Here is a 144,179-nt window from a genome sequence, read left to right on the forward strand (position 1 = left end):
TGCTTTGAAGGAACAAAAACTAAAGAAACTCTCAGAGCTAAGCTTAGGAGGAGTCACAGAGTGGAATGCCGAGATCCCAGAAGAAAACTGAAACCCACAGAAAACACCGAGAAATAGTGTAAAAACTAAGTAAAGGGAGAAACGAGAAGTGAAGAAACGATGAACAGTGACCATTGGATCTTGACGATCAACGTCTAGGAGCCAATCACAGAGGAGACAGAGGAATATCGCATCGACGGTTTTGTAACAGTGAAAGTGGATTTCGAGCGACCTCAAAATTGTAAGTGGTATTGAAGGACGAGCGCCGATTCCACTCATCAAACGACGCATGGCAGTGAGAGGAGAGAGGAAACCACTTTATCGGGTGGTTAATCCTCGCGCTTGTTATCTACCCGATATCAACGACAGCCGTCGGATCTGTTGGGTGCAGATCGATGGTGGAGAATAGGCGCACAAGTTTAAACAGTCGGGAGTAATGTCAACCGTTGGATCGGAGGATACAACAGACGGTCAAGATTTGATCGGAGGCTTCAGTGATCAGAGATCAGAGGAGGAGCAGTGCAATGGAAGTTTTGATATGGAAGGGCGGACCCGACGATAAATATAGACGTGGGCTTATAAACTTTGAAGTCCGGCCTTATGTGTTCGGGTCGAGATTTCAATGTATTCCTTTGTATTCCATAAAGTGTGTGCCCGAGTCTTTTAATGTAAAAGCGTTATTTAAAACATGCCTGATAGTCGCATATCGGAGTCGGAGGGGTGATAGAGCATATATGTGGAAGATCGTGGATAACTGTGATGGCCGATGGCGATAAAGGCGTTTATCAATAACTGTGCAAAGGCTTATGAAAGGCAGAAAAGGTATGGTCTATGTGGGTTTATGTGATAACTATTATAAAGGGTTATAGTAGTATTAAAGCGTCGATAGCGATTTGTGGGTTAAGCCTATGTATGACCCAAAGTTTAATAACGACTTAGTGGAGTTGTATGAGTCTCGATATTAAAGGGGATGAAGGTTAAGGGGTGATATGAGTCCTGATAACGAGGGTTTAAACTATGGCTAGTATATTAAAATGTTTCCACATGAAAGATAATGGAAAGGGCCTTAACCATCACTGTTTTGAAGTTATGACCTGGTAGGTCATATCTATTCCTGGGAAAATGGTTTATTCATATTGTGGGTAAAGCAGGGGTAACCCTACGTCACCTCACAACTGAAAAAAGAAAGAAAGAGCGGGGCAGAAAGTAAATCAAACAAGACGAAACAAAACAAAACAAACAACAAACTACCCCTACTCCTACACTAATCGAGAGTAGGCCACACTTACGTAAAATGAAACTTCCAGTGTAACCACTGATGCATCGGTTGGCCTATATAGGTGAGGGAAGTATCAAGAAAGATATTCAACAATAACAACAAACAAGAACGATAAAGAGATACATACCGTAACATTCAAAGTTTGAAAATACACAGAGAGAAATACAAAATAAAAGCGCATGCAAAACACTCTGCGGAAGCATTATGGTGTTCGAACACATTGCAATAATATGACACGCAAGAACAATCTTTCGAACTTTCAAACTGGGTGAACATAAAGAAATAAGACAACTTACATTTCGCAACAGATCTCTCCAGGTATGTCTCCTCCAAAGATTGAGCGGCAGGATCGTGCAAACCAAATGGAGGATGCAAAAATTGTGGAAAAAATGGATTTTCATTTACTCGAAGGGGTGATGAGGAGCCTTGAAAGATAAAGAGCTATTCTAATCAAGAATGGAACTGGCCTCATGACTGTGAGAACCTGACATAACCATCAGCCCGGGCTGAAGTGCCTCAACAACTTGCGGAAGTTCCAAAACATCATAGGTAGATCATAAAAAATAAGTGGCTTAGAAAGATCAACAACAATAAAATCAGAGTCGTGACCAGATGAATCAGTGGAAAGATCATGACAACCATGATCAGAAAGTTCAAGATCGAAAATAGGGGCATCCTCATGATTTCATGAATCATAAAGAGGGGAAGATTGAAAATAAAAAATTTCACCCCCCTCTATTTCTGCACAATGATTAGATAATGGATTGGAGAGACCAAGAAGAGGGTTTTTTCCTCTATGCATTTGGATGTAAAACTAACATTCCATGAGTTCTGAGTGTGATCGAAAATAACATCATCAGAAATTGATTCTCTGGAAGATTCAACATGAATGGAAAAATCAAGGAATATGTCAAGATAATGAGAGAGAGGTGCAAAAGGAGAAAAAAATACCTTCATCGCAGATTCTTGTTCAGAAATAGACTCCCACCCATAGTCATCGTAAATGATATTGCAGGTTTTCTACTCAACACTAACTCCATCTTGAACTAGATCCTCATGAACATCAAAAGAAATAGTTCAAATAGGTGAACCAAACAAATCACAATCAGGAGGACCAAAAGAACCAACAAATGGAGGACGAGGATATAACACATCATCACAAACATCAAATTCACAGTCCAAAGCCACACTGAAATTTTGAGTATGTGGGGTGGGAGAAGATGGTGGTAAATCAACAGATGAACTCTTAAGTTTTCCCACCTCAACCTACGGATATGGAGGTGTTATATGAGGAGAAGACGAAGAGTCACCTGGAACAACAACTTCTTTAGTCATAGATTTAGGAGCTCCATAACCATGGTATGTTGGGAGACTTTTGAAAGATTCATATTCATGTGGATTCATTGAAATATGAAAAAGAAATTCAAATTTCTCTTTCATTAAATTCCAATCAATATCATCTTCAGAAAATTCAAAACAAAAATGAATGAAACGATCATGAAAATCGTTAAGAGATTCATCAGGTGCTTTTCACAATCACATGATTTTCTTGAAAATATATTTGTAATCATACCTGTCAAAGGAACGATAAATCTCCTTGACAAGATGTTCGAAAGAGTGTATGGAAGCGACAGGCAATGTGTAACACCATTCCTTTACACGCGCTTCGAACGTGAGGAAAAACAACTTGCACAAAATATCCTCATAGTGAATATCATGTTTACTGCAAAATTCTGAAAAACGAGTGGTGTTCTCGAGAATGGTTGTTCTACCCTCGCCCTCGAATTTCAGATTTGAAAAGTCATTGATTATTCCCACGGGCACTTTTAGTTTTGTGGTTCTGGAAAAACATGTCAGAGATAAGATTTGGGAAGAATCCATTTAAAGATGCAGAAAGTTCAAACAAATTTCATGGGATCCCATTTTCATTTGGCCCTCCTTCTAGCACCATAAATGTTGACGGTGTTGGACTCGCCAACATTCAGGGGATCTCTTCGATATGAAGTCCCAATTAGACCTCACACCATTTGGTGTAGGAGTCCCATTTGGAATACTACCTGGTTGCTGATGCAATGGGTTTTAATGATGTGCCTTGGCTGGAGTTGTGTATGGTGACTTTGGTGGGAACACGTGTGACTGTGCAGAAAGTCAAGTGCAATGCATGAAGGTTATAACACATGAAGGGTAAACGACTGAGTCCCTTAGAAGCCTGTAATAGTACACAACTTGGAAGGAACACATGAGCATAAAGACATCACAAGCTAGCCGACAAAATAGTTCACAAGTTAACCATGATGGAAAAATACAACAACACGCATTCAATGAGATTCACACCAATGCAAACACAATAGTTCATAAGCATAATCGTAAGTGAAATATCATACATTGCAAACATAATAAGAACAACCCTACTACATTCACAACATATGCATGAAAATGCGTTGGATCTGAGCTTTTATTAAGTGAGTTGCAATCATACATATACCATTTATTGGACCACTAGCCCCAATAATAGAACATGAAGTCTACACCTACTCCTCCAAAGAAAGATAATCCCTTTATGTTATGGAGAAGACAAAGCTCTCACAAAATCCCAAGCTCTTGATTCTAAGCCTGAGCCTTACCAAAAGCTTGGCTCCCCAAAATCCATTTACATGAGTTATGAGGGTTTATTTATAACAAAAGGGGTGACTATTCACTTCCCCTTGTGACTATTGCACTTGCCTCATGACTCTTCAAATTCTTTACAAGATGAATCTTTACATTCATTACATCATGACTCTTCACATTCCAATATTGACACTTGGAATTCCACTTACAAATTAATTAGAAAAGAATATCATAGTACACTCATACCCATATAAGACCAAATTGGGTAGATCATACTAGACAATCTAATAAGACAAAAAAGATTAAGCTTGGGTTTGGGGAAACCCTAGCTCAAAAACTTCCACTTGATGTTTCTTGGTCACGTAATGGTGCCACACCTTGTATTGTGCCATGGCATCCCCAAACTGTGCGATGGTGTCAGGTTGGAAGTGAATTATAGCCTCCATGGCATCTGGGTACACTGATTTGGAACTGTTTTATGTTTCCTTCTCGAGCAAGAGAAACATCATGTTGATTTGGATAGGGCCACCAATGTACTTTTGCATATTCTGTCTGTTTACTTGAAGATCTTGCTTGATGGATATCTGTCTCAAATGTTCCAAGTATTCTTCAATCTCTTGCCTAACCTAATTCTTGCGTTTGGTCTCCAAGACTGAGTCGACTAATGGGATTCCGTGCAATTTCACCAAGAAGTCTAGGTTGTTGTACAATCATGCATATGAGGCCTGAGTGTTGGCAATGAATGAAGTGAGTTGTTTGCTATTTTGGATGAACATTCGAACCTTTTCTTTTTTCAACTATGCCTCTAGCCTTTTCTTCTTTCCCAATTTAAGAGGTGGCCCTTTGTATTGTATTGACCATTCATGCACGACAACAATAGCTGATTGTACATCCTCGAGAGTTTCGACACGAGATTCACACTTCTGCTGCAACCCATGTATGTGGACAACTACCTTATGCAATGTAACAAGCTCCTCATGAAGATTCTACATGGTCTCTCCCAGTGTCGATACTTCATTGAGTATTGATGCCTTATGTTTTTCGAGATAGACTTTTGCGGGAGTTGCATTTTGTAACTTTGCTAGGATTTTTTCAACCTCTTTCCTAGCAGCGTGCAAGTTCTTTGCCAATTGTTTGTTCTTGACGATCAAATAGTTCATGTTTGACTTTGTAGCACTTGCGAAGGCCAAGTTGGTGGCAACAATGGAACCTGTATTTCTTCGGGTGTTTGTCATGATCACCCTTTCTCTAATGAATGTAAGAGATGCGAGGTTGAATGAAAATTTTTTCTTCCTTGCTTGTACTATCTTTTCTGAAGCTCATCATAAGTCATATTGTACGTGTCCATAATTGGACCATCATCGAGAGAAACAATTTCCTCTTCCTAGCTTAGAGCTTGCTTTGCTGGAGGGTGGGGAAACTGAATGGTGACCTGTTGTGTACTTGGCATTAGTTCCACATCTTGATTCTGTGAATTTGGTTTCTCCTCCATGCCTTGGATTTCAATCAACTCCTCAATCTCTTGAGAAATATCTGTTAAAATTTCTGATTGTTCTATGTTGTATCAATTATTTTAGCCCAATTTATCTTTTCATTAACAATTCATCCAATTATTAGCAGTATAATCAATCATAAACGTAATTGAAGAAAGTAAAATATATGCAGTGACAATGATGACAACAACACAACCATAAGAGACAACAGATTGGTACAAGATTAGGGAAAAACCTTACAAGGGGGAAACCCTTTCAAATCTTCTTCTTTAGTAGATCGTCATAAAAATATTTCAGCAGAGTACAATGAGCCCAATACATATGATTGAAATGGATAATAACAGATCATATCTACAGATCTATAGATTTGTATAACATCAGAGAGAAACCCAGATATACCAGATCACTGAAGTCAATTGCAGCCAAGATGTGAAACCCTAGATCTAAACTCTGGTTGCCCTCATCAAAACTGTCTGTGTGCGACTGAAACTCCCTCATCACTCTCTCAGACACTGTATATGGGCGACTGTGACTGCACTGTCACTCTCAGGAATTCTTTATGCGTATGACCGAGGTGTAATACACCTAAAACCCAGGGTTGCTTCCTTGCGGTTGCTGTGCGAGCAACCAGAATGTCCTAGACGCTCTCAGGACTACTTTGTGCGAGTGTCTGGGGACCATAACATTTCGATCTTATTCTGAACCTAGAGTTACTCTCACAAGACTGTCTCCCAATGACCAAAGAGATTTAGTCACTCTCTTTTCCACTCTATGCTAGCGACTAGGGACCAAAATTCCCTGTTCTGTGCCAGGGACCGAGATCCTGAAAACCTTTACTCAGAGCGAATCTTTCGCCTGTGATTTTGGACCCTATGCGAACTCCTTCCGTCGAACCTGTGCGAGCCAAGACAAAATAGAAGAATTGAAAGATGACTTGATCAAATGTGTTGAAATTAACTTGAGGTCGCTTCCATTTATAAGCTTTGTTGAGGGTTAACTTGGGGTTATGATTGAACCAAGTAGATACCCATGTGGTTAGAGCCGACCCATTCCATAATGTATGTATGAATAAAATAATTCAAAATTAACTTCTGCTTAACCAAATTAGGTGATCTTTAGGTCGATTTTGGTCCTCTTGAAAAGAGGAATTCAATACAAGAATCATATCGATCATCTGAGTTTTACAATGTGGAATTTGAACCTAGTTGCAAAATTAACACTCCCTCTCAACTAGAAAGAATTCCTCCTGTCAATATCTGTCAGTTGATATTGACATCAATCTGTCAAGTTGTTGTAATGCTTTGTCTGTCTTTGCTTAACTCTATCTACTGAAATTTTCTTAGATCTAGAAGAAGAATGAGGGAGCAATAGCTTCCACCCATATCTAGAAATAGGATAACTCATCATATAGGGGAGTAAACCCTCGACCCTGGAGTCTCATCGGGGAGTTTTACCCTCAACCCTGAATCCTATTGCCTACCAATCTTCCTAGAAATGACTCTTAGTAGTCATGTGGTAAAACACTTGCATCATAATCGACTTGGGTTTTACACCCCCAAGTATGCTCTGAACTCATTGGCCAAACGAGGAGCGATATTCCCAACAAGCCTGATTTGTGGGTATGATGCCAACTGGGGTATACTTTGCAAAGAACATATAAGGGAGTAAAACCCTCAACCCTATGGGTAAGAGATAGGGGTAACACCCTATTGTTTAGAGTTCCCTCAACCCTAGGATCCCTTTATCTCGATTCCTCAGCCTGGGAGTTCAAATAGGGTAGGAAGAGTTGGCTTGGTGTCCTCGATCAATGCTGCCCCTCATCCGGAGGGGATACATCCATCAATCCAAGATGCTATCTGAAAACCAAGAAATTTCTCTTATCTTGCAATCTGTTTGTCTGTTGATATGTGATGGAGTCTGACAGCTCCTCTCTGCACCATGTCTCAAATAAAGTGATATCGAATTTCAATATGATTGGACTTGTCATGGAACATAGGTTTCTCTTCCAAATGGATTACACTCTTGTTGTCGTAGTATATCACTGTAGTATCTAGGACCTACTCAAATAGATCTCCAAAGATCTTTCTCAACTAAACTACTTCGCAGCTAGCCATGCTAGTGGCAATGTATTCTTCTTCGACGGTGCTCAATGCTACAGACTTTTGTTTCCTGCTCATCTAGGATATCATGGCAGATCCAAGGCTAAAACAACATCTAGATGTAATTTTCCCGTCGATAACATTTTCGTCCCAATCAACATTAGTGTATCCATGAAGTTGAACATTTCCTGCAGAATATATTAGGCCAAGTGTGATCGACCCATGTATATATCTCAATATGTCTCTGGCAGCTATCCAATGTGTGTGGTGTGGCTCAGTCATGAATTGAATCAATGTGTTTGCTGCATGGCATATGTCTAGACGGGTGTTCACAAGAAACATCAGAGCCCCAATAAATTTTCTATATTGGGATGGATTTTGTAAGTCTGGTCCTGCAACATTTCCACATAACTTCTTGAAGTTCATTTCCATCAGTGTAACCATGGATTTACATTCAGTCATTCCAAATCTTTCTAGCAAATTCACAATGTATTTTCCTTGTGAAAGGAAAATCTCACAAGATTTTTCCACACCTCAAGGCCCAAAAAGTAGTGCATGAGACCAAGGTATTTCATCTCAAATTTAGAGGCTAGATTCCTCTTACATTTGATCATCAGAGGCTCACTACCTGTCAAGAATAGATTGTCAACATATAAAAACAAAATCAATGGCATACCTTGGACTATCTTAAAGTAGAGGCTGGGATCGACAAATAACATATCTTGGACTATCTTAAAGTAGAGGTTGGGGTCGACATTGCTTCTTGTGAATCCTAGCTTCACTAAGTAACTATCAATGCGTACATACCAAGCTTGGGGTTCTTTCTTCAAACCATACAATGCCTTCTTCAACTTGCAAACATGTGTTCTTTGATCTCCCACTTCGAATCCCCATGGTTGTTCAACATATACCTCTTCTTGTAACATGCCATGAATAAATGTAACTTTTACATCCATTTTATGAAGAGTCCATCCCTGACTCGCAACAAGGGAAACTATAGAACAAATGGTTGTATATCGAGCCACGTGAGAAAATATGTCATCATAATCTTCTCCCTCTTTTTGAGAGAATCCTCGAGCTACAAACCTTGCTTTATATTTCTCAATTCTGTCATCAATTCCATGTTTCGTCTTGAATAACCATTTTGAAGTCACAATAGATTTCCATTTCGGTCTAGGTACAACATCCCATACATCATTTTTCATATTTGTTCATATTCTTCAGCCATAACATCCTTCCAAACTTGTTCTTTTACAACTTCTTCGAATGAGGATGGTTCAAATTGAATCATAGTACTCATAGGGGCAACATATCCCTAATACCTGCATGGTTGCTTTCTTTCTCTGAATGATCTATGAATGGGACATTTCTTTTAGTATCCTGTAAAGTATCGTGGAGCCAAAGTGGTCTCTTCCTAGAGGGAGGATCACTTGGAGGGGGATCTAACGGATCCATAGGATCTATGGGATCATCAACAATATCAAACTCAAGAACTGACGAACCATCCAAAATATCCTAGTCATCATTATCTTCCTTAGGAGGAGGAGTTGGAGGAAGATCTCTTTCTTTTCCAAGAGTTGCATCTTCATCAAATGTTATGTCCCTACTAATATTGACTTTCCTCTGACCAAGAATATAAATTCTATATGCTTTAGAATTTTCACAATATCCCAAAAACGTACCTTTTCTACCAGTAGCTTCCAATTTGTTCCTTTTTTCCTTTGGCACATGAAAATATATGGGGCATCCAAATACACTAAGACGGCTGATATCAGGCTTGATACCTGTGAATATTTCTTTAGGAGTCTTGTTTTCTAATTCTTGATGAGGCACCCTGTTTTGAACATATACAAAAGTAGATGTAGCTTAGGCCCAAAGAAACTTTGATACCTTTTGATCATGGAGCATAGCACGTGAAAATTATAATATAGACTTGTCTTCCTTTTAGCTAGACCATTATGTTCAAGAGTATATGACACAATCGTTTCCTTCTTGATTTCGTCTTTCTTGCAAAATTCTCTAAAGTATTTTGACAAGTATTCTCCTCCATTGTCGGACCTGGAGACTTTGATTCTATTTCCTAATTGATTTTCTATCAAGAATTTGAATTCCTTGAATGCTTCAAAGGCTTCATCCTTGTTCTTAAGATAGTATATCCATGTATTTCTTGAGAATTCATCAATAAAGGTGATGTAGTAGAGATGACCACCAACAAAATGTACAGGGATCAGACCACATATCAGAATGAATGAGATGGAGGATGTCATTTGTCTTGTTCTTACTAGAGGAAAATGGTCCCCTTGTTTTCTTTCCACTTGCAAAACTTGGAAAAACTCCATCATGATGAGCTTGAACATTGGGAATACCAGAGACCAATTTCTTCAATTTCGAAAGTGCATCATAGTGAAGATGAGCCAGTCTGCGGTGCCATAATTTTCTCAAATGATTGGTATTATGAACCAATGATAGAAGAGGTCTTCTAGTTACTCTATAGAGTCATTCAAATCTCGATCCTAATGTGAATGCATCTCTCATAGGTGAATCTACAGGCCAAGTCAAAAATTTACCTTTGATGAAGGAAACCTTCATCCCTTTATCTTCCAATGTGGATATAAATACCAAATTCTTCATTAATCATGGTACATACATAACATCATGCAACATAACTGATTCCCCAGAATTCAACTGAAATTTGATGGACCCAAAGCCTTTCACGGGATGAGTGGAGTTGTCTCCAAGAATGACCTTTAGCTTAGTCTCCCTCTCTACCAAATTAGAGAACTATCAACTAACCAACTATCCCACGAATCCAGTGGGGAAGAACTAGTAAGAGCAGAAATAATAATATATTCAGATTTATTTACAACATTACTTTCATACCTGGGAACCTTTGACTTCTTTTGAGGAGGATTATTTTCTTCACAAGAACTTGAGGAATCTCTTCTTCTTTTTTCGTATCTTCTATCATAGTTCTTCATTTAATAGTCTTTTCTTCTTTTGTTATTATAGTTGCTTCTAGTGTTGTAGCGTGGTATTTTGTTCTTCTCGGGACAATCATGAACATAATGACATTTCTTATGACAATTGAAGCATTCAACATGAGATAATGATTTGTCATTCCTTCCTTTTGTATTTTGAGAAGGAGGCTTCCTTGATGGACTTCCTTTTCTATTATTCCTTCTGTCATGAGTAATATATGCAACGATCTCTCCCTCTTCATGCTTTTGAATGCTTCCTATTGCTATAATCCTTGATTCTTCTTGAGTGAGATTTCCAACAATTTTGTCAAATGTTGGAAGGACATTGCTGTTGCTGATTGTAGCAATGAAGGTTTCCCAAATGGGAGGGAGACCTCTAAAAGTCACAACTACTAGCTCCCTTTCAGGCACATTTCCTCCAACTCTCTCCAATTGATCTCTAAGGTGAGAGATCCTTATAATGTAGGATTGAACAATTTTTCCTTTGTTCATCTTAGTTTCCTTGAGTTGATATTTCAAGGTGATGATCTCATTCAAGTTATTGATTTCATACATGCCATCTATCTTGTCATACATATCTTTAGACTTTATTAAATTCCCAACATATGCACGTAAATGATATTGTAAACCATCAACTATAATTTGCTTTGCTTTGGACCCACCTTTCTTGTACTTGTTCTTGAGGAAGAGGAAGCATTTTTTGGAGGCTCGGGCATCCTTCTTTGAATGTATTCTAGAACATCATTGTTTTCAGCTATGATCTCCAATATGACTTTCCACACAACAAATTTTGATGCATCACCTAACTTTTCATGCTCCTTGAAGGTAGAGGATGACATCTTGACCTTGACTCGACAATCTGCTATCTGAAAGAGAGAGATTCAATGCTTGTCTTCTTTTGGGCTTGATTTTCACCTCAACTCCAATACCATGTTAAATTTTTTGATTGTTCTATGTTGTATCAATTACTTTAGCCCAATTTATATTTTCGTTAACAATGCATCCAATTATTAGCAGTATAATCAATCATAAATGTAATTGAAGAAAGAAGAATATATGCAGTGACAAAGATGAAAACAACACAACCATAAGAGACAACAGATTGGTCCAAGAACAAGGAAAAACCCCACAAGGGGGAAACCATTTCAAGTCTTCTTCTTTAGTAGATCGTCATAAAAATATTTTAACAGAGAGTACAATGAGCCTAATACATATGATTGCAGTGGATAATAACAAATCAGATCTACAGATCTAGAGAACAACAGAGAGAAACCCAGATTTACCAGATCATTGAAGTCAATTGAAGCTAAGATGTCAAACCCTAGATCTGAACTTTGGTCACCCTCATCAAAATTGTCTGTGTGTGACTAAAACTCCCTGGTTGCTCTCTCGAACACAGTATGTGGGTGATTGTGACTACATGGTCGCTCTTAAGAAGTCTTTATGCATGCGAACAAGGTGCAATACACCTAAAACCCAGGGTCGATCCCTTACAATTGTTGTGCGAGCGACCGAGATGTCCTGGACGCTCTCATGGCTACTTTGTGTGAGCTTCGGGGGACCTAAACCTTCCGATCTACTTCTGAATCCAGAGTCACTCTCACAAGATTGTCTCCCTGCGACAATAGAGCCTTAGTCACTCTCTTTCACACTCTGTGACAGTGACCAAGGACCAAAATTCCCTGTTCTGTGCCAGTGACCAAGGACCAAAATTCCCTGTTCTGTGCCAGTGATCGAAATCTAGAAAACCCTAACTCAGAGCGAACCTTTTGCCTATAATTTCGGACCTTGTGCGAACTCCTTCTATCGAAATTGTGCAAGCCAAGACAAAATATAAGAATAGAAATATCACTTGATCAAATGTGTTGAAATGAACTTGAGCTCGCTTCCATTTATAGGATTTTCTGAGGGTTAACTTGGGGTTAAGATTGAACCAAGTAGTTACCCATGTGGTTAGGGCCGACCCATTCCATAATGTATGTATGAATAAAATAATTCAAAACTTAACTTCCTCTTAACCAAATTAGGTGATCTTTGGGTCGATATTTGTCCTCTCGAAAAGAGGAATTTAATGCAAGCATCATCTTGGTCATCTTAGTTTTCCAATGTGGAATTTGACCCTAGTAGCAAAAATTAACAAGCTCCTTATCCTGCATCTGTTTTCTCTCCTCCTCTAGCTGTCAGTTTTGTTCTTTGGCTTGTCTTCGTGTTGTTTCTTCTTCTTCTACTCTTTGCCTTTCTTCCTCTTCTTGCTTCTGCCTTTCTTCCTCCAATCTCTTCTGCTCTCATTCTTCCCCCTGCTTTTGTTTTGTTTCCTGCATCCAGTAGAGGAATTTTAAGGTCTAAAATGGGCCTCCTAAGGAAATTATAAAATAATAGTGGAAATAATAAAATAAGATTAGATTACATCATAAAATTTTAGAGGGAGAAAAACAAAAACTATTATTATTATTATTATTTTTATTTATTTAATTTAATTTAATTTATTTTTATTTTTTAATATTTTTTTTTAACTCGTATTTTCAACTTATATCCCTATGGGTTTAATTAAATTTTGAGCGGGAACACTTGTTGGATGAAGAATTTGATTCCTCATTCAAGGAGTACTCATGTTACATACTTTCTATGGACCCTACTACACAAAATGATAAATACATGAAAAACTTGATTGCAATCATGTTTTTTCATGTATTTCTCATTTTTCGTGTAGCAAGGTCCATCGAAAGTATGCAACATGGGTACTTCTTGGATGAAGAATACAATTTTTCATCCAATGAGCACTCCCGCTCGAAATTTGAGTGAGACTTTAGGGAGATAAGTTGAAAATACGAGATGAAAAAGTAGTTTTATTATTTTATTATTTTTTAATCCTTTTATTTTTTTACTCTAAAAATGGTGAATCATCCCCCATGGTTGACATCATCATCTTGAATCATATTGGTTATTATAAAGTTTATTTTGGTTGTACATTTTTCTTAGGAGGCCCATTTTGTACCTCAAAATTTCTCTAATGTTTTGTTTCCTCTTCTTCTTTGTTGCTATGGCTGGTTTGAGTATGACTAGATCTAATTTCATCTTGTGGATTGACTCTCCCCCCGGTTTGTGCGCAAATTTCCCCTTTCCCTTCTCGCACACTGGGTTGTGCCCTTCCACTGGTATCGCCTCAGGAGTAATTTATTTTTGAGAAGTTCCAACGAAGTTGAATAGTTCTCGAGACTTGGAGGCATTATTGTTAATCTAGGTTGTCATTGATGTCAATATGGAAGTGTTAGTGATGGAAAATTCTTTGATACATGATTGCACATTGATGCCCATTGATCATAATGCTCACAGTGATGAAAGTTTGCTATATGATGATATGATGAGATGGAGGACCCAAGTGGATTGAATATATATATACAGAAGAATAGAAGCAGTAGATCTGTGAAGCAACAGGAGCAAGAAGCCAAAGAGGAGAAGCCATCGTGAAGTCAAAGAGTAAGAGGAAGAGTTCATTGGAAGCCATCAAAGAAGCAGGTTATTGAAGCAAGAGAAGCAAGTTATCGCATATACCCAAGAGTAAGAACCATAACGGGGGAGCTAACAGTAATAAACTATGAAAACTCTTTAATGATCATAGTGCATTAGAGAAATCAATGTCGTCGACTTTATCGCTTTATTATGTGTCACATTGAATCCCTCGACTGTGATATATATTGCGGACCCGATGGTTCCATTATAATACACCTTAATACAATATCACATCCGTCGTATGAACTTTCATATTGCAAGTCATAAAGGTCACGGTAAAACCTCCGATTGCGATATAATATTGCGGACCCGTTGCACCATTATAACATGACTTTATACAATATCGCATCCGCAGTATCACTAGTTTCTAAGGGATGTCAAACCGTCAATTGCGATAAGGCTGTGGACCTGATGGATTTATTAACAATTGTTTAATATCATATCGCATCCGCTCCATCGGCAGTAGGGGAATCGACTATGTTATGTGCAAACCTCCGAAAGTTGCGATTGCGGGATTAAAGGAATAACTCCAATTTTCATGAATGTTGCGATTGCGATTAATGTGATAACATGCCATGTGGGACCTCCATGTGGGTACAACCTTGGATGAATATTAAAAATGGGGCCTCTCCGATATAATATTTTAATGTGCAAACTCATAAGTCAACCTCTCCTCCCAATGAACGTGTCTTTTGGTTATTGGCAAAACTCACATATATAAAAGTTGAAACACTTCACTTTAGGTAATTGATCTCGACCATCTAACAGAGAGAAGAAGTAACAATTCACAACTTGTGAACTTGAAGGAACAGAGGAAGCCAAAGATCAAACGAGAAATAAGGAAGCCAAAGGTCAAGTGACTCTGCTGAATGGGTTAATCTTTGAAAGGCTTGAACCTGTGATGAATTAATGGGAGAAGTACAGATCGTAACTCTAAGAACAATTCAGTGAAGCGAAATAAGGTTTGATCTGCCATCGTTTGAAGGGAGCAATAGACTACACTAGTATTGAAGTATTTGTGAGTATGATCCTTGGAAGTAAGATATCGCGACACTAAGAACAGTGAGAAGCAGTCACTCCTGAAGCACTTACTGTGGTAGATATAACAACGGGTTGAAACAAAGAAATGTTTTTTATGCAGACATTGAGGCTTAATAGAACTTATCAAAGATATCTTGTTGAAAAGCATCAACAGATCTTGGAGACATTATTGGAGATCATGATGGCTATTTGAAATCATCATGAGGTAACTTTGCAGACTCTGTGTGGGAAATATGAAGAGTTGTGAAGACTCCTTCATATGAAGACAGGTTCTTATTGATGATGTAGCATGGAGACTATAATGAAGCTGTAGATTGATAGAACATAGTGAGAAAGATTTTGAGAGCAGTGTAATACAATCAAAACAATTCTTGACAAAGCAAAACTATAGGGTCTTGGGGTTGGTGCCTTAGAATTGAAAGGATTGGTGTCCTTGGAGTTGGTGCTCCTAAATCCAATGTTGGAGCCTTGACAAAATAGGGTCGGAGCCCTTGGGGTTGGTGCCTCAAAATTGGAAGGATTGGTGTCCTTGGAGTTGGTGCTCCTAAACACAAGGTTGGTGCCTTGAGAAGATAGGGTTGATGCCCTAGAGGTTGGAGCCTCACAAAAGACCAAGTCGATGCTTGGCAACAGGTTGGATCCTGTGAGATTAAAGATCGGTGTCTTCATTAAGGGTTGGAGCCCTATATATATTGTACATGATTTATTGTAAATATTATATTAATAAAAACATTTATTCATATTGATAATTTTGTGTTCTAAATATAAATGTTTTAACTGGTAAAAATACCAATTGAAAAGGAACACTGGTTCACCCCCCCTCTCAGTATTTCCAACAATTGGTATCAGAGCTAGTACCTTCACTCAAAGCCTAACAGCTTGAAGGTTGATCATTAGAACACAAATGGCGAAGCCAAGGAAGAAAGTCTCCAATCCTCCTAAAGATGTGTCTCCCTCTACTACTGAAATAGAAGTCAATCAATTTGTGAAGGTTCCATGGTTCAATGGAAACTTTGATATATGGGAAGCAAGAATGAGGAATTTCTTAAAGACTCAAGGCATTGAAATTTGGAAATCAGTGATTGTTGATAGCATGATGGATGGAGAATCCAAGGAGTACAATGCAAAAGCAATGAAGGCAATCTTGAATGGGCTACCAGATTCTATGAAGAAAAATTTAGGAAAATGTTCATCAGTGAAGGGTATTTGGGACAAACTTCATGACCTTCACTCAAAAGGAGCGTTGACCATGACCACTAGTCAAGAAGATGATGGAAACCAAGAAGGAAATTCAGAACCCATCATAGAAGTTGAAAATGAGAATGATGACATCAAGGCTAAAGAAGACCTAGAAGATGAAGAGAATGAAAAAGATTTTGAAGAAGATCTCCTCACTAAACTTATGGTTTCCATGGAAGAGATTATCAATTTGAAAAAGGAAAACGAGGAACTTAATAAGAAAGCACTAGCTGGTGACCAAGACCAAACAAGGAAGAAAGTTGGCCTTGTCAAGCTTCAAGTACAAGAAAGGGATGAAGAGCATACCAAGCTTAAGAAGGAATTTCATCAAAGTAAAGGAAAGCATTGTGAAGAAGTCATATCCATGACAAATCAATTGGATAAAGCAAAGAAACGGGGAGATAACTTGTCAAGCCACCTTGAACAAAGGCACCAGAGCTTGAACAAACTTGAAGCAGAGATTGGTCAATACAAGGAAGATGTCTACTCCCTTAGATCACAACTAGAAGAAGCAAGGAAACAAGCACAAGGAGTTGAGAAGACAATGGACGCATTGTCAATCATAGAAGGACAGGTTGATGAAGCTGAAAAGGAGAGAAACACCATGATATGTCAATTAAAAGCAAAGGATGGAGAAATCTTCAAATTAAAATCTGACATCAACCTTCTCAAGGTCGAAACATGTAAAGCTACAAGGATCAAGGAAGAAATGGAGAGAAGTCTAGCAAAGGAAAATGGAGAAATCTTCAAAATGAAGTCAGATATTATCTCCCTTAAATTAGAAGCAAATGAGGCAATACGTATTAAGGAAGAGATTGAGAAATAACTTGCTAAGAAGAATAATGATTGCAAAAGATTGGAAGAAGAGATTGTCTCCTTCAGGAAAATGGTTGAAGGGATGGACAAAATATTGAAGAGCTCTCAAGCCTTGGTTGACATGATCAGCCATCAAAGATCTCCATTTGATAAATCAGGTCTTGGCTATGAAGGCGAATCCTCAAGAAAGGGTGACCATACTTCAAACGAAAAGGATGTGAGGAAGCCAAAAAGAAATGTTGATGCTCCTAGTTCTAGCAAAGGCAAGGATAAGAGTCAAGGAAACAATGAAGGAAATCCTATTCCAAGAAGAAATGCAGATGATGTCAAGGACACAAGAAGCAATGGTTATAATCAAAGGATCTCAAGGCATAAAGAATTCAGAAGTACATCAAGGAAACCTTCTTCTCCCAGTTACCAAAGTATATTTCTTGGTTTTTGTTATTCTTGTACAAACTTTGGACACATGGCAAAAGATTGTAGGGCATACCACAAAGATAGACATTATGGTCCTCGACAATATCCGAGAAGCAATTCTGCAGGAAGAAATCATGAATTCTTATTCATGAAAGACATAGAATGCTTCAAGTGCCATAACATTGGTCACATGGTATGTGATTGTAACTTAACTTTGGTTCCTACACAAGCTAGAACCATGCCAGAAAGAAAGTTACACAAGTATGGAGAAGAAAGCAAATATAGTGTCAAAATCTCCTGAACTCTCCAGCCAACAACACATGTTGTTGACTTGATGAAGATATTCTTGATATTTCAAGTGATTGATGATGGGATTCTGCCAAAAAGAGACCATGCATACAGTTAGGGGGAGCTTGTGATTCTTGATCATTATTGCAGAAGCTATCCGTGAAAGGGTCCTTATGAAATCCTTGATGAGCTATATTAACAATCATTATTTGATAGATCATTTCTTAGGAACACTCCTTTGAAAGAACATGATCTCTTATCTATCCAATGGATTGTTGTTAAAAATATTTTCCACTTGATTTCTAAACAGAAATTGGAGCAGCAAAAGGCCATCTAATGCTAATAAGAAAATAACTATGTTGTTGTTATTACAGAAGTTTATGTCTCGACTTAGGGATTTAATGTGAGAATAGGTAAATTATGGACACAAATAGAGGCAACCTTCAAACAAACAGATACATCTGGGAATGAAGCTTGAAGCAAGAGCAGTTGGCAGCATCAAACATAATTGAAGCTTTGCAAAAAGTTGTCAATCAGTAGAGATAACTTCCAGCAAATTTTACTAGAACAAAAGGAAAAATGGCTCATCAAAATGACTATAGAAATAAGATTGTTGCACAATTGAATATAGCTCAGTAAGTTATAAGAAAACAATCCTTCTATCTTGAGTAAAAAGAAGAGCACCATGACAGGGGGAGTAACATACCCATGAAGATCTACTATTCATAAAGAACAAAAGCAGTTTGATAGGGGGAGAAGTTCAACAGGGGGAGTCCCTGAGCACCCCGTTTGCCATTGATGTCAAAGGGGGAGAGACTGTTGCAAGGGAAAGAATATTTCCATCAATGACAAAGGGGAAGATTGTTAATCTAGGTTTTCATTGATGTCAATATGGAAGTGTTAGTGATGGAAAATTCTTTGATACATGGTTGCCCATTGATGCCCATTGATCATAATGCTCATAGTGATGGAAGTTTGATATATGATGATATGATGAGATGGAGGACCCAAGTGGATTGAATATATATATGTATATATATATATATATATATATATATATATATATATATATATAGAATAGAAGCAGTAGATCCATGAAGCAACATGAGCAAGAAGCCAAAGAGGAGAAGCCATCGTGAATTCAAAGAGTAAGAGGAAGAGTTCATTGGAACCCATCAAAGAAGCAGGTTATCGAAGCAAGAGAATCAGGTTATCGCATATACCCAAGAGTAAGAGCCATAATGGAGGAGTTAACAGTAATAAACTGTGAAAACTCTTTAAATATCATAGTGCATCAGAGAAATCAATATCGGCGACTTTATCGATTTATTATGTGTCACATTGAATCTCTCGACTGTGATATATATTGCAGACCCGATGGTTCCATTATAATACACCTTAATACAATATCTCATCCGTCGTATGAAATTTCATATCGCAAGTCATAAAGGTTAGGGTAAAACCTCTAATTGCGATATAATATTGCGGACCCGCTGCACCATTATAACATGACTTTATACAATATCGCATCCACAGTATTGCTAGTTTCTAAGGGATGTCAAATCGTCGATTGTGATAAGGTTGTGGACCAGACAGATTTATTAACAACTATTTAATATCATATCGCATCCGCTCCGTCGGTAGTAGGGGAATCAACTATGTTATGTGTGAGCCTTCGAAAGTTGTGATTGTGGGATTAAAGGAATAATTCTGATTTTCATGAATGTTGCGATTGCGATTAATGTGATAACGTGCCATGTGGGACCTCCATGTGGGTATAGCCTTGGATGAATATTAAAAAAGGGGCCTCTCCGATATAATATTTTAATGTGAAAACTTATAAGTCAGCCTCTCCTCCCAATGAATGTGTCTTTTGGTTATTGGCAAAACTCACATATATAAAAGTTGAAATGCTTCACTTTAGGTAATCGATCTCAGGCATCTAACAGAGAGAAGAAGTAACAGTTCACAACTTGTGAACTTGAAGGAACAGAGGAAGTCGAAGATCAAACGAGAAAGAAGGAAGCCGAAGGTCAAGCGACTCTTCTGAATGGGTTAATCTTTGAAAGGCTTGAACCTGTGAAGAATTAATGGGAGAAGTACAGATCGTAACTCTAAGAACAATTTAGTGAAGTGAAATAAGGTTTGATCTGCCATTGTTTGAAGGGAGCAATAGATTACACCAGTATTGAAGTATTTGTGAGTATGATCCTTGGAAGTAAGATATCACGACACTAAGAACAGTGAGAAGAAATCACTCCTGAAGCACTTACCACGGCAGATAGAACAACGGTTTGAAACAGAGAATTGTTTTTTGTGCAGGCATTGAGGATTAGCGCAACTTATCAAAAATATTTTGTTGAAAAACATCAGTAGATCTTGGAGACATTATTGGAGATCATAATGGCTATTTGAAATCATCATTAGGTAACTTTGCAGACTCTGTGTGGGAAATATGAAGAGTTGTGAAGACTCCTTCATATGAAGACAAGTTGTCATTGATGATGGAGCATGGAGACTATAGTGAAGCTATAGATTGATAGAACATAGTGAAGAAGATTTTGAGAGCAGTGTAATACAATCAAAATAATTCTTGACAAATCAAAGCTATAGGGTCGGAGCCCTTAGGGTTGGTGCCTCAAAATTGGAAGGATTGGTTTCCTTGGAGTTGGTACTCCTAAACACAAGGTTGGAGCCTTGACAAGATAGGGTTGGTGCCCTAGAGGTTGGAGCCTCACAAAAGACCAAGTCAGTGCTTCGCAATAGGTTGGAGCCTGTGAGATTGAAGATCGGTTTCTTCATCAAGGGTTGGAGCCCTATATATATTGTACCTAATTTATTGTAAAGATTATATTAATAAAAGCAGTTATTCCTATTGATCATTTTATGTTCTATATATACATGATTTAACTGGTAAAAATAACAATTGAAAAGGAATACTGATTCACCCCCCCCGCTCAGTATTTCCAACAATTGGTATCAGAGCCAATACCTTCACTCAAAGCCTAACAACTTGAAGGTTGATCATTAGAACACAAATGGTGAAGCCAAGGAAGAAAATCTCCAATCCTCCTAAAGATGTGTCTCCCTCTACCACTGAAATAGAAGTCAATCAATTTGTGAAGGCTCCATGGTTCAATGGAAACTTTGATATATGGGAAGAAAGAATGAGGAATTTCTTAAAGACTCAAGGCATTGAAATTTGGAAATCAGTGATTGTTGATAGCATGATGGATGGAGAATCCAAGGAGTATAATGCAAAAGCAATGAAGGCAATCTTGAATGGGCTACCAGATTCTATAAAGAACAATTTAGGAAAATGTTCGTCAGTGAAGGGTATATGGGACAAACTTCATGACCTTCACTCAAAAGGAGCATTGACCATGACCACTAGTCAAGAAGATGATGGAAACCAAGAAGGAAATCCAGAACCCATCATAGAAGCTGAAAATGAGAATGATGACATCAAGGCTAAAGAAGACCTAGAAGATGAAGAGAATGAAAAATATTTTGAAGAAGATCTCCTCACTAAACTTATGGCTGCCATGGAAGAGATTATCAATTTGAAAAAGGAAAACGAGGAACTTAATAAGAAAGCATTAGCTAGTGACCAAGACCAAACAAGGAAGAAAGTTGACCTTTTCAAGCTTCAAGTACAAGAAAGGGATCAAGAGCTTGCCAAGATTAAGAAGGAATTTCATCAAAGCAAAAGAAAGCATCATGAAGAAGTCATATCCATGACAAATCAATTGGACAAAGCAAAGAAACGAGAAGATAACTTGTCAAGCCACCTTGAACAAAGGCACCAGAGCTTGAACAAACTTGAAGCAAAGATTGCTCAATACAAGGAAGATGTCTCCTCCCTTAGATCACAACTAGAAGAAGCAAGGAAACAAGCACAAGGAGTTGAGAAGACAATGGAAGCATTGGCAATCATAGAAGGACAGGTTGATGAAGCAGAAAAGGAGAGAAACACCATGATATGTCAAATAAAAGTAAAGGATGGAGAAATCTTCAAATTAAAATCTGACATCAACCTTCTCAAGGTTGAAACATGTAAAGCTACAAGGATCAAGGAAGAAATGGAGAGCAATCTGGCAAAGGAAAATGAAGAAATATTCAAAATGAAGTCAGATATTAGAAGCATATGAGGCAATACGTATTAAGGAAGAGATTGAGAAACAACTTGCTAAGAAGAATAATGATTGCGAAAGATTGGAAGAAGAGATTGTCTCCCTCAGGAAAAAGGGGATGGACAAAAACTTGAAGAGATCTCAATTCTTGGATGACATGCTTAGCCATCAAAGATATCCATTTGATAAATCAGGTCTTGGCTATGAAGGTGAATCCTCAAGCAAGGGTGACCATACTTCAAACAAAAAGGATGTGAGGAAGCCAGAAAGAAATGTTGATGCTCCCAATTCCAACAAAGGCAAGGATAAGAGTCAAGGCAATAATGAAGGAAATCCTATTCCAAGAAGAAATGCAGATGATGTCAAGGACGCAAGAAGCAATGATTATAATCAAAGGATCTCAAGGCAGAAAGACTTCAGAAGTACATCAAGGAAACCTTCTTCTCCCAGGTACCAAAGTATATTTCTTGGTTATTGTTATTCTTGTACAAACTTTGGACACATGGCAAAAGATTGTAGGGCATACCACAAAGATAGACACTATGGTCCCCGACAATCTTCGAGAAGCAATTTTGCAGGAAGAAATCATGAATTATTATTCATGAACAACATAGAATGCTTCAAGTGTCATAACATTGGTCATATGGCACGTGATTGTAACTTAAATTGGGTTCCTACACAAGCTAGAACCATGCCAGAAAAGAAAGTTACACAAGTATGGAGAAGAAAGCAAATACAATATGAAAATCTCCTGAACTCTCCAGCCAACAACACATGTTGTTGACTTGATGAAGATATTCTTGATATTTCGAGTGTTTGATGATGGGATTCTGCCAAAAAGAGACCATGCATACAATTAAGGGGAGCTTGTGATTCTTGATCATTATTGCAGAAGCTATCCATGAAAGGGTCCTTATGAAATCCTTGATGAGCTATATTAACAATCATTCTTTGATAGATTATTTCTCAGGAAAACTCCTTTGAAAGAACATGATCTCTTATCTATCCAATGGACTGTTATTAAAAATATTTTCCACTTGATTTCTAAACAGAAATTAGAGCAGCAAAAGGCCATCTAATGATAATAAGCAAATAACTGTTGCTGTTATTACAAAAGTTTATGTCTCGACTCAGGGATTTAATGCAGAATAGGTAAATTATGGACACAAATAGAGACAACCTTCAAACAAACATATATATCTGGGAATGAAGCTTGAAGCAAGAGAAATTGGCAGTGTCAAACATAATTGAAGCTTTGCAAAACATTGTCAATCAAGAGAGATAACTTCCAGAAACTTTTAATAGAACACAAGGAAAAATGGCTCATCAAAAGGACTATAGAAAGAAGAATGTTGCACAATTGAATATAGCTCAGTAAGTTATGAGACAACAATCCTTCTATCTTGAGTAAAAAGAAGAGCACCATGACAGGGGGAGTAACATACCCATGAAGATCTACTATTCATAAAGAACAAAAGCAGTTTGATAGGGGGAGTCCCTGAGCACCCCGTTTTCCATTGATGTCAAAGGGGGAGAGACTGTTGAAAGGGAAAGAATATTGCCATCAATGACAAAGGGGGAGATTGTTAATCTAGGTTGTCATTGATGTCAATATGGAAGTGTTAGTGATGGAAAATTCTTTGATACATGATTGCCCATTGATGCCCATTGATCATAATGCTCATAGTGATGAAAGTTTGATATATGATGATATGATGAGATGGAGGACCCAAGTGGATTGAATATATATATATATATATATATATATATATATATATATATATATATATATATATATATATATATATATATATATATATATATATATATATATATAGACAGAATAGAAGCAGTAGATCCGTGAAGCAACAGGAGCAAGAAGCCAAAGAGGAGAAGCCATCGTGAAGTCAAAGAGTAAGAGGAAGAGTTCATTGGAAGCCATCAAAGAAGCAGGGTATCGAAGCAAGAGAAGCAGGTTATCACATATACCCAAGAGTAAGAGCCATAACAGAGGAGTTAATAGTAATAAATCGTGAAAACTCTTTAAAGATCATAGTGTATAAGAGAAATCAATATCGCCGGCTCTATCGCCTTATTATGTGTCACATTGAATCCCTCGACTGCGATATATATTGCGGACCCAATGGTTCCATTATAATACACCTTAATACCATATTACATCCGTCGTATGAATTTTCATATCGCAAGTCATAAAGGTCATGGTAAAACCTCCGATTGTGATATAACATTGCGGACCCACTGCACCATTATAACATGACTATACAATATCGCATCCGCAATATCGCTAGTTTCTAAGGGATTTCAAACCATCGATTGCGATAAGGTTGTGGACCCAACGAATTTATTAACAACTGTTTAATATCATATCGCATCCCCTTTGTCGGCAGTAGGGGAATCGACTATGTTATGTGCAAATCTCTGAAAGTTGCGATTGTGGGATTAAAGGAATAGCTCCGATTTTCATGAATTTTGCGATTGTGATTAATGTGATAATGTGCCATGTGGGACCTCCATGTGGGTATAACCTTGGATGAATATTAAAAAAGGGGCCTCTTCGATATAATATTTTAATGTGCAAACTCATAAGTCAGCCTCTCCTCCCAATGAACGTGTCTTTTGGTTATTGGCAAAACTCACATATATACAAGTTGAAATGCTTCACTTTAGGTAATCGATCTCGGGCATCTAACATAGAGAATAAGTAACAGTCCACAACTTGTGAAATTGAAGGAACAGAGGAAGCCAAAGATCAAATGAGGAAGAAGGAAGCCGATTGCATCCAGTAGATATGCAAATATGTAAAATCTAGCTTACCTTTCCTTGGGAGGATTCAGGGAATTTTCTACATGGATCTTCAGCTGTCGAGCTTAAAGATCTGATCAATTGAATGGTTTACCTTCTTTCACAACCCGGTTCAACAAAAATTCCCACCCTTTAGGAAAGGTCTCGGTTCTCTGTTGGCCGTAGATTCTGCCACATAGAATGATTAAGCGCTAATAGACCCTTTGAGAGATTTTTCCTTGTACGTATTGGTAGGTGTCTAACGAAACTTTTTTTGCTCTTTAACCCAACCTTTAACAATATCCTTGGTGCTCAAGTAGCTAGTGGTAGCATAAAAGTAGGAATCCATGAGTGATTTTGGCTCCGAAAAATGATACATGAGATGATAATTTGGTGTCAGAAAAGAAGCAAGCCTTTGTCTGCGAACATTGTTCAGTGTCATAGTCTTTGGATATGTATGAGAAAATATCCAGCTTACTACGTCTGCACATGGGAAAACCAGGTATCTGCATGCAACCTTATGTAACCCTAACTTCTAGATATTGACATACACTTGCTAGTCTTCAAGATCTGCTTTGAAGCTTCTTGCTGAGAATGATTCATTCACTTTTTGCCATGTGATATCTAATTCCTTTTCTATAAAAAATTGAGTATCTACATAAACTGGCAAGTTCATTGGCATGATCTCAATTGCCTCCCTGGTGCTACTTTTTGTGGTATCCTTTGAAGAAGATCTCTTTGGTGCCATAATGTTAGTGACTGATGAAGAGAAGTGCTCAACAACTATACTACATGCAGGAGGGAAATACACTCATGGAAAAGACAAATTAGCTTTAGCAAATCAACTTACAAAGCAAGATCACAACATCAAATAATGGACTGACTGAGAAAATTGCGCAATTTTTGAGGTGAAGGAGGGAGATTGGTTGCCTGAACTGCACATTGCGTAGTGCCGTTAACCAGTGCTGCAACTTGAGGCTAGAGACTACACAATGCGTAGTTATGCCTGGGTAGATTGAGGTGGAGACTGCGCATTGTGCAGTATCATTGGCCAAGGGATGGGCTTGAGCCCTTGAACTGTGCAATGCACAGTTGGGCCAACCAGGTACTGTGCATTGTGCAGTCTCAGAGGCCAAGCTGAGAGCTTGAGCCTTGGGCTTGCATAATGCCCAACTAGACAAGGCAAAGACTGACTAAGGGATGAGAAGATCTGCCTGGTAAGAGTGTGAGAAACAAACAAATCTGAGTGATGGTGCAAGTTGAAGTGCAGATCTGTCTAAGTATGGATAGATCAATGTAAAACAAGTGCAGAAAATCAAAATGAAAAAGTAAAAACAAACATGCATGGAGAGTTGCCGAAACAACTACCACTAATGGGAAAAAACAAGAAAACTAATGTGACACTTGTGAAAGGTTAACGACAGACCGAACTAAATATTGTACAAGCTAATATACATTAAAATTCCAACAACCATGAAAAGAAATAAGAAAATAACACTCACAGAAGTGAGACAAAATAAAGTGACAGAAAAAGTGACAAAAGACAAAAAAATCAAAGCCCATTATTAAAGGCCTCTCAAACTCCACCAAAGGCTCCTTGATCTCCTTGGGAATGCTAGAGCTCCAAGATCGAATGTACAAATGAGCTCTATGGGAATCCATTATATAGATCTAGACCGATTAGGGTTTATGACGCACATGTCTAAAATCGAGGAAAATACGACACTTGGCGGAAAGTTTCAAAAATAGTAAGTGTCCCACCCTCGGAAAACTAATTAATGACTCCCTATTTTCTAGGGATGCTTTTTATTTTTCTCTTTTTGATTTTTTTTGAAAACTTTCCATGCACACTTCCGAGAAGGATTACACAATTGCCAAGGACTGGGAAACTTCTTGACTTAATGCATTGCGTAGTTTCTGAGATGATGAGATTTTTTTTGCATTTTCCATTACCAAGGCTGGACTGCCATCCAAAATTGCCCATTTTTCATGCTCAAGGTTTGCCTTCCAAGAATAATTGTGTTTTTTCTGGAGGCAAGGATGGTCTGCCCTCCAATATTGTGCAGTATCTAGAGGCAAGACTAGCTTGTATTTGAAAGATATCAAACTGGGATCAGTACATCACAAGAAAAGCATGAAAATATAATTCTTTGCTCAGAACATGAGAACTTGATGAGAATTGAAGATAAACTCCTGTGAATGGAAGGAAAACTCCAAAATCAAAGCATGGGAAAAATTTTGGAGGGTGGTTGTATCAGCTACAACAAAACCCTGCACCAGCACACCCAATGATTATTGGAAGTAGGGGTAAGTTCAATATGGCTTTGGTGTAATAGACATCACCTCGAACACAAAAATGTTATTTTAGAGGTGATCAAATATGGTGCTAATGATACCATCATAATGCTAAATTTGGGTGTACTAGGCTTATCTTGGCAAGAGGAAGCTTGTGATGTTCTAAGTCTAAAGCTATATTTTCAGTGTTAAAATTTAATATATTTCTCTCTCATTTTGGTCCTATTGAGCAGTGGAGTAAATTTGTAGGAAGGTTTAAAATTAGGCTTTTTGGTCCTCCCCGGTGACCAAGTTGATCTATTGATTGCTTCCATCCTCTTGGAAGGGAAAAAATCAAGGGGACTAGGGTTTTTGTTGGGCTGGCGCTAGGGGAAGGTGGGGGAGGTGGGGTGTGGGAACTTTTACTAGGTTACACCCCCCCAGGGGAGGGGTATCTACTAGATCATAATGCCTTGTGGAAGGGGATCTACTAGCTCACCACCCCTTCAGAAGGGATTTCTTTATGTATAAAATTCAAGAAACAAGGCTTTTATTTTGAAATGTATTTAACTTCAAGTATTTTTTTAGTTGCCTTAAATTTTAACATAAAAATTGAAGTAGAACCCCATTTAAGAATGATTGTTGATATTTTTATATCCATAGAAATATCACAAGCGAAAATAACAATTTTAAATATTTTTCTTATTTTCGGCACACAAATGCTTTTATCAACAAATTTAATGTAAAATATGATATCATGACCTCCCCTCATGCACCCCTTGAAATAGATATTGTAAAAATTTAAGATATAAACTTAGGGAATTAATGCTTGAAAGAATTCAAAAATGTTTATAGAATTACATGATGGTAATGATCTTAGCCATCTCATTACCAAGACGAGTTATAGTTTGATGGAAGCATTGTCTAGGTTGGCTAAAATAGCATTTGGATTGTTTTATTACTTTCAACACATAATTATTTTTTTCATTAATATTGTATGTAAAATGTAACATCATGGAACTCCATTATGTATCTGTTGGGTCCCTATAATACTAGTGATTACCCCATTACTATTGTTGTTATACCCCTTATTTATATTGTTGTGCCCCCATTGCCCCCATATTGTTATTAAAGTGCCCATAGAATCCCTCTATTGTTATTTTTGTGGCTTTATATTATTATTGTTAGGTCGGCTGGATTATATTGTGACTCCTTAGACTCCTATACATAGAAAGGAGGTTTTGTCATTTGTATCATCCAAGAATTGTTCATTTATGTAATGTAAAGGAGGTTTCCCCCTCGAAGAGGCTGAATTCTAAGGCGTTGATCTATCTTTTCTATCTTTTCTTGAGCTGGTTTCATAACATTTGGTATCAGAGCTTTGGATTCTAGGGTTTCGCTGCTCCAAACAGGTCATCGTGGCATTTTCGCTATAACTTTTTTTCTGTGACGTTTCAGAAGTTGCAAAAAAAAACCCATTTGAGAAGAAATCACGCTGAACCTTGGGTCCGAATTTCAGAGCTTTTCGCACGATATTTTCGGAGATATGATCTGAGGAAGTTGGTCTTTTTGCAGACTCCTGAATTACACTCAAAACAGGTGACTTGGGGAAAATCGTCATAACTTTCTTTCTGAGTATCGGATTGAAATTTCGTAAGAAGGTACAGAAAGAGGACGAACTGTAGTTTTCGGTTATATATTTTTCAGAGTCAAAGGTTGAAACAGTGACACGTGGCACTTCATACAAGTTCACTCTACTGAACTAGTCTATAATCAGGTCACTGCGGGAGATTGTGTATAACTCTTTCTTGGAGAATCCAATTTGGATCAGACTAGTGGCATTGGAAAGAGGACATAGAAGGCTACTACAGGTCACAATTTCAAAACTGGATGATTCGAAATTACAGAGATACAACAGATTCAATATCAGGCTTCTACAAAGTAAAAAAAGGTGTGTGGTTTGCTTAAATTTTTTTGCATAAGCTTGGTTTGAAGGAATTCAAAGGGCATAGTAAAGCATTATTATCGGTAACTGATGCCCCGAGGAAAGAAAATGCAAACACCTAGTAAGGAACCTGAAAGCTCTAGCATGACTCATGAAGAAGAGGAAGAAATGCTACATGATATATCAAAATTACAAGAACAAGTGCAACAAATGTCACGCTCACAAAAGCTAACAGATTCTAAGATAAATGGCGTGGAATCTAAGATAAAGGGCATGGAAGCTAAGATGGATGATTTGAAGACAGATTTGAGGATAGACATGGAAGATTTGAAGACAGATTTGACAAATTTTCTACAAGAAATACTTACTAATGGTGAAAAGGTTGTAAAGGAAACTCATGATGTGAACAAAAGAAATGTTAATCATGATTCCATAGACTCTAATGTTGGATCGAAGACCCACCATATTCCAAAAATCAATATGAGGAAGTTTGATGGCAAGGATCCCACCACATGGATATTACAGATGGAGCAGTTCTTCGATCTCAATAATGTGCAAAACACACAAAAGGTACGTATGGCAACTTTATATTTGGAACCAAATCAGTTTGTATGGTATCAATGGCTTTGCTCTCGTAAACAATTTATCACTTGGGCAATTTTTACGGAAGAATTGATAGCACATTATGAGGATACAAAAACAACACTTTTTTTAGCCAATTGATAAGTCTCAAACAAAAGGGTTCAATAATGGAGCACATTGAGGAGTTCCAAAAATTGAACATAAGGGTAAAAGATATTCCAGAGCAGCATAGGATTGATGTGTTCATAGGGTCTTTAAAGGATAATATCCAACATGATGTTCGACTTTGGGAACCTGATTCATTAGAGAAGGCATTCAGGTTAGCAAGAAAAATGGAAAGCAAAATTATGGCAACCAGGAAGCATACCACTCACAACTATAAAGACGGAAGTGCAGTTGCCCCTAGTCTTCCACAACCTATAAGGTTGACACCACAACAATTGGAAGAAAAAAGAGCAAAAGGGCTTTGTTATAGTTGTGATAGCAAATACACTAAAGGTCATAAGTGTGCTGAGAAGAAATTATTCTACATAGATTGTGAAGAGGAAGAAGAAAAGGAGCAAGAAAGGTCAAAAGAACAGGATATGTTCCAGGAACAAAGCCTAGATGAAGAACAAATAAATCCGACCATATCTTGTAATGCATTGGCGGGAATTACCACTCCTCAAACCATCAAGATAGAAGGACAAATCAAGAAGAAAAAGGTGATAGTGTTGATTGATTCAGGAAGCACCCACAATTTTATTCATTGTAGGGTAGCAAAAGAATTGAATTGCTTCCTATATCCAGCACCAGAGTGTCAAGTGATGATTGCAAATGGAGGAACAATAAATTTCTCTGGAAAGTGCCATAATATCAAGCTATCCATGGGAGAATATGTATTGACTAGCCCAATGCTTTCCATTCCAATGGGAGGTGCTGATGTTGTACTAGGAGTCCAATGGCTACAATCCTTGGGTACAATAGCTTTTAATTTTCAAGAACTTTTCATCAAATTTTCTACGGAAGGAAAGGAAGTTGAATTAAGGGGTATTGCAGGGAAACCAGGAAAGATAATCAGCTCTAATGGTATGACAAAGCTTCTAAAAAAGGAGCAAAGGGTGTAATTGCACAATTATGTTCGCTAGATGTTTCCACATTAGAATCATCTATTTCTCCAGATCTCCAAAAAGTCCTGGACAATCATTCCAAGGTATTTGAGACTCCCAAAGGTCTCCCACCTATGCGTGATCATGATCATGCTATTCATCTGATTCCAGGAAGTGTTCCTCCAAACATCAGGCCGTACAGATATCCCTATGTCCAAAAAAGTGAAATTGAACGTATGGTTGCAGAAATGCTAGAGGCTGGTATAATTCAACCGAGTCAAAGTTCTTTCTCTGCTCCAGTAGTATTGGTGCACAAGAAGGATGGATCATGGTGCATGTGTCCGGATTATAGGGAGCTCAACAAGCTCACTATTAAAGATAAGTTCCCCATTCCTGTCATTGATGAATTACTGGATGAATTGCATGGATCAATTTACTTCACCAAGTTGGATCTTCGTTCAGGATATCATCAAATCAGAATGAAGATTGAAGACATTCCGAAAACGGAATTTAGAACTCATGAGGGTCATTATGAATTTTTGGTCATGCCTTTTGGCCTTACCAATGCACCTTCAACATTTCAAGGTTTGATGAATTCAATTTTCAAACCATTCCTTAGAAAATTTGTGTTAGTATTTTTTGATGATATACTAATCTACAGCAAGTCTTGGAAGGATCATGTTGAACATGTTGACAGGGTGCTACAACTATTGGAGGAGAAACAATTATATGCCAAAAGATCCAAATGTTTCTTTGGAGTCCAGGAGGTGGAATATTTGGGTCATATTGTATCTCATGAAGGAGTTAAGGTAGACCCTACCAAAATTAAATCCATTAAGGAATGGAAAATCCCCACATCCATAAAGCATTTGCGCGGATTTCTTGGGTTGACAGGGTATTATCGCAAGTTTGTTAAGAATTATGGGAGAATAGCAGCACCTCTAACAACATTATTGAAGAAAGATGCATTTTCATGGACTCCGGAAGCAACAAAGGCCTTTGAACATCTTAAAGAGGCAATGTGCCAAGCACCGGTCTTAGCTACACCGGACTTCACAAAAACCTTTATTGTGGAATGTGATGCTTCAGGAAATGGAATTGGTGCTGTTCTAATGCAAGATGAAAGACCCATTGCTTTTGAAAGTCGTCCAATCAAGGGAAAGTTTTTAAGCAAAGCTATTTATGAGAAGGAAATGTTGGCAATACTCCATGCACTTAAGAAATGACGACCCTACCTAATGGGAAGACACTTCAAGGTAAAAACGGATCATGATAGCCTTAAATACTTTTTAGAACAAAGATTATCCTCTGAAGAGCAACAAAAGTGGGTCACAAAGATGTTGGGTTATGACTTTGAAATCATCTACAAAAAAGGGAAGCAAAATGTGGTGGCAGATGCACTCTCAAGGAAGGATGAGGATGTGGAAGCATTGTTGTGCGCTATTTCTATCATCCAACCAGATTGGATAAATGAAGCAAGGGAGGAATGGAAGAATGACGAAGAAGTGTGGGCACTTATTCGAAAGCTACAACAAGATTCCAGTACGTCTGATACATTTAGCTGGAAAAATGATTCGTTATGGTACAAAGATCGCTTATACCTCTGTAAGAATTCCCAGCTAAAACAAAAGATTCTTATGGAATTGCACACTTCTCCCTTAGGAGGGCACTCAGGATTTTTAAAAACTTACCATAGGGTTAAGAAGGAATTTTTTTGGGATGGCCTTAAATCAGATATTCAAAAGTTTGTGGCAGAATGTTTGGTTTGCCAACAAAATAAAGTTGAAACAATTAAGACATCGGGTCTATTACAACCTTTATCCATTCCAAGCCAACGTTGGGAGGAGGTATCAATGGATTTTATCACAGGTTTACCCAAGTCTGAGGGAAAGAGTGTCATCATGGTGGTAGTTGACAGACTTACCAAGTATGCACACTTTTGTGCATTATCACATCCAATTAAAGCCAGTACAATTTCTACTGCATTTATGGAAACAATTCAAAAGCTACATGGAAACCCAAAGATTATTTTAAGTGACAGAGATCCCATTTTCACTGGAAATTTTTGGACAGAATTATTTTCTTGTCTTGGTACTCAGTTAGCTCATAGCTCATCTTATCATCCTCAATCTGATGGGCAAACTGAGATAGTAAACAAATGTTTGGAAGGATATCTTCGTTGCTTTGTATCTGATAAACAGACACAATGGGTCAAATGCTTGCCTCTGGCTGAATGGTGGTATAACACTTCCTTTCATACAGCAACAAAAATGACCCCATTTATGGCACTTTATGGGTATCAACCACCATCCATCACATCATATTTAAGAGAAAATTCTAAGGTTCAGGCAGTGGAACATCACATCGAACATCAACAACAAGTCCTCCAACTCTTAAAGGATAACCTCGTGTTGGCACAGAATAGTGTTGGAAATACTGAGAGGGGGGGTGAATTAGTATTTCTTTTTCCCACTATTGTTTTACCAGTTAAAACATATATATTCAGAACACAATATGAACAACAAGAATAAATGCTTTTATTAATATAACTGTGTAGTAAAATAAATACAATATATAGATGGTCACAATCGGTTGCCAAGCTCCAACTTGGACTTTGGTGAGGCTCCAACCTCCAGAGCACCAACTCTATTTTCCCAAGACACCAATCTTGGACTTAAGAGCACCAACTCCCAAGGACTTCAATCCTTCCTGCTCTTGAGGCACTAACCCCAAGGACTCCAATCCAATCTCACTTCTGAGGCACCAGCCTCAAGGACTCCCATCCTTCTCACTTTTAAGGCTCCAACCCCAAGGACTCCAATCCTTATACTCTCAGAACTCTTCTCTGCTGAGTTCTGTCTATTTACAGCTTCACTGTAGTCTCCAAACTACAGTATCAATGACAACCATGTCTTCTTATGGATGAGTCTTCACAGCTCTGCACACTGCCCACACATAGTCTCCAATAGCCTTTTCTGCTGCTGCTGCCTCTATAACCTCCGCTGCTTTTGCAGCCTCTACAACCTCTGCTGCTTTTACTACCTCACACTCTGGTGCTTCACCCCCACAACAACTTCAACAATGTTCAATAGCCGCAACAATGTTCACTAGCAAATTCAAACAATGCTCCACCACCTCTGCTGCTTCTGCTACCTCATATTCTGGTTTGTTTGTAACAACCATCACCCCCATGCAATCCTCTATTTACTGTTTTATGCATACCTGTCTTTGTCCATTCATTTCCTCTTTCTCGCTGGCTCTTCGGCTTCCTTCTCGCCTGCTTCAGCTTCCTCACTTGTTGGCTTGTTTGTCGTTGTAGCTTCCTCTGTCCATTCGTTTTCACAGGACACGTTGAATCAATGAGCAAGGATCGAGTCATCCGTTAGAGAACACAAGCTCAAAACTTGTAACAGCGCTGCTTTGCCAATAATTGTGGGCATACACAGGGATGGCATTTTTTATCGAATAGCCACGTCCTTATCATAATCATAATCGCCATGATTTGGTTTCTCAAGCTATCGGGACTGTTCCTTACAGTATTTTTGCCTCCATACTTAAGAATCGGAGCCACCCTTTTATCACCGCTTTTATGTCTATCGAAAGCTTTCCTTAGGCTATGTGCCTTCTATAAACCTTGGACTTACTTAGAATCAGAGCCACCTTTTTATCGGCGCTTTTAATCACCCATCGGAAGCCACCGCCCAACCGCGTGTTAACTATCGGGCTAAGCTTTAAAGCCCCACGGAAATGCACATATACAAATATATGGCCAACACTATAAAACCCCGCGGTCACATATATTTTAATACACGGGAACCCATGTAATTCTGCTCAATATGAACATTCGCGGATTTCAAATCTTATCCGCCCGCCTTTATAATTATCGGCGGGTTCGGATTTCGGCGATCCCAATTAATCCCTTAACTTCGACCTTCGATGCCCTTGCGGACCCAATATGCCGATTACATCCCTTCCTAAAATGACTTCGGGTCCGGGATTTCGGGGTTATCACGGCCTCTTGCGATGCGATAGTTCTGCGGACCCGACGGCCCTCTATACTTTGCTTCTTAATGATTTTGGGTCCGGCTTTTCGGCAGGTTCGCATCGACAGTTTTGTAATACAAAGGGTCTGTGGACCCGATGCACCTTTAGGCTCTGTTTTATAATATTTCGGCTCCAATTATCGGCAATGTCACATATCGCTTCCCCCGATCCTTCCGACGAGATCGCTCCGATATGCCGATTGCCGATTAGATCTCCGCTGTCCATTATTCCTTTAGATCGGACGGTCAGCGCTAAGTCGCATATCGCTTCCTCCGAAATGATACAAGTCCTCCGCGGACCCGATATGCTTTCTATTTTTCTTGATAAGAGTTTCGGCTCCAGGTCCTTCGGCGATTTCGCTGATCGCTACCTTCGAAATGATACAAGTCCTCCGCGGACCCGATATGCTTTCTATTTTGCTTGATAAGAGTTTCGGCTCCGGATTTCGCTGATGCGATAAGGATTCTCTGCTCCTCTGCGATTTCTTCTGGACCGTTGATCTGGCAGATCAAACGGCTCCTATGTATTCTCTCGCTTTGATGAAAGTTTGGCTTTAAACACAACTATATATATATGAAGTATTGTCTTCGATATGGCTCCTCTGCTCTGACACTCCTTCGATATGGCTCCTCTTGCTCCGATATATGTGTATGCTCCCGATATCTATTATCTGCGGCATATATGGCTATGTTACAAGCAGCGTTCCTCTTGCTCTGATATGGCTCTCCGATAGCTGTTCTGCTCCCGATAGGCTCCTGATAACTCTGTCTGCTTCCTCTATGGCTCCGATAGCTCTGTTTACTCCTCTGTTGCTCCGATGGCTGTGTCCTCCGCTCTTTCTCTATGCTCTTTTGATCGGTCTCTGTGTGCTCCTCTTCTTTGGCATATATATGTGACATATACATATATATGGCTCCTCTTGGTTCCTCTTGGTCCATCTGCTCTTCTCGGTCCGTCTCCTCTTGGCTCCTCTTGTTCCATCTGCTCCTCTCTGATATGCCTGTTTTGGCATATGTATATATGTATGTGGCTCCTCCTGCAGCTCCTTTTAGTCATGTCCAATGTGGCTCCTCTGGCTTCTCGTCTCCATCTACTCCTCTGGCTTGGCAGTGTCTTTCAAAGACCTCCTTGCATATAAGTCTGTTTCCGCATATATATATGATATATATATATATATATATATATATATATATATATATATATATATATATATATATATATATATGGCTCGGCTATACTGACGGCCTTTGCTCCTGTCTCTTCATGAATCTGCTCCGCATCCCCTTCGCTTCATGTCATCCTCTAGTATCCAGAATATTGCCATATTGACATCAATGACAACCTAGTTCAACAATCTCCCCCTTTGTTATTGATGGAAATATTCTTCTTCTCTCCCCCTTTGACATCAATGGCAAAGGAGTGCTCTGGGACTCCCCCTATCAAACTGCTTCTGTTCTTCATGAAGATAGAAGGATTGATGCTTTATCATCTTCATGTCTCAGAACTGCTTTATCATGGCTTCAACAATGCTTCAGGATGCTCTACTTTAATGCTTTCATTCAGATTGCAAATGGCCATACACAGGTGTCCAAGTCCAGGCTTTCATGCTCAATCCATATTGATGTCTCCATAGGTAGAATTGAGAGACCTTCAGAGTTCGAATCAAGATAGAAACTGCTCCTGAGATTGTCTTTCTTCAGATCTGAGTTTATTTGTGTCTTTGTGCTTCCCCTTAAGTTACTACCATCTAGTATTCAATCATCATTGCATTTAGACAAAAATGTGAGGAGTTGTGCCTTGCTGTTGCTATATTCCTTAAGTGATCTGTATCAGTTTCAGTTATGCTTGACTACACAACATTCTCCTTCCTATGAGCCATCTTTTCCTTTCGTTCTTGTACATATCTCTGCAGATTCAACTATCCAATCTGTGACTGCCTTTTGAATACAATTGTTGATCTGCATCCTTTTACAGTGCTTCAGTTTGTTATATGCTGCTAGCTGCTCTTACTTCAAACTCCATTCCAGATGTATCTATTTGTTTGAAGACTGCCTCTATCAGTGTCCAGAATTTATCTGTTCTCACATTTAATTCCTGAGTTAATACATTCATCATCTGTAATATCAGCACCATAATTATTTCTCCAATTACAGAATCATGTTCTTCAATGGAGTATTCCTGAGAAATGATCTTCATCAAAAAATGATTGTTAATATAGCTCAATAAGGATTTCATAGGGACCCTTTCACTAATAGCTTCAGCAATATTGATCAAGAATTACAGGCTCCCCCTAACTGTATGCATCATCTCCTTTTGGCAGAGTCTTCTCATAAAATGCTTAGATTGGCTGGAGAGCTCAAGGGACTTTCAGACTGTATTTCCTTCCTTCTCCATACTTGGGTAACTTTCTTCTTTTGCATGGTTCTAGCTTGTGTAAGAGCCCATGTTAAGTTACAATCTCATGCCATATGACCAATGTTATGACACTTGAGGCATTCTACATTGTACATGAATAAGAATTCATGATTTCTTCTTGCAAATTTGTTTCTTGGAGGTTGTCGGAGGCTATGACATCTATCTCTATGAGATGGTTGGGGACCATAACATCTATCTTTATGATATACTTTACAATCTTTTGCCATATGACCAAAGTTTGAACAGGAATAACAATAACCAAAAAATGAAATTTGGTACCTGGGAAATGGAGGTTTCCTTGATGTACTTCTGAAGCCTTTCTGCCTTGAGATCCTTTGATGATACCCATTGCCTCTCGCATCTTTGTCATCATCTATATTTCTTCTTGGAGCAGGTTTTCTTCTTGGAGCAGAATTTGTTCTATTGTAGCCTTGATTTTTCTCCTTGCCTTTGCTGGAACTGGGAGCATCACTATTTCTTTCTAGCTTCTTCACATCTCTTTTGGTTGAAGCATTTTAATTCTTGTTTGAGGATTCACCTACATATCCGAGACCTGATTTATCAGATGGACATCTGTGATAGCTGAGCATGTCATCCAAGGCCTGAGAGCTCTTTATGATTTAGTTCATCCCTTCAACCTTTTTCCTGAGGAGGACAGTCTCTTCTTCCAATCTTTCACACTCATTATTCTTCTTTGCAAGTTGTTCCTCAGTTTCTTCCTTGCTACGAGTAGCTTCAGCTGCTACTATTTTAAGGGAGATGATATCTGACTTCATTTTGAAGATTTCTTCATTCTTTGCTTGACTTCTCTCCATTCTCTTCTCAGCTCCTTGTGCCTGTTTCCTGGCTTCTTGTAATTGAGACTTAAGGGAGGAGACCTCTACCTTGTACTGACCAATCTCTTCTTCAAGTTTGTTCACGCTCTTATGCCTTAGTTCAAGTTGAATTGACAAGGTATCTTCCCGCTTCTTTGCTTTATGATATTCCTTCTTAAGCTTGGAAAGCTCTTCATCCCTTTCTTGTACTTGAAGCTTGATGAGATCAACTTTCTTCCTTGTTTGATCTTGGTCACCAACTGGAGCTATCTTCTTAAGTGCCTCATTTTCTTTTTTCAAATTATTATTCTCTTCCATGACAGTCATAAGTTGAGCAAGGAGTTCTTCTACGAAGTCTTCTTCATTCTCTTCATCTTTTTGGTCTGCTACAACTTTGATGTCATCATTCTTATTTTCATCTTCTATGATGGGTTCTAGATTTCCTTCTAGATTTCCATTATCTTCTTGATTGATGTTCATGGTCAATGCTCCTTTTGAGTGAAGGTCATGAAGTTTGTCCCATATACCCTTTGCTGATGAACATTTTCCTAGATTGTTCTTTACAGAATTAGGGAGCCCATTCAAGATTGCCTTTACTGCTTTTGCATTGTACTCCTTGGATTCTTCATCCATCTTGCTATCAGCAATCACTGATTTCCAGACTTCAAAGCCTTGAGTCTGTAAGAAATTCCTCATTCTTGCTTCCCATATATTAAAGTTACCATTGAGCCTTGGAGCTTCCTCAAATAGATTGTTTTCTGTTTGAGTAGTAGAGGGAGACACATCCTTAGGAGGATTGGAGACTTTCTTCCTTGACCTTGCCATTTGTGTTCTAAGAGTCAACCTTCAAGCTGTTAAGCTTTGAATGAAGGAACCTGCTCTGATACCAATTGTTGGAAATACTGAGAGGGGGGGTGAATCAGTATTTCCTTTTCCCACTATTGTTTTACCAGTTAAAACATATATATTCAGAACACAATATGAACAACAAGAATAAATGCTTTTATTAATATAACTGTGTAGTAAAATAAATACAATATATAGATGGTCACAATCGATTGCCAAGCTCCAACTTGGACTTTGGTGAGGCTCCAACCTCCAGAGCACCAACTCTATTTTACCAAGACACCAATCTTGGACTTAAGAGCACCAACTCCCAAGGACTTCAATCCTTCCTGCTTTTGAGGCACTAACCCCAAGGACTCCAATCCAATCTCACTTCTGAGGCACCAGCCTCAAGGACTCCCATCCTTCTCACTTTTAAGGCTCCAACCCCAAGGACTCCAATCCTTCTGCTCTCATAACTCTTCTTTGCTGAGTTCTGTCTATTTACAGCTTCACTGTAGTCTCCAAACTATAGTATCAATGACAACCATGTCTTCTTATGGATGAGTCTTAACAGCTCTGCACACTGCCCACACATAGTCTCCAATAGCCTTTTCTGCTGCTGCTGCCTCTATAACCTCCGCTGCTTCTGCAGCCTCTACAACCTCTGCTGCTTTTACTACCTCACACTCTGGTGCTTCACCCCCACAGTAGCTTCAACAGTGTTCAACAGCCGCAGCAATGTTCAATAGCAAATTCAAACAATGCTCCACCACCTCTGCTGCTTCTGCTACCTCATATTCTGGTTTGTTTGCAACAACCATCACACCCATGCAGTCCTCTATTTACTGTTTTATGCATACCTGTCTTTATCCATTCATTTCCTCTTTCTCGCTGGCTCTTCGGCTTCCTTCTCGCCTGCTTCAGCTTCCTCACTTGTTGGCTTGTTTGTTGCTGTAGCTTCCTCTGTCCATTCGTTTTCACAGGACACGTTGAATCAATGAGCAAGGATCGAGTCATCCGTTAGAGAACACAAGTTCAAAAACTTGTAACAGCGCTACTTTGCCAATAATTATGGGCATACACAGGGATGGAATTTTTTATCGAATAACCATGTCCTTATCATAATCATAATCGCCATGATTTGGTTTCTTAAGCTATCAGGACTGTTCCTTACAGTATTTTTGCCTCCATACTTAAGAATCAGAGCCACCCTTTTATCACCGCTTTTATGTCTATCGAAAGCTTTCCTTAGGCTATGTGCCTTCTATAAACCTTGGACTTACTTAGAATCAGAGCCACCTTTTTATCGGCGCTTTTAATCACCCATCGGAAGCCACCGCCCAATCGCGTGTTAACTATCGGGCTAAGCTTTAAAGCCCCACGGAAATGCACATATACAAATATATGGCCAATACTATAAAACCCCGCGGTCACATATATTTTAATACACGGGAACCCATGTAATTCTGCTCAACATGAACATTCGCGGATTTCAAATCTTATCCGCCTGCCTTTATAATTATCGGCGAGTCCGGATTTTGGCGATCCCAATTAATCCCTTAACTCCGACGTTTGACGCCCTTGCAGACCCGATATGCCGATTACATCCCTTCCCAAAATGACTTCGGGTCCGGGATGTCGGGGTTATCGCGGCCTCTTGCGATGTGATAGTTCTGCGGACCCGACGGCCCTCTATACTCTGCTTCTTAATGATTTCGAGTCCGACTTTTCGGCGGGTTCGCATCGACAGTTTTGTAATACAAAGGGTTTGCAGACCCGACGCACCTTTAGGCTCTGTTTTATAATATTTCGGCTCCAATTATCGGCGATGTCACATATCGCTTCCCCCGATCCTTCCGACGAGATCGCTCCGATATGCCGATCGCCGATTAGATCTCCGTTGTCCATTATTCCTTCAGATCGGACGGTCAGCGCTAAGTCACATATCGCTTCCTCCGAAATGATACAAGTCCTCCGCGGACCCGATATGCTTTCTATTTTTCTTGATAAGAGTTTCGGCTCCGGGTCCTTCGGTGATTTCGCTGATCGCTACCTCCGAAATGATACAAGTCCTCCGCGGACCCGATATGCTTTCTATTTTGCTTGATAAGAGTTTCGGCTCCGGATTTTGCTAATGTGATAAGGATTCTCTGCTCCTCTGTGATTTCTTCTGGACCGTTGATCTGGCAGATCAAACGGCTCCTATGTATTCTCCCGCTTTGATGAAAGTTTGGCTTTAAACACAACTATATATATATGAAGTATTGTCTTCGATATGGCTCCTTTGCTCTGACACTCCTTCGATATGGCTCCTCTTGCTCCGATATATGTGTATGCTCCCGATATCTATTATCTGCGACATATATGGATATGTTACAAGCAGCGTTCCTCTTGCTCTGATATGGCTCTCCGATAGCTGTTCTGCTCCCGATAGGCTCCTGATAACTATGTCTGCTTCCTCTATGGCTTCGATAGCTCTGTTTACTCCTCTATTGCTCCGATGGCTGTGTTCTCTGCTCTTTCTCTATGCTCTTTTGATCGGTCTCTGTGTGCTCCTCTTCTTTGGCATATATATGTGACATATACATATACATGGCTCCTCTTGGTTCCTCTTGGTCCATCTGCTCTTCTCGGTCCGTCTCCTCTTGGATCCTCTTGTTCCATCTGCTCCTCTCTGATATGCCTGTTTTGGCATATGTATATATGTATGTGGCTCCTCCTGCAACTCCTTTTAGTCATGTCCAATGTGGCTCCTCTGGCTTCTCGTCTCCATCTACTCCTCTGGCTTGGCAGTGTCTTTCAAAGACCTCCTTGCATATAAGTCTGTTTCCGCATATATATATGATATATATATATATCTATATATATATATATATATATATATATATATATATGGCTCGGCTATACTGATGGCCTTTGCTCCTGTCTCTTCATGAATCTGCTCTGCATCCCCTTCGCTTCATGTCATCCTCTAGTATCCAGAATATTGCCATATTGACATCAATGATAACCTAGTTCAACAAATAGAATGAAACAACAGGCAGATCAACATCGCAGTGAAAGAAGTTTTGATGTAGGTGATTGGGTATTCCTACGGCTACAACCATATAAGAAAATGTCCCTCAAGCAAGTTAAGAAGGATAATAAATTATCACCAAAGTATTATGGTCCGTACAAGGTGTTGCAAAAGATTGGTACTATGGCATACAAATTGGATCTTCCTGTAGCTTCTCGATTGCACCCAGTTTTCCATGTTTCATGCTTAAAGAAGGTTATAGGCGACAAGCTCCCAATTCAAACAATATTGCCAGAACTTGACGAGGAAGGAAAAATTATATTTGAACCGGAAGCAGTTATAGAAACAAGAACTCGACAGCTACGAAATCGAGCAATTTCAGAGTACCTTATGAAGTGGAAGAACTTATCCGCTGAAGATTCCACATGGGAGGATGAGAATTTTATGCAGAAGTATCCAGAACTACTCAAGCGTTGAGGACAACACTTTTTTGAAGGAGAGGGGCATGTTGGGTCCCTATAATACTAGTGATTACCCCATTACTATTGTAGTTATTCCCCTTATTTAAATTGTTGTGCCCCCATTGCCCCCATATTGTTATTAATGTGCCCATAGAATCCCTCTATTGTTATTTTTGTGGCTTTATATTATTATTGTTAGGTCGGCTGGATTATATTGTGACTCCTTAGACTCCTATATATAGAAAGGAGGTTTTGTCATTTGTATCATCCAAGAATTGTTCATTTATGTAATGTAAAGGAGGTTGCCCCCTCGAAGAGGCTGAATTCTAAGGCGTTGATCTATCTTTTCTATCTTTTCTTGAGCTGGTTTCATAACAGTATCTCTTGAAATAGATGTTGTAAAAATTTAACATATAAAATTTGGTAGAACACTTAAAATGAAGGAATACAAAAATGTTTATAAAATTACATGTTGATAATGATCTTAACTGCCTCATTAGCCTAAAGAATTATAGTTTTATGGAGGCATTTTTTAGGTTGGCCACTCAACCACAAATATCAGATGACTCAATGAAGATCAACATGTCTTGTGATCAAATCAAACTAATGGATTAAATTCCAGAGTTGATGGAAGTTAATCACTATTAAGAAGAGGGATTTTAGCGAGTTGGGAGTTAGTAATTAGTGTAACATGGGTATACATACACAACCCTTGGGTACATGTTTTAGATGTGGATGTCATACCATGAATGCTTGGTATGACTCACAAAGTACTTTATATTTGAGTTCTTTAAGGCATGGTAGTGGGTTTGTTAGTATCCAAAATTTGTGTCCTCTACATTTGGTTATGTGCATATGTTACCTATGCCCTTGATGGGTGTGTAGAGTACCCAATGATGGCACATTTTTTTAGATTTTTTTTTTTTTTAAATATCACCAAAATCTAATTACTAATTTGTGGCCTTTTCTACTTGGTTCCCTTGATACAACTACAACGTGTCAAAAAGAAATCACAATCATCGTTCACTTGCTTTGGACAATCAATTTGTTCTTTCTAGGAAATGATTTGATGTTATGTTGTGGTTTGGAGGCTAAAAACTCATAGCAACAATGGAATTTTGGTGCGTTGTCATTAAATTTGACATTAGATAGTGCCATGAGTATGTTTCATCATTCATGTATGAATCAAGTAGTACCCTTTTTCCTTGATAGATGTGTAGAAGTACCTACTCATGGAACCTTTTTGGAGTAATATTTTTAAGAAGTATCACCAAAATTTAGTTACTAATTTCTTTCCATTTTTACTTTGTTCCACAACCCAACTCTAATGTGTCAAAAAGAAAACACAATAGTCATTCACTTATGTTGGGCCATCATTTTGTATTTGCTAAGAAGTGATTTGATGTTGCACTGTGGCTTGGTAGCTGGAAACTCATAACAATAATAGATTTGTAATGTGTTTTCATTAGATTTGATATTGAACTGAGTTATTGGTATGTATTATCATTCATGCATGAATCATGTATATGTTGTTAATGATTATTTTTACAAGTCTAAAACTTTAAAAATTTACAAAGTTTATAAAGTTTTAATTTCTATTTGTAGTAGGGCTTTATTTGCTATCCATGATGCACATAGTGTCCCTTAATTTTTTTTTGGTTGGAGTGGGGTGGGGTGTTGTGGGGTCCCTGGAAACAATGGGTATGTGTCCTAACATACCATGAACTTGGGGTAACATTGTTATTAATTAGTGACCTAGGATTTAATCATTATCGGGTTAGAGGAATATGGGTTAAGGGATTAGTGGGCTAGATAGTTACTGGATTACTAGATTATGGATTAATGGTTAGTGTGTTGTATCAATAGGTTAAAATGTAATCCATTAACAAGTTTTAGGTAGTGGATTTTTTGGTATCGAAGTTTATGGATTAACAGGTCGGTGGTTAGTGTGTTAGATTATATACGGTTGATTGGGTTATGGGTTAATGGTTAGTGCATTAATGGATTAGATGGTAGTCAATTATTGGGTTAAATGGCTAGTGGGTGAGGTATTAGCAATGTGTGAGTTATAAGTTAGTGGATCAATGATTACGATTAGGGGATATGGGAAATTAAGTGTGGATAGAGGTTAGTGGGTTGGATAATGAGTTAAATTTTAGTGGGTCTATTAGATTTCCTTAAAACCCAGTAACTAATTCACAATTTGTAAGTGTAAAACTAAAAATACAAAGAAAAATTTTCTCAGAAACTTAAATTGCAAATACACTGAGTTTTCTAACTTTGTATTCATAGAAAAAATTAATAATAAATTTGAAGACAAACACATTCAACACATAGAATATAAGATATACCAACGAAAACCCAACTTCGGGATAACTTGCTACTTTGTGTGTCTTTTATTATCTTTAGCAAAAGGGTAATCTTCAAAAATTTACAAAAAGAGAAAATTTACCTTTCTCTACAGGAAAACATTGATTAGCTCCCAAGATAAATAAATATCCTTATTGTGCAGTCTGATCTGCCATAAGACCGCATATTTTTTCCTATCTGTGCACGTGCAGACTACAATTATCTCTTTTTGTGTACATGTGTGAGTGGAATAGTGTGTTGAGTTTTTAAGAGCAACTTGACCCTCACTCGATCTCCTTCTTAGTCGCTTAAGCTCTGCGATATGCTAAAACCCTAGTTTTTCCCTTCATTGATCTGGAACATTGCTTGTGCTCGATTGATTGACCACTTACTCTATGTCCTCTTATAATTTCTACGTAAGCCCCTCCTTCAATCTCAATGGTTGGTATTAGATCTTGATGAAGGGATGAGATTAAATCATATGTTAAATTAAGATTTTTAATTTTTTTCGAAGTCCGACTTTAGGAAATAGTTAAATAAATGAATATTTTGCTAAAGTGGTTATATTGTGGGTCCCTCTCCTAACCTTAGCACTTATGCAAACAAAACCCTTACTTCTCTACTCAAATTAACACTTCCTCTTAGAGAGGAAGGTGTTCTGCACTACACCCAACTTCTCTCTATGGTAAAAACATATATTCCCTGTAAATGCCTTGGTTAGAATGTTTGTTGTCTGCTCCTCTGTTGGTAGGTATTGGAGTGTGACTATACCCCTCTAAACAATATCCTTGATGTGATGTTAACTTATGTCGATTTTCTTTGATTGATTGTGAAACACTAGATTTTCAGAGAGCTTGATGTAGCTCTAATTGTCGCAACGGATCATGGTGGGTTCCAACTCTTTCCCAAGCAAGCCCATGAGAATTTTCCTCAACCAAATAGCTTTGCAACTAGCCAAACTGGCAGCCTTGTACTCTACCTCATTTGAGCTCAATGAAATTGACATTTTCTTCCAACTAAACCAAGAAACAACTACTGCTCCAACACTAAATGTGCATCATGATGTGCTCTTCTTGTTTGTGGAGCTCCTTACTCAATCTGCATCAGTGAGATCCTCAAGCATCACCCCATCAACCTATCTATACCAAATCCATACTTTACTATCTCCTTGAGATATCTTAATACGTGCTTGGCAGTAACCCAATTTGCTCTGGTAGGCCATAAACTGGTTTAAATAGTTAACTGCAAAACACATGTTTGGCCATGTGTTTACCAAATACACCAGTGATCCTATTAACTATTGGTAAAGTGAAGGATCTACTCACTGCGATCTGGATGCATCCACCCTCCTCTAGTTTGTGGCTAGAGGCATGGTCATTGACTTGTAATATTGTGTGTGCAATCTCCTCAGAATCTTCAGAGCGTACTTGCGCTACCCCAAGAAGATCTCTCCATCACCCTATCGAACATATAGCCCAAGGAAATAGTGCATCAACCCCATATCCTTCATCTCAAAGTTGCCTACAAGATCTCTCTTGCACTCTTGGATGAGCTTACTTGCGCTTGTCAAAATCAGATCATCCACATATAACACTAAAATAAGCAAATCACCTCCAACAACAATGTAGTAGAGGTTAGGGTCTGCATCACTCTTGGTGAAGTACAATCCCTGAAGGTAACTGTCTATCCAATCATACCATGCCGTTGGAGCTTGTTTGAGCCCATACAAGGCTCTCTTGAGTCCGCAAACATGAGTATATTTGTTGTACATCTCAAATCCTTTCAACTGCTCAATATAAATCTCCTCCTCAACCCCATTGAGGAATGTTGTTTTAGCATCCATCTAGTGGATCTTTCACCCCATCTGAGCTACAATGGCTGCAATAGCTCTAACAGAAAAGTATCTATCCATTGGGGTAAAGATCTCATCATAATTGATCCCCTATGCATGTGAGAACCCCTTTTCCACAAATCTTGCCTTATATTTCTCAATGCTTCAATTAGCCCCTTTCTTGATCTTGTAGACCCAACAAGGGCCCACCATAGATTTTCCCTCAAGCCTCAACACCACCTCTGAAAAACCATTCTTCATGATGGAGGCATACTCCTCCACCATGGCATCTCTCCACACTTGCTAAGTCACTGCCTACTAATAACTGGAAGGCTTGACATCTAATAACTCTGTCATAAGTGCCATGTATCCTGTGTACCTCTATGGTTGTCAGCTCTGTCGAACTAATGTGCTAGGAGCACCAACTTGCTCCTGCGCCTTCTGCATTAACTGATCTTCCTATTTCGGTCTCCTTCTCCCTATGTTGGGAGTCACGACCTAAGTGGGATCAACTCTCTCCTCCATATGGGTGTCCCCCTCATCCTCACACTGCTCAATTTTCCCATCAACATGTACAACTATATTCTGAGGTGTTGGTTGAGCCATATTCTCCGGGATCCTACTGCTTCTCCTCCTACACTATAGTCAGCTTGCACTCAAAAGGAATTTTTCAAAGACTTTCCCCCTTAAAGTTCACATCTCTCTTTGTCACTATTTTTCTGACTATTGGTATATACATACTGTATGCCTTTGATGTTTCACTATAGCCTATGAAGATGCCCTTATTTTATATGGGCTCAAAATTCTTCCTTTTATCATTTGTACATGGTAGTACACCAGGCTACTAAATATCTAGAAATGTGACACATTTGGTTTCTTCTCGGTAAAGGCCTCCTTTGGTGTAACTCGCCCCAACCCCCTATGTGGGCTTTAGTTATGCAAGAAAATTGTGGTATTGGATTCCTTAGCCCAAAGAAAATTGGGAATGTTGAAATATGTAACTAGGTTTGGTCTTCATAAATGTAATTGAGTCACAATGAAATATATTTATCACAAGAATGAAGAAAATATTATTAGTGATATTATTATTATGACTTATTAAAGCATGGGTTTCATGCTTGGGTCATCATGTTTTAGGTCTCTTGATTGAGGAATTCTAGGATTTATTCTGAGTCATTAGAGTCATTTTCCATTGAAAGAGACCCTTATTTGGATTTTGAGACACCAAGTTAGCCTCAAGGAGATCAAATCAACTAGAACTAGGTAATGCAACCTCACCAGAAGCCTATATATTGGAGCAGTTTGAGTTCATTTGGAGCAGTTCAATTCTCTCAAGCAAGTTTGATATCCAGAAGAAAGAGTTGGAAAAGTGCGAAGTAAGGAAGGAAGTCAAAAGGAGTGCGAAGTTGGAAAAAGAGGAAGAAAAGAAGAAAATCAAAATTTTAGGCTATCTCTCTCTCTCAGGTGGATTCCTCTAGGAGATTGAAATCTCTCTTGTCGGGTCAAAGTTACTGCTGCTGCTGCTGCTACTGCTAGTTGTTGGGTTTAAGATGCTATTGCAAGTTGCTGCTGCTAGTTCGAAGTTGCTATTGAAGGGTTATCATCCACAAGAAGGAAGAAAGGGCTGACTTGGCATGGAGGAAGTCTTTGTTTAGGTTAAGAGCCTTGGATTATCTTGTGAAATTATTCAAGGAAGAATTGTTGACTAGGTTTTCCCCTAGATAGGGGTTTTTCCTTGGCTGTCCGCCTAGATCTGGTGTCTTGATACTATTGTTTTGGTAATTTATTGATGAACATAAACATATAAGAATCAAAAGTAATTATATATATAAGAAAATATTTTTGCCTTTCTAATTTTCTAACATGGTATTAAAGCTAAGGTGAAGAAGGAAAAATGCAGTTTGAGTATCTATTGAAAGAAGTCTAAGAAACCTCAAAAGGTTGAGCAAGGGATCATAAATGAGATCTTATAAGCAAAGAAGCTTACTACCTTCAAGGACAATTTCTAACACAATAAAGGGTGAGAACAAATTGGAAGGAGCATCAAATTAAAGGGAATGGAAGAAGAGAATTGACCTCATTCTTGAAAAGAACAAAGTCTTGGATTTGGTTAAAGGGAAAGTGAAGAAACCTACCGAAGGATCTAGTGATGCAGATAAAGTGAAGTATAGAGAGTCATAAATATTGGCTATGACACTAATTGTAGAAAGTATAAAGGACAATCTTTTCCCATACATTTCTAACATAGACCATGCTCAAGAAATGTATGAAGCCTTATCAAAATTGTTCACTATCAAGAACATCAGTCAAGTAGCAAGTCTGAAGAATGAATTGAGGACCACAAAAATGACAAAGGATGACACCATGGCTTCCTTCTTTGTAAGGATATCTAGAATTATAAATGACCTTAAAGCCATAGATGAGGTTGTACCAGAAAAAGAGCTAGCGATTACTGCATTATTGGGATTGCCACCTACTTGGAGTGCTTTTGCTTCAGGATTCAATAGATGGAAATAAACTCCTACATTCGAAAAATTATGGAATTCTTGCAACCAAGAAGAGATGAGAATCTCATTACTATATAGCATTGACTAATAAAAGGTTTCAAATTCATACTCCGCTTATCACAAGAAATGAAACTTCAAGAAGTCAAAAGGGCCAATAAGGAATGTAGACATGTCCAAAATAGAATGCTACCAATGTCATAAAATGGGTCACTATAAAAATGATTATCTTGACAATCCAAAGAAAAAGAAAAGGAATAGGCAAGCTAATGTTACTGAAGAAGGATCTCCAAAGAAGAATAAAACCGAAGAACTGGATATAAGGGACTTACACTACTAAGTCCATTGATCTAAGCTTTAGTTGTTTCATTTCTAGTATTTGCAGGTTTAACATATTTTGGAGAAACATTTTTGATTTGTTTTTATAAGGTTATATGTATCCCTCAAGATTGGAGGGAGCCCTCACCAACTTCCAAAGACAAGTATCTTATTACCTTTTCATTTTTAGTTTTCCTTACTTATCTAAGTTTGTTTGCATTAAATACTAATCAAATTTATATTCTGTTGAGGACCCCGAAATCGGGTCAACAACAAGGGGGATACCCACCCGGTCCGAAACCTGGTTAGCGGCTCCTTGCCCGTTTGATGTAGCGGGTCCGACTAGGGGTAACATGACCAGCTTCCCGATGCATGGGATGTGTGTGTGTGTAGAGTTTGATTATGTTGATTCTGGAATCATTCTAAAACTAATTTAAATCTAACTCGCAAACTGATTCTAAGCTACAGTAATCTAATGAAAACAACATATGTAATCTACACTAACCCGGGATATATCTTTTCCATTATGCGATTTAGAAAGATTTCTCATAATAACTGGTAATAAAGATCATTCAGCTATCACAAGAATATAAACCATTTAAGATGAACCATTCTGCATAATAAGTTAAACAAAACAGTTGTGAACAGCATATCGCATAAATAAATCATTCATATGTCAAGCATAAATAAATGAGTCCACCGTACAAAAGTGCCAAATGATAACCCATATGCTCATACATTAACATATAAACAATATCAGCTGCATATCACTCTAAGAATATAAGCAGAAATTCGTCAAGAGATAAAAGTACCATTTATGACTGATTTTTTTGCTCATAGACTTCAAGCAATAACGATTTATCTCTACTTGTTCTAATATCTACTAAGAGTACAGTAGTGCAACATCAGTAGCAGACATTAAAATGCAAACATAAATAAATCTCGATCCTTCCATTCATCAAAACCTCCTCTGAGGGTGCAGAAGTGCATGTTCCGAGGACAGGTTTTTGACAAATTTCTGGACCTTTCTCCAATGCAATGAGAAGGGTTAAAATACTACTTCCTAATTCTAATAATAGTATTATTACAAAATTGAGGATACGGTTCTCAAATGACCGCCCTTTTTCTAATTTAGTTAAAAAGGAAAAAATAACATTCTAAATGAAATTACTTGTGAACTTGGTCTTTGAAGTTGCAGCTGTCAAGCATAGGCTTGAGAAGAGTAGGTTGGATGATTTCTGCGCTTAGCTGGGCTGCGAAAACGACATCCATAAGAGCTGGCACTACCTTCTCGGCTGCGTTCATGATGCATCTTACTGTCATGCATTGGCTGTGCGGTTTAACTAAGTATGTCCAGTAACTTTCCCAATTTAGTCTAGCCAATGCTTGGATTGTTTTCCCGTTTGCCTGCGCTTTCTGCCTCCATTCTGTCTCCAGTTGCAACTTGCTCGGTAGGTATCCCGGGGTGGTCTCTGAAATCAAATTGGCTTTGTGTAAATTTTCATTTACACAGTCGATAAGGATGCTCGCTTGTGTCGCCGCTGTCTCTGCTGCTTGCTCCGCCTGTGTGATTTGTTCGTCCCATTTATTAAAGAGCAGCTCCTTGTGATTTTCATTAATCTTGGGTGCCCCTGCTCTTTTCCCTTCCTCATCATTTTGCCAAGTCAAATATTCTGTTACTCTTTTGTTGTTCTGATCATAGTCGTTCCGCAATTCCACCACCTGGCTGGTGATCCTGTCGCTTAGTTCACAAAAGTGTCTCCACTGTGATATTCTACATACCATATCTTCCTGTTGCTGTGATAGTTGCTCGTTCAAGCCGATGGACTCTGAAATAAACTCTGCCAGCTTAGGTTCATCTTTATGCATTTCTTGCACCGTCTGCAGTTGCTTTTCTCTTTCTTCAAGACTTCTTTGATAGCTTACCTGCATCTGGCGAAAGTCTTCCTGTAGCTTTTCGAGCTGTCTGGAAGCTTCAGTGTTTGCGCTGGCTTGTTGCAACTGTTGTTGTAGCAGTTGTATTTGATTTTCATGTTCTTTTAGGAGTTGCTGAACTTCAGAGGCCTTGTCAATAGTTGCAGAAGCATATGCTCCTGCAATTTGAGACAGCTTCGTGAGGTTCTCGGTTGGATTATTATTTGGGTCTTTCCACAAGACGTCTAGATGTTCAGCATCTTGAGACAGTGCATTCTCAAGCTTTCTCTTCTTTCTTTGTCTCCTTACAACTGCTTTGTGCTGGGGACTGTAGAATACGTCCAGTGGAGGAATTTCTTCTACGTTGAGTAGAAGTTCTGAGGATGGAGCGATAGGATGGTGTTCTGCTTCTGCGGCGCTACTGACTATGGTCGAGACGACCTCTTGCACCACCTGTGTATTGCCCACAGGTGTCTTCGGGACTTGCCCTTCAAGATTAATTAATTTATTGAAGGTTTCCCACTCTTTATCCAACTCTGTTGTGACAAGAGGTGTTTCGACGACAGGAGGGGGAACGTTTCTTGGTGGTGAGGCGATAACTTGCTGCTGAGCCATCGTACTTGACTGAGCTGTGTCTTTGGTTGTTTCTTCGTTCTTTTCTTTGTCGTGCACAGACTCTTCAGGATGTTCAGATATTTGTTTTGCGGCGCTGGACTTAGATCTGGAAGTGCTGGAGTTTTCACTGAGGCTGATGCTCGGCGTCGGTTCTCTAGTAGCTACTCGCAACCCTTCTAGTGGAATGCTAGCCAACCTTCTCTCTCTATATAACGTGAATTTCCGGAGGTCGTCTGGAGACAACCTTGACTGAGCTTCTTGAAAAATCTCTTTGAGCGAGCTCTTACTCTGAAAGAGATCATCAAACAGATCTTTCTTCCCAGAGAACACTCTTATCTTGACGTTGGTTGTAAATTCCTGGGCCACTTTATTTGGGTCGAATGGTCTTGATGAGAACTTAAATAATTGAAGACACGTCACATTCTCCACCTCGCCAAAAGCGTGTCCCACATCGAACAAAGAGAAGGCCCCACAAGTGACGGGAAATGGAGGCCAAATGGCCTTCTTTTTGTCCTTTAGGTCCTTGGTTAAGCCGCCTTCAGAACAAGTTTGATAAGCGATTTCCCGGGCCAACAGTTTATCAGGGACATACAAGGGTAGGACATGTGGAGGTACAGTGCTTCCAAAAACTCGAATGTAGGTAAACCATTCTTCCCCAAACCATCTCGCGATGGGGATGATGTCAATTTGGGCCTCGGGAGAGCACCTTGGGGGGTCCTTATCATATATCATTCTATGTATGGGCAATATGAGCCCATGGCAAATCTGGTAAAAATGAGGGGCAAACTGGGAATCCCATAAGACTTTATGATAAACATGGATGGGCAATGGGTCTTGGGTAGTCCATTTCCAACCCATGGTAGGAAAATTTGATACAAGACAGACAGAGTCCATTATATAGGCAGACAAATAAAAAGGAGGATAGACCCTTTGGGAGAAGGATCTCTTAGAACGGTAATTGACAACCGCCGTGTATAGAGTATCAGAAAGGATTTTGGCCCAATCTACTATCTCGGAGTTAGTCGCGGCATCAACTAATGGTAGCCATTCAGATGAAAACTTATTGATATCGGGCATACCAAATAATCTACAGAGCATGGCTGCAGCAAAACAATATGGAGAGGTAAGGGAACCAGTGCTGTACATACCGTTTTTATCCTTTTTCAACGGCTCATCTCTTCTTGACCATTCTTTAGTGGTGTCTGATAGATCCGGATTTTCTACTGCGAACTTCTTAACAAACTGTGCATTATAGGTCGCTTGCGGTTCAGGAAGATGATACATGAGCTTCAGGTCTTGGGCAGCAAACGATCCCACGAGCCCATGTCCCTGGACCTTGAATTGCCTATTTGCCAAATCCGCATCATCTAGAATCCACTTGATCATGTCTGTATATGGTAGGATCTTCGGCCTTGCCGCTATTCTATGGAGGAAAGAACACGCTAGGTCTTCCAGGGATGCCTCCGAAGGACGTGATGCACCCGCGACAGCAGCAGTTACCTTCATTATTCTAGGGTTCTCTTCTTCTAACAGCCTATACATGCCTTCCCACGTTGAGATACCTGCATCTCTGTTGCAGGCTGTATCTGTGTACAGGGGCGCCATCTCCTTGGTTTTTTCTCTTGTTTCGGAGCTTTGAGCTTTGTTCTTCTTTCCCATTTCGCTTTGCGCTTCTGTCTGATTTGCCTTCGCACTTTGCTCCTGCAGGTTACGAGTGAAATGGAAAGACTGATCAGAAAGGTGATGGGAGAGTTTTAAATGCAAGAGATAATCAGATATGCCACCTTACGTGAAGCAAATCCGCATCAAGGCACGCGTCTTTATTCCACTTAATAACTGACAACTAATTCATTACTATCATTAAAAGCGCATAATTTCAAGTCAGGTTATAGTAAGTGGCTTTTCTTTGGGTGACGCGCCCGAAGGATTCGTACTAAGGTGCTTTATGATTTGCCAACGTACCCTTGCATGTCGCGCAATCGCAAATCGCAGCGATCGCAATATCGCAGATCGCAATAATTCAATGTTTGCCAAACTTCGCCTGCCTCATTTCTGCGATATGCGATCGCGCGATCGCGATATCGCATATCGGCGGATTTGTAAGCTTTTCTTTATGGATGCTAGTATGTTGCGATGCGATGTTGTTATTAATACTGGGGCGGCGCGCATATTGGTCTTTAGAAGGGAAATGAAGGTGTTTCTTATCCTTATGTGGTGCGACCTTAAAGATTTGCTTTCATGAACACAGGCTTAGGCTTAAGACATTCAAGAAACCTTTTCTAAGCGTATGGTTGTAACTTCAAAAAGAAATCCTTGCTTTTCCTAAAAATTAACTAAGGGTCCCCATTCATTCAGTATCGTGGCTGATACTAGATTGAAAGAGGGGGGGTTGTTGCTGGCCACAACAATTGGCGATTCACTTGGGAGAACCAGTTATCTCTGCTCTTTTTCTATTGACGTTTTCAAACTTCTAAAAAAAATTTTTCTCAGGAAATTTGAACTTTATTATAAAAAGATAAAAACAAAAGATACTTCAAAGCGTCAATGATGTTTTGTTTCAGCTCCATTCTAGCTCAATTACTTGCATCCCCAGATTGTATTCGAATTTAAATCAGTCATTACTTGGTCTTGTAAAACATAAAAATAAAGTGTTCTCTATGTATCAGTCCTTCTTAAATATGCTCCTTTGTCGCAGGTAGAGCCACTGCCGCTAGCAGGCGTCCATAGCCTCGACAGGGTTACCTATTATCCAGGAATGATCCTTTATCCTGCCTCAGGTTATTTACAACTTTTTCAGAAAGAATCCCTTTCTTGATGCTTTTTCCTTTTTTATTCTCTAAAGAACAATGTCTTGGTTTGGTGGCCAAATTATGACACAGTCATTCACCTGATTTACACTTTTGCTGAGCAAGCTGGCTCGTGATGAGACCCCTTGTCTTTTGATTGCAACAATCTTGAGTCATTGCCCTGTTTTGGTAGACAGTCTTGGCAAAGTCAGCAAGTTATAATATCTGTGATCATGATAAGTCGGCTCGTGATGAGACCTCTTATTCTTTGAGATATAGCATCTTTTTAGGTCATTCCTCTGAATGTTGTGTTTTCCTTCAGCAGGGAGGAAGTCAAATTTTCTTTCCTTAAGAAAGTTCTGGACGACAATGATAGGGCTGCTTTTGGTAATGGCTGCTTTCACAGAGAATCTTTATTTTAATATTGATACCTTTCATTGTGCTGACCTAAGACAAATCCTTCACTGAGATAGCTTTCTTTTAATTTAATTTTTGGAGTTGAAACTATCATCATTTCTGGGTCAAAGTTCTATCGATAATAAAGATCAAATTCTCAAAAGATTTGTTGTTCATAGGAGCCGAAGTCCAAAATCTTTAACAGAGACAAGGTGTCTTTAGTAAACGTCAAATGCCGTTTAGCCAGAACAAACATTACTTGAGAGAGGCAAACATTCCCTAGGGTCATGTAGAGAATATAAATAACTTTGCCTATCAATTATTGAAAGCGAAACTAACAACCTAGCTAAATTACTCCTACTCCTATTCTAACTATATACAGGAAATAACTAAGTAAAATGATATTTCCAATGGAACCAACGATTCATTATTATTCCTAGCCGTATGAATCTTCCAAGCATCAGTAAAAAGTACCGAATTTCCCTTGGACCGAAATTGTTGGCTAGGGAATAAGAACCTACAACCTCAATTGGAATTCTGTCTGATTTTCTTTTCTCATGAGAAGTTTTTTCCAACTGAGTACCTATTGGATCATAAAAATTAGGATGAATTTCTGATGTGAATTGGTGATCTTTCAATAGGAGGGATAACGAGTCAAATTGTGAAAAGGGTTTTTCAGTTTCGATGGCTTGTAACCCGTTGCTTGTTGACGTTGAGCTTTTAGCGATAATGAAAGTTCTCATATATAAATCGCTAAAATATAATTTATCAAAAATTTGAAAATTTAAAAAGAAATCCGATTTTGTACAAAATGAATGCAAGTGAGAAAGAAATGATTGGGTATTTATACAAATAGTGTTATCGCACAACTGGGAGTTACTTGCAACTTTTTGCTTTTCACAAGAACTGGCCAGGTTTTGTGAATCAGGAACTAAGTCATGATTGCGAACAGGGATGGAGCTTTCCTCTTGATATGAATCATAGATCGGAGTATTGTCTTGGATAGTAGAATTATTCAAATGAGCTTTTGCTTTGAGATGAGGGTCAGATGGAATAGTTCCTGATCTAAGATGTTCCTTATTAACTGACCCTAGATGAGTTACTTGTGATAACTCAACATCGTCACAATTGTCAAAGCAACTATCACGAAAGACTTTACAGTTTTCCCTAGGTTCCTCTTTTTCATTATATGTTTTCAGACAAGGGAGGTCAGGCAGCTCTCGTTTGATATTGATCAAAGGCTGTGCTAAAGTGGTCTCTTTATTTTGAAAACCCAATGATGATTTGTTTGAATAACCCTCTGTGTCTGTTGAGATATGCTTGATATTATGAGGGGGAAAATCGTCATCACTAAAAACATTGGGGTAAAGAGAAAAATGCGAATCTGGAATAATGCATTTAAAAACATCAAATAAATTTTGTTCATCAGATTCACTATAAGCATCGGGCTTTAGATCATACCTTTTTGTGCCGATATTTTTTGAAAGAGAAACAGTTGGTGGATCTAACCTTGGCATCAGCATTTGTTGATTTGAAATGATATTGTCTGACTCTATGTCAAAGTCATCTTCTGGTTCCAAGGTAGTTTCCCTTTCAGTATTTTCGTCTTTGTTTTCTGGTACTAGAGCATGCAAGACTCCTAGGCTAATCTCTGTTTGGTCAGATACAGGAGGTAGGAAATACTCGTCACAATCTGAAGATTCTTCATCTGTGAGCTCGTTCTCGAGGTCATATTGTAGACATTTGAGATGAAATCGCATATTGAAATCCCTTACGGGTTCGTCTTGTTTCCGCAGATAGTCGATTTCATCATAGACCTGGTCGTATTCATAGCAATCAAATTCCAAGATGAAAGTCCTAACGAATTGGTCCCAGCTGTGGATTGATGCAACTGGGAGGTTTCTGCACCATTTTCTAGCTTCCGCTGTGAATGTAAGAGTAAAAATCCTGCACAAAACACCTTCATCAATTTTCTGAATATCAGAACTCGAAACTCTTTGAATGAATTGCAGGGCATGGTGGAATGCAGAAGAATTATTCTTACCATTGAACTTTACCTGAGACAATAGCCTTACCACATCTGGTGGAGTGTTGGAAGAGGCAGGAACATGGATGCAACTCCAAATAGGAATTCTATGAGCAGCCATCCTGTTTCAAGATTTCTAATTTAAAAACATTCCAACAGACAATATGCTCAGGCCCTCCTTCTAGCGCCAAATATGTTGAGGGCCCCGAAATCGGGTCAACAACAAGGGGGATACCCACCCGGTCCGGAACCTGGTTAGCGGCTCCTTGCCCGTTTGATGTAGCGGGTCCGACTGGGGGTAACGGGACCAGCTTCCCGATGCATGGGATGTGTGTGTGTAGAGTTTGATTATGTTGATTCTGGAAGCATTCTAAAACTAATTTAAATCTAACTCGCAAACTGATTCTAAGCTACAGTAATCTAATGAAAACAACATATGTAATCTACACTAACCCGGGATATATCTTTTCCATTATGCGATTTAGAAAGATTTCTCATAATAACTGGTAATAAAGATCATTCAGCTATCACAAGAATATAAACCATTTAAGATGAACCATTCTGCATAAGAAGTTAAACAAAACAGTTGTGAACAGCATATCGCATAAATAAATCATTCATATGTCAAGCATAAATAAATGAGTCCACCGTACAAAAGTGCCAAATGATAACCCATATGCTCATACATTAACATATAAACAATATCAGCTGCATATCACTCTAAGAATATAAGCAGAAATTCGTCAAGAGATAAAAGTACCATTTATGACTGATTTTTTTGCTCACAGACTTCAAGCAATAACGATTTATCTCTACTTGTTCTAATATCTACTAAGAGTACAGTAGTGCAACATCAGTAGCAGACATTAAAATGCAAACATAAATAAATCTCGATCCTTCCATTCATCAAAACCTCCTCTGAGGGTGCAGAAGTGCATGTTCCGAGGACAAGTTTTTGACAAATTTCTGGACCTTTCTCCAATGCAATGAGAAGGGTTAAAATACTACTTCCTAATTCTAATAATAGTATTATTACAAAATTGAGGATACGGTTCTCAAATGACCGCCCTTTTTCTAATTTAGTTAAAAAGGAAAAAACAACATTCTAAATGAAATTACTTGTGAACTTGGTCTTTGAAGTTGCAGCTGTCAAGCATAGGCTTGAGAAGAGTAGGTTGGCTGATTTTTGCGCTTAGCTGGGCTGCGAAAACGGCATCCATAAGAGCTGGCACTACCTTCTCGGCTGCGTTCATGATGCATCTTACTGTCATGCATTGGCTGTGCGGTTTAACTAAGTATGTCCAGTAACTTTCCCAATTTAGTCTAGCCAATGCTTGGATTGTTTTCCCGTTTGCCTGCGCTTTCTGCCTCCATTCTGTCTCCAGTTGCAACTTGCTCGGTAGGTATCCCGGGGTGGTCTCTGAAATCAAATTGGCTCTGTGTAAATTTTCATTTACACAGTCGATAAGGATGCTCGCTTGTGTCGCCGCTGTCTCTGCTGCTTGCTCCGCCTGTGTGATTTGTTCGTCCCATTTATTAAAGAGCAGCTCCTTGTGATTTTCATTAATCTTGGGTGCCCCTGCTCTTTTCCCTTCCTCATCATTTTGCCAAGTCAAATATTCTGTTACTCTTTTGTTGTTCTGATCATAGTCGTTCCGCAATTCCACCACCTGGCTGGTGATCCTGTCGCTTAGTTCACAAAAGTGTCTCCACTGTGATATTCTACGTACCATATCTTCCTGTTGCTGTGATAGTTGCTCGTTCAAGCCGATGGACTCTGAAATAAACTCTGCCAGCTTAGGTTCATCTTTATGCATTTCTTGCACCGTCTGCAGTTGCTTTTCTTTTTCTTCAAGACTTCTTTGATAGCTTACCTGCATCTGGCGAAAGTCTTCCTGTAGCTTTTCGAGCTGTCTGGAAGCTTCAGTGTTTGCGCTGGCTTGTTGCAACTGTTGTTGTAGCAGTTGTATTTGATTTTCATGTTCTTTTAGGAGTTGCTGAACTTCAGAGGCCTTGTCAATAGTTGCAGAAGCATATGCTCCTGCAATTTGAGACAGCTTCGTGAGATTCTCGGTTGGATTATTATTTGGGTCTTTCCACAAGACGTCTAGATGTTCAACATCTTGAGACAGTGCATTCTCAAGCTTTCTCTTCTTTCTTTGTCTCCTTACAACTGCTTTGTGCTGGGGACTGTAGAATACGTCCAGTGGAGGAATTTCTTCTACGTTGAGTAGAAGTTCTGAGGATGGAGCGATAGGATGGTGTTCTGCTTCTGCGGCGCTACTGACTATGGTCGAGACGACCTCTTGCACCACCTGTGTATTGCCCACAGGTGTCTTCGGGACTTGCCCTTCAAGATTAATTAATTCATTGAAGGTTTCCCACTCTTTATCCAACTCTGTTGTGACAAGAGGTGTTTCGACGACAGGAGGGGGAACGTTTCTTGGTGGTGAGGCGATAACTTGCTGCTGAGCCATCGTACTTGACTGAGCTGTGTCTTTGGTTGTTTCTTCGTTCTTTTCTTTGTCGTGCACAGACTCTTCAGGATGTTCAGATATTTGTTTTGCGGCGCTGGACTTAGATCTGGAAGTGCTGGAGTTTTCACTGAGGCTGATGCTCGGCGTCGGTTCTCTAGTAGCTACTCGCAGCCCTTCTAGTGGAATGCTAGCCAGCCTTCTCTCTCTATATAACGTGAATTTCCGGAGGTCGTCTGGAGACAACCTTGACTGAGCTTCTTGAAAAATCTCTTTGAGCGAGCTCTTACTCTGAAAGAGATCATCAAACAGATCTTTCTTCCCAGAGAACACTCTTATCTTGACGTTGGTTGTAAATTCCTGGGCCACTTTATTTGGGTCGAATGGTCTTGATGAGAACTTAAATAATTGAAGACACGTCACATTCTCCACCTCGCCAAAAGCGTGTCCCACATCGAACAAAGAGAAGGCCCCACAAGTGACGGGAAATGGAGGCCAAATGGCCTTCTTTTTGTCCTTTAGGTCCTTGGTTAAGCCGCCTTCAGAACAAGTTTGATAAGCGATTTCCCGGGCCAACAATTTATCAGGGACATACAAGGGTAGGACATGTGGAGGTACAGTGCTTCCAAAAACTCGAATGTAGGTAAACCATTCTTCCCCAAACCATCTCGCGATGGGGATGATGTCAATTTGGGCCTCAGGAGAGCACCTTGGGGGGTCCTTATCATATATCATTCTATGTATGGGCAATATGAGCCCATGGCAAATCTGGTAAAAATGAGGGGCAAACTGGGAATCCCATAAGACTTTATGATAAACATGGATGGGCAATGGGTCTTGGGTAGTCCATTTCCAACCCATGGTAGGAAAATTTGATACAAGACAGACAGAGTCCATTATATAGGCAGACAAATAAAAAGGAGGATAGACCCTTTGGGAGAAGGATCTCTTAGAACGGTAATTGACAACCGCCGTGTATAGAGTATCAGAAAGGATTTTGGCCCAATCTACTATCTCGGAGTTAGTCGCGGCATCAACTAACGGTAGCCATTCAGATGAAAACTTATTGATATCGGGCATACCAAATAATCTACAGAGCATGGCTGCAGCAAAACAATATGGAGAGGTAAGGGAACCAGTGCTGTACATATCGTTTTTATCCTTTTTCAATGGCTCATCTCTTCTTGACCATTCTTTAGTGGTGTCTGATAGATCCGGATTTTCTACTGCGAACTTCTTAACAAACTGTGCATTATAGGTCTTGGGCAGCAAATGATCCCACAAGCCCATGTCCCTGGACCTTGAATTGCCTATTTTCCAAATCCGCATCATCTAGAATCCACTTGATCATGTCTGTATATGGTAGGATCTTCAGCCTTGACGCTATTCTATGGAGGAAAGAACACGCTAGGTCTTCCAGGGATGCCTTCGAAGGACGTGATGCACCCGCGATAGCAGCAGTTACCTTCATTATTCTAGGGTTCGCTTTTTCTAACAGCGTATACATGCCTTCCCACGTTGAGATACCTGCATCTCTGTTGCAGGCTGTATCTGTGTACAGGGGCGCCATCTCCTTGGTTTTTTCTCTTGTTTCGGAGCTTTGAGCTTTGTTCTTCTTTCCCATTTCGCTTTGCGCTTCTGTCTGATTTGCCTTCGCACTTTGCTCCTGCAGGTTACGAGTGAAATGGAAAGACTGATCAAAAAGGTGATGGGAGAGTTTTAAATGCAAGAGATAATCAGATATGCCACCTTACGTGAAGCAAATCCGCATCAAGGCACGCGTCTTTATTCCACTTAATAACTGACAACTAATTCATTACTATCATTAAAAGCGCATAATTTCAAGTCAGGTTATAGTAAGTGGCTTTTCTTTGGGTGACGCGCCCGAAGGATTCGTACTAAGGTGCTTTATGATTTGCCAACGTACCCTTGCATGTCGCGCAATCGCAAATCGCAGCGATCGTAATATCGCAGATCGCAATAATTCAATGTTAGCCAAACTTCGCCTGCCTCATTTCTGCGATATGCGATCGCGATATCGCATATCGGCGGATTTGTAAGCTTTTCTTTATGGATGCTAGTATGTTGCGATGCAATGTTGTTATTAATACTGGGGCGGCGCGCATATTGGTCTTTAGAAGGGAAATGAAGGTGTTTCTTATCCTTATGTGGTGCGACCTTAAAGATTTGCTTTCATGAACACAGGCTTAGGCTTAAGACATTCAAGAAACCTTTTCTAAGCGTATGGTTGTAACTTCAAAAAGAAATCCTTGCTTTTCTTAAAAATTAACTAAGGGTCCCCATTCATTCAGTATCGTGGCTGATACTAGATTGAAAGAGGGGGGGTTTTTGCTGGCCACAACATATTCATATTTTCCTTATTTAGGAAAAGCTTGTTGAATACTCAAGGATTATGGAAGAAGTCTTCACAAAGACAAATAATTGGAGTTACAAGGTTTGTTAAGAAAAAAACAAGTATGCCTTAAACTATAAGTTTTTCTGTCTTCATAAAGGTATATTCATTCTTGATAAACTATTCTACTTTACTAACATTATTGTGTGTAGCTCTCTTGAATTATAAATATTATTGATTGGGTGATTCATCATTAGATAAATATACCATCCTCATATCTTTTATTGTTCTTATGGAACCCTATAAAGGTTCTTTTTAAAAACCCGAACTTAAGGGTATGTCGATAATGATGTATGAAACCCTAGCCTACTTAGGGTCATTGGTGAAGTCTAAGAAAATGCTATTTTTGATGTCTGAAGTTTTTAATGTTTTTATGTTTGGGGTTTTGGTATGGTTATGAAAACCCTAACTTGTTAGGGTTGAATGGTGATGTATGAAATCCCAAACCTTTGAAGTATTGATAAACTAGGGTTTGATGTGTTATGTATTGAATCCCTAGATCATTATGGTTCAGTAGGGAGTTTAAGAAAGACCATTATAATGTCTTAGAAATGAAAAACCTTGGTATATCTGTGTCTGTCCGAAGAAACCCTAGTCTGATCAAGTTTGTGTCTAACTTTAATATATTGATAATTGTGTCTTTAGGTTTGAATAACACATGTTATAATATGCTAGTGCATGATGATGAAATCCTACATATATGTGTTGAACTAATTATTAATGGTCATGAGTGTTAGGGTTTGGAACTAATCCCTAGTTGAAGTTTGATTCTTTAGGATGATAATGTTTGTGAAATCTAGGGTTTTGTAGCTAAAACTTAGTATAATATCAATTCTCTAATTTGTGATGTCTAGTGTGAGAATATGAGTTTTATGAAAGATCATTGAAATCTGAAATTGAGTTGTGATTTTTATTTTTAATTTTTATTGTTGGAGCTTAATGGATCATGTATGAAATCTAGGATCTTGCACTAAATCCCAGTGGAAGTCTAACATATGAGTTCTAAAATTATTAGATGCATTGTCGAACTATATTTGATTGAATTTCTTCTAGGGTTTGTAATATATTGTAGTAGGGCATTTCATACCTCCAGAAGAAATATTGAATCCCTAGATATAATGAAGGTTGAGATGCTCAAAATTTTGATGATAAAATCTAGGGTTTATGAAAAAACCTAACAAGAAGTTAAAAAGTATGTGTGTATTGTTTTTGAACCTAACTAAGCTTGGGTATTTGATGTCTAATGTTGAATGCTTCCATTATTATATGATTTTGATATGGTTAAATTCATGCTTCTATATATTTGGTTGTACTTGCTATCTAAGTTGTGCAGGTACATAATCTTCATGATGGTGAAGATGCTCGTAAATAAAGTTGATATGATAAGCATGATGAAGAAATTTTTATGAATGATGATGGTCATAAGAAGGATGGAAGATTCTCCAATGTCATAGAATAGAAGTTGAGATCCCTAAGTTAAGAGGGAACTTGGATGAAATAAATCTCCCTAGTTAAGAGGGAGGGCATATCATAGTCATGATGAACACTTTGAAAGAAGAAATTGGAGAATACATTTTGAGGGGACATTGAGATAAGAAAAGAAGGGTTTGTTTGTAGAATATGTTACTACATGTGAAGTACGGAAGGAAGATGTATGATTGAGGAATCTTCTGTCAAGATTCGTTTGAAAGTCCTACTGTGATAAATTGAGAAGCAACATGTAGCTGTATGGAAGACCCTGAAGATTTGTGTTTAGTTATGTACATTTGAAAGTTTGTTACTGATTGGAGTTACATTTGTACATGTAAATCTATTTGAGGTTTGATAGCTTGGTGGTTACATGAGAGGGATTTGTTACTGATCTGTTTAATCAGGGAGGTTTTTCTATTGATTGGAATAATTAGGAGTGTTGTGGCTTTGTGTGTAAAACACATTTTCTGGGAAGACATTTGGTCGACACTTTGTGATGGTGTCTGGATCCCAAAATAGGGAGGGTTGCGTTGGTCATAGAACTCTAATCTCGGATACAACCTAGATCCCTGGGTTAATGGTTAGCAAGTAAGCTTGATGGTACCTATTGAGGTTGAAATATTTAGTCCATCTGAGTCCCAGCCCGATAGATTGCCTTGGTCAGGAATCTAGTCCATAGAATTGTGGTGCCTAAAACTCTTCATGGTTCATGTGTTTTGAGATCTTCCTTGTACTTGTTATTATGAATACCTCCCTAGTTAAGAGGGAGTGTTCAAATATGTAACTAGGTCCGGCCTTCATAAATGTAATTGAGTCATAATGAAATATATTTATCAAAAGAATAAAGAAATTATTATTATTATTATGACTTATTAAAGCATGGATTTCATGCTTGGGTCATCGTGTTTTAGGTCAAAGTCCCCATTGAGGAATTCTAGGATTCTCCAATGTCATAGAATAGAAGTTGAGCTCTCTAAGTTAAGAGGGAGCTTGGATGAAAGAAACCTCCCTAGTTAAGAGGGAGGGCATATCATAGTCATGATGGACACCTTGAAAGAAGAAATTGGAGAATACATTTTGAGGGGATGTTGAGATAAGAAAAGCAGGATCTATTTGTAGAATATGTTACTACATGTGAAGTAGGGAAGGAAGATGTATGATTGAGGAATCTTCTATCAAGATTCGTTTGAAAGTCCTACTGTGATAAATTGAAAAGAAACATGTAGTTGTCTGGAAGACCCCAGAGGTTTGTGTTTACTTATGTGCATTTGGAATTTTGTTACTAATTGGGGTTACATTTGTACATGTAAATCTCTTTGAGTTTTGATAGCTTGGTGGTTACACGAGAGAGATTTGTTACTGATTTGTTTGATCGGGGAGGTTTTGCTACTGATTGGAATAATCGGGAGTGTTATGGCTTTGTCTGTAAAACAAATTTTTTGGGAAGACATATGGTCGACACTTTGTGATGATGTCTGGATCCCAAAGTAGGGAGGGTTGTGTTGGTCATAGAGCTTTGACCTCAGATACACACCTAGATCCCTGGGTTGATGGTTAGCAAGTAAGCTTGATGGTACCTATAGAGGTTGAAATCTTTAGTCCATCTTAGTCCCACCCCGATAGATTTCCTTGGTGAGGAATCTAGTCCATGGCACTGTGAGTGTCTAAACCGTTAAAGGACCTTGGATATATTTCTTTGGTTAGGAATCTAGTCCATGGAATTGCGGTGCCTAAAAATCTTCATGGTTCATGTGTTTTTAGATCTTCCTTGTACTTGTTATTATGAATACCTCCCTAGTTAAGAGGGAGTGTTGAAATATGTAACTAGGTTCGACCTTCATAAATGTAATTGAGTCATAATGAAATATATTTATCAAAAGAATAAATAAATTATTATTATTATTATTATTATTATTATGACTTGTTAAAGCATGGGTTTCATGCTTGGGTCATCATGTTTTAGGTCAAAGTTGCCATTGAGGAATTTTAGGATTTATTCTGAGTCATTAGAGTCATTGTCCATTAAAAGAGACCCTTGTTGGGATTTTGAATCATGTAAAAAGAATTAATATTTAGTCAAATATGATATTTGTCCCCTTCACACTAAGTCTGCGTCAAGGAGATCAAGTTGGCCTCAACTGGGTGATTCAAACTCACCAGAAGCCTATATATTGGATCAATTCGAATTCATTTGGAGAAATTCAATTCTTTCAAGCAAGTTCGATATCCAGAAGAAAGAGTTGGAAAAGTGTGAAGTGAGGAAGGAAGTCAAATGGAGTGTGAAGTTGGAAAAAGAGGAAGAAAATAAGAAAATCGAAATTTTGGGCTTTCTCTCTCTCTCTCAAGTGGATTCCTCTATGAGATCTAAGTCTCTCTTGTCAGGTCGAAGATGCTATTGCTGCTGCTACTGCTATTTGCTTGGTCGAAGCTGCTACTGCAAGTTGCTGCTACTAGGTCGAAGTTGCAATTGAAGGGTTATCATCTGCAAGAAGGAATAAATGTATGGCATGGTGTGGAGGAATTATTTTTCTAGGTCAAGTGTATTGGATTATCTCATGAAATTATTAAAGGAAGAATTGTTGACTAGGTTTATCCCTAGATAAGGGTTTTTCCCTGGATGTCCGCCTACATCTGGTGTCTTTGTGCTATTGTTTTGGTAAATGTTTGATGAACTAAAAGATAAAATAAGAACATAAATATATAAGAATCACAAGTAATTATCTATATAATAAAATATTTCTTCCTTTCTGATTTTCTAATAGGGAAGCCCCTGGTCATGCAACATGGCTTTAGCCGCTCTGACTATGGCCCCATTCTTATGCTTTGCCACCCCATTTTGATGATGATTATATGGTGTAGTTAGCTCCCTCTTGATGCCCTCCTTGGAACATAACTCCTTGAATGATGTCAAGGTGTACTCCCCACCATTATTATACCTCAACACCTTGATTTTCTTTCCAGTCCAGTTCTCAACCAAGGCCTTAAACTCTAGAAACTCTGAGAAGACTCCATCCTTTTTTTTCATGAAAAATATCCAGGTCTTCCTCAAGTGATCATATATGAAGGTGACATAATACTTGTACCCCCTAAGGGTTACTATAGAGAAAATACCACAAACATATGAATGAACAAGGTCCAAGATACCCTTGGCCCTGTTATCTTTTATAGTAAAGGATGTTTTTGCATACTTGTGAAGTGTGCAACTCTTGCACACCTCATGTTGATCCATGCTACACTATGGCAAGCCTGTCATTATATCCTTGAAAATATAACACATTATGGTGCATATGCCCCATGCGCTTATGCCAGAACTCACCAAGTTCTCTGCTTCAGTTACGACTCCATTTATTGGTTAATGCTATAACTATCTACAACTACAATCTGTACAAGATCTTGTGCCTAACCCCAAAATGCTTACCCACCTTGGAATTTGAGGGTTTTATAAAGACCCTACCCTATGTGAAGGTCACCTCATGCCCCTTATCCTCTAATGTTGAAACTGAAACATGGTTCTTCTTGAGCCTAGGTACGTAAATGACATCTATGAGATAACGAGGGTTGCCAAACTCCCTCTCAAATAGAACTATACCAGTACCCTTGACTCGATGCTTTCCATCATCTACTATCTCAATGTTGAACTGCATGTCCCTTTTTGATAGTTTTCTAAAATACTTATTGTTTCCCATGATATGAAAGGACACACCATTGTCTACATACCATAAACTAGTAGCCACTGAGTTTTCCATGTAAGTAATGAGTGAAAACTCCTCAAATGAGAACTCATATACCTTTGCAAAGGCTACTATTTGGTCCTTATTTGACTCTTTCTTCCTGTTGGGGAATTTAATAGCATTATTCCCAAACTGGTGGCATGAAAATCTCTTGATGTTGCTTAGATCCTTTTTCTTCTTCTCGCCCTTGGAACTTAGCTCTCCATGTTATGGCAGAACAATCGCTCTTGCGGACAAGAGTGATCTCCCTAGATTCAAATACAAATATAGAAACAAACAAACAAGTAACTACTACATTTCCTTAATCTATAACTAAAATATGATATATGAAATGTGCAAGAGCCTCTTACCTTTCTATGAAATTCTTGTGGATGTCCTTTCGATTCTTTCAAAATCCTTTCCTCGCTACTTCAAGAGAAGATCTACATAAACATAAACGAACAAGGAATAAAAGCATAACATAGATAAAGAGTGAAACACAAAGTGAATGGAAATTGCAACATAGCATATATCACAATATTAATCTAGTATTCAGTTATAAACTATGCAAAAGATCAAGGAGCTTTGCAAAGAGCATCATAACAAGTGAAAATAGGAAAGAAATAATTGCTTGTATTAATCTTGAATAAGAAGGAGCAATACAACCTTAGCCTTGATGATGTAAGCCTCCTCCCAATGGTCTCCAATCCTCCCCTTAGGTGACAAGATTCCAGTCCTAATCCGACAACATAAGTTTACATTCCAAAATTCTCCCTTTACCCTTTGGTCTATGTTTAATTTATAGGCCAAGCAGAGGAGGTTTGAGATCCTCTTCTCAAGGGATGAGATCCATAAAGAGAGGGACTAGGGTTCCACAAATAGAGGGAGTTTCATTCATGAACCAAGGGATGAGGCCCAAGTATGTAGGGGCTTGAGGCCTTTTGGTTGAGAAATATTCCTCCAACAAGGCTTCTAGAATTTGTTTTTTATTTTTACCTTCGTTAAGAGATTTTCACAGTTTTTGGTGGAAGACATAGCACGTGATTACGCATGCCACAATGGTCAAAACTGTGCTTGCGCAGACAATGGCTAGGTAAACTACGCAAACACTTAAAAATAGGTTTTTGAGCAATGTAATCTAGGATTCTTGTTGTCTTTGGGATTGTTTTTCTTCCAACATTGTAGGGGAATTATTGGAACACTTCATCAGATAATGAGAGATCCAGATTTAGGGTCATTTTCCAAATGGTGACAAAATTACATGTAATAGATTCCCCCTAAAGTGCAAAGTCAGAAAACTTGTTTGAGGACTGAAGTGGTTTATCATGCCAAAGTTCAGATTAGAGACCAATTGGTTGGAGACCTAAAACAAACAATCAAGGATTACAATACAATATCTTCATATAATCATCACTGAGGTAGGCATTCCCATACTCAAAGAATTAGTATGGAAATGTACGAAGATCCATGTCAACAATAGACACAGTATGGACGAAACCATCAAATATGGATCTATCTTTACAATCATGAATATTTTGAAACTCCATTCAACCTGGATGGATGAAACTAGATCCAGGTTCTTGGTCTCCATCTCTATCGATTCATAATACAAATCAAACCATGCGAGTGAATGTTTGAAAGTTGAACATGGTAAAAACCACTTGATTAACGGTCAATGAATTGAATTGTTAACAACTGTGAGATGAGCCACCAATAATGACAATGGTTTTGAAGGTACCCCAGTACATTCTATGAAGTGTGATTAAAAATCTTGAAGTCGAATAGTCATAGAATATTTCGGTAAAAGGTCAATGATGAGAACCTATCGTCAAAGGCGAGAAAACTACCATTAAGGCATGCAGGTTCCAAGGTACTAAAGGGGGTTTCTAGGTCAACTTCATAGATAATGAGCTGAAGTCGATAGGAAGTGACCTATCGTAGGAGGGCCAACAACATGAAACTCATGTCAAGTTTTGAAGAACAAATTTGGAGTGATTCAAGACTGACTTAGGGATGGTCGATGCGATTGAGGGCTATGAATTGTATGATAATTTTGACTGAGGTTAAACTTCTCTTGAACATATTGCCAACATGACATTTCGAAGTGGAAACATTTAACTAAAAATTAAGAACAAAAATTATTTTGAAGACTTCCAATAAGGTGTGATCAATTGAGAGGAAAATAGATTTTCCAACCTAGAGACAAAAAGGACAGAGTGTCATGTTTAAGAGTGACATACTGACTTTTTATGATACAAGAACAAATGTTTATTTCCAATTCCCCCCCCACCATTACTGGAAAGTAACTCTTTATTTTTATGCAATCTTGAGGAGGATAACATATGCTTTTCCTGTAAGCTCATCCTTCAGAGGAGTCCTTCAGAGTATTTTTAATGAACCCTAGGAAGGAGTGATTCAGTTTCATCATGATTGACGAGTCCTACATTTTTTACATTTTACGAGTCCAGTGAAGGGGTAGCTTGATGTCATTTTTATATTTAAAGAGTTTGAAAAAGACATAAAAATGAAAAATCATACAATTCTTTCAATGTAAATTTTTAACGAGCTTAGAGAAAGTAAAGCTCGACATTTTTCATATTTAGGGAGTTTGGAGAAAAACATAAGTAAACTCCAAAATGTCCTTTTTCATATATTTAGTCTCTTAAGCCTGGAAAAGGGTAAAATAATGCAGGAGAGAACTCTTTTGACCATGATTAGTGTTACACAACATTTTGTCACTGTCCCTATACTCCCCATTCCATGATATTGGAGGACCTCTACAGTGAACCCTACATGCTTTCCCATCATGAAGAAACTCCCATCATGTCCCTCTTCATGAGCATAACAATTCCCTTTTGCATAATTTCCCAAGAACCTTCCTTTTACCCCAGTTTACAAGATGGGCGCTAATGACCAATTTCCTCCTCGTGCCAATTTATAGAGATTAAAACCAGGACTAGCACCATACGACGCTACTAAGCCTTTTCTTAGTCACGCCGATCCTCTTTTGGCATGTTTTTTAAATATGGAGTCGAAGCTTCCATGTCTAGAAGCTTCGTAGCGGAAGTCTGGTAAATGGTTGGGCTGGAGGGAGCCGAGGAAGTCAGTTTGGGCTCCTTTCCCCTATTAGAATGGAACGAACCCAAGAGATAAATACTTCTCCCATGATAAGAGGAACCATCTCCCCTCTATCCAAGCTATATAAACCCCTCCTTTTACAAGCTTCACTAGTTTTTAGTCTTAGTATTTTTGGAGCTTGAATAATCAACAAGACATCTATAGCTTGTAGCTCTCTAGTTTATGTTTGAGGGAGAATAGTGTGTTTGGTTTGGTTTGAGACTAAAGGGAAGAAGCCTTAAAACTTCCATTGTTGGGGCTATCCATGAGATGCTAGCAGAAGTGTGGGAACTTGGATACATTGGAGGAGACTAGCAACATCCAGGCATTGGTTGTAATCTCTTTCTGAATTTATATGAATGCAGCTATTGATTTATTTCATACATTTAAGTGTTATCTTACATTTGATGGCTTAATGTTCCTTGACCTGTTAAGTAGGCTGAATACAATTTGTATGATATCACGTTTGTTGTTGTTTTTTGTTTGATTGTTTCAGGTATTCAAAGAAAGGAAATGAAAAGTAGCTGGAGTAAGGAAGCAGGATCATCACCAAGAAGAATAGAGTTCTAAGAGGTAGGCCCTCTTATTTGATTCTAGCCTAAGGATTTTTTCCATAGATTGTTTGTTTGTGGCTAGACCCGCTCTCTCGGGCTAGAGGAATTGTTTCTGTCTGCACTGAGAATTTACCTGCACCACAAATTGGCAACTCCGCTGGGGAGCCAATCCTTCTATTTGATTGATTGTCATTTTATGGTTTTGTGTGAACTTTTCTAATATCACCATTTCCCTTTAGTGTTCTTTGCTTTACCTGGTTTACTGCTTTGAGTCTGAAATTTATAGTGGTAAGTTTGGTTTTAGCCTTTGATTTTTTTTTCCTTGAATCCTCAGTCAACGTGTTTATTTTTCTAACAGTTGCGCCGATCAACGCGAGTTTCTTAAAACAGTGGCGCTGACCCCCTTCTGGTGCTTGTTGTCAGTTAGGTAGTCACGTTGATTCCTGTAGGTGAAGATCATGGTTTCCCCTAGATCATAACCAGTGTGTCTTGCCCTTCTGATTTCTGTCTCTTAGCTTGTTTTGACTGTGTTCTCCCTGACTGGAAAGCTTCATTGGCTTGGTTTATGTGCTTGTTTGGTTTGCCTTTTCTTCACTTGGTTTCTTGAGTCCTTGGATGGTTTGTAGCCCTAGGGAATCTAGGTCATCATCCATTCACCTGTTTGTGTGCTCAGCAAGTCAAGTTGTTAGTTAAGTTTCTCCTTGCATTTCGTTTTTAGTCCTTTTTGTTGCTTTGATTTCCATTTAACAAGTTTGAAAAGTTTCGTTTGTTGATTAAGCGTCTCTTTTCGGGCATATATCACATTTCTCATCTTGTTTTTGGTTGAGTCTTTGCATCATTAGTTTGGAAGGAATTTTCTTTTGTGCTTTTCATTTTCTTGAGGTTGATTGTTTTGAAAATTTTTCATTCAAGTGTTTGTGAAAGATTCATTTTATCATTTGAAAACTACATAATTCTAGTTTGCTGAATCAATATGTTACATTAGTTAGCATAATTGAAGACTAGAGTTGCATCGTCATTTGCATTGGAAAAGAAATGAATTCTCTTTACTAGTGAAAGGACTACTTGAAGTGCGTTTGATAGGAAAGATAGGAATTGGAAAGAGTTTTTCATGATTTTTTTTCAAAAAGCGAAATAGTGAAAATGTCATTTTGCTTTCAATTGCTTGTTTGTTGCATTGAGTGTGTTTTCTACTCTCATTAGTGTAAACAATTCATCGAATTGAAAGGGCCTTGTCTCATTTAAGCTACATATAGGAGTTTTTCAAGTCACATCGATAAGGCCTGAAAAATAAGACATAATTTTAAGGTAAGCTCTAAAATGTATTCAATTAACCTAAGGCGCATTTGAAACCTAATGATCACATTTAGAAGGTCTAGGCTAGATATGTGTTCCAACGTCTTTAAACCTAGCAGCTGTCATTCGCTTCAGAACTAGACAACGCTAGTACGGACTTGTGCTCCCCGTACCATTGCTTATATAAAAGGGAGATCCCACTAGGTTGCAATCCTTTATCCGTAGGAAGCCGAGTCTGCCACCTTGTAAACGTGATACACCGAACACAACATTCGAGGAGATTGCCTACCCATACTTTTCGGTTTGCCAGGAGGTATTCTACAGTTCACAGTTACTTGGTAATCCTTTTTGCCTAGCTTATCCTGAGTAGTCATTTTGATCTTTTTGACTCCCTAAATATTAAAATATCATTCGAGCACTTGTCCTTTCAATCTCATTTCAAATCAAAAGTGATAGAGTCACCTTTGCTTCTTTCTCGACTCTTAAAACATGAAAGAGCACCAATTTTCTTTTGCGTCTTAAAAAATTGTTGCCCACGATCATATAACATTCCTGTTAGTATTTTCTAGACCCCATCATGAGTATACCTTTAAATAAATTTTAAAGCCTTGGAATCAATCTCTTTCTTCTGGTTAATTGAGACAAAATCATCGTGGCTGAACCATCAGGTTCGCCTAGTTACACTTCCTCTCCTCTGTCTGAAAGATCATCTGAGGAGTCTTTTCTTGAATTGACGTAGTCACTTGAGGACCAAGGTGTTGAACTTGGAATTTTTCTGAGCATTCAACCTTTGTCATCTCGTCCTCCCCCTCCCTTAGAAACTGGGTCACTTTCTGACATTGGCCCGGAATCTTCGGATAATCCTATCTAGACTCCTGAGAGTCCGCAAACTTCTGAAGCTTAGCTTAGACTGATTGTTTATCCTCCAAATCCTTTGTTCGATCCTGTTATGATATCACCATAGCATCCGTATAGTCCGTACGATTAGTCAGGTATTCCTTTGGAATTATCCCCTCGAAAATCTTCGGTAGTCTGTCGTCGCCTGTTTTCACCCATGGAATCAGAAGCCGAAATCCCACTCTCCTCTTCGGGTCACTCGAAGGTTTCCACTCCACGCATAGTTGAGGAGTAGGAATATCATTTGCCTCCTGAAGGTTTCCCTTACACGGGAAGCATTCCAACCAGTGTTCATCTTGAGTTACCACGTAATTACGTGACTTTAGCTCAGTTGGTTTTAGGTATGCCTACTACCTCATCGCTATATCATAACCCTATCTGGTCACCTGGCACTATGCCTACCTCAGGTCTATTCATTCAGAATTCGACTTCCCAACCAATGGTGCATTCCGTAGTTACTTCAGTTTTGGTGCTACCCACCGTTCCAAATCCTCTTGTTTCATCGGTCCAAGTAACCCTTCTGGTTCAACTAACGGTCTCGAGTCATGTCTCTATTAGTTCTTCGATCCCTCCAATAAGTGGACAGGTTGTGGCACTGCCTTGGGGGGAAGTCTGAATGTTTCTATGATGTCCAACACAACCAATGTGAGTGGCTCACAAACTCACACGGTTGGAATGAACCAACCCTCTTCGAGTGCCATTCTAAACCCTGTTGGTCCTGCTGGATCGAGTAATGTCCAGTACCAATAGCTGAACCCTGTTGGTCCATCTGGGTCAAGTAACATCTAGTACCAGCAGCCTAATATGGCTTAGGTTTAGTACCAACCTCCTTATGTTCCATATGGTTCACAAGAGATTGTTAATCCACCCTACATCCCTTAGCTTGGACCTTATGTTTAGCATGGTTCGTCTGCCGCTCCTGGTGGATATGGCTAGATACCATTTCTGGAACTTTCAAGGTGTCACTCTAAGAAATGTTCAAGTACTCTTGTAGTAAGGGCAACCTTCATTGCAGCAAGGGCCATCCATGCAGTAACAAGGGAAGATAATGCCTAAGCAAGGACAACTGCAACAACCGCATGGGCAACCCTTGTAATCGTTGTAGCAAACCATGCAACCGCAAGTGCAGTATGTGCTACAATCCTCCTAGACTACGCCTTTGCAAAGTCAACCTCTGCAGCCACAGGGACAACCTTTATAGCCGTAAGGTCAGCCCTTGCAGCAACAAGGTCAACCTGGGCAACAACAACCCTTATACTCATATCAACAGGGTCAACCTTTGCAAGGGCAAGGTTAGGGTCAAGTCCTACAACAATAGACACAAAATCCTTATGTCCAAGGGAAACAGGTTCAACATCCTTTTGTCCAAGGGCAGCAAGTCCAAAATCCTTACATCCAAGGGCAGCAAGTGCAAAAACCTTACGTCCACGGGTAGTAGGTTCAAAAACCTTTTGTCTAGGGGAAGAAGGTTCAAAACCTTTATGCTCAGGGACATTAGGTGCAAAATCCATATGTCCAAGGCCAGCAGGATCAACAACCTTTTAACTTGTATGATGCTTATCAGTAGCATATGGCCGGACAGTTTCAAGGCTTTCAAGGTCATAATCCTTCCTATGGGCAAGGTAACCTACAGTGGGGGAAAATCAAATGTCGTATGGAAAAAACCCTCCACTATGGGGAAAAATTCCTTACCAGCAGGGATGGATCCCACCAGTTGGGTCCTCTTATCGACCTCAAATGCCTTTCAATACCCAATTGCCTTTCTTGGCTACATCATAATTTCCAGATGTGTCTAGACTCACCAATGACCCGATTCTTCATTCGCCATACTGACCTCCAGTTCCTTCCAAGATCCCGAGCAATTGTTCGCAGTTTGAAGGAAAAGCGAAAGAGGATCCACAAGCCCATGTGATGACATATCACCTCTGGTGCTCCTCAAATTCCTATGTTGATGATTCCATTCATCTTCGACTTTTCCAATAAACTCTTACAGGTACAGTAGCTAAGTGGTCTATCGAGCTACCTTGAAATACTTATCATGACTTTAACACTCTCGCCATGGCCTTTCTCACACATTTCCAGTTGCCAGTTCACTATGAAACTAGCACCCATTTGCTAACGTTGCTCAAGTAAGACATTGCGACCCACATCTCCAATCACATCCATGAATGGAGACATAGGCATCACCTGATTAAGTTTGATATTTCTGATCAGTTGTTGACCGAGTGGTTCACCAAATCATTCATAAGCAAAATTGATGAGGACATTGCTATGGGTGGATGTGTCACTGAGGAACAAGCCATTGCGCGTGCCTAGTATTTAGACCTCGTTTATTCAAAATCTGGTACATTATATGATATGTTACCCGATGTTCCCAAATCATCATCTGATCTGGCAACATCTAAGTCTCTGGCTACACCTCCTATTAATGGAGTAATTGGTTCAGTGACTCAAACCCTTGCAAAATCTTCTTCCAAACAAAAGTTAGTCTCCAACACTGCTTCCAATGATTCCTCTCATAATTCATCTGGCCTTGGTAAAACCTCAGAGGTTCACACTGTCCAGTCTACAGCAGCAGACAAATCTTCTAAAGGTAAGAAGAAAGGCAAACACAAAGGTAAATTCGATGCCCTGAAACAGGGCCCTCCTAAGTCGTATGCTTGTGATGCTTCCCAACAGAAGCCTAAATATCCATGCCTCATCTGTGAGGAGGATCACTATACTAAATATTGTCCCAGACGATCTGAAGTTAGTCTTTTTCTCAAAGGGACCTCAGTTGTCCTGAAAGAGCCTTTTCTGTCCCAGCAGACCCAAATGATAGACCAACCTTAGTCATCCACTTCCATAGGTTCACAAGTGTTCATGATGAATACACTGATTAACATGGCTACCAGGTTAAAATATTATCAAACTCCTACCCCGACAGTAGGGAAAGAGAAAGGAGGTACCCCTTCTTCTTCTACCCTGTCTAGTTCTGGTCCTCTCCATATAGAGTGACCTAATCCTGATTTCGCCATTCGACCACCTTCTCAAGGTGTGCTATGAAATTCCTCGTACAATCTGAATGCTCGAGCCACTCAACATTATAACTTTTTTGAAGATTTGGCTCAAGCACCATCAAATATGTCTGCTCTCGAGGTCCTTCAAAACTGTCCTTCTTAGCGGAAATTATTACTGTCGGCTACTGGGGGTATTGATCCAACTGAATCTAATCTCATTTGTTTTGATATGGAAAACCACATTCCGCGCTTACCTCATCAGATTGCCTTTCTCATTCAGGTGATCATAAATGAGAAACCATTCATAGGACCATCATCGATGAAGGTGCTTCTACCTACATCATGTCTGTTTCTTGTTGGAAGGCGATTGGTTCTCTTACTCTGAACCAGTCCCCTAACACGTTGGAAGCTTTTGACAGATGTGATTCACGACCATTCAGTGTCCTTCCCAACCTTGCCATTACTTTGGAGGGCAAGGCAGTACACGTCGAAGTAGAGATCGTTGACACTAATCTTAACTACAATCTTCTACTCGGACGGAGTTGGACCCATACCATTCATGCTATAGCCTCCTCCCTTTTTTGTGTGATTCATTTTCCCATCAAGGGAAGATAGTCACAGTTGACCAACTGTCCTTCTTTGCCTCTTCCTCCTCGGATGGTAATGTTCCTTATGTAAAGCACACTGGTGCTCCTTATGAGCGTGTGGGGGCAAGACTATTTAAATATCCTGCCTTTATGGGTATTTTTCCTCTCCCACCTCCTCATGTTGCCTCTGTCAACATGATCTCAGTCAAGTTTTATCCTTGGATCATTCCCTCACGGGATCTTGTTGATACATGGGGCGAGGTTATGCTGCTAAGTCCTGCCAAAATTAATTATGTGGAGATTGTTTTGGCTTCGCCTTCGGTATCCTCTGATTTCTCTATTTTGAGAACATCTCTCGATGCGTATTCTCAATCCTCGTGGCTTGGTTCTTCGAAATTTCTCGATCCCTTAGCCAAGACTTTTCTGCCAAGAGTATCATGGAAGTTATGTCTTTGGAGGAAATACCTTGGAACAACACTCATCATCGTTCCTCGTTCTTGCTTGGCTCGTCGGTCATGTCTACTTGTCTTGAGAAGTTCTCTTCTCAATTCCTAACCCTACCACTTCAGACACCAATCATGATTCATGAAGTTTGGTCGGAAGGGAACATGGGTAACATTACCCAAGTGATGCCAATTGATATATCTGTCAATCCTGGTGTTTTGAAAATGTCCATATTGGGGTAACTTGTTCTGCAGATGAGATCAAGCTCTATACTCATCTATTCCAAGAGTTCCAGGGTGTTTTTGCATGGTCATATGAAGAAATGCCTGACATTGACCCAAGTATAGTTGTGCATGAGATTCCAACTTACCCTCATGCGAAGCCCGTTCATCAATGGATTCGTCTAGTGCACCCTAGAAAAGCATTCACCATCAAGGGTGAAGTTGAAAAACTTATGAAAGATGGATTTATTTATCCAATCCCTCTTACAAATTGGGTGTCGAATATTGTACCAGTGACAAAGAAATAGAGAACTATTCTCATTTGTGTAGATTACCGTGATCTCAATCGTGCCTGTCCAATGGATAATTACCCCACTCCCTTCATTAACCAGATCAATGATGAATGTGATGGTAGTGAATTCTTTTCCTTTATGGATGATTTTTCTGGTTACAATCAGATAAACATTGCGTCCACTGATCAAGATAAGACAAACTTTATTTGTCTGTGGGGGACCTTCGCGTATAAAAAGATCCCTTTTGGCCTTAAGAATGATGGGGCTACATTCCAGAGAGCGATGTATTATGCATTTCATGAAATTCAAAACATTGTTCAGCCTTACTTGGATGATCTCCCCGCTCATTCTCATAAATGCCATGATCATCTTGATCATCTCCGACAAATTTTTCTTCGCTGTAGACACAACAACATTTGGCTAAATCCGCATAAATGTGTCTTCTGTGTCGAATCCAGATGACTCCTCGGCTTTATCATTTCGAAAGAAGGCATTCGCCTTGATCCTCTTAAAGTTGAGGCCATTGTTAATTTACCCCCTCCATCTTCGTTGCATCAACTGCAGAGTCTATAGGGAAAAGAAAATTTCCTCTTTCATTTCATACCGAACTATGTTGAGCTAGCTTCAGGGTTCACCCGGTTGCTCAAGCAAGGAACCTCATTTGTTTGGGATGAGGCTGCCCAAAAGTCTTTCAATGACCTAAAAGTTATCCTCATCAATGCTCCTTTGTTGCACCCTCCGAACTATCATTGCGATTACTTCCTTTATTTAGCTGCAGCCTCTAGTACCATTGCTATAGTGCTAGTACAAGACAATGACGAAGGCAATGAACATGTTATTTACTACCTCAATCGCAATATCCTCTACATTGAGACGCGTTATGCTCATGTCGAGAAGTTGGCTTTGGCTGCTGTACAGGCTGTTCAATATTTTCGGCATTACATTCTCCTCGTCACTACCACTATGATTTCTGAATGCAACCTCATGACCTACATCCTAACTCGTCAGTTGCTGGGGGGAAAATATTCGAAGTGGATTGTCATCCTCCAAGAATTCGATTTGGTGTTCACTATTGTCAAATCTAAAAAATCACTGGTCTTCGCTAAGTTGATTTTCTCTCTTCCCTCTACTTCTTTTCCTACTGGTACTGATGAGCAACTCTCGGACGAGACTCTTTTCTTGATTAGCACTCTCGACCCCTGGTATAGTGATATCATCATGTGTCTCCAGACATCCACCTTCCGATCTCCATTGACCAAGGATGATCGCCGACGCATTAAGCATCAATCCAAACCTTACCATATCATTGGAGATACTTTATATCTCATCGGTTTCGATTCAATTCTTCGCCGCTGTCTCACTGTCGAGGAGGCTAAGAGAGTCTTGAATGACTGCCATTCTGGCACAGGTGGCATCATCTGTTTGGATATACTACTGCTCAAAAAATCCTTCATGTTGGTTATTCTTGGCCCTCCATTTTCAAGGATTGCATCCTTGATGTCCGCAAGTGCCATGAGTGCCAAATTTATCAGTGAAAAATGTGTGCCCCACCCGCTCATCTACACCCCATTATTATTGTTGGTCCTTTTTCCAAATGGGGCATCAACTATATGACATGTAACCCTTGTTCAGCTGGGGGGCATGGTTATATTATCGTTGTTGTGGATTATTTCACCAAATGGGCTGAAGCGATGCCTACATACTCTACAAACGGTAAAACAACGGCTCAATTTTTATTCAATCACATTATTTCCAGGTTTGGAGTGCCTCAGGCCATTGTCACCGAGCATGACTCTCATTTTCAAGATTACATGATGGCTGAGCTGACTCCTACGTTGGGCTTGCACCACAATGGCTCAACCCCATATTACCCTCAGGCCAATGGCCAAGTTTAAGCTGTGAACAAAGTCTTGGTTACGATTCTTCTACACACCACTGGGATGCACAAGTCAAATTGACATCTCATGCTCTTTTCAGCTCTGTGGGCTTACCGAACCTCGACCAAGGACGCAACTAGATTCACACAATTCCAACTAGTCTACAGTCTGGAAGCAACTTTATCGATTGAGTGTGAAATTCCCTCACTTAAGTTGGTTGTCGAACTTCTCCCTGAGACCTCACCTCAGGAAGAGCACCTCTTGTATTTAGAATGACTAGATGAGACTCACCGTCTTGCTGCTTTGGTCATTGAAGCACGGAAAAAGCTGGTCAAGTCCCATTTTGATCAGTCTGTCTCTCCTTGAGCTTTTTTTGAGGGCATTTTGGTTCTTTTGTATGAACAAGCTAATCATAAGCTAGGGGCAGGTAAGTTTGAACCCATGTGGCATGAGCTCTACATTGTTAAACGTGTGTTACAGAAAGGAGCTTATGAGCTGATTGATTATGAGGGCAATCCCTTAGACGCACCTCGTAATGGGCTTTATATCAAAAATTATTATGCATAGGTCATCTTGCATGGCTAATTTTGTACAATAATGTGTTATTCATTTTTGTGCAGTGTGGTTTGGTGTGTTGTTTTGCAAGCAACTTTCTTTCTTATTATGTTTTTACCTGCTTTGCAGATGTCTGTGTCTCCTCACATCGGTTTCGCTGATGTTGCTTTCCGTAGTACTCAGAATTTATCATCCGTGACATGGACCATTTATGACCCCCATGGTGAGTTGATTGATTTTCAAGGTATTTTTCTAGGTCGAACAACTAATAACATTGCTGAGTATAGCATAGTTATCTAATTATTGTCAGAAGCTATCATTCTTGACATCCGGGAATTGGTTGTCAACCTTGATTCACAACTTCTTGTTCTTAAACTCAACGGGAAATATTCCGTTAGAAACCCTCACATATTGAGAATGTATCTACGTATTCATCTATTGGAGAGAAATTTTGATTACATTACATATCATTATATTCCTAGGAATATGAATACATTGGCAGATGCATTAGCTAATTATGTGTTGGATAGATATTTGAGAAACATGTGAAAATAAAAAACAAAACATTTTTACTATAGTAAGCAAGAAAATATATATCGATAATGCTTGTCATACATCAAAACCCCAAAAACTAATGTGTGTTCAAATACATACATGGCTCGCAGGCCTCAAAAATGTGGAATGCTAGACCTATGAACTACTCGACATGGTTCTCATGGTAGAACGTAACTGCTCGTACTACACGTGTCAGCAGCCAGCATATTCGGTCTGATACCCCCACTGTGTGCCTCTGATACTGGCATGTGATGTCTCCCAGTCGGTCATACTTTGTGATACCATGGGTCAATCCCTCGAGGTTCCGCACTATCTCCTCCTCATTATTGCTTCCTTCCTGATAAGGAGCGATATCGAACTGCCAAGCAACGTACCTAGAAATCAGGGACATCCCGACAGGACGCTCTGGTCCCACATTTGCATTTACAAAATCGAAATGTCATGAATACATGTATTTCAAAAACAATAAAAAAATCAAAAAATCAAAATTGTTTGTTTTTACCTTCAGTGTCATAATCTTCTCCCTTTGGGAGCAGAATATCTGGATCACCACGGAAGTCGCTACCGCTATAGGGCCAATCCTCTACTACGATCAACTGTCACCATAGCCACGAGAAGAAGGCAAGCTTATATGAGATATGTTGGCCCCCGATAATCCTAGAAATCAATGCACTTCAACGAACCATCCGTGGGTCTTGTGGCAGTGGTGGTTCCACCTCAGCAAGTTGGTAGTGAAATAGTGGGACCTACTCCAAAAAGAAGGTCACTAGAACGGAATCATAGCAAAACTGCTTCAGGTTTCCTGCCTTGGGATTTCATAGCTAGCGCTTCATGTTTACTTTCATGGCTTCTACCCAACTGAAGATAGTCGGCGTCGTACAGTCAATAGCATGCTGAAACTTTGACTTGTTGGACTCATGTTATGCTTGAGACCCAATCACTCCGTTGATGGTCAACAACAACACTTTCAACACAAGTTCCTGAACACTCATGATCTCTATCTTGTCGCTCTTCGATTTTAGTGCTTCCGGGTAGTGTTCTACGAGCAACATGTTCACACTTGCCCCAATAGGTTTGGACCCATACAGATTGATTGTTTCCCCTCTTCAGGACAATCATGTGATGAAATAAATGTTGGAAGTTTCCAACTCAATTCTTGGTCCCGGATCATAAAAACTTCTCGATTGACATCCCAGAGACTGATCAGATACCGTAGCAATTTGGGTTGAGCCCACAGACCCGGTGTGAGGAAGAATTTGAGGAGCCCACAGTTCCTTAGGGCCCATTGCTTGTGTATCAATGTCCTCATGTTTGCGTTCCTTCCAATCAACCATTTTTGCGATGTTTTCCCTAGAAAAACCATAAAATCAAGTCAATAAACATCCTTGGCTAGAGAAATTTGGATCAAATCAGAGAAATTTGGGCAAAATTTGAAAATTTTGTGTCCACGGCACCGGTGCGACTGTTTTAAAAACAACAGTGCTGACGACGCGCTTGACAGTGTTAATAACCCTCGATTGGCACAATTCCGTGCCCGAAAATCACGCTAACCTAAGGCGAATTTTTTTGCTAAACCCTCCTTAATAAATCCAAAAAACGGTTAGAAACAGGAAAAATGAGAATTAAAATGAAGCTAAAGGTCTTGGCTCTTACCTACAACTGACATATCGTTGAATGGCCCCCCAGATCTACACAATTTGCTCCTAAAAATCTAGGGCACAAATGAGTGAAAAGTTCTCCACACAAGGTCAAATTGTAAAATGGTAAAAATTAATTACTTTTTCCTCCTTTTATTCATTTCATGAAATATTAGGGTTTTAGAAGTATTTTTAACGTATTTTGCCTTAGAAATTGGATAATGCATTTACCTTTTGTGCAGCGACAGGTGACACGTTTCTGATGATGGTACTGGAGTCATGTTTAAGCTCTTTTCTCGACTCGTAAAAATCAAATGAAAAGATCGCAAATTATTTTCCCTTTTTGACTTGTAAAAGAGAATAAAAATGGGGGGTCTGCTTTTATGCTCTTTTCCGACTCTTTAAAAATGAAAATATTGCCGAGCTCTTGTTGTTTTGAACTCGTTAAAGGCTGTGAAACGTCGTTTACCCAGTATACATTTACCCCTTTTTTGGGTTGGGATAAACTATTTATGAAAAAGATACTCCTTGACTAAAATGGTCAAGTGGTTCTCTCAAGTACCATTTTCTACCTTTTCGGGCTCGAGAGACACAAATGTACGAAAAGGGACCACGTGGAGTTTTATTTTCCATGTCTTTTTCAAACTCTGTAAACATGAAAAAGATACTGAGTTACACCTTTGTCGGACTGGTTAAAACATTAAACAACATTGGATTTGTCACCATGATGGACATGAGCTTCTCCTTCCTAGGGCTCATTAAACTTAGTAGGTTGGATTCATCTGAAGGATGGACGTACAATGCAAGCACATACTATCCCCTTCAAGCTTGCGGTTAAAAAATAATTGGGGCACCTGCCAGAAATGGTAGGGGAAAATGGGAAATTCTATCAATTTTGTCAGCAGCTCACTCTTGAACATGACACTTTCTGCTTCGTGTCGGGTTGGGATATCTTCGTTTTCATCATTAACCTTCCTGGGTTGGGCCGTTCATTTTTTGTCTTCCATTTGATCTCTGCCACGTCATCATGACCATTGATCCTATGGATCCAAAAGCTGCCAAACTCCAGAGTTGTGTCGCTGATATGTTCAAGAGTTAGTCCTTCTGCAGTTACACTTACTCCTGATTCTCTGTATCATATGAAATCATTGCATCTCTTTGTCTCATGTCAATGATGTGGGATACATCATGGCCCTCCTTCGACACAGTCGCTTCCTGTTGGCTTCAGCTCATTATCCAGGAAGCTGGCCAAGAGACTCCCTTCCAGTACCTTAGATCTTGCATGCCTTAATGGAAAGTTCTTCGCACTCGACGAAAAGTTCACAACATTTTCTTTCAATCGGGTGATTTCACAGGTGTTCGACTTCAGTTCCTTTATTCACATTCCATGAACTGTGCTGCTAGTACCTTGAGAGACACTGTCATTATTGGTGGTTTGTCTTGCACTTGTTAACGGTTCACATCATTGACTGGTAATCAAGATACTTTCTAGCATGTTCGACTTCAACACATTCATTCACATGTTAGGATTTGTACTTTGATCGGGTTGTGTTGGAGCACAAGACCCTCGGCTTAGATTACACAAGTCCAGGTTGCAAGGAGATGTGACATAATCATGCTGATATACATCTCTCTTTCAGATGTATGGCTGCGACCATACCATGAGTTGTTATATGTGATCCTTCTCATTATTGGATGCCTGTGACCATACCTTGGTTTCGTTATGATCCTCTCTATTGGATGGCTATGCCCATGCCTTGGATCCATTTACATGATCATTCTGTGGATGGATGCTTCCATACCACAATTCATGTATCATTTATCAGATTTTTCAGTGATGTATATGTATCTATGCTTGTTTGCAGGTTTTTTGACAATAGACTCCGGTTCCCCGCATCTACTTGTAAAGCATTTCACCCCTCACTCTAGTTAGACCTTCACGCTTTAGGGGGCATCTGTTACACAACATTTTGTCACTGCCCTTGTACTCTCCATTCCACGATCTTGGAGGACCTCTACAGTGAACCCTACGTGCTTTCCCATAATGAAGAAGCTCCCATCATGTCCCTCTTCATGAGCAGAAGAATTCCCTTTTGCATCATTTCCCAAGAATCTTCCTTTTACCCCAGTTTACAGGAAAACGCTAATGACCAGTTTCCTCCTCATGTCGATTTGCAGAGATTAAAACCAGGACTAGCTCCATACGATGCTACTGAGCATTTTCTCAGTCACGCCAATCCTCTTTTGGCAAGTTTTTTAAATATGGAGTTGAAGCTTGCAGGTCTAGAATCTTCGTAACAGAAGTTTGGTATATGGTTGGGTTGTATGGAGCCGAGGAAGTCAGTGTGGGCTCCCTTCCCCTATTAGGATGGAACCAACCTAAGAGATAAAGCCTTCTCCCATGATAAGAGGAACCATATCCCCTCTATCCAAGCTATATAAACCCCTCCTTTTACAAGCTTCACTAGTTTTTAGTCTTAGTATTTTTGGAGCTTGAATAATCACCAAGACATATATAGCTTGTAGCTCTCTAGTTTATGTTTGAGGGAGAATAATGTGTTTGGTTTGGTTTGAGACTAAAGGGAAGAAGCCTTAAAACTTCCATTGTTGGGGCTATCCATGAGATGCTAGCAAAAGTGTGGGAACCCAGATACATCGAAGGAGACCAGCAACATCAAGGCATTGGTTGTAATATCTTTCTGAATTTTTATATGAATGCAACTATTGATTGATTTCCTACATTGAAGTGTTATCTTACATTTGATGGCTTAATGTTCCTTGACCTATTAAGTAGGTTGAATACAATTTGTATGCTATCACGTTTGTTGCTGTTGTTTGTTTTTTTTGTTTCAGGTATTCGAAGAAAGGAAACAAAAAGTAGCTGGAGTACGGAAGTAGGATCATCACCAAGAAGAATAACGTTCTAAGAGGTAGGCCCTCTTATTTGATTCTAGCTTAAGGAAGTTTTCCATAGATTGTTTGTTTGTGGCTAGACACGCTCTCTCGAGCTAGAGGAATTGTTTATGTTGGCACTGAGAATTTACAATCTACGTGGTCCATAAAATGGGTAAACTTATACCAGGTAGACATTTTTTCTTTACTTTAATGAGTTCAAAATAAAAAATCACACTTGGAGATATTTTCATATCTCGGGAATAAGAAAATAGCTTAAAGGTAACTCCAAGTTTTCTATTTTTTGTAAATTTTAAGAGCCCGAAAAAGTGATAAAATTTTACTCATTGCTAAAATGATATATTTTCATAAATAACATTGTGAATTGCACAGTCAAACTCAAAACTTATCATAACTACTCGAAAAATAGTAAAAAACATCAAAATATTTTGAAATTTAGAAGTTATAGGTTAACAATATTATTTTAATAGGCCTTTTTTGCTTATAAAAGGTCAAAAATTCAAAATTTCTTTACCATTCTGTTTTTACTATTTAGGAGCTCTTGATAGTGCATTTTCACTCAAATCTTCAGCAGTAGATTGTGATAAGACTAGTGAACCTGTTTGCGTGTCGTCTTCTCCAAGTAAGAGATCGTTTTTTGCTCTTGACATTGATGGTTTTTATTTTGCAATTTCATGGTAGTTTTAAAGTTTTTGTTTTGCAATTTAGGGTGTGCTCATGGGCTTTCACGGTCACTCTTCATTAGGGGTACGTAAGTCCGACTTTTTGAGTGATGGAAAAGTGTGGATTGTGCAGTTTCCTATAATGGATCTGCACAAATACGCATTGTATGTAAAAGATGACTGTGTAAGGCGGCAAGGGCATCCAAAATTAATAAAAACTGCTCAATTTTTTTGCAATTTGTTTTCCATGCTCATCTTCTAAGCATTTTTCTTCATTGATTGCATGTCTTTGGTATGTCAAAAATGGAATGGAGAGAGGGAGAACATGAAGCCCAATATGTTGAAGCATTGAATTATTTGTCTACAATGCAAGCATTGAGGCATTGTGGCTTACTAAAATAATTCATTATTCCAGGGATGAAAGCCCAAGTAGATTTGTTGACATGGTTAGTGAGGGATTGGAATGACCACGACTAATGTTTTCAGATTGGAGATCAGAGACTAACCATTGATGTTGATGATATCTATTTATTAATGGGGCTCTCCCGCCGTGGCACTGATATATGATTGTTTGGTGGTAGGTCAGGTGGCAAAATGACAAAAAATTACTTAGCCAAGCATTGTGTTCCTAGATCCAAACTTAGTGGTGGAAGAATTGAGATCAAGGACATCCAAATACTTCCACTAAGGACCATAAAATTTACCATTTCTCGACTATGTGGAAGTGCCTCACTTCACCTTGTCACCAAATCTAAGATGTAGATTTCACTAGAGTTCTTGCAACCCACTATGTTTAATTGGTGTGAAGGAGTTGCTACCAATATCAAAGGAAAACTTACCAGAGCAAAGAATGGATGACTAAATAACTTTGGGTATGGTTCCAAGTAATATCATTTGATTTGGAGAGGATTCCTTTCCTTTCCCACAGGTTTCCATGGAGATGGGAGGCCCATGAGATCCTCATATGTTGTAGTGGGTTACATTGATGGCCCGCCACAAAGGTGGTGATGGTCTAGTGGTAAGATATACTCCTACATTTTTCAGATGGCTGAATCACCAAATCATCATGATTGAGGATTACCCATATGCGGGTATGGATTATACAAGCGATCCAAACATTCCTCTTCCTGCAGGAATGTAATGGGGTGATATAGGTAAAAATTTTCACTTTGGTTGTTTTGTATTTTTCAATTTTTTTTTTGCATCCAAGACTAATCATCTAAAATTATCATGCAGATGTGGGACCAGTTAGACTGGCAGCAGTGTGATGGTTTTCCAGATGTGATGAGAAACTAGCTCTTATGGTGTAGGATCCAAATGCAGTAGAGACTCTTATTGATCTTGATAGTAACCTAGAGAGGTTAAATTTAGATATACCGGACATTGGGATCGATGATTTGCCTCTTCACTATCAGAGGCACACAATAGGTCTACCTTGGCAGATTGGTTTTCTATTACGACAAGTGGCTCATGCCATTTTCTGCTATCATGAGCATCATGCTTAGTTACTAGTCATAGGGCTAGATTTTGTTTTTTGGTTTATCGACATGTTCGGATAATAAAGGCCATGGGGCCTCATATGTCTTGGATGAAATTATTTTTTGTAAACTCAAAATTTTTACAGACATTATGATTAATGAAGACTACTTCTATTTTCTTAGCTTATTTTGTACAATATGTGAATGACTACTATTTTCTTTTTACAAATGTTGCAAATGTCGATTTAACACATAATTTTCCAATGCATCAGTTAATGTGTTTAAATGTCTTGGAATATGTTGGTATTTAATGTAATCGAATTCTCTTTCCAAGAGACGGACCCATAAAAACATCCTTAACATTGTAGAGCTTCTAACTGAATAAACGTGATTTAAATGCAATACTATGAGTTGAGAATCCACTCTAATGATTAAACGACAAATGCCAAATGAAATGGCATCAGATAATAGTTCAATGACCACACTATATTCTGTAATATTGTTTGTCGTTTGACCAAGGCATATTCCATGCAATATTACTAACTCATTGGTGGGCGAATAGATAGCCCAAGCTGCGGAAAACAGATTTCGAGTACTACGACTAGTGCCATCAACATAGCCAATGTAAGTTTGAGGGATCATCGACATATGAAAATCAAGTGTAACACAAGATAAGTAGGGAAGTATGAGGAGTTTGCAAAGATAAGTAAAATTTCCACACATGTAAAATATGATACAACAATGTACAATGCACCCATGCAGTAAATTTGACATAGTACTTTTTATGGTAAAGCCCATTTATGGGCTTGCCTAAAGGAATACTGTCATAGTCAATTAGCTCACAAGAACCCTTTCCAAGTGCATGTTTTACGATATAGGGACCATTCCACATAGGTTAGAACTTACTGACTCTTGACTTATCATGTTCTTGATCGTAAACCAAGACCAAGTCACCTTCTGAATACATGTGAGGGTTTATATTTTGATCAAATTGTGCCTTAACCCATTTTTTATGAGTCTCACTAGCCAATGCAACATCATGACAAGTCTCATCTAAATGTGCTAAGTATAAAAATTTTTCTTCCTTTGCAGAAGTAGCAGACAATAGTTCTATTGCTAGTTTCAATGATGAGATTTCACATTCAATGGGTAAGTCTGCCTCCAGACCATAAACTAGCTGGAAGGGTGTAAATTCGGTTGCAGATTTTGTTGAGGTGCAATATTCCCACAAAGATGAGAAAAACATTAAATTGCAATCTCTTTTATGAACCCATATAATCCATTGAAGCATAGTGGTTAAAAATTTGTTCACGACTTCTACTTGGCCATTTGCTTGTGGGTAATATGGAGTTGAGTTATCATGACACAAGCCCAAATTTGCAATAAGTTAAGTCATCATAAAGTTTTAAAAATGGTTGCCATGGTCCGTGACGATGGCTTTTGGAACACCAAAACTAGAATAATCCACAACTAGGATAATATACCATGCCCCACGACCAAGTGACAGTTACATGTAATGAAATACATGCTCCAATTCGCAAGGGGATCGAAGACGACAATTAGGTGAAGGGGAGAAAGAGGTGCATACATTTTACGATGATAGATTTGACATTTATGGCATTTCTAGACCATAGTAATACAATATTTGAACATGGAAGGCCATACATATCGAGTGCGCAAGATTTTTGGGCAGTGGAAAACCCTGACATATGACTACCACATGCTTTAGAGTGACAACCATTTAATACTTTTTTGGCTTCATCATGCATCAAACATCGCCTAAAAACAGAATCAATGCCATGACAATAAAGTGTATCGATAACAATAGTATATTGCTGAGATTGGTACTGAATGCGACAACAATTAGTTTGAGATGATTCAGGCCGAAAGATTTGAGTTTGAAGATGTATAATAATATCTCCATACCAAGGGTCTAATGTACTGATGAGAAAGAGTGGTTGATCTAGAAGATAATCCTTTGCCACAATTTTTGTTTAAGAATAGGGAAATTCACAAATCAACTCAACAAACACCAATGACTTCTTTGACTTGGATTTCACAAATTCTAAGTCAAATTCCTGTAGGATAACAATCAATTTGAAATATTCTCCCCCAAGAAATTTTCTGGTAAGAATGTAAACCACAGTGTTTCAATCCAAATCCATTGTTGTTTTACACAAAAGAATATAGTGAGAGAATATTTGGACAACTTGTACAGATGCCAAGGCCATTTTCTCCACGTGTATATTTAATCTCGGTTTTGGTAAGATTCCTACTCATAATAAATCACATGTTCATTTTTTAATTCATCCTCTTGAACTAATACCATACGAATGGTAACATATGATGCAACTAAATACAAAAAATAATCCTAGTGATAATCAGGCAGATGCAACAAAGGTGTGTGAGTCAACATGTGTTTAATTGCATCGAAAGCCTTTTGAGTAGTTTCATCCCATACAAAAGAGATGGATTTTTTGAAAAGCAGAGTAAAATATTTAGTTAGCTCTACAAAATTTAGAATGAATCGACGTAAAAAGTTTTCTTTCCCTTGAAAACTTTGGAGTTGGAATAAATTTGAAGGAGGAGGAAAATTTGAAGGAGGAGGATATACTGCTGTCCATGACCATCATGGTATCAAAAAATTACATAGCCAATAATGACTAGACTCAATCAAGATCCATCCGGATCACACCTCCCAACTAAAATACTTTTGGTTCGCCAAAATTTTATTACAATAAGGAATTTATTACATCAATCATCAATACAAAAATTTTCTAGACCTTATTACAAACTTAACTAGACTTACTGATGTGATGACAAGTCACATACTTACATTCTCCCTTGCTAGTTTTCTTTGCTTCCCCTTGTCTTGATTGTGTTGCTGTCAATTCATGTGGTAGCATTGGACATGTGATATTTGAATGTCCTTTCATCTTACACTGTGAACAAACCCTCTCTTCTGAGCCGACAACAGTCGTCTTCTTGCTCGATTTATCTAAGCTATGTTTTGATAGTTTCGATTCCTTTCCTGATCGTATCAAAGTCTTTCCCAAACTTTTCTTTACCTATAGTGTTGTGTCATCCTTCTGCGGACTACTCCTTGTAGCATGTGCCTTCTTACTGTAAACCTTCTACTTCTAGCACTTAGCTACGCAATGGTATTTAATTCCACATAAAGTACATGGATAAGTCTTTTTAACAATCTTCGTAATAAAATTTTGATTAAAAAACTCACCTTCTGAATCACTACTAGAATGACTTGTCTTCTTACCTTTACGATCTTGTATCTTTCTCGGCATTTTATCAGGATGTATTGAACACCACCGATTTTCTATGTGACCTTTCTTTCCACAATAGTCACATGTTGATTGGTCAAATCCCAATCCTTCGTATTGGGGTGTTTCCTGAACAGATATTGGTTGGAGTCTGCCTTGGCCATGCTTTTCGAGGCCTTTACCTTGCTGATATCCCATTATGTTCATCAACTTCATACTAATTCCTTTGGTATGTTTCTCGAAAGCTCAAATCTCATGATTGCTTGAAGCCTCTTCCTTCTCTGTTTCTGAATCAATTTCCTGAGATGCTGGTACATAAGAAAGTTCCTCAGAAGGTGAGGAAAATGTACCAATTGCTTCTTCCATTGACTGTGATTTTGGAGTAGCGGATGGATATGATCTTTATTCATCTAACTGATGATGTGGATATACTTCATTGTCTCCAATAATGGATGGAATTTGATCTAAGAGACCTCCCCTTTGGAAATTTCTCTGCATGGCTTCAATTCTTTCTTGCAGTGTTTGTTTTTCTTCCTGAAAGTCTTTCTTGCAATGCTTTCACCATGCATCGCAATGCAACATTCTCCTGCCAATATTGTTGATTGAATTCTTCTAATTCTTGCATCTGACTTTGCTTCATTCTTCTACTCATACTTGTAATCTGGTAAGAACCTGGTCTGATACCAAAGAAGATCTAAAAATAGATGATCCTCCTCTTACACTTCGCAAGATTTTAAAATTATGTGTTTAGTTCATAATTGATTCACATATGAATAATCAAAATTTAATGAACTTAAAGATGAAAACTATTCAAACCATAAAAATAACATAAATAAAGAGACACAACTAGTTGATGACATAGTTCACCCCTCCTGGGCTACGTCTTCGGGCCCTGCTCAAAGGCTAGGCCAATTTATTGATCTCGTTGCAAAGTGAGTACATCAATAATATTTGTCTCTTTAGAGTCAAATTGACAATGAAGTGACAATGTTTCCCTTTAGGAAACGTTCTCCTGTAGAGAAATCTCACCCTTGAACTGACTCAATTCTACAAAGAGGTGATTGTGCTAATACAAGGAGGACTAAGTAGCAATGGTCCTCTTACTCAACTCAAGATCAAAAAGAAATATGTTAGCTTAAAAAAGTCTCTTACATCAACTTCATCATTTTGGAATGTGCTCACAGGCATCAATGAATATTGTCAGAAGATAGGCCTCGATCTCAGCATCCCAATGCAACTTACAGATCTCAAAAAGGCCCAATATTGGCCAAGTTATGCCTCCAAAGGCATACTACATGCATTGATAAAATAAGATTTAGAGCTCCACCTTCCAACTCTGTGGCCGATGGCATAATGGAAATACATTTATAACCGAGGGGCAGGTCCCGAGGTCAAACCTGCAAACCTTCTAGGATTTGGGTTGGCAAACATAGAAATACGTTGCAACCATGTAAAAATTTACACCCATATAGATCAAATATTGATTTAAAACTACATCATATATTTTTAACTTTGGAGCAGCAGAGATAGTGTATTTAACATTTGGCATATAGTTATAAATTGGTTAATTTTGGAATATGGTTTGAACTGGCGGATATGTATGTATTACCCACACCATATATATTGTGACACAAATATATTTTGTTGGCATATTGTTTATTAACAATCCCGACGTTGATATCGAATGTCGACCCTTGTCACATTCGTTACAACCACACACCAGCGGTGTTGGCTCGACCATATCATGTATCTGGCGGTATCACATATATCAACCCGTGGCATAATGGCATTTGGTTAAAATATTCACTGGTGGCATTTGGTTATAACCATATGTTATAACTTTAGACTTTGAATAATATGATTCTCCCCGTGCCATTGGTGATGACACATAGATTGATGGTGATACAAATGCTGCTCCCCGTGGCATATAACTTATGCTTTGTAACCATAATCTGATGGCTACACATGTGACCATCCTTGTGGCGTTTCAACTTTGGCCTGGTGGTTACATACTCCCCGCGGTGTGGCATATGGTTTGAATTATTCCCAACTTTAGAACCCTTGTTGTTAGCGCCGATAACATAAGCTGAAGGTTTGGCGGGCTCTGGCAACCCTTTCCACCATAGCCAATTTAATCAAACTTCAAATACAAATTTGAAGCCCATGTATAATAAAATATTGTTGTGGCTTGTTGGTAATATTTTGTAGTGTGATCTCCGTGGTCACGGGTTCGACCCTTGACTTTTCCAGTTGACCTTTTTGCTAAGTTTGACTTTGACTGCTAGTTTGATAGCCACGTGTCCTGCTGAGACACTGTCACTTGGCGTGCTCTGGCCCCATTTTTTCCTGTTGGATAAAAACTTCAGAAAGCATTTTATCCCTCGTACGAAAATCATTTTTCAAACTGAATATACCATCGGAATCAAAACGACGAGCTCTTCGACTTCACACTGGTCTCGTGAGCATTTGAGATAGTTGACTTTGACCAGTTGACTTTGACTTTGCATAACTTCTTCGTGTGAAGTCGTATTTCAGTCTTTCAAGTTGTGTTAGATTTAGAATGATGATATCTACACAATGAGTTTGGGTTCAACTGTATCTGAGAACTATAAAATTTGGATAATTTGGAGGATTTGCTGCTATCCATGACCATCTTGGTCTCAAAACATTACATAACCAATAATGACTAGATTCAATCAAGATCCATCCAGATCATACCTCCCAACTAAAAGAATTTTGGTTCACCAAAAGTTTATTACAATAAGGAATTTATTACATCAATCATCAGTACAAAAATTGTATAGACCTTATTACAAACTTAACTAGACTTACTGATGTGATGACAAATCACAGGCACAAAATTAAACATAAGGCATGAAATCTGCCCAGTTCCAAATAATCAATTTCTTTGGAGACTTACATTCTCCCTTGCTAGTTTTATTTGATTCCCCTTGTCTTGATTTATGCTACTGTTGATTCATGTGGTAGCATTGGACATGTGATCTTTGAATGTCCTTTCAGCTTACACTGCAAACAAACCCTCTCTTTTGAGTCTGCAATGACCCTCTTCTTGCTCGATTTCTCTGAGCTTTTTTTTGAGGTTTCTGAGTCCTTCCCTGACTATATTAAATTGTTTCCCATAATTTTCTTTACCTGTAGTGTTGCATCACCCTTTCGGGTACTGCTCCTTGTAGCATGTACCTTCTTACTGTAAACCTTCTGCTTCCAACATTTAGCTACACAATGGTTGTTACTTCCACAAAAAGTACATGGATAAGTCTTTTTAACAATCTTCATAATAAATTTTGATTAAAAAACTCACGTTCTGAATCACTACTAGAATGACTTGTTTACTTATCTTTACGATCCTATATCTTTTTCGGCATTTGCTCAGGATGTAATGAACAATACCGATTTTCTATGTGACCTTTCTTTCCACAATTGTAACATGTTGATTGGTCAAATCCCAGTCCTTCGTATTGGGGTCTTTCCTAAATAGATATTGGCTGGAGTTTGCCTTGGCCATGCTTGCTGAGGCCTTTACCTTGTTGATATCCCATTATGTCCATCAACTTCATACCAATTCCTTTGGTATGTTTCTCGAAAGCTCCAATCTCATGATTTCTTGACGCCTCTCCCTTCTTTGTTTCTGAATCAATTTCCTGAGATGCTAGTACATACGAAAGTTCCTCAGAAGGTGAGGAAAATGTACCAATCGCTTCTTCCACTGGACTGTGATTTTGGAGTAGCAGATGGATATGAGATTTATTCATCTGATTGAAGAAGTGGATATACTTCATTGTCTCCAATAATTGATGGAATTTGATCTAAGAGACATCCCTTTTGTTGATTTCTCTGCATGGATTTGATTCTTGCTTGCAGTGTTTGTTTTTCTTCCTACAATGATTTCACCATGTGTCGCAATGCAACATTCTCCTGTTGATATTATTGATTGAATTATTCCAATTCTTGCATCTGACTTTGCTTCTTGCTTCTACTCATACCTACAATTTGGTCAGAAATTTCTCTCATACCAAAAATGATATGAAAATAGATGATCATCCTCTCACACTTTGCAAGCTTTTAAAATTATGTCTTTAGTTCATAATTGATTCACATATGAATAATAAAACTTTAATGAACTTAAAGATGAAAAATATTCGAAGCATAAAAATGAGATAAAGAAAGAGACACAACCAGTTGATGATAGAGTTCACCCCTCTTGGGCTATGTCTCCAGGCCCCGCTCAAAGGCTAGGACGCTTTATTGATCTCACTGCAAAGTGAGTACATCAATAATATTTGTCTCTTTAGAGTCAAGCTGATAATGGAGTGTCAATGTTTCCCTTCAAGAAACGTTCTCCTACAGAGAACTCTCACCCTTGAACTGACTCAATTCTACAAAGAGGTGATTGTGCCAATACAAGGAGGACTAAGCAACAATGGTCCTCATACTCAAATCGAGATCAAAAAGAAATATGTCAGCTTCAAAAAGTCTCTTACATCAACTTCACCATTCTAGAACGTGCTTGCAAGCATCAATGACTACTGTCAGAAGATAGGCCTCGATCTCAGCTTCCCAATGCAACTTACAAATCTCAAAAAGGCCCAATATTGGCCAAGTTATGCCTCCAAAGGCATACTACAAGTGTTGATAAAATAAGATTGAGAGCTTCACCTTTCAACTCTGTGGCCAATGGTGCAATGGAAATACATTTTATAACCCATGGGAAGGTCCCAGGGTCAAACATGTGGAACTCCTGAGATTAGGGTTGGTAAACATAGAAATACATTGCAACCATGTCACAATCCTCACCCATATATATCAAATATTGATTTAAAACTATATCATATAGTTTTAACTTTGGAGTAGTGGCGATACAATATTTGACATTTGGCATATAGTTATAACCTTTTTTAATTTTGGAATATGGTTTGAACCGGTGGATATGTATGTATCACCCACACCATATATATTGTGACACAAATATATTTTGTTGGCATATGGTTTATTAATAGTCTCGACGGTGATATCAAATGTCTACCCTTGTCACATCCATTACAACCACACACCGGTAGTGTTGGCTCGACCATATCATATATCCGGCGATATCACATATATCAACCCGTGGCAAAATGACATTTGGTTAAAACATTCACCGGTGGAGTTTGGTTATAACCATATGTTATAACTTTAGAATTTGGATAATATGATTCTCCCCGCGCCATTGGTGATAACACATAGCTCAGAGATGATACAAATGCCACTCCCCGTGGCATATAACTTATGCTTTGTAACCATAATCTGACAGCTACACATGTGACCAACCCTGTGGCGTTTCAACCTTGGCCTGGCAGTTACATACTCCCCCCAGTGTGGCATACAGTTTGAACTATGTCCAAGTTTAGAACCCTTGCTGTTAGCGCTGATAACGTAAGTTGAGGGTTTGGCGGGCTCCGCCAACCCTTTCCACCATAACCAATTTAATCAAACTTCAAATACAACTTTAGCGCCCATGTATAATAAAACATTGTTGTGGCTTGTTGGCAATATTTTGTAGTGTGATCTCGGTGGTTGCAAGTTTGACCCCTGACTTTTCCAGTTGACCTTTCTATTAAGTTTGACTTTGATTGCTAGTTTGACTGCCATGTGTCTTGTTGAGAGACTACCACTTGGCCTGCTCTGGCACCATTTTTTCCTGTTGGAGGAAAACTTCAGAACATGTTTTCTCCCTCATACGAAGGTCGTTCTGTAAACTGAATATACCGTCAGAATCAGTGCGACGAGCTCTTCAACTCGGTGTTGGTCTCATGAGCATATGAGACTATTGAATTTGACTAGTTGACTTTGACTTCGTATAACTACGTCGTACGAAGTCAGATTTCAGTCATTCAAGTTGTGTTAGATTTATAATTACAATATTACGTAATGAGCCTGGGTTCAACTGCATCTAAGAACTATAAAATTTACATAATTTGGAGGATCTACTGCTATCCATGACCATCCTCGTTTCAAAACATTACATAGCCAAGAATGACCAGTCTCAATCAAGATCCATCTGTATGAGGTATCTGTGTTGTAGACTGAAAAGTGGGACCACTTTGATAAGAAAATGTGTGAGGCATAGTTTGTGTAAGTTGTTGGACCAATATTTGAGGCGTACCTTGGATAGTCATTTGTGGCATAGATTGGATGGGTGTTTGAGGTATACTTGGAATCGGTTGTTGAATATTTATTTGCACAGTAGGTCGAATGAATGTTTGAGGAATACCTTGGATAGGATGTTGGAAAAACACTTGTGGGATCCCATAGATAGGTTGTTGAATAGGTTTCTGTAGAATAATTTGGACATGTTGCTAGACAAACACTTGTGGGGTACCTTGAATATGTGTTTTGGTATCGATTGGCTAGTAGCTTGAATTGGTTGATAAACAGGCACTTGTGGAGCAACTTGAACAAGCTATTGAACATAAGAGGGATTCCAAATAGTACTCCCCATTCCTGGAAAAGGAGCACCAATCAAGGGTTGAGATATAATAGGTTGACTTGGACTGATTTGAGGTATCTGACCAAAATTTGTATAAGTTCCAACAAGAGGTTGTCCTACAACTAGAGGATACATTCCACTAGGGGGTTTTCCTCTAAGCAAAACATAAGATGGTTTTCCCCCAACTGGATAGTAAATTTCAGTTGGAGTTTGTTGAGGATTACCTATATTACCAGATATCATATTAACGTATTGGTCTGATGCCAAAGGTATTTCAGGCATAGAAGTCATGCTTTGAGCAATAGTTTCTAGATTAGAGGTAGATAAACTAGATGAGGTTCCAAAAACCCAGTAGAAACTTGACAGGAAGGAATGACTCCCGAAAAGTCCCAATAGTGACTGATACCTAGCGGGAACTGAAGGTCCACAATATAAGAACGACTCTGGAGATCCTGTAAACATAGAAGTTACAACACATTGGCTTACAAGAGGAGTTTTTGACATGATTTTCCTGGGTAAGAAATCAAAAGGAGTGCGTAAATGAGGAATAACTTGACCTCAATAAATAAAGGGGGTAAAATACTAAGGATCTGGTCGAAGAGGATTAAAAGGAAGTCTTGGAAAAACTAATGGATCACTAATAGTAAGAGGAATCTATGGTGATTCTTCCTCCTCTTCTTCAATAATATATTCAATACTCATAAGACCAAGATGTAAACCAATTGTAATTATAGTTCTTCTTCGAGATGTAGTTGGTAAAGGAGTAGAGGATATAACAGCTAAAGGTGATTCAAGCTGAGAAATGTCAGATTCAGGTTCTTCAATGTCGGGTTTAGTTAAATCTATTTCTAAAGTTTCACTGATCTCAGATTATCCTTGAATAATCTCGGTAACTTCAAGTCCAGATTGAACTTTTCTTGATTCCGTTCTGTGTGGTTGAGTTACTTCAATTTCTAATGTTTCTAATTCTATAACTCTAGATGTTGCAGGTTGATTCAAGGTTCCATATCCTTTCGATTTCGATCTCTCTGCTTCAATTTTCTTCAATTATCCAAGTGTGTACTTAGGGGGTAAACCCTGCATTGTATGTGAATATCTTGGTAACTCGGCCATGATGAATTTTATTAAAGGTTTGTTCCAATTTTATTCAATCAAATAAATAACCAAAATAAAAAAATAAAGGGTAACTAGGTATAAATGATTACTAAGCCACTGTGAACTGTGGAATACTTTTCGAGTATGCACATATAATCTCCCTTAATGCTGTGTTCGATGTATCACAAATGACAAAGCAACAAACTTGGTTACTTATGGATGGTATGCAGCCTAGAAGGGCACCTCCGAAATATACTGGAGGTACGTGGAGGTATAGTCCGTGTTAGCGCTGTCTAATGCAAGCCTGTATAGTAGGAAGCATCTCGATATAATTTTAATACATGGAGCACCATACGATATACCCAAAGGTACATGGAGAATGGTCCAATATACTTACATATGTGGGATAACAACTACCCATAGAATGTGCCACACAAAAAAAAACAATGACTACTATGTTTCATTAGGGGAATTTTGAGGTCTAAAATGGGCCTCCTAAGAAAAATGTACAACCAAAATATGTTAGGCCCCTATACTACTAGTGTAACCCCATATTGTTATTAGTACAACCCCCTTATTATATTTTTGTACCCATGTAGTCCCCATATTGTTACTATTGTGCCCCATAGAAGCCCACTATTGTTATTATTGTGCCCTTACATTATTATTGTTATGTCGGCTCTGATTATATTATGACTCCCTAGACTCCTATATATAGAAAGGAGGTCTTGTCATTTTTATCATCAAAGAATCATTCATTTGTGTAATGTAAAGGAGGTTGCCCCCTCGAAGAGGCTGAACTCTAAGGCGTTGATCTATCTTTTCTATCTTTTTGTGAGCTGGTTTCATAACATTTGGTATCAGAGCTTTGGATTCTAGGGTTTCGCTGCTCCAAACAGGTCATCATGGCATTTGCGCTATATTTTTTTTGCTGTGACGTTTCAGACGCTAATAAAAAACCCATTTGGGTTGAAAATTTTTGAAGCTTGGTTCCGAATTTCAGAGCTTTTGGTGCTATATTTGTGGAGATATGATCTAAGGAAGTTGGCCTTTTTGCAGACTCCCAAATTACATTCCAAACAGGTGACCTGGGGAAAATAGTCATAACTCAGATTGAAATTTCATAAGAAGTTACAGAATGAGGACAGACTATAGTTTCTTGTATACATTCTTTAGATCCAAAGGTCGAAACAGTGACACGTGGCAAGTCGCACAAGTTCGCTCTACTGAACTAGTCTATAATCAGGTCACCATGGGATATTTGGCATAAATCTTCCTTGGAGAATCCAATTTGGATTAGACTGGTGGCACTGGAAAGAGGACACAGAGGGCTACTACAGGTCGCAATTTTAGAACTAGAAGAACTAAAATTACAGAGTTGTAGTTGTTTCAAGATCAAGCTTTTAAAATCAAGAAAATGCGATATGAGGAAGTTTGATGGCAATGATTCAGTAAATTGGATACTTCAGATGGAGCAATATTTTGATCTACATGGTGTACCACTATTACAAAAGGTATGTATTGCATATTCATATTTAGAACCGGATCAATTTTTATGGTATAAAGGGCTTTGTTCTCGTAAACAACTTGTTACGTGGTCAATTTCACGGAGGAAATGATAGCACATTATGAGGATACAAAGAGCAACACCTTCTTTAGAGCAACACCACAACAATTGGAAAGAGTAAAAGAGCTTTGTTACATAGTGGAAAGTAAAATTATGGCAACAAGGAAGTCTACCCTTCACAACTATAATAATGGAAGTGTTGTTTCTCCTAGCCTTCCACAACCTACAAGGGTTACACCACAACAGTTGGAAGAGAAAAGAGAAAAAGGTCTTTGTTACAATTGTGATAGCAAATGCACTAAAGGTCATAAGTGTGCTGAGAATAAATTATTTTACATAGATTATGAAGAGGAGGAAGAAAATGATCAAGAAACATCAAAAGAAGAGTATATACACCAGGAACCAACCCCAGAGAAAGAAGAAATGAATCTGACCATATCTTGTAAAGCATTGGAAAGAATTACCACTCCTTAAACTCTCAAGATAGAAGGACATATTAAGAAGAAAAAGGTTCAAGAAGTGAAAGATCACATCGAGAAAGAAGAAATGAATCCAACCATATCTTGTAATGCATTGGCCAGAATTACCACTCCTCAAATTATCAAGATAGAAGGACATATCAAGAAGAAAAATGTTCAAGAAGTGAAAGATCACATCGAGCATCAAGAAATGAATCTGACCATATCTTGTAAAGCATTGGAAGAAATTACCACTCCTCAAACTCTCAATATAGAAGGACATATCAAGAAGAAAAAGGTTCAAGCAGTGAAAGATCACATCAAGCATCAACAACAAGTTTTCCAACTTTTAAAGGATAACGCCACTTTGGTGCAAAATCGAATGAAACAATAGGTAGATCAACATTGTAGTGAAAAATGTTTTGATGTAGGTGATTGGGTATTTTTACTACTACATCTCAAGCAAGCTATTTATGAGAAGGAAATGTTGGAAATATTACATGCACTTAAGAAATGGAGACCTTGCCGAATGGGAAGACACTTCAAGGTAAAAATGGATCATGATAGTCTTAAATACTTCTTAGAACAAATATTATCTATAGAAGAACAGAAAAAATGGGTCACAAATATATTAGGTTATGAGTTTGACATCATCTATAGAAAAGGGAAGCAAAATTTTGTTGCAGATGCACTCTTAAGAAAGGATGAGGATGTGGAAGCATTGTTTTGTGTTATTTCTATTATCCAACCAGATTGGATAAATGAAGCAAGGGATGAATGGAAGAAGGACGAAGAAGTGTGACCACTCATTCAAAAGTTGCAGAAGATCCCAATTCAAACAATATTTCCCGAACTTGAAGAGGAAGGAAAAATCATATTGAAACCTAAAGCAGTCACAGAAACAAGAACCTCACAGCTACGAAATTGATTAATTTCAGAGTATCTCATCAAGTGGATGAACTTACCCGCTGAAGATTCCACATGGGAGGACAAGAATATTCTACAGAAGCATCAAGAACTACTCAAGCGTTGAGGACAACAATTTTTGAAGGAGAGGGGCATGTTAAACCCCTATACTACTAGTGTAACCCTTTATTGCTATTAGTACAACCCCCTTATTATATTGTTGTACCCATGCAGTCCCCATATTGTTACTGTTGTGCCCCATAGAAGCCCACTATTGTTATTATTGTGCCCTTACATTATTATTGTTATGTCGGCTCTGATTATATTATGACTTCTTAGAATCCTATATATAGAAAGGAGGTCTTGTCATTTTTATCATCAAAGAATCATTCATTTGTGTAATGTAAAGGAGGTTGCCCCCTCGAAGAGGCTGAACTCTAAAGCGTTGATATATCTTTTATATCTTTTTGTGAGCTGGTTTCATAACAAAATAAACTTTATAATAACCAATAGGATTCAAGATTATGAAGTCAACCACGTTGGATTATTCACCATTTTTGGAGTAAAAAGTAAAAAGATTAAAAATTAATAAAATAATAAAACTACTTTTTCAACTCATATTTTCAACTTATCTCCCTAATGTTTTACTACAATTTCAAGTGGGAGTACTCGTTGGATGCAAAATTTAATTCCTCATCCAAGGAGTACCCATGTTGCATACTTTTGATGGACCATGCTACACGACAAATGAGAAATACATGAAAAAATGTGATTGCAATCACATTTTTCATGTATTTCTCATTCTTTGTGTAGTAGGGTCAATCAGAAGTATGCAAGATGGGGACTCCTTTGACGAGGAATCAAATTATGCATACAACGAGTGTTTCCACTCAAAATTTGAGTAAACCCATAGGGATATAAGTAGAAAATACGAGTTGAAAAAAAGTTTTTTCTTTTTTCCCTCTAAAATTTGATGATGTAATCTAATCTTATTTACTATTTCCACTATTATTTTATAATTTCCTGAGGAGATCCGATTTATACCTCAAAATTCCCCTAATGATAGATGGTAGAACACGTCTTCTAATCTAGAACCACTAATGTTTGGTTAATTTAAAAATTTGACTGATTCAAAGTTCCTCTTTCATTAAAGTCGATTTAATATATGTGGTGTAAATGATATCAATTTTCAACTCCAAACCTAATGCAACAAATATGCAAAAATGAATCTTTTACTTTGATGAATTTCTATCTATGGTAAAGAGAGTATCTTCGATATTCAAATAGATTGAAAAACTTCTAATTTCACCATACTTATTTTCAATACATGTAAAATTTTCACTTTCAAATTGACTCAATGTAGGAATTTTACTTTTAAATTTCAACTCACCCAAAATCACAAGGATTGTAAAAACTTCTTTTGTACACACAACACCCAAAACTTTTCAAAATGCAAAAAGAAAACCAACAAATATTTAAGATGAATCTTTCAAATGAATGCTATGAATATAAAACTATCTAAAGTATAATTCTGAGATGCTTCATTGCTAAAAAGAACAATAACTGTTCATTTCAATTTCACCAAAAGAAGAAATTTTATAAGCGAAAAAATACTTAATATTGAAAAACATTATCTTTCATCAACATAATGGTCCTTTACAAATAGGTAAAATAAATGATAAATCTGATCCTCTGAGAGAAGAAAGATAAACAAACTCTATCTAAACAATTATTAACCCTTCCTTTGATAAATCAACAAAATATTAGATCAAAATTTCAACCCTAATTTACAAAGATAAGGAATTTCTCAAGAAGACAATCCACAACACTCAATCGAATTGAAACATACTTTTCTAGAATGTAAACAAATCAAAGAAACTATAGCAATCCAAAAATTAGGTACCTAGCAGACGAAAACCCTAATTTTTCAAAAATTTCAGAGACTTGCGTAGGTAACCAATTAGTTTTAGTGCGTAGATGCATTGTTGCTAAAGGAAAAGTGCACAACTTTGCCTCTGTTGCTAAAGAAAATTAGCGTAAAATGAGAAAACTTAAGAAAAATAAAAAACAAAGCCAAAAATACATAAATTTAAACTTTCAAGGTTCAGAGCACAGTCAAATAAGGTTACATAAAGCGATCAGAGGTCACAAGAGGACACAATGAAGAACAAATCACTCCCTGTATGGTCGCCAATTTGTTATGGAAGATAAAATCACTATTATGGACAAGAGCGATTTGCCTAGATTCAAATAAAATTTAGAAACATACAAACAAGTAACTACTACCTTTCCCTAACCTATAACTGAAATATGATGTATGAAATGTTCAAGAGCCTCTTACCTTGCTACAAAATTCTTGTGGATGTTCTTTCGATGCTTTCAAAAGACTTTCCTCGTTGCCTCAAGAGAATATCTACATAAACTAAAACGAACAAGGAATAAAAGCATAACATAGATAAAGAGTGAAACACAAAGTGAATGGAAATCATAACATAACATATATCACAATATTAATCTAGTATTCAGTTATAAACTATGGAAAATATCAAGGATCTTTGCTAATAACATCATATCAAGTGCAAATAGGAAAGCAACAACTGCTTGTATTAATATTGAATAACAAGGAGCAATACAAACTTATCCTTGATGATGTAAGCCTCCTCCTAATGGTCTCCAATCCTCCCCTTAGGTGACAAGATTCCAGTCCTAATCCAACAACATAATTTGACATTCCAAAAATCTCCCTTTACCCTTTGGTCTGTTTTGAATTTATAGGCCAAGAGGAGGTTTGCGATCTCATTCTCAAGGGATGAGAGCCATAGAGAGAAGGATTAGGGTTCCACAAATAGAGGGAGTTTGACTCATGAACCAAGGGATGAGACCCAAGTATGTAGGGGATCGAGGCCTTTTAGCTGAGAGATTTTCCTCCAACAAGGCTTCTAGAATTTTCTTTTTATTTTTACCTTCGTTAAGAGATTTGTGCAGTTTTTAGTGGAAGACAAAGCACAAGATTGTAGAGGACATAATGGTAAAAATTGTTCTTGCACTGGCAATGGCTAGGTAAACTACGCAAGTGCTTAAAAATAGGTTTTTGAGTAATGTAATCCAATATTCTTGTTGTCTTTGGGATTGTTTTTCTTCCAACATTGTAGGGGAATGCTTGGAAAACTTCATCAGATAACGAGAGATCTAGATTGGTGGTCATTTACCTAATGGTGACAAAATGACGTGTAACACTCCACCACTACTCTCTTTTTTCCCTTTGACTTTCTCCCTTTTCTGGCTAGGAAATTTTTTTTCTTCATCCTCCTTGGTCTTAACATGAGACCCAAATTTAGCTTGTATACGAATCTCTTCTTGGACTGAATTACCCCATAATCACTCTCGATATAGAAGCTTTTATTTGGCACATATCCTATCCATGAAGGCTTGCCACGATTTGGTGAAACCCAACAGGGAAAAGTTCACCAAATCCCTATTTGGAATTGCCTTTCCCACACTTGCCAACTCTTCCCTCACTTGGGTAAACATGGTGGGTTAAGACACCAGAAAATTAGACTTGGACATTTTAATGTTCTTAAGCTTGTTGATGAGCCCCAAATTGGGTAACTTATTGGGCTCATTTTGCATAATTGTCCTTGTTCAATCCTCCATTTTTCATAAATTATGCATGTTTTTTTAGTATGTTTATGTTATTTGAACGAATAAGGGTGGTCACTCTACCAAGGAGGCTAATACGTGGTCATTTCAGGTTTTTTGGAAAAATTTTGGAGCAGAACCAAGCAATTATGGCCGAGGTGACAGCCAAGCTTGAGGTGAGGATTTGTAGGAAGGTTGTCTTTGGCATTAAATGGTCCTTCCTCGAAATCTCCACCCTCAACTCCGAGCTCAACAGGCCACCAAAACGAATTCTAAAGGTAGCCGAGCAGCTTTGGGAAGAGTGGTTGTTTACTAGCAGTTGGAATAGTCGAGTCCCTTGAATTTAGGAGGGCTTCTAGGCCCCTCGTAGTGTACAAATAGGAAGGCCTCAACCTTCGTAGTTTACTTTTGGAACTGTTGGTATTTGCACTATAGTGCTATCCTTTTCTCAGCTCGTTTTCTTAGCTACTGCTGTATAACTTTCTTGTGATGATTATTTTTGAGTAATGAGAAGCAACTTTACTTGGCATCAGATCTGAGTTCTTTATAGGAGCCTACAGCTCTTGGGGTTGGGCCCAACCCGAGTGCTAAGGCCTCCTTTATGTATTGTTATTTGTTCTTTATGTATTTGCAAAATCATTTCTGTTAAGTAGATTAAATCTTGCTGATTAACTAGGTCACTGTTGATGATTAGAAAGACTTTTGATGTTCAGATTGAGTTGATAGGTTGTTAACAGGGAAAAGCTTAAAAAAGGGCCATCAAACACCTCTGATTTCACCTCTCCCTCAGTGGGATCAGGAGCTGGGATCAAGGTGACCTTGCTGCCCGAAAAAACACTGACTTTGCTTTGCCATGCAATCACTAGTGTTTGATTTTCATTTGTAGAAGTTGGTTACATGTTCAGATTCTTTCCTGCTTAGTTGCATAGCTAGTATACATGGTTTCATTGCAGTTCAAACTTCTGTTCATTCTCTTTACTGTCAGCTAGATCAGATTAGGTCAACGTAACTAGGTCTCTGATTTTACAAGTCTTCATTGGTTCAGTTGGAAAAACAACTTGCAGAGCACCTGCACCACTTCTCTATCTGTCCATACTCCATTAAACCCATCTGCTCCATCCCTCAACTCAGATTCTTGCCTTACGTTTGCCATTTTCTCACATAACCCTAATTTTTGTGCAACATTGCTTCAGTCCTCCTTGAACAAATCCAGCCATCTACATCTTTCCTCAACTCCATCCACCAAGTCCTACACCACCTCAAACCTTATCCTACCTCCATACTCCCTCCTGCACCTTTCTCTCTCCATCCATCCTCCAAAATCCCATTTCTGAACAACCTGTAGAAAATTACAGACATCCTGTAGAACCCCTGCAAACTTCCTGTAGAAGCTCACAAATGAGGTTTCTTGATAGCCAAACTATATGAAACTCTCTAGAAGGGTGTTAGGGACCCCTTAGGCCCTCTCTGAACCCTCCCGACCTCCTCCAGGCATTTCCTCTCGCCAATCCACCTCTGCACAGTCAAAACAGTCAAATCGCATGCATGATAATTCTGGAAACTTATTCAAAAATACAAAAAGATGTTTTTTTAGATGTTACTGTAGAAGTAGCTTAGGTACATGTATTTACCTTCCTAGAAGTCAATGGCATCTCTTTCAGTAGCTTGCATCCTCTTTCTTGCATCGGTAGGGATAACTGGTAAAATTAGAGTTTGCTAGGGTTTACGTTTCCTTTCAGCTTTCCAGTTTCTTTCTGCAAATAGATCAGCCTTATTTGAGTTAGCTTTCGTCCATCAGTTAAAAAGCTTCTTCTCAGAGCTCATAGAAGTTGGCTTAAGCTCCTAGCAAACTTGTGCCAGCTTACCAAGTGACAGTTGCGGCAAGAGCTAGTACTTGTGCATACAGCACCGTCGCTTCCAAGTTTGTTACGAACTACCGGGTTGATAAAAGTAAAGAAGGGAGTCCCAGGAGTTGCAGCATTATTGCTGCAATACTGGAGCTCACCACTCTTTTTGGCGCCGTTGCCGAGGAAGCGTCAGAGTATTTGTGATTGCTGCTTTTCTTCTATTTTCCTACTCTAACCTTCTGCTAAGTATTTTATTTCAGTTCTGTTCTGCAATTTCATTTCTGCAAAAGTAAATTAGACATTTCCTACTTTCATAGATTAGCCTTTCAATTCCGCAATTTCAATTATGCAAGCGTAGAATAGAATTTCAATTCTGCAAGTGTAGTCTAGCATTTCATTCTCGCAATTTGATTTCAGCAAAATAGATTAGTCCTTTCCTGCTTTCATTTCAATTCCGCATTTTCATTTCTGCAAGATAGATTTTAGTTAGTTGCAATTCCATCTGTTTCAGTTTTGCAGGTACAAGCAGAAAAAAAAAAAAAAGCAACCAAAAATCTTTTCATGCCTCATAGGAACAGAGATAATACTGGAAAATTCCTACCCAACACCCCCACCACTTCACTGAGTCACCCTTCTCTCTTCTTTGGTGGTAGTGACCCAGAAGAACCTATAGGTGAACCTCCTGAGATATACAAAGATCCTATAACAGAAGAAGAGCAAGAAAACATTCCTTTTGAGACCATGGCTGAAAACAGAAACGGTAGAGACGATGACGAGAGAATAGAAGGTACCTTCCCCATCCGAGAGACCAACGGGGACATGAAAATGAAGTACATAAGTCCCTCAGCCTTATCTCATTTCCATGGATTGACCATTGAAGAACCTGATACCTTCTTGTTTGAGTTTTTTGTCCTTTGTTGAACTTATGACTATGCAGAAGACGAGAAAAAGTTGAAACTCTTTCCTTCTACCCTCAAGGATGCAACATTACGCTGGTTCATGGGGCTACCTGGAAACAGTATCACTACTTGGGCTCAGATGCAGCAAGCCTTTAACAACAAATACCGGGATTACTGTAGGTCAAAGGAAACCAAGGGAGAAATATTTCATATGACCATGGGAAATGATGAGTCTTTAGAAGACTACGAGGAAAGGTTCCAACTTAGCTATAAACAGGCCAGGTGCACACTTGACCCTGAATCTCTAAAGCTGGTTCTGCTCCGAGGAGTCCCTGAAGACCTTCTAGATACCCTTCACATGCTAGCTGGAGGAGACATCTACCAACTACCTTATGAGGACATAAAGACTGTGTTTAGAAACCACTCTAGGGCAGCCCGAAAAAGAGGTAGGGGGAATCCACTTTCAGCTAGTACTACCTTCTCCAAGCATGAGTTTGCTAATCAGATGGAAGACCTCAAAAGTGAGATGAGATAGACCATTGCCATGCAACTTGATACTTTCCGAATCCAACAAAAGAAAGAGGAAGCTGAGAGGGCTTTGGCCATTTTCTGTCCCAGATGTACGAGGAAGCACCCTAAGAACGAGTGTCCATTGCACTCAGTAGAGGTATGTTTCGTTTGTGAGGAGAACCACCCCACGAACCAATGCCCAACCTTGCCTGGATTTAAAGCCATGTACCAAGGGACTGAGGCAACCTCTGAACCTCTCTACTTCCTCAGCCAAAGGAGGCCGCATGGGCCCAGACCTTACTAGCAGGGGATGCAAGGGACATCCCAAGCTTATTATAGCCCCAACCAATCTGCTCACATGCCTTCTTGGGGTCTCCGTGCTCATCCTTCCTGGTCTGCACCTCCTCCGTGGTCTTATCCACCTCAATACCATACTCAACCCACTGCTCATTCGTTTCACTCACATGTCCAGCCACAACCTCAGTGGAATGCACCTCAACCAGGGTGGAGGGCCCAATACAACTCTCCTCCCGCCATTCTACCTCCACCACTGGATCAGCCACAACCATTACCTCCTACTCCTCCAAGACAACCCCAGATGCCTGCTCAATCGAACCCGAACCCCAACAACCGACAGGCCCAACAGGTATACACTGGGGAGATAACATGTCCTACCTATGCTGTGGAGATCCAGGAGATCAACCTACGATCCAGGAAGACCCTTCCAGATCGCCAACCTCCTCCCCCAGAGGACGAGGAAGAGAAACATGAAAGTGAACCCAAAGCCATTCCACCCTTTCCTGAGCGACTAATAGTAACCACGCAACCAAACCCAGAGGAGACTGAACTTCTGGGAGAACTGAAACAGTTGTGTGTGAAAATACCACTTCTCCAGGCCATCAAAGATGTACCAATATACAACAAATTGATTAAGGAGAAGTGTTTCAGGCACCCAGGCAGGCGAAAGAGAGATGCCTCGACTATCAATGTCATCGGACAACTGTTCGATCTAATGTTGGGGCAAGTAATCTGTCCAAAGTATTTGGACCCTGGGAGTCCTGTAGTTGATGTCCACATCAATGGCACCATAATCCCCCATACCTTGATTGATCTAGGGGCTGCCATTAATGTGATGACCAGGGACACCATGCTTAAACTCAACCTTCAGAGTTCCTTAAGGAAGACCTCGACAGTCCTGCAGTTGGCAGATCGCTCCACCGTGACTCCCAAAGGGATTGTGGAAGATGTCTTGGTCTCTGTTGACTCTTGGGAGTACCCTGTGGACTTCTTGGTCCTTCAGCCAAAGGCAAAGCTCACTGGATACCCCCTCATTTTGGGAAGGCCTTGGTTAGCCACTGCGGATGCTTACATCAGTTGCTGAGCTGGAAGCATGACCATCAAGAATGGGCCTATGTCCAAGCAGCTAGTCCTATATCCTCCTGCCCAACCTCTGCTAGAACATGACTTACCACTCTGGTTGGAAGAAGGAGATGAGGATGAGGTCTACTCTGCACCATTGTGCACAGTAGAAACCACTAGGGAGGCCCTCAAACCGAGGATGATCTGATTGAGACTTTGATTCAAAATCCACCTCCCAGTGCACTGTCCTTAGAGGAATTGGTGGAAGATACCCAAGCCAGTACCTTAGTGGACCTCTGTGTGACTGATCCAACCTCTCCCAGAGTTAAGAACGTGGAGTTTGGTCCCGAAAGAACTTTAAAGATCAGCTCCTCCCTATCTCCCTCCCAGGAGAAGGAGCTGTGCAACTTACTGAACAATCATTTAGATGCTTTCGCTTGGAGTTATAAGGAGATGAAAGGAGTCCATCCTTCGGTCTGTACCCATCACATCTACATTAAAGAAGATTGTAAACCAGTCAGGCAGCCTCAGAGGAGAATGAATCCAGCCCTTAAAGACATTGTCAAAGAAGAATTGCAAAAATTGTTGGATGCAGGATTCATCTACCCTATCTCCGATAGTGAGTGGGTCTCACCTCTAGTGCTTGTGCCCAAGAAGAACGGGAAGTGGAGAATCTGTGTAGATTACCAAGAACTTAACAAAGCCACCAAGAAAGACCATTTCCCTTTGCCTTTCATAGATCAAGTGTTGGATGGACTGGCAGGGAAGAAGTTCTTCTCTTTCCTAGATGGGTTCAGCGGGTATAACCAGATCCAAATAAGCCCGGAAGACCAAGATAAAACCACCTTCACTTGTCCATGGGGTACCTTTGCCTACCGAGTCCTTCCCTTTGGGCTATGCAATGCTCTTGCCACTTTCCGGAGAGAAGTATTGAGCATCTTTTCTGAGTTGGTCCATGATTCAGTAGAAATCTATATGGATGACTTTACTCCTTATGGGTCCAACTTCCAAGAAGCATTGACTAATCTGGGAAAAGTTCTAACCAAGTGCATTGAGATGAACCTGTCCCTCAGTCCCGAAAAATGTGAATTCCTGATGACTGAAGGGACCGTGCTAGGTCATACCATTTCTCGGCAAGGATTACAGGTGGATCCTAATAAGATTGCTATCATCCAAAAGGTCCCACCTCCTCAAAAGGTAAGAGATGTTCGAAGTTTCCTAGGCTTAGCCAGATATTATCAAAGATTCATTAAAGACTTCAACAAGCTAGCCTCTCCATTGTTTGGCCTCTTAGGGAAAGATGTTGAGTTTAAATGGACTGACAACTGTCAAGGGGCACTGGATGAGTTGAAAGATAAGCTGGTGTCCGCCTCGATCTTGAGAGGTCCAAACTGGGCCCTACCTTTCCACATCCACACTGATGCCTCGAACAAAGCCATAGGGGCAGCCTTAGGACAAGTTGAGGAGAAACTCCCATATGCCATATACTTTGTCAGCAAAAACCTATCCAAGGCAGAAATGAACTATACTGTAATCGAGAAAGAGTTCCTGGCTGTAGTCCATTCCCTAAACAAGTTCAGACACTACATCACTGGTTATCAAACATTTGTACACACTGATCATGCTGAGATTAGATATTTAATGAATAAGCTTGATGTCAATGCTCGTATCATTAGATGGTTACTTTTGTTGCAGCAATTTGATTTGACTATTGTCGACAAGCCAGGTAAGGAAAATGTTGTTGCTGACTTCTTGTCTAGATTGGACTTGCCTGCAGGTGAAGAAGGAACAGTGGATGACTAGATGCCAGATGAACATCTGTTTGCTATCTAAGTACTCTCTCCATGGTTTGCTGATATAGCAAATTGCTTGGTCTCAGCACAGTTCCCTCCGCATCTATCCTCAAAAGAGAGAGCAGAATTGTAAGGAAGAGTGCCCCGTTCACTTGGATCGGGGGAAACCTATTCAAACTTGGCCCAGATTAGATTTTGAGGCGTTGTGTTAGGGAGGAGGAAGTCTTTGACATCCTACTAACCTATCATGATGGACCTTGTGGGGGCCACTTTGCAGCAAAAAGGACTGCCTTCAAAATTCTACAGGCAGGCTACTATTGGCCTACTCTTCACCAAGATGTCAGAAGATACATCAGCCAGTGTGACCGATGTCAGAGGATGGGGAAATCGACTCCAAGGGATGAAATGCCTCTCCAACCTCAAGTGACCTTTGAGCCATTTGAGAAGTGGGGCATGGATTTTGTGGGTCCTATCAACCTTCCTTCAAAGCAACAACCTTACATCATTGTGTGCACCAACTATCTGACCAAGTGGGCAGAAACGAAAGCAATCAAAGTAGCAACAAAAGAAAAGGTGGCTGAGTTTTTGAGGGAAAATATCTTCTACAAGTTTGGCTACCCAAGAGAGTTAGTCACAGATCAAGGAAGCCAGTTCACCTCCAATATGATTGAAGACTTGCTCGCGCATCACAAGATCAGGCACAAGACTTCCACCCCATATCATCCTCAAGCAAATGGGCAGGTGGAAGTCACTAATAGAGCATTGGAAGGGATTTTGACTAAGGTGATGAGAAGCAACAGAAAGGATTGGGCAGATTGCCTGGTTGAGGCCACCTGGGCCTAAAACACCACTTGGAAGACTACAACAGGTTTCACACCTTATGAGCTGGTCTACGGGAAGAAAGCTTTGCTGTCCATAGAGTTCGAGTACAATACATTGAGGGTGGCAGCTCAGCTGGACTTAGATCTCAGCCATGCTCAACGTGAAAGATTATTGCAGCTGAATGGATTAGATGAACACAGAATGCAGGCCCTCCTCCACTCAGAAGTAGTTCAACTCTAGAGGAAGATATGGCATGACCGGCACCTTAATGAAAAGAAATTCCAGCCAGGAGATTGGGCGCTGTTGTATGACTCAAGATACAAGGATTTCAAAGGAAAGCTGAGGACAAGATGGTTAGGACCATATACAGTGGAGAAATGCAATGACAATGGTTCAGTCCTTATCAGGACCATTGATGAAGAAGCCATCCCCATGCTTGTCAATGGGCATCGATTGAAAATCTACAAGAAACCCCTTTCGAGGCAGGAGTTCATTGAAACTGTGGAAAAATCAGTGCTGGTAGTAGAGCAGGGTTCTGCCTCTATTCCGGCCACACCTTGATCATCAAAAAAAAAAAAAGGAATAAAAAGATCCCTGGGTGAAAACCTCTCTGAGGCGCCCAGGGCAGATAGTGAGGGTGAAAACCTCATGGAGGCGCCCCAGCTGTCTCTCAGAAAATAAAGAAATGGAATAAAAAAGATCCTTGGGCAAAAACCTCTCTGAGGCGCCCAGGGAAAATAGTGGGGGTGAAAACCTCATGGAGGCGCCCTTGCTGTCTCTCAAAAAGAGAAAAAAGAAAAAAGAAGAAGAAAAAGAAACAGGTATAATTTATGGAATTATTGCAGGTTGCAGGGGTCCGTACCAAGCTACCAGACATCCTCACAGACACCCCCTCCATGGCCACTCATTTTTTCCAGGATTGAACACATTTAGGTCGAGATTCAACCTCCTACAGGAAGTTCTGAGCTTTCTACAGGAAGTTTTGGGGCTTTCTACAGGAAGTTCCGCATTTCTACAGGAATCATCCTATAGAGCCTTCTGGCAGGCCAAAATCGATTCTGGAAAGGGATTTAAAGCTTGAAGTCTGTTGATGAGGCTTGCAGCCACCCCTCTCTTCCATCCATCACCGGTTTCATCTCTTTCCACCGCCATTACAACAATCTGGTCCTGTATTCCTGCACAGTCATGCAAAGAGTCCTGTTTTCCTCAGATTGCAATTTTTTTTCAAGGGACAAATCAAGCACATCAAGGCTCGCACACTCTACCTGTCAAAGCTCCATCAGGACCCTTCATCTGGGAATACAACCCTGCTCGTTTTAGCATGCATCCCAGGAGGAGAAGCAACTACAGGATGTCCTACAGGAATCATGTAGCATCTGATTTGTCTGGAGCACACACTATGGAGTCAATGGTAGTTGAAATCGACGCATGAGGCATGTAACCAACTCTGCTTGAACGTGAACACCTCCTCGACAGCTGAGAAAATACAGAGTCGTGCATGCAGCGTTCACCACTAGAGGATTAGGCCCCAAAGCCTTGCATACAACATCAGCCAATGATTGAAGGAGTTCCAGCGCCTGTGCACGAAATAGCAGTGAGCAAAAGTCATCGTTCCACGTCCCGAAGCCTGTAGAACACGTCCACAGCCACACAGGCAAGTGTCTAACCTTATTCGTCAAATTGCATAGACAATACTTTGAAAATTGCATGTCTGTGAAATGGTGCAGATTGAATGAATTCAGTGGCCAGTCAACTGGCCACCCACAGTTAGTCGAATGGCCTCGTGGGATCCAAACAAGCTCAGTTACGCTCGAATCCGCCAAAGGGACGAAGAGCCGACACGTGGGAAGTGTCCAGTCGGGGAAAATCGGCGGATTGGCAGTGATGACGGCGGGTAATGGCAGAGAAAGGAAATGGTGGTCAGAGACACGCCGAAGAATGATGGCCGTGACGTTGGCTAACGGATCGGCCTGGACACCTCACCCCCTCGCCATGAATTGCGCCGTAATTCAAAATCGTTCGGCCAGAGAACTCACATTAACCACTGTCATTTACACTTGCAACCGTTTTTCAGCAAAGTACGCGTCCTCCTCCTCTGCAGTTCGTTAGCCCGAGCTTCTCGGCCCATTTCAAAATCCTCCCGCGTCCCAGGCTCGTTCAGAAGCACCGTGACGCCCTCCAGAAGCCGGCAAAGCTCTACAGGAAGGAGCTCTATAGGAAACACGGCATAGCCTCTCGGAGCGGAAAAACCTGGACTTTCTACGTCGAAGTTGGAGTTTCGAAGAGAGGTAGGCTCGAAAACACCATTCCCATGCATGATATTTCGAAAGGTGGTGAATTAAACTGTCCGGAGTAAGAGAATTAAAAACAAGTCTGCCTGTGGGTCAAGAATGGTAGTTTGCCTGTGTGATACACATAATTTTTTTCAGTTGGTTCTGCATCACATTCTCCTCCACGGTTCCTGTTAACAAATTCCTCCTGTAGAAACGATAAACCACTGTAAGGGCTAACCTGTGCATGAAGAATGTGACTTGTATGTGGTTGGTGTGAAAATTAAGCTCTGCACTCTATTTGTGAGAGCCTAATTCCCTTTTGACAATCGAGTTTTGGGCAGCAACAACATTATAACCAGGGAATTGGTGCAAAGTGAGATACAAACATCTGAGAAACCCTGTCCTGAGAATCAAAGGAGGAAACCATACACAAAATTCCCCTTCTGATCAGAACACAAGCCAAAACAAAGCATTCTCACCATGCCAGGAGGGTTTATCAAAAAGGAACCCTCGGATTCTAGGAAATTGCGAGAAAATCCCTAGGTGGTAGACCTATTTACCCATGCCAATTGGATGACCTTCTGTGACAGAATTCAAGGTCATGATGATGAGGTAACAGAAGAGTTCTTGATGTCTCTGCAGCCTAAATCCAAGATACTGGCCACTGTAAATTTCAGAGGGTTGACCTTAAAGCTTACCCCACAACTCATTAGTCGAGTCACTGATCTGCCATTGGGGATACCCTGGAGCAAAGAGGAGAGGGCATTGGGCCAAAAAGCCAAAAAGGAATTCTTCCTACCAGAGGAACAATTTTTAGAGGATAAAAATGGGGTCCGGAGAGCCAGCCTACATCCATTTTGGAGCGAGGTCAGCCTTCAGATCATGAAATACATTACCTATGAGGGGTGGTTCAGTATTGTATATGGTTATCACTTCCGGTTGTTAACTGAACTCAGGAATAAGATGGATTTACCCACAGAACAAAAGTTAAGCATCCCATATTTCCTCCTACAATTATTAATGGAGTGTGGCACAAAATTGAAGGAAGGGACACCGGACCAGCTGGCTCATCATGGGCTTATCAAGATTCTAGTAGAAGATGCCCTCCATACCTATACTGTCCCTCTCTCCTGGGAGATTTTCCACAATATGTCCAAGGATGATGATATCCGAATTTTGGCCGAGGAACTCACTTCATCCAACAGTGAGGAAAGGGAGCATATTGGGGCAAAAAAGAAAGCCAAGGGTAAGGAAACCCAAGACAGACCACCACAGAAAGAGCAAGAAGAGAAACAAGAGAAAGGCCAAGCTTCTGAGCCCAAAACTGTGGGTGGAATAAAGGCACAAATGCTAAGGGAGAAATTGTTACAAATCAGGGTAGAAAGGACTGAAAAAGTTCAAGCAAGTGAGGGCACATCCAAGGAAACCACAACAAACTTAAAAGAGAAGGCACCCCCAGCCAAGCAGGCCAAAACAGTGAAAACCGTTTCTACAGGAAGACAAAAAACAGTCAGCACAGGACCTTCTACAAGAAGTATGGAGATAGGGCAATAGAAGGAAAAATCACCAGAGATTTTAGCTAGGGATGTAGCAGTTGTGCTGGCCACCCTAAGCACATCTCCCAAGTAGAAGGGGAAGCGAAAGAGGGAGCCTTCCCTGTATTTTAAGGCAAGAAGGAGCGTGAGGATTAAGACTGGCAGACCCCAGCCACCGTCAAAAGAACCAATCACAATTGTAGACACCCCTGCTACACAAAAGGAGAGGTCTCCCTCAAAGGCATCCATCACTTATGAACGGGGAAGCCCGAAGACATCCACCTGGAGAGAAAGAATGAAAATGTTGGACACCAAGACCTCTCTACAGGATGCTGAGACTATTCTACAGGAAACACTGGCTAGGCTAAAGGAGACCGAAGAAATGGAAAGTGAGGCAGCTAAATCACCACAGGGGGAAGAAAAGGTGGAGAACATTGTGGAACCTAGCCCCCAGCCCAGGTTGGGCTCCTACTATACTTCTTAGAGGTCAGAAAGATCATTCTTCAAAAATTCACAGTGCCACTTTTCCTTGCACTAGAAGAAGAGAGAGTGAGGACCCACACTTGGATGAAAATCGCTAAGTCCAAGGGTGTGGCAGATATAGGTCCTCTGGAGGAACAACTCAAAGAGGTAAGAAGGGAATTGGCTATGGTACGACATGTGGAGAGCAGTGAGCGGGTCAAGCTACAGGAAGAAAATGAGTTGCTTAGACAGCAGCTATAGTTACAGGGACAAAGGAAGGAAGACAGGCCTCCCATCTTGGGAGAACAACAGCAACAGGAGGAGCCCACAACAACCAAAGATGCCACTGATGAACAACAGAAAAAGGAAGGGATGCAGGCTGAAATTGAGACACTGAATCGACAACTACAGGAAAAAGAATTGCAAGCAGGCTTGGAGATACAGTCTCTGAAACAACAAGTACAAGAAAAGGAGGCCCAACTAGCCTGCATGGCCAGCTGGGCAATGGAAGCTCTGCAGTGTAGGCAGCCTGCCAAATCTTATGCCCTATACCTCAAGGATCAGTGGTTACAGTTTCAGATCAATACCTTGGCCCAAAGGGGCATCACCCTGTTCCAAAATTATCATCAGTTTGCAGCTCTATGTGGCAGTAGTTCATCAAAGGATAGGGCCAAATTATCAGATTTCTACTTGCACAACTTCGCCCTTCCGAACATGAATGCATGGGATCCCAACACGGTGATAGGAGATGTCCAACTTATGGCCATGGCCTCTTGGATGAGTCATGAGGAGAAGAGAGCAACAGAGGTCCGCAGTATCATAGGCAGAGAGCTCAGTGAGCCACTCATGATCAGAGCAGAGTCGGATGACCCCTAAGCAGTGATAAGCGCCCACCAGCACTTGGCGAATAGCCCTCAGGATCTACCGGAATACAGTGAGCAACAGGCTCAAGCTATCGTCCACTTTGAGGACATGGAGAGACTGTTGGGAGAAAACTGCCTGCATGCCTGCACAAGGCGGTGGAACACACGGCCTCACAACCTGAAGATAAAGGAATACCACTCTCCCACTAGGATGAGGGAAGCCTTGGCAAGGGTACCTCTCTACAAACAGTTGATGCAGAATTTGCAGGCCAATTGGATTGGCCTGAAATTCAGTCATCCTTTACTTTTGGGATTGCTAGAAGGAGTTAAGGAAGAGGAGGAAGGTAAACAATCGGAGGAAGTGGAAAGGAAAGTAGGATTCCACGACTGGGAAGAGGATATCACTGCAGAGGTGTGGGACGTGAGGGAGGCAATCAAAGCCATAAAGGATGATGAGATGGACTAGTTGCTTAGAGGATGAGCAACCCATTTAGCAGGGGGTGATGATGAGCCCCGAATTGGGTAACTTATTGGGCTCATTTTGCCTAAATGTCCTTGTTCAATCCTCCATTTTTCATAAATTATGCATGTTTTTTCAGTATGTTTATGTTATTTGAACGAATAAGGGTGGTCACTCTACCAAGGAGGCTAATACGTGTTCATTTTAGGTTTTTTGGACAAATTTTGGAGCAGAACCAAGCAATTATGGCCTAGGTGATAGCCAAGCTTGAGGTGAGGATTCATAGGAAGGTTTTCTTTGGAATTAAATGGCCCTTCCTCGAAATCTCCACCCTCAACTCCGAGCTCAACAGGCCACCAAAACGAATTCTAAAGGCAGCCGAGCAGCTTTGGGAAGAGTGACTGTTTACTAGCAGTTGGAACAGCCGAGTCCCTTGAATTTAGGAGGGCTGCTAGGCCCCTCGTAGTGTACAAATAGGAAGGCCTCAGCCTTCGTAGTTTACTTTTGGAACTGTTGGTATTTGCACTATAGTGTTGTCCTTTTCTCAACTCGTTTTCTTAGCTACTGCTGTATAACTTTCTTGTGATGATTATTTTTGAGTAATGAGAAGCAGCTTTACTTGGCATCAGATCTGAGTTCTTTATAGGAGCCTGCAGCTCTTGGGGTTGGGCCCAACTCGAGTGCTAAGGCCTCCTTTGTGTATTGTTATTTGTTCTTTATGTATTTGCAAAATCATTTCTGTTAAGTAGATTAAATCTTGCTGATTAAATAGGTCACTGTTGATGATTAGAAAGACTTTTGATGTTCAGATTGAGTTGATAGGTTGTTAACAGGGAAAAGCTCAAAAAAGGGTCATCAAACACCTCTGATTTCACCTCTCACTCAGTGGGATCAGGAGCTGGGATCAAGGTGACCTTACTGCCCACAAAAACACTGACTTTTCTTTGCCATGCAATCACTAGTGTTTGATTTTCATTTGCAAAAGTTGGTTACATGTTCAGATTCTTGCCTACTTAGTTGCATAGTTAGTATACATGGTTTCATTGTAGTTCAAACTTCTATTCATTCTCTTTACTGTCAGCTAGATCAGATTAGGTCAACGTAACTAGGTCTCTGATTTTACAAGTCTTCATTGGTTCAGTTGGAAAAACAACTTGCAGAGCACCTGTACCACTTCTCTATCTGTCCATACTCCATTAAACCCATCTGCTCCATCCATCAACTCAGATTCTTGCCTTACATTTGCCATTTTTTCACATAACCCTAATTTTTGTGCAACATTGCTTCAGTCCTCCTTGAACAAATCCAGCCATCTACATCTTTCCTCAACTCCATCCACCAAGTCCTAGACCACCTCAAACCCTTATCCTACCTCCATACTCCCTCCTGCACCTTTCTCTCTTCATCCATCCTCCAAAATCCCATTTCTAAACAACCTGTAGAAAATTACAGACATCCTGTAGAACCCCTGCAGACTTCCTGTAGAAGCTCACGAATGAGGTTTCTTGATAGCAAAACTCTGTGAAACTCTCTGGAAGGGTGTTAGGGACCCCTTAGGCCCTATCTGAACCTTCCCGACCTCCTCCAAGCATTTCCTCTCGCCAATCCACCTCTGCACAGTCAAAACAGTCAAATCGCATGCATGATAATTCTGGAAACTTATTCAAAAATACAGAAAGTTGTTCTTTTTAAATGTTATTGTAGAAGTAGCTTAGCTACATGTATTTACCTTCCTAGAAGTCAATGGCATCTCTTTCAGTAGCTTGCATCCTCTTTCTTGCATCGGTAGGGATAACTGGTGAAATTAGGGTTTGCTAGGGTTTACGTTTCCTTTCAGCTTTGTAGTTTCTTTCTACAAATAGATCAGCCTTCTTTGAGTTAGCTTTCATCCATCAGTTAAAAAGCTTCTTCTCAGAGCTCATAGAAGTTGGCTTAAGCTCCTAGCAGACTTGTGCCAGCTGACCAAGTGACAGCTGCGGCAAGAGCTAGTACTTGTGCATACATCACCGTCGCTTCCAAGTTTGTTACGAACTACCGGGTTGATAGAAGTAAAGAAGGGAGTCCTAGGAGTTGCAGCATTATTGCTGCAATACTGGAGCTCACCACTTTTCTTTCTAAACTAGCTTTTTGGCCTCCCTCAAACCATGATAAAGGCCAATGATGGTTGTCCACATGGATTTGGTTGTGTTCTTCCCAATCAGGTGAGGAATAATATGGTCTTTGACTCCCTCCAAGATGATTCTTCTTGCCTGGCATCCTTTTGGTTATGCTTGAGACAACTACTAAGGGTTAGTGGGTGTAGTTGGGACATTATCATCAAACTCCCACACCTATTTATCCTCCAACACCACTGCTATCCTCTCATGCCGTGAACAAAAGTTGGATGCACCGTCCAATTTGTCCTAAAATTTGAAACCCTGATACACCACATTACAAATCACACTGCCTAGAAACAATGTGCACTGCCTAAAAACCCTAGTGGCCAAATTAACTTGGTGAACTCGCTCCCTCTAAATTATAAAGTCAACTCCTAAAGATAAAAATTGTGTTTGGTCTTCAATAAGAGGCTAGGCTTTGATACCATGTTATATTTCCTTTAAACCTAAAAATTTACTCATAATTTTGTAAGTATAAAACCAGAAATACAAACAAAAACTATTCTAGAAATTTAAATTGCAAATACATTGAGTTTTCTAACTTATCATGTATAGTGGAAATCAATAATAAATCAGAAGACAAAAATATTCAACATATAGAATACAATATATACCCTTGAAACCCCAACTCCTAGGAAAACCAACAACTTTACGTGTCTTTTATTATCTTCAAGAAAAGGGTAATCTTTAGACATTTACAACAAGGGAAAATTTCCATTTCTCTATAGGAAAACACTATTAATATCCCAAGATAATTTGATCTCCCTACTTGGCACTTTGATCTTCTGTATGGCCATGTAAATCTGCCTATCTGTGCACATATGAAAACTACAAATCTCTCTTCTTGTGCACACGTGCTGAAGAAAAGGAAGAACCTGAGAAGACAAAGCCAAAAGGAGAATATCCCAAGGATATATACTATTAAATAAAGCTCCACATCTTTCAAGTGCATTTACAATTTATCATTCTTTTATTAGAAGGTAGAAGTTAGGAATAACATGCATTTTTGCATTCTCTAGAAAAGTCTTGGATTTTGTGAAGCATGGAATCATAGAAGAAAGCCTATGAGATTAGAATATTTAGAGTCTACATGATCAATTTTCTTTGAAAGAAGTCATCTAGCTGGCAAGAATGAGTAGATTGGTATCAACTTACACATCATAATTCATCCAAGCATCTTTAAGAATAATGTTAGAGGCACTCATTTTGCAAGAAGGGTCACCAGGATCCTCCAATAAGAACAATAATTTAAGGAAGGTTCTTGGAAGAAGAATTATGACACGATAAGTATATTCCACTTATTGTGGAATCAATAATCTTGAAGGATGAAGGGATGCAGATTGTTAAGTTGCAATAGGAAAGGCATAATTAAATTCTCTCTCATCTTGAAGAAGGAACCTTATCTTTGAAAAGCATAGAAGCAAGCTCATTCAAATGAAAGACAACTAGATGGTTATATGGAAGAAAATGTATGCATGTTGTTAGTAACTTTTTCTCTAGAATGTAGAATTCATGTCTACAAGAATCTTGTAGAAAAAGTTGGTCATAAAAACTAGCTTGAGAGGTCTTCCATGTGATTAATCAATACTTGGAAGGTGTTGGTATGGTTTGGCATGGCTAAATATCAATAATTTTCCACAAGATATTATAACTTAGAAATGACGATATTGATCAATATCATAAATGGTCTCCTGAAGAAAGAAAGAGAGTTAATAATGACAACTCCAAGGAAGAAGACATTGTAGCTTGATAATTAGTTTGGTCCATGGACACTTAGTGAAAGCACGGAGAAGGATTTTTGTACTATATGGAGATAGATCATGTAGAATGATGCTGATCTCAAAGGAAACAAATGAAGGAAAATCTAATATTTTGACAAGACACCATCATGATACGGTATTTATAATATTGATTCTTTGGTATTGGTTATCTGATTGGTATTTGTTGAGAAATGACAAGAAGAAATTCTAGTTTAATTTGTCCTTGAATTAAACTGAGAATTAAAATCGAATTGTATTCTCATAGCAACTTGTAAATAGTTAATTAAGTTTAATTAACTTAATTAGCTTAATAATTTCGAGTTGGAAGTCTTTCTGTAGTCATGTATATGTTCTCCCGAAGTTTTAGGGGTACAGTATGAGTTGGAAATTATATCACTCATTTTGCTAAGTTAATTTTAGTTAAATTAGTCCCAAACTGTTTGAGGAACTAATAGAGTTAATAGTCAGTTGGTGCACTAGTGCATCCACAAGTGTCAGTCTAGTTAACTAAAGATTCCCTCATTAAAACCTCTTGCATGTCAATTATGAGAAAGACCCAATTGAGACTAGAGTGCAAGGACAATGTACTACTAGTTGTATTATTTACCGGAGTGTAAATATCATGCATGCATCAAAGATTGATCCTATGTTTGGATTGTGTAGTTTTGGAAGCATGAATTCCCTTTAAATACAAACTATTCATCCTATGAATTACACAAGAGATTAGAGGCTTAGAGAGCTGTAGAAATGGCTAAGTGTTGGCCAAGAGCTAGCTTGTGAGCTGAGAGTGTTGAGCATACTTGTGCGGAATTGTTCTAGTGAGAACAAGCTTTGCATATTCACTCATATTTATGATATATGCGATACAGATAATGAGGTTTTGAGAAGTGGCTTTCCCCAGATACATCTTGTGTTATGTGCCATTGATTTATCTTCTTCTTCTTCATATTGTTTTCATCGATCTATTGTCTTCTACTGGTTGAAAGTAGAAGTAGATTCTTGTCTTGTGCTTTAGTAAATTTCATGAGCTTGTGAATCTACATGATTTTCTACATGGTATCGGAGCAGAGAAAAATATACTAGAGGAGATTTCGAAGTTTTGAGTTTTGGGTTACAGGTGAAATTCGAATTTGCAATACATACTTCAGGATCGACAGATGGCGTTCTACGATTTGTGACTCGAGTATGCCTTGGAAGGAAACTCGAATTTTATATCCTAGAGGGAAAAAATGGAGGTTCTGCTAGAGGATATTGGCTTAAAGGAATTCTTTGATCAAGAAATTCCTAAGCCAACAATATCGGATGCACATAATTTGGCCGAATGGAAGAAATGTGTGGTGAAGGTGAGGTATATAATCCTTGAGGGAGTTCAAGACCACATTTTCTCGAGTGTCCATGGCAAGGAAAATTAGTATGCTATGTGGAAAAAATTGACGTACTTGCATAAGAATAGTAGTGACTAAAGGAAATTGGCACTGAAGGACAAACTTCGAAAAATCAAAATAGAGAAAGGAGAGACGATTCCAAAATACTTGACCAAGTTCACTCAGTGTCGTGATGAACTTGGAAGTGTTGGAATCATTGTTGCTGAGGATGATATGGTGAGCCTTTCTCTTCTAGGACTCCCAAAGAGTTGGCATAGTTATTAGGACTCTCTCAATGGTCGAGAGAAGCTTCTAGATTGGGAGCGAATGTGGTTGGATTTGATTCAGAAGGAGATCAGGAGGAACACTAGAGATGGCTATTCATCAAAGACTGATGATGAAGAGAACTGTGCCTTAAGGATTAAGGTGAAGAAGGGGAAAGGGAAAGCTCCCTGTTCCAAATTGGATTCTTATAATGGAGGTAAGAAGAAATACATGACAAAATTTAAGTGCTTTCATTGTCATTAGATGGGCCATTTTTCTATAAATTTTCCACTTAAGAAGTCTAAGAAGAAGTACTCAGGAGGAGTGGTGGGTGAGCCTTTGGCCTCTCAATTCGAACTAGACTTTTCCCTCATTGCATGCATGGTGTCATCAATGATGGGAAGTGTATGGTACTTAGACAGTGGAGCTTCATTCCACATGACTGGTGACAAAGAGTTATTTAGTGACCTGGAGGAGAAAGATCTCCATATGCATATCGAGATGGGTGACGATGGGAAGTATAGTGTTACTGGATTGGGCACGATAACTTTTCAGAGGGAGCATGGGGCTCCACTCATGTTGAAGAATGTTATGTAGGTGCTTGGGATGAAGAATAACTTGGTATCCATTGCCATGCTTGAGGATAGAGGCTATGATGTGATCTTCTCGAAAGCAAAGGCGTTCCTTCAACACATAGCCATGGGTCAAGTAAAGAAGATAGGGATTCAGGTGAAGAATATCTATAAAATGGAGGTTGAGGAGTGTGCTTCTTTGAGCACAAAAGCAGAAAGGGTGCAGAGCCGAGACATTGGTGAGTTTTGGCATAGGCGATTGGGCTACTTGCATCATGGGGCTTTGAAGATATTGCAACAGATCTCTACCAATCTTCCCAAAGGTACGCTTGAGAAAGTTGACACATGCAAAGGGTGTACTTTGGGAAAACACACCAAATATTCCTTTCACAACAAAGACATTCAAGCATAGGATATTCTAGAGTGAGTCCATTTAGATGTGTGTGGACCATTCTTGATAGCATCCACGACCAAAAACATGTATTATGTTATATTTGTTGATGACTATTCTCGTAAATGTTGGATATTTTTCATGCAGAAAAATGATCAAACTTTCACAAAGTTTTGTGAGTTTAAAGCATTGGTGGAGAAAGAGTCGGGCAAGAAGGTTAAAGCTCTACGAAGTGATAATGGTGGTGAGTATGTATTGCATGAGTTTAAGAACTTCTGTGCAATGGAAGGGATTAAATGGGAGTTGACATCACCCCATAAACCTCAACACAATGGGGTGGCTGAGAGGAAGAACAAAAACATGGTAGGGGCAGCGAGGGTGATGTTGCATGATGAGGGCCTACCACTAAACTTGTGGGATGAGGCATGCGACACAAACTTTTATGTTCAAAATTGTAGCCCACATCAGATACTTGAGATGAAGACAACAGAGGAGGCTTATTCTAGTAAGAGGCCAGATGTTGGTCACTTTGAGACCTTCGACCATGAGTCGCATGTGTTCCAACTCAAAAGAGCGTTGTATGGACTGAAGAAAGCACCCCGTGCTTGGTACACCAGGATAGATAGATACTTCACCGGGTTGGGCTTCACGAAGAGTGAAGCGAGTGCGAACTTGTACCACATAGTGGTGGAAGGTAAATTTTTGATCATTTTACTTTATGTTGATGATATCATACTGGCAGGTGATGATTAACTAATCAAGTCTTGCAAGGAGGACCTTGCAAGAGAGTTTGAGATTAATGACATGGGGCTCATGCATTAATTTCTTAGCATGGAGGTATGGCAGGGAGATCGGGAGTTGTTTGTGTCTCATGGCAAGTATTCTAATGAGATAATTAGGAGATTTCGCATGGAGAGAAACAAATCAACGGAGACTCCTATAGTAAGTAACTAGCAGAAGGAGGATGCTACTTCAGGGGAAGTAGTGGAAGCCACTGTTTATAGGCAACTTGTGGGTTCAGTCATGTACTTGATGAACACACGACCAGATATGTGTTATGCAGTTAGCCAACTTAGTCAAGCGATGGTTAGGCCTTCCAAGCTATATTGGAAGGCATCAGAGCATTTATTGAGATACCTCAGGGGAAATTATTAGTATGGATTATGGTACATATGGATAGAGGGAGTGAAGCTTCAAGGCTTCACCGATGCAAACTGGGTAGGGAGTCCATCTGACAGGAAGAGCAAATCAGGATGGATCTTCAGTATTGGGTCAGCGACAATTTCTTGGTACAACATGAAACATAGATCGGTTGCACTCTGTTCAGTAGAGGTAGAGTACATGGCTGCGAGTTAGGCAGCATGTGAGACCACCTGGATGAGGAAGATCTTAGTTGGTTTGTTTGGTCAGCAGATGGATCCAACTCCGATTTACTGCGATAATCAGAGTTGTATCAAACTCTCTGAAAATCTAATTTTTCATGATCAGTCCAAGCATATTGATATTCGATATCGTCATCTTAGAGATTGTGTATTGAGGCCGATTATGTTGTTAGAGTACATTCCCACGGAGGAGAAATATGTTGACATTTTGACAAAGGCATTGTCAAAATGTAAATTCGAGTTTCACAGAGACAAGATCAGGGTGGATGATAATCGTTTTCTTGTTGAGAGGAAGTGTTTAGAAATGACAATAAGAAATTCTAGTTTAATTTGTCCTTGAATTAAACTGAGAATTAAAATCAAATTCTATTTGCATAACAACTTGTAAATAGTTAATTAAGTTTAATTAGCTTAATTAGCTTTGGAATTCGAGTTGGAAGTATTTCTATAGTCATGCATATGTTATCCTTAAGTTTTAGGGGTCCATTATGAGTTTAAATTGAATTGGAAATTAGATCACTCAGTTTACTGAGTTAAGTTCAACTAAATTAGTTCCAAACTGTTTGAGGAACTAATAGAGAGTTAACAGTCATTTGGTGCACTAGTGCATCCACAAGTGTCACTCTAGTTAACTGAAGATTCCCTCATCAGAAACTCATGCATGTCGATTCTAAGAAAGACCCAGTTGAGACTAGAGTGCAGGGACAATGTACTATTAATTGTATTATTTACTAGAGTGTAAATATCATGCATGCATAAGAGATTGATCCTATTTTTGGATTGCACAATTTTGGAAGTATGAATTCCCTTTAAATATGAGCTATTCATCCTAGGAATTACACAAGAGATTAGGGGCTTGGAGAGATGCATAATTGGCTAAGTGTTGGCGAAGAGATAGCTTTTGAGTTGAGAGAGTTGAGCATACTTGTGCAATTTTTTCTAGTGAGAACAAGCTTTGTATCTTCAATCATATTTATGATATATGCAATACAGATAGAGGGGTTTTGAGAAGTGGATTTCCCCAGATACATCTTGTGTTATGTGCCATTGATTTATTTTCTTCTTGTTCATATTGTTTTCATCGATCTATTGGCTTCCGTTGGTTGAAGGTAGAAGTAGATTCTTGTCCCGTGCTTTAGTAAATAGCATGAGCTTGTGAATCTACAAGATTTTCTAAAGTATTTTTGATGCCTAGAAGAATATTGTAGAAATACATAATGATATTTAAGGCAAGTGTATCTACAACTTCTTGTTTTGAACTCAATTAAATAAATATATGGATTGAGTGGATGGATTTATAATCCTTGGAGGATCATGAAGTCAAAATGTCTACATTACCTTGGGATTGAAAGCAATCAATACAAAAATATAGCTCGATATTTATGTTTCAATGAAAATGAAGATCACTTTCATGATTAGAAAGAGAAATGACTAGCTTTATTTTGATTGGAGCAATATAATTCCTTTTTTGATGATGATAAGCAGAAAGTGATATGAAAGGTTGATGGCTCGAACCTTGTCACAAAGCTGGTTCTATTACATCCAAGAAGATACAAGCTCAATATGATGAGATGCAAAAGGAAGGAGGAGCCATGTAGTTGTTTGAAGATCTCCATGAAGAACTAATACCTAATGTATTGATGAAGACACACTAAAGAGCTAACTTCCCAAATTAAAAGGAAGTTAGGAATCTCCTCTATACTTAAGAGGGTGTAAGAAGTCTCCTTAGATGTTGAATAAGGAGAAATGATATATTCCCTAATCAAGAGGGAATGAGGATATCCTCTTTGGATGAGAGGAAGTATTGTTAGACATCATATTCTCCACGTGTCATGCACTAGAATAGGGCTAAAAATCATAAGTATTAGTGAAGGAACTATGAAGGATAATGGAGGATTGGATAAGCATATGAGATTGATACTCCTTGAGGATATAGAATTCAATATAGGAAATTGACCGAAAATCTTTGAGTATTGGATAGGTATTCAAGACAAGAGTAGTTAAATTGGACCAATGTTAATTGAGGATAGGTAATCCAAGATAAGAATAAGTCCTAAAAGGACATACCTAGTGAACATCCAGATGGGGTATGTGCCTTAGAGGTCATAAGATAAATTTTGAGGTCTAAAATGGGCCTCAAAATGAAAATGTACAACCAAAATCAATTTTATAAGAACCAATAGGATTCAAGATTATGGTGTTAACCACGGGGGATGATTCACCATTTTTGGAGTAAAAAAGTAAAAAGATAAAAAAAACCTACTTTTCAACTCGTATTTTCAACTTATCTTCGTACGATTTTACTCAAATTTAGAGCAGGATCACTTTTTGGATGCAAAATTTAATTCCTCATCCGAGTACCCATGTTGCATACTTTTGATGAACATTTCTACAGGAAAAATGAGAAATGCATGAAAAACGTGATTGCAATCACACCTTTTCATGTATTTCTCATTTTTCAGGTAGCAGGGTCCATCAAAAGTATGTAACATGGGTAATCCTTGGATGAGGAATTAAATTCTACATCCAACGAGTGCTCCGCTTGAAATTTGAGTAAAACTATAGAAAGATAAGTTGAAAATATGAGTTGAAAAAATAAATTTTTCTTTTTTCCCTCTAAAATTTGATGATGTAATATAATCTCATTTTATTTTCTTTTCCCAAGGAAAAATCACAATTTTATTCATTTTGAAACAAATTACATATTGTAGATGCTAAAAATAATATGCATAAAACAATAGATCCCGGTGTCCAATATCAATAAAAACTCATCAGAGAGTTACACTATTCTACACTTTTCTACCTTTCATTTTTTCCACTTTCTGCCAACCACTAGAGTTGGGCGTGGATGATACGATAGTAATTTGATTCTCTTTTACATTTGATGGGATTTATTTGTCAGAATCCAAACTTTTTGATGCATGAGTTCATTTGGCACACTTGATTCTTTTTCAGATGTAATCATCTCAATCTGTTGTTGTTGTTTGGAAGGCATTGGAACAAATGCAAAGTTATGCTCAGTTTTGTCCTTATGAAAAACGTCCTGAGACTTATCAGCATTTATGTTTGTGGTATTTTCTGTGGTTTATGCATCTTCTATTTCTACTTCTTGATTTTCTGAAAACTTCCATCCTTTTGGCTTTTGAGGTTGTCTCTTTTTTCTTTTGGGATCATTTTTAACTTGAGGACAAGTACTTTTAAGATGACCATTTGAAGACATTTACAACAGAAAAAAAGTCATATTCTCATAGTCAAGGGGTTGTGACCATTGTAGATTGTTGTGAAATAACAAAATGCAATCAGGTAATCCTTTACTAAGGTATACCTCTACATAGATTCTAGCAAAGGTGAAAATTCCCTTTGAGACTGTATTTGCATCCACCTTTAAGAATTTCCCCAAAGAATTCTCAATTCCTTCTAATACTTTGTGATGCCAAAAACGTAATGGTAGATTATGTATCCTTACCCACACTGGGATTTTGACAACCAACATGGTGTTTGCGTCAAACTCTGAAAACCAAGGTATCATGAATAGACCCGCATTTCCGCAAAATCATGGTCCCTCATTTAATACATAATCCTTATCTTTTGTTGTATCAAACTTTACACTGAAAAAACCCCTAGAACATAGACATATATCATAAATTTCTGTCCAAGTAGAAAAAATCCCTTAATGTAGCACCTCTATTTTGGGCTAGAATCCATTAAATCTACATATAAATTCTCTTGCATGGAAATCAACATAAATCTCATTTACCTCAGGCAAGTTGATTGTCAAAGTTGACACCTGCGTCATCTACTCCACGATATGGGGACCAAGAAAAGTGGGAGATTGTTCTGGTTGTTTTTTTGCCTCCTTCCCTTTGACTACATCCTTGAATGAAGCCAATCCTTTTGAGCTGGATCCAGGACTTCGCCAAGAAGTATCATGTAAGGATGATGGTCGAGTCAGGGCCAATGCCATAATCCTGCATCTTGTACTCTTGCAATGATTTCCTTCATAAATCGGATTTTGAAGTCTAGCTGGGATACCCATCTTGTCTTGAACCTTTTTCTTAATATTTTTAATCCTCTCCCAATTCCAGACCCTCATACAAATAATTTTCCCTTCCAGTGTTCTGATACAGATTTGGATCGAGGTTCTTTTTGGAAGATCTGGTGATTTATCTCAAGATCCAACATTTTATTAGCCTCAATCGGTCTACACTCTCTGCTTGTGTTCAATTCATGTTGTAAATCAAGGGCGATACCACACCCATATCACCCCTCCCACGATCGTACGTATACTGCAACCCCAAAACAGTAGTAGAAAAGACCTCCGACTAGAAGCCCAATGTCATTAAAGAGTAGGAAATCACAGAACTGGTGCCATGAGAACCAAAAACATTGTTTTGTAGAAACTTTGCGAGGATCTAGTTAGTACGTTGGGTCTAACCCATTTGGGGACTTAGAATCTATGTTATGAAAAAGGTATACAGATCTGGAGATAATTGCTTTTCTGGAGGTTCCTCTTTTCAGTAAATCGAGAGATCCAAGGAGAAATGATGAGATTGTCATTTTTTGCCTGAGAAATATTGCCTGGTGAGGACCTCCCGCCATTGCCTATATGGATTAATAGATGTTGCATAGGGTGAAAAAATTTTGGAGATGTGTGGAAATGAAACGCATAGCTTGGACTTCCCCAATATTTTGCGTCCAATCCATCACAACCTCCTTTACATACCAGGTATATTGAGTGACTGCTTCGGATTTGGGAACTTCATTTTCATCCTTTGCAGTAATGGAAGTGAGGGAGGCCGAGCCAGAAACTTTATGGCTTTTGTAATTTGCATACCACATAGAAAACATCACCGCCGTGAGATCCATTAAGCTGCAATGATCTTCGTTTCCCTCAGCATGTGGAGATGGGTCAAGAGGATATTTCCGACACTTTAACTTTCTGTAGACTCCCTCGACGGTCATACATACATCACATCCAAAAGTAAATCGATCCTCTAAAGACAAAGGCAGGAGAAAAAATCAGTCCTTGTGCATAGGATAATCTAGAAATATTTATCCACACCATGAGACTAACCATGTGTTTGAGACAGAGCCTTGAATGACCACGGTGGGAAAAGGATAGTCATAGACTTGCAAAACCCTAGCCTCCATCGCGTTCCAACCACTATGTGAAATCACCATTTTTCTTCAATATGAGATAAAGTTATGGAAGGCACATACTCTCCCAATATAATCTCATTTTAATATTTCTACTATTATTCTATAATATTCCTTAAGAGGCCCATTTTAGACGTCAAAATTTCTCTAATGAGTGTGGTGTCTCACGTAAAGAATCCCAACATTATGCTCTAAAATAAAATGAGCTTGTCCGTTAAAGGCCTTACTATGATGAAAATGTTAGTTATGATGTTGATACTTAAAATATGGCTTATCAATCTGACTCTTCTTATGAGAACTCTTTAATTTGAGAATATCCTTGTATGGGTTGTACAAATATGAATGCCTCCCTAGTTAAGAGGGAGTGTTGGAAAAATGTAATTAGTTTCAGTCTTCATAACATTGTGTTCATGTCATTATGTATATCTTATGTTTCAAAAAAGAAAGAAAGAAATTATTTTCTAACACGGGTTTCATGCTCCATTTAACTAGTCATCTAGGTCAAGTATTCATTTCATGCTCCTAGGGTTTGTCAAGTCATAATAACAATTGTCATGAGTCAAGAGAGTCAACATCATTTGTATAAGTCCCATTTTGGCAAGTTGTAACATGTAAAAGAATTTATCTTGAGTTTAGAAAGTCAAAATAAGATCCAAGACCAAGTCATCCCTACCTGTGAAAAGTCGGCCTAGGAGAGGTCCATTCTACCTCATGTGAAGGGTATATAAAGGAAGATATATCGAATCATTAGCACACACTTCTGAAATTCAATCTAAAGCAATAAAGACAAGGAAAATAAGAGTGAAGGAACAAGAAGACACAGATAAAATAAAAGCAAAAGAAGGAGACTATAATCTTGACTTTTCTGCCCACACGTGTGAAGAACATTAGGGTTTTTGTAGTTGTTGCAGGGCTGAAAGTTGCAAGCCGAATTTTGAGACTTGAAGGGAGGGCTGAAATATTGATTGAAGTAGATCTTAAAGGAGTTGATTTTCATTGAATTTGGTGGACCTCACTTTGTCTCGTAGGAGATAGTTTGGAGGGATAACTTGGTGCTTGGAAGAGGTTTGAATTTGGTCTTTGGGTCTTTGTTTTCTCATTCAATCTGATTCTATAAGAAGAGAAGAGATTCTTTTGAGTTTTCCCCTTGGATGGGTTTTTCCCTGGCTTGGAGCCTACTTTTTTTGTCCATTTCCTTATTATTTATGCTCTTGATAATTATTTGATGAAAGAATCTAATAAAGAACAATAAGAAGCTAACTAAAGTTCACAATTTTTTTTAAGGATAAGGAGAATTGTTTAATAAGCTGCCATACTTGATTATCCAACACATACCAGGTATATTGGCCCTCTCATATACACTGTACAATTAAAAATTATAATCGTACTTGTTTTCCATTGCTATTACAAATCAAACTTTAATAATCAACCCCACAAGAAATCCTCAAAACAATCTAAAATAATCCTAAAAACCATTAAACATGTGCCAAAAATGTTCCCCATGAAAATTGCTTCAAATAAACTCTTCTTGACTTCTCGTTCATGAGTTATGAACATTATAAACCCTTCTTTTCTATGCTTCCTTGAACATATTCAATTTTTTTGAATGAAGTACCTAAATGCTTGCCTATATATAGATATCTTTGGAGTGAAGGGGTGCGTCTCTTTGAAAGGGTGCAACTCTTCAAATTATTTTCATGAGATGACTTGACTTTTGGTGAAATAATATATAAACTTATAAAATTCATTTCTCCTCAACTGTGAGGAGTTAGACAACGTGCCATATACCATTGGAAAGGCATCAAAATAAGATTTCTAACCATCTATGTCATGCTTCCATATGATCTAGGTGAGTGGACTAAAAATGAATTCAAAGAAAGGGAATCAAATTCTCTTTTTCTTAGACATCATTTGACATCAATGACATCTTATTTCAACATTCTCACCCTTTTTCATTGATGGAAACCAATAGACTCCCCCTATGATCATTCTCCTCCTGTCTCCATGTTTCTTGTTTTTTATCTCCCCATTTGACATCAATGGCAAAGGGTGATTCTTCTCTTTTGGGCTGCTGCTAAACTTATGGTTCTCAATAGTACTTCATCTTTATTCTTTGTCTTCTTATCCTTTCCTTCCTTGTTATCCTTGGATCTCTTTTGCGTGGCTTCGATCTTCATTCTCTCCTTTGTGTCTAGGATGTATATGCTATTTGATATTCTCGTTGTTTTTGCAACCAATCTTCCGAGTCTCCTTCTCTAATTTCACATATTGGGGAATCAAACATAAGATTGTATCCTTGATCACATAGTTTACTAACACTTAGGACATCATTATTTAAATATTTAACTAGTAAAACATTTGCTTCTTTTACATTTTCACTTCCAAGACTTACTACATCCTTTCCAAGTATCTTGACAAAGGAGTCATTTCCAAATGAAACACTACCACTTTTTGTTTTCTCCAAACTGATGAATTTGTTTTGGTCCCCAGTCATGTGTGTTGAGCACCTATTGTGTATGTACCATTAACCTTCTTTATTTTCAGCAATCAATGCTAGTTTGCAATGTTCCATATTTTTCTTTTTCTATATTGTATTTGTTTCTCTTTCTTTATTATATGAACATATTATTTATTTATACAATCTTATTCCTTGTGACCAATATTATTGCATTTGTAGCATACAATCTTCTGATCCATTAGTGGATCAAATGGATTGTAATTCCTATTAACAAATCTATGAAAATTTACAGGTCTATAATCATTTATATTTCTTGTATAGTGGTTTCTTGCATTGATTTTACAATGAATTGCTTTATGTCCAAAGTTTCCGCAAAGAATAAAAATGACCAAGAAAAATATACCTAGTAGGAATGAGCCTTCTTGGTGGCTCAATTTTCCTGAATTCTAATCTTTTGTTCTAATTGATGGTGACATGTTCATGTTGGTCTGAAACTCCTTTTTTCTTGTTCTTTTCACCTCTCAAAGAATTGGCATATATTCTAGACTTTCCTTCATCTTCCCTTACTGGTGGTTTTGTGATGTTTTCATAACCAAGTCTCGTCTTATCAATAGGTGGTCTCTGTTTGCTGATAATTTCATCTAATCTTTCATTACTTCTTTTAAATATCATGTAATCATTCAACTTTGTTGTTTTCAACATTAACTCCTTGTGTGATCCAATTATGCTTTCAATTCCTCTAATATTTGGCTTTATTTGGCTGCTCCTTCAAACTATTAATTGTATTTTAAAGCTCATGATTATCTTCTTCACACCTTTTTTAGTTGGCCTTTCAGTTCTCTATTTTTGTTTCCGAGCTTGATATTTTATTCTTCAACATGCTTCAAATTTTCTTCAAGATTCTCTTCATCTTCCTGTTTGGTTTCTGTATCATTTTTTATTCCCCAAAAGGTGTCTAGTTCCATATTTGTTTCTTTTACATCATACTTAATTGTATTGTTTATGAACTCTTCAAAATCAATATCATTTGCTTCAAAAATTTTATGGTCACCATTTTGAGTTTTTTGAGTTATGAAGACAACTTCCCTTACATTGCCTTCTTCTCCATCACTTTCATATGACAAATTGTTGTCCTCTTTGGGGTAAAGGATCTTTTTCTTGTAGGAGATTTTCTTTTATTCAAAAGGACATCTCTTAGCACAATGGCTTATTTTACCACAATTGAAACATTTAAAGGGAGACTTACCGTTGTATCTTTTGATTCCCCTTTTGAGATTTTTTACGATATTTGCTTCTTCTTCATCACCTGGTCTTCCTTCTACCTTGTGCTCTTTGTTCCTTTTCTTCTTCGACGATTTAAAGGATACTTCTCTGTTTGGATGATACATAAACTACTGTGGATATTCCACTGAACAATTCATCACAACATATATGATAATAAAATATTAAAATGCAAAATTTCTACACTATTACAGTTTTATTAAGCTTTAAGATCTGTAGAATTAATTGTAATTAGTGCATGCATGCGAATGGAAATTATGAAAAAAGTAGAGAACAAAAAAACAAGCTCACACACATACATAAGGCACAAAATATGCTTTGGGAAGCCCTTTCGAGAGAAAACCTAGTTGGAAGGTGAGGCCGCTTCGCTCTCTTTCTCTCTCTGGAAAATAAGGCTGCAGGTACAAAGAAGTAATGATTGTGGCCTTTGGGTTGCTAAAATGCACAAATACTCTCTGCGTGCTCTACCTTCTATCCCTCCTGGCTATCTTTGCTCAACTATGGAACAAAATTCTCTTGAAATAATGGAATGCCTCTTCCTCCTAGTTGCCCGGTTATAACATAGCCCAATAGCCTACTAGTGGTTAAGTTTGACTACATCAAAACTAGAGTTACAATATAGACTCTTCTAAAGTATTTTACATAAAAACACATGGTTATCCACTTTTCCATGAATAATGGGAGTTGACACGACATCCTCTCGAATTATAGGTGTGAAAACAGGAAGGTCAACTTCTGAGTGGCATAAATTTTGCATACGGACTTCGATTAACACGCTTCTTGCATTGTTGGAAAGATACATGTGTGTAGAAAAACATGAAAGGGTGTTGCACTACAGAGAAAAATTTTTACCCCCAAAAAATTTCGTTTGATACCTCAAAATGCTCCCAGAAGGTTTCAGTCCCCGTTTTGCCAAACTGGGTCTCTGTAGTAAAAATAATCCCATAATATTAATCCTCCACTTTTTTCCACTTCGAATGCATCAAGATGGATTAAAAAAGACATAATGATCCAATCCGGATCATTGGATGTCCATCTTCTATATATGTTCTCATTTTATATGTTGTGAGGGTGTGTTATAGACATTTTTGGGCACTGCAACCCCAATCATATATGTCCATAAACCGAGGGCTCCTCAATCCCTAAAAGTGTTGTTTCATGCCCTAAAGGAACCAGGTTAGCTGATTACATCATCTCCCAGAAGTTCTCCACAGGAAACTGCTTAGAACTGGTCAAAACTGGACCATACAGGTTGCTCAATGCTAAGGGTGCAATGCATCTCACCTGCCCAGTGTAAAGGGTGCGATGCATACTAAAAATCCCTTTTGTAGGGTGCGATGGGCGAGAGTGGACAAATGGCAGAGACAGTTTGCGAGGTGGATGATCATAGAATCTTCCAGAAACTTCTCCTATGACACTTGCCTCTCTGAATTCACCCAGGGATGAGTAAGAGATCATAAATCTCCAAGTGGAACCAAGAAATATCAGAGAGAAGACACTAATCAAAATCCCAGAAGCTGACTCACCTCCCTACAATCATCTATATATGGATCCCTCATCGCAGAGATCCAGAGGCTGGAATTTTGTATCTTGTAAGGAAGTGCTGTTGGTTTTTTGATGGAGTATCATAGTGTTGGGTGATCTAAGCTTTTCATGAGGTGAAGAAGGGCTTTCATGCTGGGAGAATGGCACTGGATCAGAACAATGGGTCGTAATCCTCTCTTCTAATCTTCATATTAATAAAGCTATTCAAGTTTTCCTCCACATTCTTGCATGTCTGATAGTATATGCATTTGTGTGGTCAATATATATCTGGTCCTATATTGTTTATGATTGTAGATCTCTGCACTTTGAAGGTATTATGCTTCTTTGGCTTTACAGGTACTCTTTGAAGCGGAGTGGTCAAGGGAGAAGCGGCAAAGACCAGTCGATGAGGAGAAGGGACAAGCGAAGAACCGAGCGAAGGATTGGGGTTGGTATTCTTTGATCTTCTCCTATATACTTCTCATAAAGGAAAACGAAAGTAACTTTAATTTGTTTGTTTCTAAGATAGCTACCCGTCTTAGTGGGACTAGCAGCTATGCATAGACACTAGATTTCCCGATAACAAAATGGTGACTCCACTGGGGAGCGAATAGATTGTTTGCTTGTCTATATTTGTTTGTTTTATAAACTTACAGACAGAGCCTGAAGTTAAGCCAACTAGCCTTCAAACTGCATTTGCTATGCAAGTGCAAAGTAGATCAATGTTGCTTCAGTCTATCTCCGGGTTTTGTTTATAAACTGAAGAATTGATTTGTAAACATCCTAATTGCCCTAGTGGTGGCTCTAGTAACCTCATTAGATCAGCCCCTGTGATTTCTATTTACTGACTATCATTAGCTCGGCCTAAATCCCTGAACTAAGCTGCAAACTGTGACCAAGAACCAAGTTGAAGTCTCGTCCCTGGACCATCGCACTTTCTCCTCTTGGGAATCTGGATGCATCGCACCTCCCATGTGCAGTAGGTGTGTTGCATTGCACTTTCCCTGTGTTGCAGGTGCGTTGATCAGATAAGACCTCTTCTGCTCTTAGATTTTGGTTTCTGTGTTCACTCTCTTCAGCTTTATTTAGGAGTTTTGATGTCTGTGATCAGTATACCACTGTGAAAACTCCCTTCCTTTGCATGATTCTGCCTCCATAGTACAAAGAATTGTGAATGTTTTTATGTATTGTGTGCCATTTACAGTTCCCTTTTACAAAAAGTAATGTAATCAAACTGTCGTCTTTTGATTTGGAAGTGTTGCAAGTGTCGTTTTCAGTCAAAGAAAAGAATTCTATTGTTCTTGATGATCGATTATACACTTATTCTTGTATTTGATTTGAATTAGTAGTTTTTCAAGTGTCGAAAGCAGTTTTCAATTCAAAATAGCAAAGTGTCATCATTATCTTCCTTTCGTTTTTGAAGAGAAATTTGTCAGTATTATTGCTTTGAAAAGATAATTCAGATTTGTACTTAGCATTCTTCTTGTCATTCACACATTAAGAAAGCTGAAAACAAATACATGCATGTGCATTTGCATTTAGGCTGCTTTTCGGTTTGATTTAGGACAGTGCATCTAGCGTGTGCTCTCTGCTCTATGTTGAAAGAATATCATCTCTCTTTCTTTAGTAGCTAGGATTTTCATTGCAAAAGAAGATTAAACGATTGTTTATCATCTTGGATTGCATTTTAGGAATTGTATATCTACATCACATGGTGAACTTGAAAGGAAAATTTCTTAAGAAAGATCAACTGTAAAATAAATTCAATGAACATAAAAACACTTTGGAACCTAACGCACAACATTTAGAAGTCTAGGCTAGAGACGTATTCCGGCGTCGTAAAGCTTGGTAACTATCGCTTTCATTGTTGGTTGGGTGATTCCTCCTCTTTGAGACGGCAAGTGCCAGTACGGACTTGTGCTCCCACTTACCGTAAAGTATATATTGGGAGACCACAATAGGCTATATCCTTTATCCATAGGAAGCCGTGTCTGCCGCCCTATCGATCGCAATGCACTGAACACAACATTCGGGAAGATTGACTGCCGTACCGTAAAAAGTATTCTACAGTTTTGCGATTGTTTTGGTAATCCCTTTGTCTAGATTTCCAGAGTAGTCTCTTTCATTCCTTTTCAGACTCCTTAAAGGAAAAAGTCCATCTAAGCAATTGTCACTTCAGGCTCATTAAAAATCGAAGGCGACTAGAGTCATCTTTTTTTTCTCGACTCCTAAAAATTGAAAAAATAAGTTGTGTCAAAGCATCTAAAATTTATTTTAATCGGAATAATATCATTGTTCCCGCGTTGGTCTTAGGTTGAGGAAAATGGAGTCCACCAACCAAGGATTTCCCCTTGGAGGAAATCCTAGTCCTTTCTCCTCTTGGGGAGATGTTGGTGCACCCCATATGGCCACATTGTCACTTCCAGGATTGACGATTGGCTTGCCAATATGGCTCTTCTCGACCTCCGTCATTCAAAACACCGTGATTCCTGAACAATCGAGCCAACAACTAGATGATACTAAAGTTACCCCCCAACCTTCTACTTCGTCTGATTCTCCCTCTCCTCCTTCCTCTTCGCTTGATGAAGCTTAAATCAAGTAACTAAGAAGGAGAAGAAGGGGAAAGAGAAGAAAGAGAAGAAGTAGAAGCAGCCAAAGGCGAAAAGGGGTAACTGGGCATCGTCTAGTGAAAATCCACACACTGCGTGTGTCATTTGCAAAGGAGACCACTATCATCGAGATTTTCCTTGCATCCCTCGGATCTTAAGGGACTGGTCTCCTCGTTTGCACAATCCGGTGTCATCAACCTCTGAAGATCATCTTGAAAATACATCATCAACTAGTGAAAGTGAAGCATTTGGACAAAAAAGGAAATGTAAATTTCCCTGTAAACTGTGTGAAGGCGATCACGTCGTCCACCGTTGTCCCTTCCTAGATGAAGCTAAAAGAGTCTTGGATAACCGTCATGCTTCACCGCTACGGCTTCATCCTGGATACAAGAAACTCTTGCTGAGTCCATCACTAGTTGAAAATCCGACTCACACGCCATTGTGGTTGGTCGAAGCATCTATCACTAAAAATAAATCCACTGAATACATACCAGACGAAAGTCAAAAGGTTGAGGTGGCAGTCAACCCGATTTTGTCTTCGAAAGGTCCATCTTCAAATGATACAATCACCGAAGAGAATGAGAACAACACCGTTCAAATTCTTTTCGTAAACACAGACTCCGATGAACATGGGGGCAATCTACTCGTTCCTTTACCGCAGGAAGGAAGTTCATCAGAGTCATATCTGGCCATCTATTCGGTCCCACCTCCAAGCAACCTAGTCGTTTCCTTCGATTGGAATCTACTAGGCAGACCCCGTTTACCGGCTAATGTACCATTCCGAATCATTGTACAAGCTTACAAAATGATCATGGTCGGTACCATCATAGATGAAGGGGCTTCTGTGAGTATCCTTTCCTCAACTTCTTGGAAAGCGCTTGGTTCACCATTACTTCTGCCTGAGACGAGAAATTTGATAGGCTTCGACAAAGGAACCAGTCGACCGTTAGGGATCCTCCCCAATGTGCCTATAACATTGAGAAGGAAAACCATTTATATGAATGTAATGGTAGTCCAAGGACCTCTAGACTATAATCTACTCCTTGGGCGTGACTATATTTATTGCATGGGAGCCATTATCTCCTCACTCTTTCGAGTAATGTGTTTTTTGTATGAAGTCCGAGTGATCCAGCTCATAGACCAGCTTTCGCTCCTCATCTCACACATAGCTAATAGTCAAATGCCATCCCTAAATGGTCTTTTCATGCAAGGAATGTCTCATCAATCTCTAGTTCGTCCACTTGAAAAACGCGAGTAATTCGGGGGGTCGTGACTGAAACCCAGGGGGCATGCGCCCTAGTCTGCTCCGGCAGGAAAACTCTGGGTATAGAGTAGGTTTCGGCGAAGGATATATGACTAGTCTGACACCCGTATGTATAGGAAAATGGGATTAGACCGGATAAGATACCTTCGTTAGAAGGTATGCCTTTCCTGATAGAACGAATGTTTTGTTTGCAAATTGAGGGGTAACTTGTATAAGGTAGGCCTTTCTTGACGAAGCAAACGTTTTGTTTGCAAATTGAGGGGTAACCTCGAAACTCTACTTCACTATACCTGGGGGCATACAAACCTTTTTGTGTGCAAGTGAAGAGCGACCATTTATTTTCTTAGTTTGTAGGTTCTAAAACCCTTTAAACTCGTAGGATTGGTCGTTCCTAGCTTACATAAAGGAAGGATACAGAGCAAAGCTTCGAAAGGTGCAAGCTCCATAAAAATGGAATCTATCGATGAGACATCCTTATTATACGACTGGCACGAGCAATTTTTATGTGAAGTTCAAGCTCGTTAAAAATTAAACCTAAGCAATGAGAAAATGTTTCCCCAGAGTTTAAGCTCATTAAAAAATGAACCAATCTCTGGTAAATAACCATTGTGAATGCATTATCATTAGCTCCTGAGCCTTGGTTGTGTTCTCATCATCACCTCCACTCTGTTTTAGCCGATCATACGCCTCCATTTGATTGTTTACCCCTTTTGAGGAATAGCTACGAAGAGTGATCCTGTTAGCCATCCTTGTGACACTGTCGTGATTGGAAAATTCCAAACCTTACCTAGAATCAGCTGCTACCCGAAATTATCACTCGTTCCTCAAAAAACGAGTCTCCTTTAAGCTCTTTTCGTCTGACTCGTAAAATATGAAAATATTGCCGAGAAGTTGGCCTCTCCAGCTCGTTAAAGCTACCGGGAGTGCTATCCCTCCTTTAGATTTTAATCTTTTTGGACCCGAGGGATTATTACACAAAAAGATCGAGCGCTTGTTTTGTTTGGCTCGTTAAAATTATCGAAAATTCATCCCTTTCGTATTATTTTATACTTTTTCGGACTTAAGGGATTATATGACGAAAAAGGATTATTGGAGTTTCCTTTACGTCCCTTTCAGACTCTCTAAAATTGAAAAGGACTGAGTTATCTTTGTTGTTAAACTCGTTAAAACCAATAGCGACAAACTTGTCCATATAGACAAGAGCGAGTCTCACTGTCGCTAGGCTCGTTAAAACATAGCGACGGGTTTGCCCGAAGGGAAAATTATAGAACAAGCATATGTTATCCTCCTCAAGCTTAGAAAAATAAAGAGGTACTGGTTAGCAATGATTGGGAAAAATTTGGAAAAAACTTGAAGAAACTTTATTGGTAGCAAAGTCGCTCTTGAACATGACACTTTCACTCCATGTCTGAGTCAGGTTGGGTTATTCCATTCACCGATCATATTACCATTGGTCCATCGTACCATCCATCTTTGGGGTTAACGCTACCAATCCATTCCAAGTGTCGCCGATATGTTCAAGAGAAGTCGATTAGAGAATTCACCAACCCATAATCTCCATTCTTTCATGACCACCACCCTGAACTATGTATCATCAGATTGTTTTCACCTCCAAAAGTCATTTGCTCCGTTCCATGTCATAGAAATGGGATTCATTAAGGCCCTCCTACGATGGGTCACTTCTTGTCAACATCAGCTCATTATCCAAGAAGTCGACCTAGGAACAACCCTTCCAGTACTTTGAAGCTTGCATGCCTCAATGGCAAGTTTCTCACTTTCGGCGACAGGTTTACATCAATGGCCTTCGACCGAGAGATTTTGCGTGGTGTTCGACACCAAGTCCCATTCTCACACCACGCGAATTGTACTGCCATACCTTGAGGGTCATCATCATTATCGGTGATTCCTCTCGCGCCTGTTAACAGCTTACATCATTGGCTGGTAATCAGGCAATGTCTTTCCATGTTCGACTCCAAAACATTTTTCACATGGATCGACTTGTACTTCGGGCGAAGATTGGACGAGTTTGAAGACCCCGGATCTAGTTTCATCCATCCGGGTTGTGATATATTCAGGAAAATAAAGACATCAAATGTACATCATTGTTGCACAGATGATCATCCGAATCAAAGGATGATGGCTCTACTAGAATCATCAGTCTGCTACACAGACGGTTTTCTGTCCTATGTACATGAAAATGAATTTATAAAGCTGAGCATGGGAATGCCCGCCTTAGCTAAATCATGAAAATATTATGAAGATAATGTATTGTATTGTATCTTATTACAGGTTGCCTTCCAGTTCGAAAAACCTCAGATCCTCATGATAAAGCATTTCACCCGACATCAAAGATTAACGACCTCATGCTTTAGGGGGCAACTGTTATAAACATTTTTGGGCACTGCAACCCCAATCATATATGTCCATAAATCAAGGTCTCCTCAGTCCCTAAAAGTGTTGTTTCATGCCCTAAAGGAGCAAGGTCAGTTGATTACATCATCTCCCAGGAGTTCTCCACAGGAAACTGCTCAGAACTGGTCAAAACTGGACCATACAGGTTGCTCAGCGCTAAGGGTGCAATGCATCTCACCTGCCTAGTGTAATGGGTGCGATGCATACTGAAAAGCCCTTCTGTAGGGTGCGATGGGCGAGAGTGGACAAATCGCAGAGACAGTTTGCGAGGTGGATGATCATAGAATATTCCAGAAACTTTTCCTATGACACTTCCTCTCTGAATTCACCCAGGGATGAGTAAGAGATCATCAATCTCCAAGTGGAACCAAGAAATATCAGAGAGAAGACACTAATCAAAATCCCAGAAGCTGACTCACCTCCCTGCAATCATCTATATATGGATCCCTCATCCCAGAGATCCAGAGGTTGGAATTTTGTATCTTGTAAGGAAGTGTTGTTGGTTTCCTGGTGGAGTATCATAGTGTTGGGTGATCTAAGCTTTTCATGAGGTGAAGAAGGGCTTTCATGCTAGGAGGATGGCGCTGGATCAGAACAATGGGTTGTAATCCTCTCTTCTGATCTTCATATTAATAAAGCTATTCAAGTTTTCCTCCACATTCTTGTATGTCTGATAGTATATGCATTTGTGTGGTCAATATATATTTGGTCCTATATTGTTTATGATTGTAGATCTCTGCACTTTGAAGGTATTATGTTCCTTTGACTTTACAGGTACTCTTTGAAGCAGAGCGGTCAAGGGAGAAGTGGCAAAGACCGGTCGGTGAGGAGAAGGGACAAGCGAAGAATCGAGCGAAGGATTGGGGTTGGTATTCTTTGATCTTCTCCTATCTACTTCTCATAAAGGAAAACGAAAGTAACTTTAATCTATTTGTTTCTAAGATAGTACCAGTCTTAGTGGGACTAGCAGCTCTGCATAGACACTAGATTTCCCGATAACAGGGTGCCATGTAGTTCATCCATTATCATTTTAGTAAAATCCATGGTTTCTTCTATGGTAGATACATTGACATAATATATCAAAGGAAGCGATATTAACACTTTCTATATGATCAAGGGTTCTTGGATTTCTTCTCCTAATACTCTAATATTATTGAAAACTTAATTTACTATGAGTAAATAGGTTGCAATATCATCTGATTAATTCATTTTTAGATTTACAAATAGTGCTCTTTGTCATTGAAGCTTGACTTGTTTGAACTTTTGATCTCCTTCATAGACAACTTTAATTTTATCCCAAACCTCTTTAGTTTTGTTGCACCCCATCACCTTGGTCTTAACGATTTTTGAAAATCCACATGATAGCATGATGAGCCTTTGAATTAGAAAAAAATAAGTTCTTCTCATCAAGATCAGCTGGAGGATTTTTTTAATTTTTTTGGCCATTAACAATAGAGAGATAAACATCCACTCCTAAAGCCTTCAAGTAAATTTCCATGTTATTGCTCCATAATGCATAATCATTTCCATCAAAGAACTAAATTGTATTTGGAGAGAGGACTTCCATTTTATCCATATTTTTTCATGATATTCCTTCCAGTGATTAGATTATTTTGAAGGTAATATGCGCGGATACGATTGTTGAAAATATTACCAATACTAGGGGAGATGAATCAGTATTAGAAACTTTTGAATTTTGTTTAAAATTTCAAAAACAACATGTATATAATACTATCAAAAATCCATTAATTTGTGCATCAAATTTATCTTAAATAGTTTTAATGTACAAGTACCAACTTCAAGGAGGAAACAACCCCTTAGTTTACCGACACTTACTGGAAGGAGTCACCAACCCCTTAGTTTACCAGCACTTATTGGAAGGATGCACCGACCCCCTAGTTTACATGCTTCAACTTAAAAAAAGCTACAACTCCCTTACCTTGCACAACCTTGCCACCCTTACTTTAATAAAGATAAATAAGGACTCGTGTAGCAGGGATATTGGCCCTCTCACATACACTACATAGGATAAAAAACTATAATAGAACCTATTATCCACAACTATTACAGATCAAAAATTAATAATCAGCCCCACAAGACAGTCTACAAAGCAGTCTAAAACAAGCCTAAAAACCCTTAAACATGTGCCAAAAATTTTCCCAAGAAAATCACTTCAAATCAACTCTTCTTGACTTCTAGTTCATGAGTTATGAACCTTAAAAATCCTCC

This window comes from Pinus tabuliformis, chromosome 6, assembly GCF_031772625.1.
Source record: "Pinus tabuliformis cultivar Carrire ecotype Pingquan chromosome 6, CPIR1, whole genome shotgun sequence".
In the NCBI taxonomy this organism is placed as follows: domain Eukaryota; kingdom Viridiplantae; phylum Streptophyta; class Pinopsida; order Pinales; family Pinaceae; genus Pinus; species Pinus tabuliformis.